Source organism: Rattus rattus, chromosome 5 (genome assembly GCF_011064425.1).
Source record: "Rattus rattus isolate New Zealand chromosome 5, Rrattus_CSIRO_v1, whole genome shotgun sequence".
NCBI lineage: Eukaryota > Metazoa > Chordata > Mammalia > Rodentia > Muridae > Rattus > Rattus rattus.
In genome coordinates, this window is record NC_046158.1 from 64,992,091 (window position 1) to 65,106,247 (window position 114,157).

Here is a 114,157-nt window from a genome sequence, read left to right on the forward strand (position 1 = left end):
GCCAGTCTGTTCTTCATCCCAAAGTCTAGGCCGGCCAGGGTTACAAAGTGAGACCTTGTACATAAGAAGGGGAGGGGATCTACTTCAAACCAGGTATGGTGGCTCATGTGTAACTCCATCGCTCCAGCCAGGAGACTTGCTGTGCTCCTGGACTGCATTACTGAGTGAGACTCAACAGACAGGGATCTCCTCTGTTCATGAAAGTCAACTCCTCTTTTTAATTTTCTTTTATTTTGTCACATTAGATTGAAAGTTTTCTAGCATGTTTTTCATTTGTGTGTATATGTGTGTATGTGTGTGTGGATACATGTTCGTGTATGAATGTGTATGTTCATGTGTGTGTGCATATCCATGCATGTTTGTACACGTTAATGTATGTGTTCACATGTGCATGTATGTTGTATGTGCATGTTCGAGTGTGCACACCTGTGTGTATACATGTTCATGTATGTGTGCAAGTGGAGAACCTAACTCCAGTACTTCTTAAACAGACTTCCCTTTGGGGCTGCATGGCTAGTGGGAGTATCATTACCATCTGGTGACATCATAGTCTTTTCTGTTTAATTTTTAAAATCTTTACTTCTATAGTGTGCGTGTATATGAGTACATGCATGTGCAGTGCACCTGTGGAAGTTAGAAGACAACTTGTGGGAGGTGGGTCTTTTTCTTCTACCATGTGGTTCCTAGAAATTAAACTCAGGTCACCAGGCTTGGCAGTTGGGGCCCCTTAAACTATTAGTAAGTCTTCTTACCAGCCCCCTCTTCCGGTTTTGGAGAGGAGAGGTGACCACAGCTCCTGCTTGCCATCTACATTCTTTCGAGACAAGGCATCAGGTACAGGCTGCACTCAAGCTGACTACATAGCTGAGGATGACCTTTGACTCCTGAGCCTCTGTCCTCTGCCTCCTAAGTATGGTGACAACAAGCATATACCACTATATCTGACCTGACCTGGCCATAGCTCTTGAAATGCTGTAAACAGATACAAACATGTAAGACATCGACTGAAAGCAGTATTACTCAAGTTTTGCTGTTGGAATCATAATTCTGTTGGTGGAATAGAAATTCTGTATAGGTACAGAAACTATTTAAGAACAAAATCGCCATGTGGATTTTGTTTTGTTTTGTTTTTTTCTCTATTTGGCACTTGTCTAATTTTCTTTTTCTTGCTGTAATAAGCACTATAACCAAATGCAACTTGGGGAGGAAAGGGTTTACTTGGCTTCTAAGTCCCAATCATAGTCCACCATGGAAGGAAGTCAGGGCAGGAGCAGAAGCAGAAACTTGGATACAGGAGCCGACACAGAGGTCATGGAAGATGTACTGTTACTGGCTGGCTCTCCATGGCTTCCTCAACTTGTTTTTTTATATACAACCCAAGACCATCTGCTAAGTGGCACCGCCCACAGTGGGCTGGGGCCCCTCACATCAATTATTAATCAAGAAAACGCCCTTATAGGCCTGCCTTCCTGGCAGTCTTATGGAGGCGTTTTCTCAGTTCCATATCTCAAATGACGGTAACCTGTGTCAACTTGACTGAAAAGTAACCAGCACAACATTCAGGGGACAGGACTGTGAGCTAAGCATGATGCATACCTGTGATCCCAGCACTCTAGAAGTTGAGACAGGAGGTCACAAGTTCAAGGCCAGCCTACACTACAGATAGATCAAACTCCATATTGGGGTATGTGTGCAAGAATACTGAAGAGCTACCAGATAGCTGACAACTCAGACTTCCATGATTACTAGCTGTAGTTATATTGCCACAAAATTTTGTCAAAGATTTCCTTGCTCATTTTCTGAAGCTGCACCTGAGTACAGGAGATAGAGTAGGTGAATAAAAGAATCTCATTTCGAGGGCATGAATCTTGAGAGAAGATCTGACACAATTTAGGCTGGCCTTGAGTTTACTTCTTTGTATTGAGGATAACATTGAATTTCTGGTCCTCATGCCTCCCTCCACCTTGGGACTTCTGAGTCTACAGATTTGAGCCACTGTGCTTAGAAGAAAATGAATTTTTTATGATTAAGGGGTAGAGCTAGCTCTTCACTGGGGACAACACTGAGTCCCAAGGCACGAAAAACCCTCACAGCACTGAACAGAACAGGTGTGCCAGGGAGATCTTGATTTCCTCACAAATCCCTCCCTCGATAATCAATTCATTTAATCCACCAACCCACCCACCCTCCTGACCCAATCACCCACCAAAGGCACACCCCCAAATAACACTAACTGCCACACTGGAACCGAGTTTACAACACATAAATAAGACTTGGTGGGGAAATGCCACACACAATGTTCCTGTCTACAGAAATAGAAATGCCAACTTCAGATTTTCCAAGATGTTCTCACACTAATTCTGGCCTCACTATCTAGAATAGCAGAGATGTTTCCAGGTCAGAGGCTTGGCACCTTCTCCCCCAGATGCCTTTTAAGCTGCAAAGTCTACTTGGTCCTTTAAAGTATGAAGGCAGAGCTGAGGATGGTGGAGAGGGCCTATAAGCCGTCCTAGCACTTGGGATGTGAAGGCAGGAGGATGAGGAGTTGAAGTCTAGCCTCAGCTACATAGTGAGTTCAAGGCTTCCTAGACTGCATGAGATCTTATTAAAAAAAATGTGTATAGACTCAGTCTCATTGTACTAACTAAATTTGACTGGTGATGCTTTTGTCCACTTCTTCCTTTCTTTTCTTTTCTTTTCCTTCTTTCTTTTCTTTTTTCTTTCTTTCTTTTTTTTTTGGTTTTTGGTTTGTTTTTCCAGACAGGGTCTCACTATATAGCTCTGGCTGTCGTGAAACTTGCTCTGTAGACCAAGCTGGCCTCAAATTCAGAGTTCTGCCTGCCTCTGCCTCCCGAGTGTGGGCATCAAAGGTATATGTCATCGCCACCCAGGCTTCTCTCCATTTCTTAGTGGAGTATTCCTGCGGAGGCAAGCTTACCTCTGTTGGTGCTTGCCGTGATCCAACATCTTTATACTCTCTTTGTCACCTGAAAAGCTGCCTCCACAAGTACAAAACAAACCCCTGGGATCTATTTTCTGTGGTGAGTGTGTTCCGCCTAAGTTCTGTGCAGTTGCCATGTTTTCTCTGCAGTGTGGAGTCAGTCAGAAAGATGTGTATGTTGACTGACATGTGAAGTCAGGAAGGCGTGTGTATGTTGACTGACAAAGCTACAGTGGCAAAGCCAGGGACACCTCCACATCCAGGTTAATGAGCATGTTATTAAGGTCATAAGGAAATTGACAACCCAAAGGTCATGCAACATGCCTGTAACACTGGATTAGGAGGTGGACATAAGAGAACCACGAACTGCAGGCTAACCTGAGCTACATATGGAATTCCAGGCCAGCCTTGATTACAAGACCTTGTCAGAGAGAGATAGGGTGGGGTTCGAAGGGGTAGTGAAATAAAAGATTGCCTAAGACTTCAGAAAAAGGGCTAAGAAACGGCCCAGACACTAGAGTACAAGTATGGTGGTCTGGGGATGACCGGCCACCAGAAGAAACATGTCTGTGCACGCAGGTGCCTGCAGCCGCCCAAAGATGCCCTGGAGCTGAGGTGCACATGGTTGGGAACTACCTGTGCCGGGAATCAAACCTGGGTCCTCTGAAAGAGCAGCCAGGGCTCTTAACCTCTGCTCCCCAGCTCCCCAAACCAATTTTTATGATGAAAATTATGTGTCAAATTCCCTTCTGGCTTTGTGGACAAAGTATACATGAGACACTAATGAATTTCATATTTAGACTTGGGTTCCATCCCGAAGATATTTCAGTGTGTGTGTGTGTGTGTGTGTGTGTGTGTGTGTGTGTGTGTGTAAATTCTAAGTCCGTAAAATGCACAAAATAGAAAATGCTTCGGATCATGAGATTAGATTCAGATCTGATATCAGATAAAAGATGTTGAACTCGTGACATTCCCTAAAAAAATCCAGTTCACTTTTGACATGTTGTTTCTGTCAGTGTCCCATTGCTATGAAGAGACTCCATGACCATGGCAAACCTTACAACTGAAAGCAGGTAACTGGGGCTGCCTTGCAGTTCAGAGGTTTAATCCTTTCCCATCATTGCAGGAAGCATGGTAGCGTGCAGGCAGCCATGGTGCTGGAGAGTAGCTGAGAGTTCTATATGTAAATCCACAGAGGGGCAAAAGCCCATAGGCCTGGCTTGGGTTTCTGAAACTGCAAAGCCCACCCCCAGTGATACTCTTCCTCCAGCAAGGTCACATCTACTCCAACAAGCCCATGTCTTCTCATGTCACTCCTGAAGCATTCAAACACATGAACCTATGAGGGCCGCTCATATTCTCACCGCCGTGCCTGTCTACCCAAGATGGGTTTTCCCCACTAATTCCATCAGCTGAAAGAGAGTGTGGAGCCATGACTGACTCACATCAGAACTGTGACAAATACAGCAGCGCCTAACCACGGTTTCTGGCCTCGTGCTACCTAGCAAACACAGACCAGCACACACAAGCCAGTCGGACATCTTGCAGTGTGGCTCAAGCATTCCCAGCTTGGACGTCAGAACACGTGGATCTGAAGTCTCCAGGCTAGAACGTGTGTGTGTGTGTGTGTGTGTGTGTGTGTGTGTGTGTGTGTGTGTGTGTGTGTGTATGTGTGTGTGTGTGCACATGCACGCACATGTGCAATGGCTTTTACTTGTGTGCATTTATTCTGTGTGTCTGTGTGTGAGAGTGTATTTGCACACATGATGGGGTGGGGGTGTGACTATGATCTCTGAAACATATGAAGAAGGAATTATTTTAAAAGCTTTTTTATTGATTCTTTGTGAATTTCACACCATGCACCCCAAACCCGCTCATCTCCCCATCCCTTTATATCTATCTGCCTTTGGCCCTTGCAACTTACCCCACAAAAGAAAATAAAAAACAAAACAAAAAAATAATAAAGTACAAAAAAAATCAAACCAAAACAATCTTGTGGGTGCTTTGGTGTGTCCCAGTGTCTCCCACACTATAGCCCTCTGTCCACACATCTTTGCTTTGCAGATGTTCGTTGCAATGAGCCATTGCGGTTTTGAGGTTTGAGGCCTCTGCTTCTGCTACACCATCAATCCTGGATCCTCACCAGGACTCCTGTCAGACATCCTGCTGTTGCCCTGTGTCATGGAGCTTCTGCAGCTTTCTGTCTGCAGGACCGGCCCCTTCACGTGATCCAGCAGTTTAGAAATGGGGTAGATGTTGGGGAGGATCAACTCAGAGCCCTGAACTGGCCTGGGTGGCAGCTGGCTTCCATTATGTCCTCCAGCACTGTCCAGCTAGGCCACCTGATGCCACAGATGGCAAGGGCAGGTCAGCTCTCTCCCTCTCTCTCTCTCTCTCTCTCTCTCTCTCTCTCTCTCTCTCTCTCTCTCTCTCTCTCTCTCTCTCTCTCTCTCCCTCCCTCCCGCCCATCATGGCAGATGAGTGGTAGCCGAGTCACCCATGATCCTATTGGGGTGCAGGGCCGGATCTCCTAAGTGCCTCAGCCAGAGATGGATGGGGCCAGCTCTGCCCAGCCCTTGGACATCGACATGGTCCCAGATGGCCTTTGTTATGAGCCAGAGACATCGACACAGACCCCTGCTGCTGCATGGCCACAGACCCAGACCTGGCCCTCAGCAGGATCGTGGGCTCGGACTTCACCGTGGCCTCGGGTGGCAGCGCAGACTCCGCGCAGCAGGCTGTCCCTCTCCACCCTCGCATCTCCAGTTCCTCCTCTCCATAACGCTCAAGCCGCCCTGCTCCTCTCCTCTCCGTCTCTTCACCACACACTTGCTCATTGTCGTGGCTCCCACTGGCAGGCAGGCCACTGGGTGTCTTCAGCCCACCCAAGCCGAGGGCGTGGTGAACCACTGGGTGTCTTCTACCACTCGCTACCTATTCTTTTTTTTAAAGACTTGTTTTATTTGTATAAATATTTTTTTCTGCCCATGTATGTGCATTCATGCATGCAGTACCTAGGGACATCCAGAAGAGGGCGTCAGATCCCCTGAAACTGGAGTTACAGATGGTTGTGAGCCACTATGTGGAGTGGTGATAACTGAACCCAGATCTCTGCAAAAGCAATAAGTTTAACAGCTGAGCTATCTCCCTAGGCCCTCCACCTTTTCCGGGTTTTGTTGTTGAGTTTGTTTGTTTGGTTGGTTTGGTTTGGTTTGGTTTGGTTGTTTGCTTGTTGGAGACAGGATCTCACTATATACACCAAGCTGGCCTTGAACTCAGAGAGAGCACCAGCATCTGGCTCCCAGGAGCTACGGCTAGAGGTACATTGCTGTGACCAGCTTCTAACCTCTTCTTTTGAGGAGGGGCTTCTCCTTGAGTGTGAGGCTCGAATTTTCTCGATAGCCCCATCAAATGTGATGTCTCCACCCTTCTCAGGTCTGGAATCACAGGTGTGGACAGAATACCTGTCTAGTTGCCGGCCCTGGGATCTGAACTCTAGTCCTTATAATTTCAAAGCAAGCACTCAACAGTTAAGCCGCCTCTCTATCCCATCCTTAACTTCAGACCCTCCTGCCTCTTCTGCTGGGATTAAAGGCATGGATTGCCAAACAGAACTTATCTGCTGCTAGAGATTGAACTTAGGCCTCATGCATGCTAGGCAAAGGATACTCAACTGTTTTAATTTCTGTTCTATTGCTATGAAGAGACTCCACAATCAAAGTAGCTTATAAAAGAAAGAATTTACCTGGGGCTCGCTTACAGTTCAGAGGGTCTATGACCATGGCTGCAGGAAGCACGGCAGCAGACCGCAGACATTACACTGGAGCAGTGCTTGAAAGCTTGCATCGTATCTACAGGCTTGAGGGGGCAAGAGGTGAGGACAGGGCCTGGTGTGGGATTTTGAAATCCCTAAGCCCACCTCCAGGGACACACATGCTCCAACAAAGGCATGCCTCCTAACCCTTCATAAACAGCTGCATCAAACATTCAAATACACGAACCAACATATGGGAACCAAACCAAATACATAAGCCTATGGAGGCCATTCTCATTCAAACCACCACAGCCACTCTGGTACATCTCCTGCCCCCTTCTGGGTTTCGCTTAAGGCTTTTGTTTTGTTTGTTTTCGTTATTGTTGTTATTGTTTGTTTGCTTGATACAAGGTCTTATGTAGCCTAGACTGACTCATCATGTGGCTGAGGATGACTTTGAACTCCTGATCCTCCTGCCTCCATCTTTTGATTTCTGGGATTGCAAGTCTGTGTCACTGGGCTGGGTTGACTTCCTGAGATTTAAAGCAAAGTTACTACAGGGGCTGGAGAGAGGTCTCAGTGGTTAAGAGCACCCACCCGCTGCTCTTCCAGAGGACTGGGGTCAATTCCCCGCACCTATATGGTAGCGCACAATTACCTGTAACTTCAGCTCTTTGGGATCTGTACACATGGGTACATACATACATACATACATACTTGCATGCATGCATGCAAACTACACATACATGAAATGAAAATAAAAAATAAATCTTTAAAGTGAAGAGACTGCAGGTGGAACATTCTTTGGTCTCCATGATATCTCACTCGTTTGAACGCTGCTCTCTGCTGCTGGTCATCTATTGCATGAGTGTGCTATAGAAAGTGTTCTTCTGCCCAGGCCGGCACGGGTTTCCCTGGGTCAGTCTTTTCAGTTCTTGGTGTGACAAGGTCTCTTTGGTTGCTCTGAGTGCAGATCGTCCCCACCAGCTTTGACTCTCTCAGGTCATGAACACCCCGACCTGGCTATTCCTAGAGCGTTGTATTCATCGGCCAGAGGTCACTTAAGGAAGCTCTCCCAAGCTCTATTCACTCCCCTTCCAGCTCTTGGCCTCACTTCTTCCCCATCCAGCCTGAACTCCATGGCCTTGACGTCAACCATTCTCTTGCCAGCACTCCAGTGTCCTCACCCTCTGTCTTCCTACCACCTCCATCTGGTACTTCCCCAACTTTGGCTCAGCCAGCCATCCCAGCCATCTGTCTTCTCTATGCCTGTCCTATCCTGCCAAGATGGCTGCAGGAAAACCTGCCTTCAGGGAGCCAGGGCCACCTCGGATGCACTGCTTGCCGCTCTGAAGCTTATCCTCTGCTTCAGGTGCTCCGGCACCCTCAGATGTCACATCCCCCCACTTTGCTTCAAGTCCCCTACTCCCTGTATGACACCCTCTTCCTCAGTACTGCTGGGCAGCCCGAGTAGGAGGGAGATGCAGACACATTCTAAACTTGCTTTGGTGAGCTTGTGTTCCATGATGGTGATGACTGAGAGACATTTTAGTCGGGCGTGGTGGCTCCCACCTTTAACCCCAGCACTTGGGAGGCAGAGGCGGTTGGATCCCTGAGTTTAAAGCCAGCCTGGTCTATAGAGGGTGTTCCAGGAAAGCCAGGACTACGCAGAGAAACCTAAAACAGAACAACAAAAAATATTTGACTAGATTATTATGTCACGGAACAAATAAAAAGAAGAATCGATGTTAAGACCAGGATTTTGACTCTGGAAGTAAAAAAAAAAAAAGGCGTGGAGGGGGAAAGCACACACACACTTTGAGAATGTGTTGGAATTGTTGAAATTGCAAGTTCCAGTGACTCGATTTCTCTGCATTTCTCTGTCTCTCAGTTCCTATGGGTGATTGATTTTAGAGACCCCTGTGAGTGGCAAGATCCAAATGTGCTCAAGTCCTTTATATAAAATGTTACGGGGAGATGGCTCCGTAAAGTGCTCATCATTAAAGCACGCGTGAGTGGAAACTGAAGGGCTCTTTGGAGAGTCAGTTGCGTTGGATGGCGAAGGGGTGTTTCCCTGACACGGGTGAAAGGCTAAGGCGGACTCGTGAAGGAATGTTTCGCTGACGCAGACACAGGAGAGAGGATGTTCTGCTAAAGCAAACACGTGAAAGGACACGTGATGAAGGATTCTTTGCTAACGACACGCATGTATCCGTCCAACTTACATTACATAGTTGAGCTGCATTTGTCGGGACTCCTTGGTGCGCATGCTGAGGCAAGGCTTGTGCTGAGGCAAGGCACATGGAGCATACGTGGTGTCTGGAGGACATAAATAGGATGAGGATGGAGACAGAGGTTGGCTTGCTGCTAGGGCTAGCTGTGCAGTGCTCACAGGTCTCTCATCTTTGCTGATCTTCGCTTCCCTGAGAGAGGCACAGCTGAGAACTTCTCCTGGGGTCCCTGTTTGTCTCTCCTGCTGACTCAAGCCAAGGCTGAGGCCTGGCTGTCTCTGCTAGGTTGTGTCACCGCTGTTGCTCTACGCTACTGAACTGGACTGCTGGTGCATCCGTGAAGTGTTTGAAGTGGACTGAGTTGCCGCTTCTAAACTGTGAACTGGACTGCCGATTTCTAGACAACACAGACGGGAGTTGTTCCAAAGAACCTTTATAAACAGGTCCACTTTCCACCACCACTCCCTTTTCCTTTCTTTCTCACTACCCCTGGTGAGTTGTGGGCTACAAGGAAGGTTAAAGCGGTTCAGAGTCATCATTAAAAATAGGACTTGAGGGCGAAGGTGGAGGCTGAGGCCGGGGGAAGTGAATGGTTTTAGCCAGAGTGCCATGCGCCGCCTTTCTCCGCTGGCCCCGGCGCGCCCAGCAGCTCCTCCCTGGCCATGGCGTTCACTTTCGCGGCCTTCTGCTTTGTGCTGGCGCTGCTGCTCACCGCCGCGCTCATCTTCTTCGCCATCTGGCACATCATAGCATTTGATGAGCTGAAGACCGATTACAAGAACCCTACAGACCAGTGTAATACCCTGAATCCTCTTGTGCTTCCAGAGTACCTCACCCATGCTTTCTTCTGTGTCATGTTTCTCTGTGCAGCAGAGTGGCTTACCCTGGGCCTCGATATGCCCCTTTTGGCATACCATATTTGGAGGTATATGAGTAGACCGGTGATGAGCGGCCCTGGCCTCTATGACCCGACGACCATCATGAATGCAGACATCTAGCCTACTGTCAGAAGGAAGGATGGTGCAAACTAGCTTTTTACCTTCTAGCGGTTTTTTTACTACCTATACGGCATGATCTATATTTTGGTGAGCTCTTAGAACCACACAGAAGAACCGGTCCAGTTAAGTGCATGCAAAACACCACCAATGAAGGGATTCTATCCAGCAAGGTCCTGTTTCCAAGAGTAGCCTATGGAATCTGATCAGTTACTCTAAAAAATGACTTCTTATTTTTTAAATGTTTCCACATTTTTTGCTTGTGGAAAGACTGTTTTCATATGTTCTACTTGGATAAAGAATTTAAATGGAATTACGTATAAATTGATATAAAATGATTACCTCTGGTGTTGACAGGTTGAACTTGCCCTCTTAAGGACCAGCCATAACCCTCCGAGTGATTGCATTAATTACCGGCCGCCCTCAGTCTGTCGGGAGCTTTGTTTAGAGGACTTGTTGGGCTCATTTTGGTTTTATTGAAATGCCATCTAAATATAAATTAGCCGTAGATAATGAGGTGCTTCTGGTGAACTGAAAGCGTGGGAAGCATCGTAGGTTTCCTGCTTATCACTGTAGATGATTATACATGGACACAGCCGTAGGAAGAGTGGGATCTCGTTCCCTGTCGACTTGAATATTATCCCTATGTATTACATGAGAGGGATCTCCCTCACTCCATCAGAGTAATACACTTGCTGTAATTCTTAAGCCTAAGTGCTAATACACATGCCGAGTTACCTGTAAAGAATGCACTTAAAGCTATTCTAAATGGGTTTTTATTTGTAAGACATTATTATCTAAGAAATCGGTTATATTAATGCTTACTGTTCCAATCCAGTGGTCAAGGTATTAAGAATTTGCAAGTACTTTAGATTTTCAAAAAACGAATGAGAGAACTGTGTAACCGCCCCGCTGTTCCTTCAGTGCAACACAATAAAACTCTGAAATGAAAAAAAAATAGGACTTGAGAAAATTAAAGTTACACTTGAGGACATGGGTCAGATGAAGAACCAGATGAAGGTGCTAGAGAGATGGCTCAGTGGTTAAGAGCACTGACTGCTCTTCCTGAGGTCCTGAGTTCATTCCCAGCAACCACATGGTGGCTCACAACCATCTGTAATGAGATCTGATGCCCTCTTCTGGCGTGTCTGAAGACAGTTAATACATATATATATTAAAAAAAAAAAAAAAAAAAGAACCAGATGAAGTGGTGCACATCTGTAACCTCTGTGCTGAGGGGTCCAGAGACAGGCAGATCCAGTCTAGTTGAATAAATGAGCTCCAGGTTCAGTGAGGGACCCTGTCTCAAAAAAGTAGAGAGTGACTGAGGAAGCTATCTAATGTTCACCTCTGCTTTCCACAAGCATTTGCCTGTGTACTTGTATAGATATGTGAATACACACACGTAATGTTGTATGCTGGGGTACGGCTCAGCTAGAGCATGTGTTTAGAATGTGGCTTGCCCTGCGTTCAACTCCCAATGCACAAAACAAAAACCCAACACGTGTGACCAAATAAGGTGCTAGAGAGATGACTCCATGGTGAAGAAGACTTGCTGCTCTTACAGAGGACTTGAATTTAGTTCCCAGCACCTGCATCAGGCAGTTCACAAATGCCTGTATCCGGTTCCAGAGGCTCTGATACTCAGGTCTCAGATAAACATACTTTTTAAACGTCCACATAAGGGGCCGGAGAGATGGCTCAGCAGTTAAAAGCATTGGCTACTCTTCCAGAGGTCCTGAGTTCAGTTCCTGGCTATAACATGGTGGCTCACAACCATCTGTAATGGGATCTGATGCCCTCTTCTGGTAGGCATAAAGACAGCATATTTATATCCATACAGTAATAAATCTTTAAAAATTGAGCAAAAAAAGAAGTCCAAGTAATACAGTATTGTTCTTGCTTATAAACTTCCTGTACACTTGAAGTCCCCTATAAATGACTGATAACATGCAATGTAAGGAGAGGGCCACAGGAGCAGTTATCATCCTGTGCGAGTGAAGGAATAGTGATTCTAAGAAGTCTGCGCATGTTCAGCACAGTGCAGCCTTTCCTGATTGTTTTCTAGGACAGGGAACTAGACTTAGGCTTTGCATTTAGCAGGCGCGCAGTCTACCACTGCGCAACTACTTTTATGGACATTTGTTATTAAAAGGATTGGTCGAGTGCCAGCAAAATGGCTCAGCGGATAGGGCATATCGAAGTCTGACAAACAAGTTCTATCCCCAGGACCCAAGTAGTATGAAAGAACAACTCCTGAAAGATGTCGTCTGGGCTGGAGGGATGGCTCAGAGGTTAAGAGCACTGACTGCTCTTCCAGAGGTCCTGAGTTCAATTCCCAGCAACCACATGGTGGCTCACAGCCATCTGTAATGGGATCCAATGTCACTTTCTGGTGTGTCCGAAGACAGCTACAGTGTGCACATATAATAAATAAATTTAAAAAAAGAAAGAAAGAAAGATGTCGTCTATGCCCTACCACATAGATAGATAGATAGGTGACAGATAGATAGATAGATAGATAGATAGATAGATAGATAGATGGATGACAGATAGATAGGTGACAGATAGATAGATATCTAGATATCTAGATATCTAGATGACAGGTAGATAAATAGATGACTGATAGATATCTAGATAGATAGATGACAGACAGGTAGGTTTCAGTCCCTATTGCAAAGCTTTCACAGACTTGCTTGCAGTTTGAATTAGACACATAGACCTTTATATAGTTGAAAGCCGTGACCTTATCCTGGGGCAGTTTCATAGTTAGCTCATCTAAACTCACCCTAACTTTTCCACTACCCCATCTCCCCACCTGGTTCTCACTACCTGCTTACAGCTCTATTCTCTGTCTGTTCTGCCCTCTTTCGTGTTTTCCTCCACCTCCCTGCCCAGAAGACCTGCTCCCATACTTCCTGCCCCACGTCCGGCCTTTATCTGATCTTTATTACACAACAACCATATTTCAGTCTGAAGCACTCAACAGCAAAACAACATTGGGTCCATCTCTTAAGATTGTCATTGGGAAAGGTTGCCTGACCTTCATCTTTTGGGCAGATGAGAAAGGACAAGCATTTGAATATAGAAAACCGGCTATGGGCCACAGAAATGACAATACCAAAATTCTGCCAGCACTTAGTTATCTGCCAGTACAGAATTAACAGTAGAAAATTCAAGGACAGGGTTGGGGATTTAGCTCAGTGGTAGAGCGCTTGCCTAGGAAGCGCAAGGCCCTGGGTTCGGTCCCCAGCTCCGAAAAAAAAGAAAAAAAAAAGAAAAAAAAGAAAAAAAGAAAATTCAAGGACACACCTTCAAACAATGTAAAGGAAAGTTACCCCAATATCTCTCCCTTTAATCCAAGAAATGACCTTATATTTAACAGCAATAAACTATATACAGTAAGAACAGATATGGGAACTATCAGATAAGAATTACAGTCACAGTGTCTAGTGCATTTGTATTTGGCAACCTTGGAGAAAGTACTCCCCTAGATATCCTATCTCGGTGAGTCCAAAGTTCTGAACCTAAATCACTTTCCTATCACCACTTAAGTTTTCTATACTCTAAATGACTTGCATTTACCAACCTTAAGACATCTTTTTAGACCCTCAAACAATTTCTTAGATGCTAAACAACTTAAGCTTTTATGTCTTTAATCTTTATAAACTTTTTACCTCTTTTCTGTTTTTAATTTGAGTACAAGGAAAATGCAAGGCTCTAACTATCTAGTCTTCAATCTCATCAGAGACCTGAGAGTACATCTTACCTGCATGAGGAGAAAGTACAGAGTAAGCAGCTCCTGAACCTATAAAGATGGCTTCTGCAACAGTCACCCAAGGTCCTCTATGTCGATGGGGCATCCATCTTTTTTTTTTTCTTTTCTATTTTCCGGAGCTGGGGACCGAACCCAGGGCCTTGCACTTGCTAGGCAAGCGCTCTACCACTGAGCTAAATCCCCAACCCTGGGCATCCATCTTTGGTTGCCAGGCTATTAAATTGGATGGAATTTTCTGTGAAGCAGAAATTTTGAAGGGTTCTCCTAAGTTGTCACAGCAAAATGGGGCAATCAACTTCCTGTGTCTTGCTTGCCCACAGTTTGGACAGTGTGCTGTCAGCAGTCGAGGTAAAGGACAGTTTATAGCCCAGCGCCCAGCTTTGCCACATTTGAAGCAAGCTCTAGGTGGAGGTTCTGTGCCCATCATCTTCGCTGGAGGAGATCAGGGCTGCTGCCAGGAGCTGATGTGTCGCTCTGTCGTGAAGAGCCTTTTGTTATTAAAACATCTTAAATGCCATATCCTGCAGATCTCTGAAGTGTTTGAGGACCACCTATCTATATAAAGTGGTCTAAATTTAAAATGTTGCTTGTTTCTAGCTATTTACTTTCTACATAAATTTGAAGATAAATCCAGAAGGCTAAATAACATTTATTTCTGCAATTAACTAAACTAGTACCTAACATGACTACAGATTTGAATATATCAAGTGACTGATTTCTAAACTGCATTTCTTAATTATCCTTAACAGTTTGCAATTGTAGCGCTCATAAAGCTATTGAGGACTGTAATACATTAAGTTTTTAAATGAGTTGCATATGCACAAAGACCTTTAACAAGAGTTCAATCATAGATACACTATGTTACAACAAATATAACAATAAGTTTCTTTTTTTAAAGATTTATTTATTCTATATAAGTACACTGTAGCTGTCTTCAGACACACCAGAAGAAGGCATCAGATCTCATTACAAATGGTTGTGAGCCACCATGTGATTGCTGGGATTTGAACTCAGGACCTCTGGAAGAGCAGTCAGTGCTCTTAATCACTGAGCCATCCCTCTAGCCCCCAACAATAAATTTCTATCATCATATGGAAATCCGTACCAATCTAAAGTATTTGAAACACATCTCATGATGATGATAGAGGAATTTAAGGAGGACATAAATAACTCACTTAAGGACATACAGGAGAACACAGGTAAACAAGTAGAAGCTCTTAAAGAGGAAACACAAAATCCCTTAAGGAATTGCAGGAAAACACGACCAAACAGGTGTAGGCATTGAACAAAACCAACCAGAATCTAAAAATGGAAAAAGAAAAAAATAAAGAAATCACAAAGAGAGACAACCCTGGAGATAGAAAACCTAGGGAAGAGATCAGGAGTCATAGATGAAAGCATCACCAACAGAATACTAGAGAAAGAAGAGAGAATCTCAGGGGCAGAAGATACCATAGAAAACATTGACGCAACTATCAAAGATAATGTAAAACACAAAAAACTCCTAACCCGGGGTTGGGAATTTAGCTCAGTGGTAGAGCGCTTGCCTAGCAAATAAGGCCCTGGGTTGGTCCCCAGCTCCAAAAAAAAAAAAAAAAAAAAAAAAAAAAAAAAAACTCCTAACCCAAAACATCCAGGAAACCCAGGGCACAATAAGAAGATCAAACCTAAGGATATAATAGGTATAGAAGACAGTGAAGACTCCCAACTTAAAGGACCAGTAAATATCTTCAACAAAATCATAAAAGAAAACTTCCCTAACCTAAAGAAAGAGATGCCCATAAACATACAAGAAGCCTACAGAACTCCAAGTAGATTGAACCAGAGAAGAAATTCCTCCCATCACATAATAGTCAAAACACCAAATGCACAAAACAAAGAAAGAATATTAACAACAGTAAAGGAAAAAGGTCAAGTAACATATGAAGGCAGACCTATCAGAATCACACCAGACTTCTCACCAGAGACTATGAAAGCTAGAAGAACCTGGACAGATGTCATACAGACACTAAGAGAACATAAATGCCAGCTCAGGCTACTATATCCAGCAAAACTCTCAACATAGATGGAGAAACCAAGATATTCCATGGCAAAACCAAATTTACAGAATATATTCACACAAATCCAGCCTTACAAAGGATAATAGATGGAAACTCCACAATTATACTTATACCTAAACCACACAAAACCCTACAAAAAAAGAGATAACTTCAGACTGATTTCCCTTATGAATATTGATGTAAAAATAATAAAATTCTCAAAAACCAAATCTAGGAACAAATCAAAACAACCATCCATCATGATCAAGTAGGCTTCATCCCAGGAATGCAGGGATGGTTCAATATACAGAAATTCATCAACATAATCCACTATATAAACTAACTCAAAGAAAAAAATTACATGATTATCTCATTAGATGCTGAGAAAGCATTTGACAAAATTCAATACCCCTTCATGATAAAAGTTTTGGAAAGATAGGAATTCAAGTCCCATACCTAAACATAGTAAAAGCAATATACAGCAAACCAGTAGCCAACATCAAACTAAATGGAGAGAAACTTGAAGCAATCCTATTAAAATCAGGGACTAGACAAGGCTGCCCACTCTCTCCCTACCTATTCAGTATAGTACCTGAAGTCCTAGCCAGAGCAATCAGACAACAAAAAGAGGTCAAAGAAATACAAATTGGAAAGGAAGAAGTCAAAATATCGCTACTTGCAGATGATATGATAGTATACTTAAGTGACCCCAGAAATTTCATCATAGAATTCCTAAACTTGATAAACAACTTCAGCAAAGTGGTGGGATATAAAATTAACTCAAACAAATCAGTAGTCTTCCTCTACTCAAATGATAAACAGGCTGAGAAAAAAATTAGGGAAATGACACCCTTCACAATAGCCACAAATAATATAATATATATTGATGTGACTCTAACCAAGCAAGTGAAAGATCTATATGACAAGAACTTCAAGTCTCTGAGGGAAGAAATCAAAGAAGATATTAGAAGACAGAAAGAACTCTCATGCTCATAGATCGGCAGGATTAATATAGTAAAAATGGCCATCTTGCCAAAAGCAATCTACAGATTCAATGCAATCCCCATCAAAATTCCAACTCGATTCTTCACAGAGTTAGAAAGAGCAATTTGTAAATTCATTTGTAATAACATAAAACCCAGGATAAGGAAAACTATCCTCAACAATAAAAGGACTTCTGGGGAATCACCATCCCTGACCTCAAGCTGTATTACAGAGCAATAGTGATAAAATACTATGTGGTACTGGGAAAGAGACAGGTAAGTAGATCAATGTAATAAAATTGAAGACTCAGAAATGAACCCACACACCTATGGTCACTTGATCTTTGACAAAGGAGCTCAAACCATCCAATGGAAAAAAATTGCATTTTCAACAAATGGTGCTGGTTCAACTGGAAGTCAGCATGTAGAAGAATGCAAATCGATCCAAAACAAAACTATACAGGTTCGAAATGCCCTCTGCCATAGTGTTTTCTTTTTTCTTTTTAGCACAAAAAATATTTCCCCTTTTCACTACTTCTCACCTTCCTTTTGGAGACTTCATTTTATTATTTAAACTTAAATTTTCTTTCTATGACTTATTTTTTTTTTAAGATTTATTTATTTTATGGCTGTGAGTACACTGTTGCTGTCCTCAGACACACCAGAAAAAGCATCAGATCCTATTACAGATGGTTGGGAGCCACCATGTGGTTGTTGGGATTTGAACTCAGGACCTTTGGAAGAGCAGTCAGTGCTCTTAACCACTGAGCCATCTCTCCAGCCCTCTATGACTTCTTATACTCAGTTTCTTTCCTATTCTTTTTCAGTGTCTATGCAAGCTTTAAAAACATTCCTACCTATGTTTCCTAAACATTCCTACCTATTCCTCCTCTTTTTACCAGTTCCAAACTTTAATATTTATTTCCATATTTAAGTTTCTTTGTCCTCTAGGTAGTGCCCGCTCAGAGCATACATTATCCATTCTGAGGTTTTTGGCTGTTTGTTGTCTTTGCTCACGGTAAGAATCTGAGGCATCAGGACAGGCTCTGGGCCTCTGCTTCCTTCTCCAGAGAGGAGCACTGTGGCTCTGGAAAGGTGAGCTGTCTGTCCATCTGAAGTGAGAGACCAGGTCCATCCACCACCCACCACTCACACACACAGCAGCTCGAGGCTGACTTCCACTTCTGTGCGTGAGTTCTCTCATTTGATCTGGGTCTCCTGTCCGGAGCTCACCGCCCTAACCTTGGGTCTTGTGTCCCACATCCATGTACTAGATTTTGCGGAGCTTACGAGGACCCGCTTGCAATTTAAATAAGACCTGGAGAGTTCTATACAGTTTAAAGCCGTTGGCCTTACGCTGGGCAGTCTCTTAGCTAGCTCCTTTAACTTTTTCTCCATCCCGTCTCCCCCATATGGTTCTCATTACCCGATACAACTCTGTTCTCTCTGTTCTGCTCTTTCCGGTCTCACTCCGTATCCCTGCATTTAAGTCCCGCTTCCTGCCCCAGATTCGGCCATCAGCTCTTCACCAGACAACAACCATATTCAGTCTGAACCGGTCAGCAGCAAGACACCCTCTCCGTGTCTTAGGGTTGCCTTAGGCAGCAAGGATTGCCTGCCCTTCCTTTGGGCAGGCGAAGAAAGACAGGCGTTTATTTATATAGAGTAAACTGGCGATGGGCCACGGACATGACAATACCAAAATCCTGCCAACACTGGGTTTCTCTGCCAGTACAGAATTAGCAATTGAAAATACAGGGACCTATCTTCGAACAATGTAAAAGAAGGTCACCCCAACAAGTTCTCATTAGCATGAAAGAAAGAAAAATGAAGGAGGAAAGGACAGGAATTGTTGAGTCTGGCGGGATGGCACACAACTGTAATTGAAGTCCTCTACCTCAAAAACTAACAAACAAATATAAAACAATAAAAATGTAAGCCAGGCTGTTAGAGGTTGTCCCATGTTGCTACATATTCAAATGCTAAATCTACCCCTCCACCCCCAAGTTCTAATTGTCCCCAGACAGTGAATTCCCAGGCATACCAGTCTTTGTTGTATAAACCTTGCTCCCAAATTTAAAGCCATTGGTTAAATAAAAATGGCTACGACCCGTTGCTGGGAAGAATAGAGGTTCTCAGTTACTGGGCTAGGGAGTCACAGGAGTACCAAGAAAGGGAAGGAGAGAACTTGATTGCTGCCTCTTTTGAGCTTGCTCCAGAGCTTGCCAGTGTGTCTCAGGATGAATCTGATGAAGCTGCTGAGGAGGTAAAGCGTCTCAAGACTCAGCCAACTGATGAAGAGATGCCATTCATCGACAGTCACTTCATCAAGCTACTGTGGGCGATGTAAATACAGATCAACCGGGACTGTTGGACCTCAAGGGCAAAGCCAAGTGGGACACATGGAAGGAGCTGAAAGGGACTTCCAAGGAAAGTGCCATGAAGACCTATGTGGAAAAGGTAGAAGAGCTAAAGAAGAAATACAGAATATAAATGACCAGATCTGGTGACCAGTCACATGCGTGACATAATGCCTGTGAAGGCATAATGCCTTGGTTTTTTTCCTAATGTAGATGATAAGGCTCTGATACATTAGGGCCAGAGTTGATCACTGCTCCTCCTCCAGTGGAGTTTTTACCTGAAGTCAATTAAAAGTGCATTTGTTACTCTTAAGAGAGAGAGAGAGAAAAGAAGAGAAGAGAAGAGAAGAGAAGAGAAGAGAAGAGAAGAGAAAAGGAGGAGGAGGAGGAGGAAAGAGGAAGAGGAAGAGGAAGAGGAAGAGGGAGAGGAGGATGTGAAGAGGAGGAGGGAGAACAGGAGGTCTCCATTAGACACACTGGACCAGGGGCACGAAGCTGAGTGAAATGCCTCCTGAGGACAGACTGATGGGGCAGGAATAACCCGAGCAACACTCAAACATCAGATATTTGGGGAGTGCAGCTGGGAAGTAGACAGTCTAGAGTACAGAAAAATAGACAGGGGTAACTGCCCCCCTCCCTGTATTTGTGCTAAGCTGGTTAGAGAAATCCATAGGACTCTGCCTCGATTATTGATGAGCTGGTAATTTCTTACTAATAACTAATAGAACTTATTTAAATCCTTTTACACCAGGCATAGCTGAACAAACTTTTAATTCCAGCACTTAGGAGGCAAAGGCAGGTCGGTCTTTGTGAGTTCAAGACAAGCCTGCTCTATATAGTAGGTTCTAGGTCAGTTAAGGCTACACAGTTTAATATTGTTTTTATCTTGTTTTTCAGGCAAGGTCTTTCTATGTAGCCCTGGCTATCCTAGAACTCTCTATATAGACCAGGTGGACCTCAAACTCACAGAGATCCACCTGCCTCTGGCTACTAAGTGCTGGTATCAAAGGTGTGCATCACTATGCCCAGTTTGTTCTAGTTATTAATTAATTAAAATAAAAGAAATATCAGAAACAAAGGAATCATTAGGTTGGGCTAGAGATATAGCTCAGTGGTAGATTGTTCTCCTTACAAGATGTAGGCCAGGAGATATGTCTCTAGCAACACACACACACACACACACACACACACACACACACACACACAATTAAGAAAGTTTGAAGACTGAGAACCTAACTGAGCTGGTAGAGAGCTTGCCAAACATGTACAAAGCTCTGGTCCTATCCCCAGTATCCAATTTTAAACAACTAAAACCAAATTGGCATAGCGGCACACACCTAGAATCTCAGCACTTAGGAAGTAGAAGTAAGGGATCAAAAATTCAAGGTCATCCTTGGCTCCACAGTAAGTCAGAGACCAGCCTGAACTACTTGAGACAGTATTAAAACCAAAGAGTCAATATGAATTTTATTAATTCAATTTTTAAGTATATTTATTTTATGTATCACTCTCTTCAGACACACCAGAAGAAGGCATCAGATCCCATTACAGATGGTTGTGAGCCACCTCATGATTGCTGAGAACTGAACTCAGGACCTCTGGAAAAGCAGTCAGTACCCTTAACCTCTGAGCCATCTCTCTAGTCCTATTAATCCATTTTTTAAAAAAATGATATTACTATCTATTTGTTGGAATTGATCAGGGAATAGTAAAAACCAAACAGTGCCCCTGAGACAGTGTTCACTGCTGGGCATCCATGGGCTAGGCACAAACTATGATGGTGTTGTGAACATGTTTGGCAAAACCAATTAAGAGACCCCAGCAGTGTGGGAGCTCCTTCTGTCTGTGCTAGAAACACAGATCATGCTGAGAGGCAGTTGTTACTGCTTTTCCTCCAGTTCTAAGTGCTAGAATCCAAAGATAGCCTCTGTGCCCCAGGCCTACAGGTAACAAGGCCTTTGCCTTTCTTCAGGCTCCTGAGAAGACAAGACTAGAAAAGACTATGAGTCAGACAGGAACCGGACATAGATCTCTCCTGAGAGACACAGCCAGAATATGGCAAATACATAGGCGAATGCCAGCAGCAAACCACTGAACTGAGAACGGGACCCCCGTTTAAGGAATCAGAGAAAGGACTGAAAGAGCTTGAAGGGGCTTGAGACCCCATATGAACAACAATGCCAACCAACCAGAGCTTCCAGGGACTAAGCCACTACCCAAAGACTATACATGGACTGACCCTGGGCTCCAACCTCATAGGTAGCACCAGTGGTAAGAGCACCAGTGGAAGCAGAAGCCCTTGGCCCTGCCAAGGCTGAACCCCCAGTGAACGTGATTGTTGGGGGGAGGGTGGTAATGAGGGGAGGATGGAGAGGGGAACACCCAGATAGAAGAGGAGAGGGAGGGGTTAGGGGGATGTTGGCCTGGAAACTGGGAAAGGGAATAACAATTGAAATGTAAATAAGAAATACCCAAGTTAATAAAGATGGAGGAAAAAAAAGAAAGTTGCGCATGACATCTTGATTTACCAAACTGGAATGAAGTGCTTTGAATAACAATGGCTCCTACAGGCTCATATATGAATACTTAGTCAGGAGTTAATGGAACTGTTTGAAAGGATTACAAGGATAAGGAGGTGTGGCTTTGATGGAGTGGGTGTGGCCTCATTGGAGGAAGTATGTCACTGGGGGTGGCTTTGAAGTTTCAAAAGCCCAGGTCTCTCTCTCTCTCTTTCTCTTTCTCTCTCTCTCTCTCTCTCTCTCTCTCTCTCTCTCTCTCTCTCTCTCTCTCTCTCTCTCTCTCCTCTCTCTCTCTCTCTCTCTCTCTCTCTCTCTCTCTCTCTCTCTCTCTCTCCCTCTCTCCCTCTCTCTCTCTCTCTCTCTCTCTCCCTCCCCTCCCCCTTCCTCTCTCTCTCTCTCTCCTCTCTCTCTCTCTCTCTCTCTCTCTCTCTCTCTCTCTCTCTCTCTCTCTCTCTCTCTCTCTCTCTCTCTCTCTCTCTCTCTCTCTCTCTCTGCTGCACATCAAGAAGTAGAGCTCTTGGCTGGTACCCAGTGCCTGTCTGCATGCCACCATGTTCCTTGCCATGATGATAATGAACTAAACCTTTGAAATTATAAGAAGAAGCCCCCAATTAAATATTTTCCTTTTATAGGTTGCCTCGGTCATGGTGTCTCATCACAGCAATAGAACAGTGACTAAGACAAGTAGTAACCTGCTATTTAGAGGAAAAAGGGAGAAAATACAGCCCATCTGAGAAATTTGAAAATAAATTTATTTTGCTTTTTGATCGTTTGAGACAGAATCTCACTATCTAATCCTGGCTGGTCTAGAACTCACTATTCAGCCCAGGTTGGCCCCAAACTTCCTGTGATCCTCCTGTTTATACTCCACACATGTTCAAGATTATAGACACGTGCCACTATGCCTGAATCTGGAAATAAACTTTCCTCAGCACATGAGTCTGCCGTGATACCTTCTGGCCACAACACCATGTAAAAGGTGTTCTCCACAAGCAGGCTGCAATGTTCCTTAGAGAACTAATAGAAAAGGAAGAATGAAAATAGACATGCTGACACATGCCTGTAATCTGAGCATGGGGAGGTAGAGGCAAGAGGACCAGAAGGTCAGGGTCATCCTTAGCTATATAGCAAGGGCAAGTTCAAGGTCAGCCTGGGACACTTGGCAGTCGGTGAAAACAAAAGTAGACAATGTAAGTGCAGCAAAGACAGTCTTCCTTTCGTCCCGAAGAATGGCCTCATTGCTGTTATTATCATCTTCTTCTTCTTCATCATTACCACCACCACCACCACCACCACCACCACCATCATCATCATCATCATCCAAACTGAATTTAATTTGATGGCAAAGAATTCAAGGACCCTGCCCAGCATGACTTGTTGTAGACATGGCAACAAGTTGAGCTCCCAGCAACCTCGCCTTTCCGCCAGACCCAGATTTCTCAACAGCCACACTGTTTATATTTCAGGAGTCGCTAAATGTCTCCTGGGAAACAAAATTGCCCCTTGTTAGAATGCACTGGTCTCAGTCAGCCATTGGCACAGGCAGTGGCAGGTGAACCACTTCTATCCAGTGACTCATGCGGAGTTGTCTCTGGGGAAACATTGGAAAAGGTTTTTCTTTTTTCCTTCAGAAAAAGAGTAATTCTTTTTTTCTTTAAAGACTCCTCTTGAGGTGAGAATGTGGCTTGGTTAGTGGGATGCCTGCCCAGCATGCACAAAACTCTGGTTCAGTCTGCATAAACCAGGTAGGATAGTAGAAGCCTGTAATCCCAGCCCTTAAAAGGTAGAATCAGGAAGATACTAAGTCCAAGGTCATCCTAGGCTATATGGGTACATATAGACTTAAGGCTAGCCTAGGCTGTATGAGTCTCTCTCTCAAAAATATTCTCTTCTCTCCCCTGCATGCCATTGCTACAGGTAATTTCTGCATTTTTCTTACTGCCAACCTAAGGATGAAGTGCAGAGAGATATAAGGAATAATATATATATATATATATTTCTATAATATACATGTACATTATAAAAGCCATGTTTCTCTAGTGCAGTGCAAAGGGTGCAGTGAGCATGGAAGTAACAGGAGACTTCTACTGAATCCAGGCCTCTGAGAGACTCATCTAACTCAGAAGGAAGCCAGCATACAGGTCCTCTTGTCTCATAAAACAAATCTGCTTTATTATGTAGCTCACTTGAATGAAGATTTACGTTATTCGAAACAGAAATTACAAGGCCACGGAGCGTTCTGAAACCCAAGGAATGGAGTCTAATGGGAGTGGTGTTAAACCTATTCCTGTGTGGCCAAGGAAGGGAAAGGCTGAAGAGCAGACCTGAAGATGTCCTGGGTGGCAGAAGAAGCAAGGACAGCTGTTCAGAGAATCCTCATCCCAGCCCAGGACCAGTCTTCTGAAGCCTCCTCATGGTCCCCTTGAGCCACTTGCCTCCCTAGCTTCTCAAGTGGAGGAACTGAGACTTAAAGAGAGCCATGGACCCAAGGCCACAGAGCAAACCAGAACAATTTGTCTAGGTTTCTGATGGCTAACCATATGACCTTTTCATTTTTACTGCCCTATCTCTTTTTCTCTCTTTCCTTCTTCCTTCCTTTCTTTACTATATAAGGGTGTTTTCCCTGCATGCATGTCTGTGCACCATGTGTATGCCTGATGCCCAAGGAGGCCACAAGAGGGCATCAGATCATCTGGAATTGGAATTATAGATAGTTGTGATCCAACATGTGAGTACTGGGAACCAAATCCAAGTCCTCTGCAGTAATATGTGCTGTTAATCACTGTCTTAGTTACTTTTTTATTCTTGAAAAAACACCATGACCAAGGAAACTCATAAAAAGAAAATTTTAATTTAGGGCTTATGGTTGCAGAGTGTTAAAGAATCCATGATCATCCTGGCAGCAGGCAGCAGGCAGACAGCAGGTAGGCAGGCAGGTAGCAGGCAGGCAGCAGGCAGGCAGGTAGGCAGGCAGGTAGCAGGCAGGCAGCAGGCAGGCAGCAGGCAGGCAGGTAGGCAGGCAGGTAGCAGGCAGGCATGCAGCAGGCAGGCAGGTAGGCAGGCAGGTAGCAGGCAGGCAGCAGGCAGGCAGCAGGCAGGCAGGTAGCAGGCAGGCAGCAGGCAGAAGGCAGCAGGAAGCAGGGCAGGAGGCAGCAGGCAGGCAGGCAGCAGGCAGCAGGCAGCAGGCAGCAGGCAGCAGGCAGCAGGCAGCAGGCAGCAGGCAGCAGGCAGGCAGGCAGGCAGCAGGCTGACAGTCAATAACTGAGATCCTACATCCTTATCTGCAATTAGGAGACAGGGAGACCTAAGCAGGAATCCATGGGCGTTTGAAACTTCAAAGCCAGCCCATAGGGAAACATCTCCTCTAACAAGACCTCGTATTCTCTAACAGTTCCACCAACATGGGACAGAACTTTCAAATATATGGAGGTGGGGGGCATTCTCATTCAAACCACAAAGACTGCTAAGCCATCTCTCCGGCCCCTACATATAATTTTAAAAAATAATCTTAGAGATAGGAATGGTGACACGTATGTTTAATCCCAGCACTTGGAAGACCAAGGCACGTAGATCTCTGTGAGTTTGATGACAGCCTGGTCTACAAAAGGAGTCTAGGTGAGCTAGGACAACATGGTGAGACCCTGTCTCAAACAAGCAAGCAAGCAAGCAAGCAAGCAAGCAAACAAACCCACAAATCTTAGAGAAAACGAATAATGGATTCTGAAGGCGCTGCTGTCTTGAAGTGACTCCTGCAGCTGCATGGTAGTCTTTGCCTGCCCTTGAGGAGTCCCTCCAGTGCATACTGTTATGGAGGTTACAATAGCCCCAGAGGTAGTGTTGGCCTCTGTATTAGTTACTTGTTTTTTACTGTGATAAACACCATAACCCAAGTGACTTAGGGAACAAAGAGTTTATTTTGACTTAGTTTCAGGTGAGTCCATATTGGAGGTGGAGGAATGTTGGCAAGAGCAGGAACCTGAGAGATCACATTTTCAACTTCAAACATGAAACAGGGAAGCAAATTGGAAGTGGGGTGAGGTTATAAACTCTCAAGCTACCCCAAATGATGTACTTCCTCCAGCAGGCTTCTCCCCAGTCTACCAACCAGGGATCAAGTGTTCAAATACATGAACCAATGGGCGACATTTTTGATCCACTAAAGCCCCCTGACCCAGAATTGGGGGCGTTGCTGAGAGTGGAAGCAGAAGAGACTCCGTCATCACTAGAAGCCTCCGGTGACTGGGTGTGATCCGTGGAAGAGGCCTCCGCAGATCTGATGGTTGGATTTGGCTGCCATTTCAGCCTTGGTACTGGGATGGGAGAATTATCTCTTTCTGCTTCTTGCTAGCACTTATCCACCCACACCTAGAGACTACAGTGCTATGGGTAAGAGGAGCAAAGCCTCCGGTGAGATCAGAACACTGTGAGATCAGAACGTCTGTGGTGTTTAGGCTCCCTTTCCTTGGCAGCACCTTTAAAGCCGGGGAATGCACACTCTCGTGCCTTTCTTTTTTAGATTTCTATTTAAGTGTATGAGTATTTTACCTGCATGCACGTGTACATCTGAGGTGGTCAGAAGAGCACGTTAGAGTTGGAATTACAGATGGTTTTGAGCCTCCTTTGAGCACTGGGAACCTAAACTGGGTCCTCTGCAAGAGCAACAAGTATCCTTACCTTCTGAACCATCTCTCCTGCCTGATTTCCTTTTTTTTTTTTTTTTTTTTTTTTTCCTTTTTTTCAGAACCAGGGCCTTGCACTTGCTAGGCAAGCACTCTACCACTGAGCTAAATCCCCAACCCCGCCTGATTTCTTAAAAACATTTCTCCAGGGGTATAATTTATAACAAAGTCAAAGAATTTTTCTGAGTGAACAGTTGTAAGATCAAGGACCACACACTCTTGCTGTGCTACACTGCCCAACAGCACTAGCTGCATGGGTTCGCTCCCTTTTCTCTGGTGTCATGTTTCCTGTACTCCATGCCAGCCTTTAGCTCCATATGTAGCCTCAGGTGACCTTGAACTGATCCTTCTGACTTCACCTCCAGAGGCCTGCACCACTGTTTGCCTGCATTTGTTTTCTCTTGTAACAAATTATTATTTAAAAAAAATTGAGTCCTCCACTCCCTGTTACCACATTACAATCTGCGTGTGTAAGACCACAAGTAGTAGTTGCATGGCCTTTCTAAAGTAGATTTATGCTATTTATTTGTTAGTTGGTGGGTTGGTTGATTGATTTTTCTGGAACTTGAGATTTTTAAAAGCAAAGGTCTGGTGAAATGGCTAAATATGTTAAGGCACTTGCTACCAAGCCTGATAGCCTAAATTCAATCTCCAAACCCACGTGGTGAAAGGAGAGAGACCGGTGCTGAAGCAGGAGGATCGCAAGTTCAAGAGTAGTCTGGGCTATGCAGTGAGACCCTGTCTCACAGAAAGGAGGAAGTAATGAGTTATGGTGTCTTAGTCACTGTTCTATTGCTGTGAAGAGACACCATGACCAAGGCAACCCTTAAAAGGAAAGCATTTAATTGGGGACTTGCTTAGAGGTGAGGAGGGTTAGTCCATTGTCATCATGGTGGGGACTATAATGCCCTGAAGCAGTAGCTTCAGCTATAACCTGACCTACAGACAGCAGACAGACAGAACCGAGCCTGGCACAGATTTTTTAAATCTCAAAACCCACCCATAGTGACACATTTCCTCCAATAAAGCCACACCTTCTAATTAATCCTTCTCAAATAGTGCCACTTCCTGATAACTAAGCATTCAAATATATGAGTCTATGGGGGTGACTCTTATTCAAACCACTACATAAAAGGAGGAAAGAGAGAGGGAAGAGAGGGGATAAGATCTTTTTAATTGTGTATGTGTGTTCTTGGGCATGCCATTGTACTAGTGTGGAAGTCAGAAGATAGTCTCCATTGTGAGTTCTGGAGGTTTAAATCAGGTCACCAGGCTTGCATGGTAAATGATTGTACCTGCTGAGTCATCTTGTTTGCCCAGAAAATATTATTTTTCCCTGCTTGATGATCATATGTCTTTAGATTTAAACAAAAAACAAAAAAAAAAAAAAAAACAAGGTTTCTCTGTGTAGCCCTGGCTGTCCTGGATGCAATCTGCCAAACAAGCTGGCCTCAAACTCACAGATACCCACCTGCCTCTGCCTCCCGAGTGCTGGGATTAAAGGCTTCTGCCACTGTTCGGGGACATATGCCTTTATTTTTATATTAGCACTCCAGTGTCACTTGGGGCAAATGTGCTATTCTGAATCAGACAGTTTGGATAGGCTTTGCAGTAGGACGTGCATTTCATTCCAACTTTGAGAAAGAACACAGGACCCATGCCCAAACTGACTTGCAGAGTCCACCTGGATCACAGGATCACTGGATCACAGTAGCTCTCAACAATGTGTACGATTCAGTTGAAACCCCAAAGACGTGTGTTAGAACTTCTAGGTTGAGAATGACTCTTTTGGTCCTAGAATTGTGATGCTGTAAGGTAGGAGGTAAAACAGAACCTTGCGGTGACACCCTATCTGAGAATGAAGCCCACAAGTATAGTAATCAACTAATCAACTTGTGAGACCCTGGATGTAGCCTGTGGCCAGACTATTATAGATCAATATATTTTCTTCCTCCCAACCAATTTAAATGGTTGCACTGAGAAAGTCCTAATTAAGTCAATATATAATAAAAGTCACAGGCTTGGTGGGGGCAAGTAACAGAGTGTTTTAGGGGAGAAAGACTAAGACAATTTAAAAAGAACACAAAGACAGAGCTCTGTGAGGTACTTTGGCCTTTTCTAGTTAACAGGAACACTCAGAGCAGAGCCAGCAGCATGGAAGTGAAGTGGATACTCATTCATTTCTCAGTAAATTCTCTGGGCTTCCACTGGAATCACTCTGCCAAAAAATATGTTTTTGAGTACCTGGCGCTGTTAGACAATGAGAATGCTTTCAAACCCCAGAAAATATCCGCACTGGTCACATGTGGTGGTGAGATGGGAAGATTTTTGTATTTTCTTTCTTTTTTTTTTTTTTTTTTTTTTTTTTTTTTCGGAGCTGGGGACCGAACCCAGGGCCTCTGGGCTAAATCCCCAACCCAGATTTTTTTTTTTTTTTTTTTTTTTATCATCACAGCTCCAGCACCAAGAAGCTAAATGACTTAACCCAGATCACCTAGGAAGTGGTAAAATCAGAACTGAAAAATGAAACTTTGACCTCTTCCAGGCGAGACTGTCCCAGCCCAGGCGTGTTTTAGCTGGTAAACACCTCACTTTTCTTGGGCTCTGTTTACTGCCTCTGGGGGGTTTTGACATTACTTACCATCCCCTCTTTGCCCAAACCTTGCCTGCGCAAGTGTGCTGTTCTCATTCTCTCCCTCTTCCCACACCCCTTTGACTTGTCTTCTCCTCTTAGCTTGAACATAAGTTACTAAATAACCCATCTTAGGGTCCCCACACGGAACTCTTATCAGGGATGGCTGCTCATATCTTATCTTGATGAATGGCCCATTGGAATTGTGCTATTCTCTAACTCATAATTCCGACATCAGCTCCCTTCCTGTCTGCAGTCTTCCCAAAACTTCATGAGTAGCTTTTGCCACGAACCATTAAACGTGTTGTGGAACATCCTCAGTTGTCCAAACCCTTCAGCCCTGTGATAGTCGGAGCCTCTCATTGCTCATAGGCAAATACGATAGATTTTTTTTTTTTTTTACTTTTACCACTAACATACAAATACCCTTCCTAATGGCCTTGCTGTTTCTAATTGATGTTGAGAACTATTTGTGTTAAATTAAGAGCAACTTGTAATTTATTAGAATAAAAAGCTACCATTTTACTATTACATTTTGATGTGTATGCCAGCTTAGGTCCTTATTACTTTCAGAGATGATGGTTTGAAGCTGATATTACTATATTCATTTGCTTAAAAGTTTTGAAGAGTTGGGGTGACCTGCATAAGGTCACACAGTAACTGGCAGAGGTAGACTTTGGATCAGGTCCATTGGACTTCAAAGCCCATGTGCCCGACCTACAAACTGCCTCCTGATATCAGCTAGTACTGGGCTGACTAGAAGGCCATATTAGGATTAACTTCTGTATTTCAACCAAATTTTCAAAAACTCCATATGTAGTTTCACTTAATGTTCATAATAACACCCTGATGGCATTAGCTTTGTTGTCCATATATTAAGGATACAAACACTAAAAAATTTAAAAAGGAAAGTGACACATGGATGCAAAAGAAAAGCCAGATTCCAAACTCAGTTCTTTTCTTAGTTCCTTGTTCTTTCTCTGCATTACATGCTGCCTGCACTCAATGTTTGTCTGGTACAGAACAAGAGGACCAGAGTTGGAGCAGTGCCTTTTCTCCATTTTGTCTCTAATGGCCTGTGTAGCCCGATTGGCACTGAAATATGTGTTCGTCTGTGTAATAAATCTTGAGCACTGGTACATGCCAGGCACTAGGGAAAATTGTGTACAAAGGCCATCTCGGTTCCTGAACCCAGAGTTGACACTCTCAACCGGCAAAGACAATTTCCCAGTGACAAGTGTCACAAGGTACGGGTAGGAAATACCGGATAAAATGAATTTCGAATAGTCAAGAGAAGACAAAAAATTTTTTTTGACAGCATCTCACCATGTGACCCGGTATCCAGTTTGGAAACAGATTAGCATCGAACTCACACATCCACCTGCCTTTGCCTCTCAAATGCTGGATTAAGGGTCTGTGCCACCACATTTGACCCGAGGGGACACATTTTGTTGCTGTTGCTTCTTACTCCTAGTATTGAGGATTGACATCAGGGATGTTGGGAAGTGCTGTACCACTGAGCTAGTTGTAAACGCAAAAGGAGGAATCTACAGAATTCATTCTTAAGTCAGACAGGATCTGTTGGTCATTAGACAGCACAACTCTAACGGAAACACCCACTGAACTTTATGTCGTCAAAGCCTGAGAGAATAGATATATAACTCAGTTGTTCCAGTTGTTAGTTCTCTGACCTTGCCTTTGCCGTCAGGGTCACCCCACCACCACCACATCATTACCATCCCCCTCCCTACTCCTTCCGGACACTTCCGGCTTGCGCAGGCGCAAGAGAAATCGCCTTTCCCAGTGGCGCGAGGAACCCATACCCATACGCATGCGCGTCCCGCCCATAAGCCCCGCCCAAGGCGCCTCCTCGCGAGCGCCTGCCGTTTCTTTAGGCGGGCCAGTGGGCGGGGCCTAAGCGGGCGGCGCGCCGCGGGCGGGCCAGTGAAGCCGGCGCCCCCGACACGTGATCTGGAACCGGCTGTGTCGCTTGGTGACTCCGTCTGTCCGTCCGTCCGCGGGTGCCATCATGGCGGACGCGGCCAGTCAGGTGCTCCTGGGCTCCGGTCTCACCATCCTGTCCCAGCCGCTCATGTACGTGAAAGTGCTCATCCAGGTATGAGTCGTCGCCCTTTCCTTCCCCGCCGGCGTCCTGTCAGGTCGCCACCGCCCTCTGCGCCTGTGGGTAGGCTCTGTGTCTCAGGCCTTCACCTTCTCGAGATGCTGCCCTTATCTTCCGTCAAGAACAACTTCCACGGCCTCGCGGCCCCTCTCGGAAACCTCCCAAGGCTCGCCCCAAGTAGACCCGCTCCCTTTCCGCAGCCAACTGCCAACCTGGCCTTCCCTGCCCGGTGACTCTTCTCAACTTTGTTTTTCCTTCCCTGATCCTGGCCGGTTGCCACCGAGGGCTTCCCAACCCCCTTCCTTGTCGCCCCTCTGATATTGGCATTCACCACACCTCGGCCACTCCTTTTCGGTGAAACTCGAGAGGTGAAATAACATCTAAGGACAAATTTGAAATTCTAGGAAAGCCTACATCTTACTGTTTTTATTCGGTTTTTCTATTTTGCTTTCTACTTCTATTCCCATTCAGAGATTTTAACACCAGATACCCGGATATACACAAGGAGCGCATTGAGAAGTGATAATGAAGTCAGATTTCCTAAGGATCCATTGAGCGCTCTCACAGTAGCCCATGTGGTTCATGACAATGAAAATCACGTTGGTCAGAGCTGGAAATCAGTTCTATTTAAACACTTTAGCGAGTTTAAATGTACCCCCGGATGTCTCTCTTACCTCTCTTTCAAATCTTTCTAATCTGCTATAAAATATTTCTAAGGTGGTCATTTATATTCATGGGTAAGGAGTCCTACTTTTAGCTGGTGGTAGTATTTTCAATTGCTTTTCTAACTTTCCCTGTTATGAACAGGCCATTTTAAAGCATGTATTGAGGGTTGACATACCTCATGTATTGTCATGTTCTGGAAGGGAGCAGCAGGCTTTAGAATCTTTGTCCTCAGTGTTTACCATTCTGAACAAAACAAAAGCAAGACTCTGGAATGTACCTTATTTTTGAATTGTTTACTCATACAAATTGTTGCCAAGTTGACAAATTTAAGTTCAGATTTTAGTGTAGATGTTGAAGTACAAAGAGCGAAATCTGTGTCTAAAACAGAATTGACAGTATTTTGCAGTACACGTATGAACCCACTACTCAATAGTTCTCAAAGGCCACTGTTTTTAGTGACATTCAGTGCTCTTGCCTCAACAATTCAAATATCCTAAATTTTCATTTCACAATATCTTCTGTGTTGCCAAGTCTCTCAGGAGGTTGATGAAATTCCCAAATACTGTTTTAAAAGTTGCATGGTAGCACTTTGAGTGAGTTCCGAGGGAGTTTGAACACAGAGGAATTGCAACAATAGAGAGCCCAAACTGCCCTGTATTTCTTTTATCTCAAGAATCCCTTTGGCACTATAATCCCTGAATATATTGTACAAATAAAATGGCAATCATTAATTTTTATGACTTTCTGTATATTGCTAATGAGTCTTACATTTAACGTGGACTTAACTTGTAATTATTTTTGTAAGTGAATTACCCAGCTGTATGCATTTGCCTTTGTTTAGTTAGCCATATAGGTAGACATTTGAAGCTAGCTCAGTGAATATTTTATTTTGCTCAAGTATGAAAAATGTTGTAATAAATATTTGTCAGCCTTATCTGTAAACTAGGCTTTCCTGACACAATGGTTTCCTTGTTCTATTTTCAGTTTGATACTCTATCTTAGTTGCATGGTTTACTCTATGGGCCCAACTCAAAGGGCAAATTGGAGTTGGTTGAACCCAGTCTTAATCTATCATCCAAAAGAACAAAAGACCGATAAAGATGATGCTTCCCATCATTGACTTAAAAAATATAAACTGCATTTTCATTTGTAAAAATTATGTGGCTAAAGAGGTAGCTTGCTGGCATTGAGCAAGACAGTCATGGGCTCCATTTCAGCATCAAACACAGACAAAGTCGAGCCTGATTGTCTTTTTTCAAGACCTTGCAGGCAAGGTATTTGGGGTGTTGCTTAGTGTTGATGCTTTCCTTTGTTTTTAAAGGTGGGATATGAGCCTCTTCCTCCAACAATAGGACGGAATATTTTTGGGCGACAAGTATATCAGCTTCCTGGCCTCTTTTGCTATGGTAGGTGCCTTTGATTTATCTGGAATGTTTGACATTGAGGGCTAGAGTTACAAAAAGAAAATACTTAGAAGGCATGCTGCCTTGAAATTTTTTGTAACCATGTTTTTGAACTAGAACCTAAATCTCTGACTTGTGTTCTTAGCTCAGCACATTGCAAGCATCGATGGGAAGCGTGGGCTGTTCACAGGCTTAACTCCAAGACTGTGTTCAGGAGTCCTTGGAACTGTGGTCCATGGTAAAGTTTTACAGGTAAGAGGCAATCAGTTAATGTTCTCATATATTTTGGATACCTTTTATACACAGTTTATTCCACTATAAAGAGCAATTTTAAAGATAAACGTATAACCCTGGTATTTCTTTCTCTCAAAAGACATTTTCTCTTTATTGATTAACTGATTAATCAGTTAACGATTGAAGACAGGATTTCTGTGTAAAGTATAGACTTGCTTAGTGCTTGGGCTGGTCTTGAATTTGATTTGCCTTTTGAATGCAGCAATTACAAGTGGGTACCCACATGCCAGAATGAAAACATTTTCTTGAAATACCTACTTTTAGCCAAGAAACAGGAAGTTTGTGCAGGTTGAAGTAATTGACCTTGATATATATGATTTTCTTCCTTTAAAACAAATTCTGAGGAGAAATTAGTTCCATTCACTTATATATACAGTTTGGGGTTTTTTTTGTTTTTTTTTTTTTACTTTTTTACTTATTGATTTAATGTAGAGAAAGAAAGCTGATTAAAACTTTTTTGTGGAGTTATTTTTTAAATTTCTAGTATTAGCTTAGTGATACATTTTCTATAAGTATTGAAAAGAAGCAAGAGCTGCTGCTAGGCATAGTAGTATATGCTTGGAATCCTAGCATTTAGAGGTAGGATGAAGAGGGGTCAGGAGTTCAAGGCCTGTTCAAGTTTAAAGTTAAAAAAAAACTGATCAATACAGGTGGTAAAATGTCTTTGGCAACATCAGTCATAGGACTCTGTGCTACAGTGGAGTATGGTCTGAGCCCATATCCTTCTCAGGGTTCCTCTGATTGCACACTCCTTGCCCTATGCTGGATCTCTGGTCCTGGTGCTAGCTGGTGGAGGTTGGTGGCATGGAGAGTAGTCATGGCAAGAAAAGTGGTCTCAGTTATATTGGGCAGGCTGGCCAGGGCCTCCTGTAGCTTCTGCCAGGTGCTGGTCCCATTTGACTTATTTTGCTTCCAAGCACTCAAAATGGTGACATGCTGCATCTACCCACCTGGGCTCAGACACTGGTTTGCAGAAGGGTGTTGGGCATCCTACTTCAAGTACCTGAAGCTGAAGAGGTTGTAGAAGCCCTTGCTTGTCTACATGGTGAAAGGTACTTAATGGCTTAGGAACACTTCCAGAAATTTTATAAACATTAATGACTCAGCTGAAAGGAACAATTCTAGACATCTGTTTGACCACTGTTCTAATTTTTATCAGACTCCAACATCTTAAAGGCCTTCCCGGGTAGGCCTGGCTTTACCAGAACCATAGTTAGCATTTCATTACTTTGTGCCCTGCTGCCTTTCAAGGGCTGGGTTTTATATTGTATATAGTTACTGATTTGATATTCTAGGTCCTCATGACAAGAACCTAGTTTGAAGGTGCTGAGCTGAGGTCCCCTGGACACACATATGTAGGTAGCCAGTTGACATCTGTAGACCCAGATGTGCAAAGAAACCTGCACAACTGTGGACAGAAGGGAAGCAGTGGGTTTTAGGATATCTTCAAAAGGACATGTATCCAGTCTGAAGGGGAAAAAACATACTCTTGGATTCTTGAACCTTTGCCCACTCTTACAGGCACGTCCCATTAGTCTTACGCCTTCTAATATCCTGCGTAACAACAGATAAAGCATTGTTGCCTACTGTAATCCCTAAGCCACAGTCTGCTGGGAGGGCTCTAGGATGGTCAGCATCATTGATTATCAGGTGTCTGTGTTGTACAAGCCTTGGGGCTGAGGAGACTTCTTGGGAGTGGGAGATGGGGTTAAGACAAAAGTCTCTCTCTGTGGTCTTGGCTGCCCTAGAGCTCCTTATGTAGTCGTGGCTAGCCTCTTCCTTTTGCCTCCTGAATGCTAGAATTAAAGGTGTACGCCACTGCATCCAGTAGTTATTCTTTTTACAAAAAAAAAAAGTGTTGCCTGTTTTTTAATCTGGTAAGACTAGAAAATGAAACACAGGCGTGGTTTAGCAAGCCTATAAGCCCAGTACTTGGCAGGTAGGCAGGTAGAGACAGGGGTAAAAAGTTCAAGGTCATTATTGGCTATAAGACCTGTCTCAAAAAAAGAAAGGGAAAGAGAAAAAGTAGCAAAGTAAATAATAAAGCTAATTGTCATCTACTAAGCTTGAAAATGTTGGGCCCTTTTATGTTCTAGCCCTTTTTCTATTTTCTTTTTGTCCAACTCCTCAACAGGAACTCACTGCGAAGCCCTAACTGGCCTGGAATTCACTATGTAGACCAAATTGACCTCAGACTCACGAGACCTTCCTGCCTCTGCCTTCTTGAGTGCATTTTCTATTTCTAAAATATACCAGAAGCCATATTTCTTCTTGCAATATAATCTGGGGTTTTGTAAGTCACATTCTCTTCTCCAGAAGAGAAAAATGTCTTGCTTATTTTAGAAGCAGTCACAATGAGAAAAGCAGAATGATACTTAAACTGGGTATCAATTCTGTGTTCTTCACCTTGGAAAAAAAGAATCTTGCCTTAATTTGGTATTTCTGCTTTTTTCCATGAAAACACTAGCACAATGGTTTGAACAGTTTCCTATTAAATAGATATATTTAGTAAATAAGGTCCTGGGAGGGTTTAGTTGTGATAGTTAATTCTACTCTGCCACCTTGTTTTTCTTACATTACTGGGGATCAAACCAAAAGCTTAGAGTAGGGGTTAAGTGTGTATGAGGTGACTCAGTGGGTAGAGTATGGTCTGTCATGTACAAAGCCCTGGTTCCATCCCAGCACCACATAAACTGGTGTGATAGTGTGTGACTAAAATCCCAGCACTTGGGACGTAGAAGCAGAAGCATCAGAAGTTCAAGGCCATTCTTAGCTTCTTGAGAGATTAATGTTGGCCTGGATTACATGAAGCCCTACCTCAAAAAACAAACTAGGCATGGTAGCGCCTACCTATGATGCCAAGGCGTGGATGGCTGAGGCAGAAGAATTGCCATGTGTTCAAGGTCACCCTGGGCTAAGTAACTAGATCTTCAACTTTGCAATAATACCACCACAGAGATATGTATTTCGTTGATTAATGTGTAGTAAAAATTGGGAGTTTTTCAGAAGAAAATCAGTGCTTCTCACTTTGTCAATGCTTTCTGTAACAACACACATTGATAGTTCTAATTATCCTTCATTTCTGTGTCCTCTATAGTATTACCAGGAGTGTGAGAAACCTGAGGTATGTTGAAGCTTTCTATGTGAATCCCTGTCTCTGGCAAATTCCTGCTGCTTGACCCTTCCTCCCTAGAAGCCAAGCCAAGCCTTTTCCTTTTCACCTCAATGGTGTGGTGTCTTATGGGGTGGCTTCTCTTTAAAACCATCAAGATTTCTGTCTTCGCTTTTGATTTCCAGGACTTAGGATCTGCAAATGTACAAAAAGAATTTCCATCCTCCTTTGACCGAGTTATCAAAGAGGTAAGAGATAAATTTACCCTGCGTGACTGAACCAGGATTATGCATCCTGGGCTTCCAGATCTGTTCCCAAGTGAAAAGAAAATCCTCAGTTTAAATTGAGTTTCCTGTTTAATTACCCAAAAGAAGAACATAGCCTGCTGTTGAGAATAGGTGCGACTCAGTCTGCGTTAAGGCTGAGGCAGTTGTTATCTTCTTTACGTGTGTGGGTGTTTTGCCTGTTTGTACACCTGCCTGGTACCTGCAGGCCAGAGAGTATTTCTTGGAACTGAAGTTAAAGAGAGTTGGGAACTGCTGTGTGGGTGCTAGGAGCCAAAATTGGGTCCTCTGGAAGAGCACTCAGGCAACTCTCCAGTCCCTAATTTTATCCTTTTTTGTTATTTATTACTTATTTTGACAGTCTGTCTTGTCGCCCAAGCTGGCCCAAACTCAACCATCCTTCTTCCCTCAGCTTTCCTCTCCTCCCAGTGTGGAGTTTCAGGAATGTACCAGCATGCCTAGCTTTGAAAGTCTTCTTAGACGGGCTGCAGAGACGGCTCAGCGGTTAAGAGCACTGACTGCTCTTCCAGAGGTCCTGAGTTCAATTCCCAGCAACCATATGGTGGCTCACAACCATCTGTAATGGGATCTGATGCCCTCTTCTGGTGTGTCTGAGGACAGCAACAGTGTACTCATATAAATAAAAATAAATTAAAAATTTTAAGAAAAAAATCTTCTAGAATGTTGAAGACATGCAGCAAGTTTATTTTTATATTTTTATCTTTTAGTTATTTTATTGAGACAGGGTCTCATTATGTGGCCCTGGCTGGCCTGGAACTCTATATATAAGGTTGGCCTCAAACTCAGAGATCCACCTGCCTCTGTTTTCCTGAGTGCTAGAATTAAATTTTGCATGTTAGCTCTTATTTGTCCAGAGATGCTTTTGTCGTATTATTCTGCAGCTGAAATGAACCTGTCACTTGTTTGTCTTCCCCATGCTTTGCTTCAGAACTACTCTAAGGCTGGAGATGTAACTTAGCTTAGATTTAATACAGATTCCTAGACTGAAAAGATAACTTTCAGTAGAAACTCTGAGGCTCCACGCTTGCAGAGTTGGTGTCCCTAAGATGTTTGGCATATATCTAAATCCTAACATCTCTCTCGTGTAGATACCAGCTTCTTTGAAACCTGTCATTGTGAGAGAAAGTAAATAATCCAAATTCACGCCTCATCTAGACATGATGCCTCAGGCTGTAATCCCAGTTACTTTGGGAGGTTGAAGCACTATGAGCAGAACTTTAAGGCCTGCTTGGGCTGCAGAGTAAGCTCAAGGCCAGCCTAAACTGAGATAGACTGCATGAAGAAAGTAGAAAGAAGGCCAGGAATAGAGCTTGTTAGTAGAGCATTTACCTAGCGTGGGTGAGGCCCTGGTTTCAATTCCTACTACTGCCAAATGAATGGATGAATGAGTGAATGAATGCATGCATGCATGAATGAATGAATGAATGAATGCATGAGTCCAGCTCTGGTAAGTAAGTTTATTCAAACTGGTAACCTCCTCTGTTTCTTTGTCGTGCGTGTGTGCATGCCTGTGTGTGTTTTGCTTTCTGTTGTTTTTGTCTTGTGTTTAGAGTTGGGGAAAATAACAGGTTGAAATTCATGAGGGGTATAATGAAATGGCAAAATATGACATTAATTCCATTGGAGCTAGCGTCTGACTGCAAAACAGGAAAGCCCCATTGCCTAGTCCTTTGCCCTGTACTGTGTTTATAGGAATAGGAGTGGCACTTACTTAGATCTCAGAAGTGTGCTTTGATTGTTTCTAGACAACTCGAGAGATGATTGCTCGTTCTGCTGCTACCCTCATTACACATCCCTTCCACGGTATGTTTGAAGTTGATAGTGTAAAACAACCTCACTTCTTTGTTCTATAGCTTTGCTCTTTCTTGGATGTTTAGATAGCTTAGGGTGGGCATCGACTGCAGGGCTCTGCCTTCGAGTTCTTTGTTCACCTGCATCACCATCTTCTTCCAGATAGTGTCTTTAGATTAAGAAAAAGAAAGAGAGCCTGTAGAGTTATCAAAATAAATCAACACAGTTGGTATGATTTTAGTTTAATTAAAAAGAATTTGTTTTGCATTTATTTTGGCAGAGAAGGGGCAGGCATTCCACAGGATATGTGTGAAAGTCAGAAGACAACTGGGAATCCATTTTATTTTTCTGCTATGTAGATTCTAAGGATCAAACTCCGGTTGTAGGGCTTGTCAGCAAAATCTTTACAGCTATGCCTTACTGACTCTAAAATAGTCTCGTCTCTGTTCTACAGTGATTACTCTGAGGTCCATGGTACAGTTTATCGGCAGAGAGACTAAGTACTGGTAAGTGTTTGGGGGTTTTCTTTTTCTTTCTTTGTTATGTGTGCACTTGCTTGTCTGTATGTGCACCACATACATTCAGTATCCATGAAGGCCAGAAGAGGTGTCAGATATCCTGGAACTGGAAACGAGTTAGAAACAGTTGTGAGCCCCCATTTAGGTTCTGGGAACTGACCCAGGGTCCTTTAAGACCAGCAAGTGGTCTTAAGCACCAAGCATCTTTCCAGCCTGTTCTGTTTTTCACTGTTCAAGGAAATTTGTTAAAGCAAAAAGAAAGCATTACTACTTTATACTTTTAAGGTTCTTCAGCATTTACAGAACAAATTCACACTGTTGTATCATTTAGTGCTTGTGTACCAAAAGCACTAAAATATGAGAAAATGGGCCTAGGCTAAGTTAGGAACCTAGCCAAGGACCACAGAGTACAGGGTAGGACCATTGAAACTAAATGCTCTCTGAACTGTATATTCCACACCCTGCATAGTCATGTCTCTGTCTGTCTGTTGTCTGTCTGTCTGTCTCTCTCTCTCATTTATTCGTTTATTTGTTTGTTTATTGATTTTTCAAGACAGGGTTTCTCTGTATAGCTCTGGCTCTCCTGGAATTCACCTGGTAGACCAGGCTAGCCTCAAATTTACAGGGATACGGCTGCCTCTTCCTCCCAAGTGCTAAGATTGAAGGCGTTTGCCACTACCTCCTGGCTATCCCTTCACCGTTAATTGTTTCACTTTAATGTATATGGATGTTTTGCTTGATTGTATGTCTGTACCTCATGCGTGTCTGATGCACATAGAGGTCAGAAGAGAACATCAGATCCCTTGAGACTTGAATTACAGAGGGTTGTGAGCTGCCATGTGGATCATGGGAAGAGAAGCCAATGCTCTTAACCACTGAGCCATCTCTCTAGCCTTAATAGATTCATTTTTCTACTGGAATTTTAACTACTCTACGAGACTCAACCAGCGCAAAAGGAGTTATAAAATTGACTTTGTCAAAAATGATTATTAACTAAGTGTTGCGAGGTATACCTGTGATCTCAGGCCTCTTTGGAAACTGCAGACAGGAGTTCAGGGTCAGCCTCTACTTAATGAATTTAGGCTGGCCTGGGTTGTATGAAACCTGTTGGTGGTGGGTGGGGAGGTGGTTACTGGAACTCCTTTCTCATAGCTCAAGTGATCTTAATGTCCTTTATCTTTTATTGTTGCCTAGCGGACTGTGTGACTCCATAGTAACCATCTACCGGGAAGAAGGTCTCGTAGGATTTTTTGCGTGAGTAAATGTTGAGTTTACCTGTGATTTTTGTATTAGTAGAAAAGCTTCCTTGAAAATTAGGCTATAGGTCTTTGTTTAATTTGTGGGGAAAATGTTCTCAGGGTTTACTTTATGTTAAGATGTTTACAGACATCTACTGACTTAAAAGAGATGTTTTATAAGTTGGAAATAAGGATTTTTTTTTTTAAAGCAAATTTTTTTTCTCTCATAGCTCATAGTATGACTGACCTCAAACTGGATGAGGATGACTTTGAATTCCCAATTCTTCTGCACCTCTACTTCTGGGTGCATGTGTGGAAGTCGGGACAGCTTGGGAGTCAGTTTTCTCTTTCCATGTGTGGGTTCCGGAAGTTGAATTAGGGTTGACAGGCGTGGTGACAAGAACCCTAACCTGCTGAGCCATTGCAGCAGGCCTTGCTTCTTTGTTTTGTTTTGTTTTTGAGATAGTGTCTCAGGCTCACAGAGACCGACCTGTCTCTGCCTCTCAAGTGCTGGGGTTAAAATTATTCAACACCATGTTTAATTTCTTTGCTTTTTTAGTAAATATTTGATGTTCATACCTTTATAATACGTTTTTACAGTACAGTTAGTAAACTAATGAGAAAACTAATTTTTAAAAAGTGGAAAAACTGGGGGCTGGAGAGATGGCTCAGTGGTTAAGAGCACCGACTGCTCTTCCAGAGGTCCTGAGTTCAATGCTCAGCAACCACATGGTGGCTCACAACCATCTGTAATGAGATCCAATACCCTCTTCTGGTGTGCATGAAGACAGTGTACACATAAAATAAATAAAGCTTTTTTTTTTAAAAGATTTATTTATTTTATGTATATGTATACACAGACACTGTCTTCAGACACACCAGAAGAGGGCATCAGATCCAATTACAGATGGTTGTGAGCCACCATGTGGGTGCTGGGAATTGAACTCAGGACCTCTGGAAGAGCAGTCGGTGCTCTTAACCACTGAGCCATCTCTCAGCCCCCATAAATCTTTAAAAAAAAAATGGAAAAGTATAAAATGCATTTTAATTACACTTGGAGAATAAGTATTTGCAAGGCTTGACTTTGGAAGAGCTTAAACTACTGTACTTGACTAACAAAAATTTATTGCCTGCAATAAAATGGTTCTCTTTTGATTGATTGATACTGGAAATCAAACATAGGTCTTTGCACATGCTCCACCACTGAGCTGTACTATTACCTCTAGATTTCTTTTTTCTTTTTTTAATTGTTATTTTATGTATATGGATGTTTTAGTTGCAATATGTGCAGAAACCACCATGTGTGGAAGCTAGAACATGGTGTCAGAGCCCCTGGAACTTGAGTCACACATGGTTATGAACCACTATGAGGCTAGGAATTAAACCTGGGTCCTCTGGATGAGCCATCTCTCCAGCCCCTAAGTTTATTTTTTTGAATTTCATAAATATTCTGACAGGAAAGGTAGCTTATCATTAGTTTAATTTTAAATATATTATTTTTTTAAGATTATTTATTTGTTTTATGTAAGTACAATGTACACTGCCATTGTCTTCAGCCACACCAGAAGAGGGCATCAGATCCCATTACAGATGGTTGTGAGCCACCATGTGGTTGCTGGGAATTGAACTCAGGACCTCTGGAAGGGCAGTCAGTGCTCTTAACCACTGAGCCATCTCTCCAGCCCAATTTTAAATATTTTTATTTGTGTGTGTGTGTTTCCAAGTATATGTGTCCGTGCCATGGGCATACAATGCTAGCAGAGCTCAGAAGAGAGAATCAGACCCTTTGGAACTAGAGTTACAGGCAGTTGTGAGCTACCATGGAGGTGCTGGAACTAAACTGGATCTTTAGCAAGAACAATAAATGTTCTGAACCACTGAGCCATCTCTCCAGCTCCTAGTCTGATTTTAAAGAAAATATTGATGAGCCTGGAATATAGTTGAGTTTGTACTGTGTTTGCTTAGTATACAAGGAGCTTTGGGTTCAGCCCCATAAAACTGAGCATTCTGGACAGTGCCTATAATCCTAACACTCAAGAGGCAGAGGTAAGAGAAAGGATCAGGAGTTCGAGGTTATTCTTGGATGCATAGCAAGTTTGAGGCCAGCCTTGGTTACATGAGACAAACTTATGTTTACAATATGGAACAGTGGGAACATTACCTTGCAGAATGAAGAGCGGAGATTAAATACCAGCTCTATCACTTATAAGCACTGACATGTAGTAAATGAATGTCAATTTTTTTTTTTTTTAAGACACAGACATATGTTCCAGGCCTTGAACTGGCTGCATAGCAAAGGATTGCCTTGAACTCCTTCCTGCACCTCCTGCCTCTATCTACTGAGGGCTAGAGTTAGAGGTGTGAACCACTACATCCAGTTTGTATAGTACTGGGGAGTCAAGTTTAATGCCTTGTGCTTCAAGCCCTCTTATCAACTGAGCTTTATCCCTAACCTCTGGAAACATCCTTTTGCTATATCTGTATTTGGATCATTCTCACTTGACTTTTTTTCCTCATCTTTTGCCCTGCCAAACTTGATTATCAAATAGTTTAGTAAGACCATATTAAATCTCTTCTGCAAAGCACCTTGTAAATCTTTGGCCTTCCATATTATGGTTGTTAATGGTAAAATGTGACATTGGCTGTAGGTCAGAGGATCATAACTGACCTATATTTTTAAAAGTGGGAATAAAAGTCATTACATGTTAGCATTTAGTACAGTTTTTAACTAGACTGAACTTGAAATGTGAGTTATCCTCTGGGGTTTGATGTCTCTTCAGTCCTCTAGAATGTTTTTAATCTCTTGTTTTTGGGAAGTATTCATACTGAATAGACTGTTTCTTGATCATAACTTTTTATTTACATGTCTTCATGTAGGGGCCTCATTCCTCGCCTCCTAGGTGACATCATTTCTTTGTGGCTGTGTAACTCACTGGCTTATCTCATCAATACCTATGCACTGGACAGTGGGGTAAGTTGTGACCTTGGTAAGATATGCTGGTGTGGACTTTCTTTGTATTCACTGGAAGCCATTTTAGCTATAAGAAAGATGGTAATTTATTATATGCCAGACAGAACATTATACAGAAAAAACTATTGAGATGCGTGACCATGCTATTTTCTATAGAGGGATACACTTAGAAGTTCCCTTAAGTCTGACTGAGTGTGCTCATGGATTAGCCCTGATATTGTCAGAACTTCACAATTTTTTTTCCCCCGATACCTAACTTTAGAGGACACAAGATGGAGAATAGCTGTTTGGTGTATTTGAAGGTTTTCCACATCTGGGGTATTGAAAGGGGCTCCTAGAAATCTCTACCTGAGAGGTTTTGAGGGTCTGAGTTATCTCTTGGTGTATAGCATAAACAAGACCTCCCATAGGCCTTTTTCTATGGAATGGAACCTGTTACCCATCACAATTTTCTTCTGTTTTTCAAATATTGAGGTGAGTACTTTTCTTTCTAGACCATCATAGTGTGATGGGAATTTGTCAGTATTGATTGATGAGGACAATCAATTTGGAAATCTTTTGATAGGGTTTCAGTATGTCAGTCATCTTGATTGACATTTTTTGGTTGGGGCATGGGAGGGAGGCGGGGGGGGGAGGGTCTGACCGTGCAGCCCTGGCTGACCTGAACTTGCATCCGTCTCTCAAGTGCTGGGTATAAGGCATGCAGCACCACACCCAGCCTTGACTGCCATCCTTTTATGTTCATCATAGGTATTTTGTTTTATTCTTAAACTTCATTTTCATGCTATCAGGATGATAATTAGAAATGCAATCTATTGGTGTGTTTGTGACTTTTAACTTACTATCTGATTTTGTATGATTCATTCTGATAGAGGCTTTTTTCCTGTTTTAGGTCTCTACCATGAATGAAATGAAAAGTTATTCCCAAGCTGTCACAGGAGTGAGTTTCTTAATTTTCTAGGAACAGTTATTTTTTTATATTTTGCTTTCCTTAAAAAATCTAACCTGTTCGATCACAGTTTTAAAGTTGCTAGATGTCTCCCTGGAAATGTCCATCAAATGCATTACTCTTTTTGTTAACGGTAATAATACAGTTGCTACCTCACAGCAGTATTTACCCCAAGTGGTTTTTGTGTTATTCAGCTTTCATGGGGGAGTAGGGACAGCAGCACACTGTATCTTTCACATCGCACTTAGAGAGCTGCACCCTTTGTACTCACACATTTATTTTGTGTTGTGGGAGCCAGTGCAGGCATGTAAGAGCCACGGTGAGAGGACTTTGGGGAGTCAGCTCTCTGTCCACTATGTGGGTTCTGAGGATTGAACTCAGGTCATCAGCTGGGCACCAAGTACTTTCCTTGTAACTCAGCCATCCCATCTGCCTTAGAAAACTGCATCAGCCTCCTATGTAGTGAGATGGACAGCACTAATCAGCACACCAGCTAGGGCTTCTAAGGCACTTCTTTGAGAGAATGCTCATATTTTCTTTATTTGTATTAGTTTAAGGCTTTTTCTCTTCAATAAGTAGATTACTTTTATTTAACTGAGACCCCAATTCTAGGATAAGAATAACCTTCTGGCGTTTTGACAAATGTTAGCTATAGAAGTATATTGGAGCAAAAGAAGCACCTTTAGCTGAGACTATATAAAAGCATTCCAAGGTTGCTGAGGATGCAGGACTGCCGTCGGAATGCTGGGGCATTATAGCACTAGGCCTTTGAGGAAAGGAGAGTGGCAAAGTTGACTGAGAATGATGTGGTAACTTAGCTGTCTTGTTGTTTTGCAGTTCTTTGCCAGTATGTTGACATATCCCTTTGTGCTTGTATCTAATCTTATGGCTGTTAACAACTGTGGGTAAGTACTTTGGTTTTTTTTTGTTTTTTTTGGCTGGTGCTTATACATGTTTGCATATGGAAGCTAGAAGTAAATGTGTGCTACAATTATTATGTTTATGCATACCTGTCTAAGGGGGGTTGTGCAAATGAGTGCAAGTGCACCAGAAAGCCAGAAGGATGTCAGATTCCCTACAGCTGGAGGTACAGGTGGTTGTAAGCCATCTGAAATGGGTGCTGGGAACTGACCTCAGGTCCTCTGGAAGAGCACACACCTAAGCCATCTCTCCAGTCATCAGATTCTGTTTTTAAGAAGCTACTTCCTATCTTTTTGGAGTATAGGAACTATTCATAAAATGTAAAGTGTGTGGATACATGCACATGTGCATACATAGTGTATGTGTGGATACACATTGTATTGTGCGTTTTGGGAGAGGTGTATGTGTGGAGGCCAGAGGTCAGTGTCTAATGTCATTCCTCAGGTGCCATTCACCTTGTTTTTTAAGACAAGTTCTTTCATTGGTTGGTCTAGAACTCTCAGATTCATCTAGGTTAGCTGGCCAGTGAGCCCCAGGGATTTGACTGTCTCCACCTGTACAGCCCTGGGATATGTTAGCGCATATCATTGATTTCCAATTTGCAGATGTCAAGTGGGTCTACCACATCAGCAGGATTGTTGCTTCTTGAATTAACTCCGAACTCTGTTCTATAGTCATCTGTGGTATCTTGTGCCTTAGTCCTAGTAATTGGGAGGTGGAGGCAGGAAGACAAAGATCAAAGCTAAACTTGGATGTATAGCAAGTTTAAGGCCAAAATATGCTGCATAAGATACTGTGTCAGAAAAAACAAAAATGGGCCTAGAGAGCTGGCTCAGTGGAAAAGAGCACATACTGCTCTTTCAGAGGACCATGTCATGTGGCTCACAATTGCCTGTAACTCCAGCTCCAAGGGATCCAACTCCCTGTCCTGGTTTCTATGGGCACCACCACATAACTAAAGATAAGGTCTTGAACAAGAAACCCTTTAAACCTGTTCTAATATCTGACTTAATATGTCTTTAGACATGATTCTGTTTTTACAAGAAATAGCTACATGGAATTATTAGTCCATGTTTGACCAACATTGTTATTTTCTGATTTTTAGAGCAGTCTCTATGTTTTAGCCTAGCACATACTTTAAAATTAGTTAAATAGCTGATCCTGATAATGAGCATCTTAAATCCTAATACTCAGGAGGCAGAGGCAAGTGGATCTGAGTTAGAGGCCAGCCAAGGTCAGTCAGACCGTGCAACTCAAGGTCCTTGGTCTCTGTGACCCTCTTTTGGCCTCCAGGAAGACACATTTGCGCAGACATTCATGCAGGCAAAACAACCGTACACATAATTTTTTTAAAAATGAGTTAAAGGATTGATTATGGGTTGTATTCAGGTAAAAGAGTGTAGTCACCAGTGTTTATATCTGTTATCATATCTAGATTCTTTATGAAGAAAATTCCCAGGTGGTTAGACATGTAGTTGTTTATTTATCCACTAGTGGGAAATCTAAATGTATCAAAAAATAAAACCAAGTTATGATTCTGGCAAAGAATCCAGTAGGGATGAGGGGTTGCAGATAGAGATGGGAAGGAAATGAGGTGTGAGGGAGAGAGTAGTAGAATACATCCTACACATGTGTGAATTGTCAGATAACAAAATTAATGAAGTTTCTGTTTGTTGACTTGAAACCTAACTATAGGATGGTTGATCTTTCTTCTGGTGTGATTTGTCTCATTAAAACTATCTCTCAGGGAACCTATGCTGGAATTTTGCCAAAAATCTGTTGACGATGTAAATGTTTTCAATTTCAGGCTTGCTGGTGGATCTCCTCCTTACTCCCCAATATATACTTCTTGGATAGATTGCTGGTGCATGCTACAAAAAGCGGTATTTATCTCTTGTTTTTGTTTTTGTTCTCTTAAATTACCAGCTGGAGTAAAGAAGTAAAATCCCTACATGTTAACCACAAGCTATTTGAATGACAGGATGAAAGTTACAAATAGAATCCAGAAAGATAATTTTCCTAGTTATTTAAGTAATAACCTGATTTCAAACTCGTTTCCAAACTCGCTCTTATTTTAGTGCCGAGGATTGAATCCAGGACCTCACACAGGCTGAGCACATGCTCTGCACTGAACTAAGCCCAGCAGACTTGTCTTTCTGTAACTCCTGAGAACCTCTTATGTACTTCTTTTCCCACAGTTAGATGTGAAGTCTGAAAATAAGACATTATCTACTTGACAAAAGTTTGTCAAAGTGATACCTACAGAACTAGCTGCTTGCTTCCTGTTTTGTTAGTGGATGAGTTTGTCAAAGCTTTAGTTTATGGTTACTGCTGCGAGTTACATCATTGACCAAATATTTTTTGATCAATCTAGACAAAGTTTTAGTAGGCACTAAGATAATGGATAGGCTGTCCACTAACTTTAGCATGGGATCACATAAAATGGCCATCAGTTTACATATAGTTTTGAGTGGCAAGCACTTTTTAAAGGATTGCAGAGAAAGGATATAAAGAAGGTCTTTGTTGCATTACTTCAGAGCCCAGGATACAGATGAGAAAGGCTTTGTTTACAGAACTCAGGCTCTCCCAGACTAGACTCTGATGAAAAGGTCCAGTTGTTACTATGGTTACTTTGCTCACTGTTCATGCTAGCTGAATCCAAGCTAGACTCTTTGAATGAGTTCAGTACCATTGATGTCATGGATTTCCCTTCTGAGTTTTACACCCCTTTCTTTTTCTTTCTTTTTTTTTTTGGGGGAGCTGGGGACCAACCCAGGGCCTTTGCTTGCTAGGCAAGCGCTCTACCACTGAGCTAAATCCCCAACCCCTTTACACCCCTTTCTTGTTTTAATTTGGTCTGGTGCTGTTATTATTTTGTTTTGGTTTTGTTTCCTGGAGTGCTAGGGATCAAACCCAGAGCCTTGCAAATAATAGGCAAGGGCTCTGCCACGGTGCTACCTCTCCATAACTGTTTTTCAGTTTCTTTTTGTGGTGCTGGTCATTGAACCCAGCTGGGGTCTTGCACATGTGTGGGAAACACTTCAGCCCTTCTCCAGACCAGATTTTAACTGTTTTATAAGACAGTCTCCTACTGCAGTTCCCATTTCTAAGTAATGCCCTGTTGTAGGAGGAAAGAACATAGAAAAATGGAATAAGGTGCCAGAGAAACCTTATCTGAGAAACCATTGATTCTATATGTGCTTAGAAAAGCAGCAAAGTTTTATTAGTCATCTGTGATATATCAGATACATGCTTAGCATTTTCCACGACATTCCTGCGAAGCCTGCGAAGATCTGGGTTACTCATATCTTACTCAAACAACAGTGTTTCATACATGAAGAAGCTGATATAAGAGGTACTTGGTGAAAATTCTGTAACACAGCCTTACTGGTGGGTCCAGTCTTATCGTAGTCATTTCAGTCACATCTCCTAGAAACCTGTCCAGCTCTAAGTGCTGGTTTAGATTGGCCGTGTTCATCTTCATGCTAGACTTTATATTTCTGTTTCTTTTCTTTTCCAGGGAAATATGAGCCGAGGAAACAGCTTGTTTTTCCGGAAGGTTCCTTGTGGGAAGAATTACTATTGTGACCTGAGAATGTTAATGTGAAGATGTGGAGCAGGGACAGTGACATTTCTATAGTCCCAATGCACAGAATTATGGGAGAGAATGTTGATTTCTATACAGTGGCACGCTTTTTTAATAATCATTTAATCTTGGGAAAATGGAGGTGATTGGTGTCTGCTTTTTTGTTCTTTTTCCTAGCACAACATCATTTACCACTAGTGTTCCCCAGTAGTTATTTGAAGTGGGGCATTTATTTCTCCAAATTCTTGTTTTAAACAGAAAACAGACGTATTTTCCTAAATATTAAGCAGGTTGTCATGTAGATTTGAGTCAGGTTTGTCAAATGAAGAATAGAATTCCAATTAGAAGGAACTAATTCCATAAGAGTTGATAAATTAAGAAAGGATACCATGTGGGAGTTTATGATTACCTGAGTACATAGATGCTAGAAAGTCAACAGCAACCAGCAGTCTACCTCCCACCATGTTTCCAAGCAGTTGACCCATCTTATCTCTTAATGCTGCTGAGTAACTGTAGCTGTATGCCTTCTGTTACTATAGAAGAGAAAGTTGTCACCACCAACAGAGAGAAAGGTCAGTTACAGAGGCTTAAGCAAGATTTGGGGAGAAAATATGATGGCCTTTCACTCCAAAGAAGCTCTTGACTTCTTGTAGCACAAGAAGCAAACACCGTAGCACAACAGTAGCCCCTAAGTGCTCAGTGCCCTCCAGCCTCTAAGGTCTGTCTTCACTGCGATTCCATTACTATAAGCTCCTGCTCCTAAGCATTTGTTTCCTTTTTGTTACTGCAGAAGGTGAGTAGTTTGTTTTCATTTGTGATGACGCCCTTGAAAAGTGTATCTGTACCTCCTTATCTGGTGACCAGGTTCCTAGGATATTGTCCAGCTCGCATGTCAGACCCTCAGTGAGGCATGTTAAAAACACTTACTGGAGGAAAATTCACTTTACAATGAAAATTCTCAACTCAAGCATTGAGATTCTATTCACTCAGGCCTTTTAACGTCAGGTTAAAATGCTCGTAAGATGAGAAAGCCCTAAGGTGTCGATTGTTTAAGTAAATTCACTGGTACTTTGCCAAATGAGTAAGCACTGACTTTGCTGCTTTTAGACTTCTGTCAATGCAGCAGAGGCCATGATGTTAGGTAGTGTGAGCCAGCAGGGTCTTCTGCTCAGGGTTAGGGAGGGATGCAACCAGAAGCTCATAAGTAGCTTAGTTTGAAATGTCTTTGATGTCAAAAGTACTTTGTCTCAAAAGTAATGTAAATTTTATATTCTATTCAATACTATCTGCATCTGTTTTAATATAAAACATGTTTTGCATTACCTACTCTTTTCTCCCAAAAAAAAGGTCAAGTAAAAATGATCTAGGAAAATGCACCATGTTTATCCTGCTGCTTCTGTGTACACACACACTCCCCTGTTCTGAGAACCAGGCCACCACCAGAGGGCAGCAGGACTTTGGTTTTGCCTATGCATTTTGGCCTGCTGTATTTGCCATGGTTTAGAATTACTCAGTGAAAATAGTCTCATTTGTAGAGCTAAGGTGTGACTTAGTGGTAGAGCACTTACCTAACAAGCGAGTAACAGGGTTCTATCTACGGATCAGAAAAATGGGGACAGTGATACAAACCAAAATCAGGGAGATACAGACAGGGAGTTCAGGAGTTCACAGATCATCATCCATTACATAGCAAGTTTGAAGCTAACCTAGACTATATAAAAATGCTATATCAAAAACAAATACAGGCTGGAGAGATGGCTCAGTGGTTAAGAGCACTGACTGTTCATCCAGAGGTCCTAAGTTCAAATCTCAGCAACCACATGGTGGCTCACAACCATCTGTAATAGGATCTGATGCCTTCTTCTGGTGTGTCTGAAGATAGCTACAGTGTGCTTTTATATTATAAATAAATGACTAAATCTTTAAAAACAAAACAAATACTAGCTGAGTGTGGCGGTACATGCCTTTAATCCCAGCCCTTGGAAGGCAGAGGCAGGCGGATCTACATAGTGAGCTGTAGGCCAACCAAGGTTCTATAGCTTAGGTTGCCTTTGACTTCCTGATATTCCCATGTTGGAATCACAGGCCTGGCCACAGCTGGTTTAAAAATGGCCTAGCTTAGTTTAGCTGAGACAGGGTCTTGCTGTGTAGGCAATGCTGACCTCAGCCTCCCATTTGCTGGGATTATAAATCTGACAGACACGGTGCTCAGCTCCCTATTGGGCTTTCTAGAAAAACTACCTGGAGTGGGCTGGAGAAACAGCAGCAGTTAAGACTCACAGTTTCAGGGGACCTGAGTTCACTTTGCCAGTATTCAGACTAGGTGGCCCAAAACTGTCCCTTAACTCCAGTTCCAGAGGCCCTGCCTTCAAATTTAAGACATCATCTCCCTCTGCTTTTAGAATGCTGGAATTGAAGGTCTTTTTCACAACACCTGGCCCACTTCTTTCTTTTTTTAAAGGCTATATTTTTCTAGAGGAGATGAGAATGTTACCTTCTACCAGTTATGCCTACATGACTTTTCTTCATCCACATGTTGGCAAAAGAGAAATCTTAAGGGCCTAGCAGTGTGTATGTGTTAAAAATCTCTTGTCTACAACCATTTAAGTACAATTTGTATTAAAACATACGTTCTGGAATAAACTTGCCACACTCTGAAGAACATCTTCAAATAGATTCTGATTACAGCAAATAGATTCTAGTTACAGCAAAATATAGGCAGAGAACAGAGACTTAGAGGACAGCAAGACAAAGGACAAGGCAGTTGTGCGTGAGCAGGGTTGCGAAGGTACAAACTGACACTAAGCCTCCAACTCTTCGATTGAAACTTTGTGGCATCAACCTCTGACTCAGAAAGGCAGCCAAAAGAATTCCCTAGAAAAGCCAGGTTTCCATGGAAAATGTGTCAGGCACTGCATCTGCTTCAGAATAACAGGAAGTGGCAAAGGTAGGTAAGGACAAGACCCAGAATTGCATGTTCTCTATCCAGTCTGGGACCCTTGCCTTCCTGGTGGCAGAACTGAGAATGTCTTAACTAAAAACAAAGGAGAGGGGCGAGAATGGGAACAGCCACACTTTGTTCTGCTCGATTTCCCCTGGAATTCAATATTGGCCTCTCCTTCCCCCGAGGAATCAACACTTGGGGGTTAGACGTGCCCCTGCTTCCTTGTCAGTGAATAGGTAGGAGAGTTGAGGGCTCTGGGAAGCAGAAGACAGAAGGCCTGTTTGCTGTCCCCTGAGAGACACAAATGATAAGATCATGAAAAACCTAGACAGCTCATCAGGTAAAGATGTCTGATGGCAAGCATGCGTGCTCCATACACTTACAGAATAAAGGAGTGTTGGATTAGCTGAAACCATCCGTAAACCAGCAAGGCTTAGTGCACTCACTGAGCTGTGCTGCAACACTGCTGACTGCTGGCAGAGTGGTATGAGCACTGTGGAGTCACCAAGAGGGGTCGTTCATATCTAGCTGGACAGTCATTAAAGATTGACATTGGCCTCTTCAATCTTTAAGTTGTGTGCTCATGCAGCTGGAGATGGGGAGTTCTGCTAAGGCCATGGATGCAGATAAAAGCCAAAGGACAACCTGTAGGAGTCTGTTCTCTACTTCAGAGATTAAACTCCAGTCACCAGGCTTGGCAGCAAGTGCCTATACCAAGTCTCTGAGTTGTTCTTAAGAATAGTGAGGCACTGGGAGGCAGGATGGTGAAATGGGAGCAGTTTCTAGCTCTCGCCAGCTGTGAAATTTTAGTTAAGTTACTTGTGTTTCTTGCTGGGTTGGTTTGGCTTTGATTTTATGGGGCTGTTAATTGAATCCAGGGCTTGTGCACACAAGGCAAACACTCTACAATTGAACCATAAGGTAAAGCTTTAAGCCACTTGAATTCAACTTTCTCATCTCTAAGAAATATTGCTTATTGGAGTATTAAATCAAGTATATGGGTCCAGTTAGTATTTCATGTGTTGCAACTATTACTGCTAGAAGGAGAGAAGGTATTTTACAGATAACAGAGCAAAGTCAATAAAATTCATAGAGGAATTGAAAAGCAGCAGGACTGCTTTTCTGGCTGTCCTAGCCTTTCTTCAAGGCCACTGAACAAGCACCCAAAACAGAGTCACACATTCTAGATACTCAGCAGACACTTGGATAAGTGTCCAGCTGTCCCTGCATATATCTGCCTGGACGTTTCACAGAATCCCCACACTTAATTTACATAGCTTCTATTCGCAAGCCTGTAGCAGTACTACTCTCAAAGTTTCTTAAACATGTTATTAAGACCCTATGTCCTAAGGCAGAAACCTTGGAGTCCTCTCTACCCTGCCCTTCAGAAAAGTCACCACTAGGTTTTCAGGAGTGCTGCCTTAGAGGTGTGTCCCTGCCCAGCTGTCTTCAGAAGTCTATCTTGTCTGTCCACCAAAGGAGGGCAGAAGGTGATAGATAAGCCTCCAGCTAGCTCTGTCATGACCAGGGCACAGGAGTCTCTTGCAATTTTACCTACCCCAAGGGCAATGGGCAATATCTTTTTCTGACCCCTGGCTCCCAAGACTTCTCCCTACCTCCTTTTGATTCCTACATCCTGGCCCCACGGGCCCAGTTCTGCAGCCTCTGTTCTGTGTTTGTCCCCTAGCAGCTGCTATCTGTTTCTTCCACTGCAGCCTTTGTGCAGGAGGAGCCAAGCTGAGAGACAGGCTATTTATAAATGGAAAGTGGGTGTAGAGTTCTGCAGTCACAGATGTTTTAAACAGCCTAATTCCTCCTTGCCTGTTTGAAATTCCTGTCCACCCCCTCATCGCCTATCTTTCCCCCAAATTATCTACATTCCTGTCCTCCCCTTGGTCAGAGTCACAAAGAAAAAAATCAAAATTCATCTACAGAATAAAACTAAGAGCTGGGACAGTTCTCCAAGAATGTGGGATACGTGAGCTAAGCAGAGTGCAGGTACACACAGATGTTTACAGTGACCCCACAATCCAGATAATATCCCCAGTTTCCAAATGAGAAAACAAAACGATGTAATTTGCTAGTAAACACCAGAGAGGTAGAATTCACATCTGGGTGTAACACAGCACGCAGATGATAGTGTGGGAGGAACCAGACACAGACGTGGAAGCCAAATCCCTTTGGAAGGCTATTTTGAACTGCCCAGTCACCCTCCAAAGGCTGTAGAGCAGTGGACTGGGACACTGCCACCACTGCGGCCACTACAGTCTCCCCCAGCTAAGCCAGTGGTTCTCAACCTCCCTAATGATGTGACCCTTTAATACATTTCCTCATGTGCAGTGACCCCAATCATAAAATTATTTTCATTGCCGCTACATAACTGTAATTACTCTGTTTTGAATAGTATCGTAAATATTTGATATGCAGGATATTTGATATTTGATTCCCATGACCCAGAGGCAAGATTAGGGGAGCCAATGTCAGTTTCTACAGCCCCCTCCTGCCTCCCTGAAACTTCTCTCCTAAAATTCCTTCTGATCATGAAAGGGGACGCTTGGTGCTGTCAGTAAGCCAGGAACCACAGCCAGGCTTGGTACCTCTCATCTCAGCACTTGGCAGGCAGAGGCAGAACTATTGCCACAAGGTTGAGGCCAGCCTAGGCTATGGTGTGAGACCTCTCAAAAAATCAGGGGGGGTTTTGGGATTTAGCTCAGTGGTAGAGCGCTTGCCTAGCAAGTGCAAGGCCCTGGTTCGGTCCCAGCTCGAAAAAAAGAAAAAAAAAAAAAATCAGAGGGGTAGCTAACTAAAGAGGGAAGGGCATGTTGGGTAAAGACTGAGTCTATGCTTTAGATGAGTTAAGTAAGTCAGAGAAAAGTTATCTCGGATTTAGAAACTAGATGGCAATGTGGTACAAATAGTGTAGGAAGGTCTAAAGAAGAAATGAGGACATGCCATTTGCAGAAAATGGCTCAGTGGGAGAAAGGAGGACGGAACCAAAGACACCCGCCAAGCATCACAGAGGTAACTAACACCACTTAAAAGGCATAAGAGCTGGGGGAAAGGTGAGTCCTCAGAAATCAGGGCTCTCAAAAGGGACAAATGTATCACTGACTTATTTTCAGTGTCAGTGGAATGAGTCGAGGACTGGGCTCCTCTTGGGAATGAACTGGCAGTTGTCAGGGAAAGCTGGGTACTCAGCCTGGCTTTTCCTCGTTGTCCCTGGGGGACATTGCAAAGCCAGGCAGAGGAGAGGCAAACATGGTTTAGAGAAGGCAATGAACCTCTGCAAGGGAAGAAACGATGAGAGAAGGCTAAGGCACCTAGCCATTCCAAATGAGCTGCAAAACCAGGGTGCTGAGGAGACCTTGAGTTAAGTTCCAGGAAAGGGCCATGGTGGTACAGCAGAGAAAGCCCAGCATCAGAGAAATATGTAAAGCTGATTCAGGAAACACCTGATGGGTGTGTCTTCAATGTGTTCCCCCACCCCCAAATGTATTGGAGTATGATATTCTAGAATATAACACTAGTCTCTGAGCTAGAGTAAGGATGGTAAAAATGCTAATACCAATGGTAAGTGCCGCCCTTAAATAGTTCCCTGCTTTCAACCAGACACCCGGGCTCCTGCCTGGGGGAGCAGGGAGCTCAGAGATGACCCAATTCATGGCTTTGCCCACTTAACTCCTGCTGCCCTTCACCCCAGTAGGTTAGCCCAGTAGTGCTTATGTGGGGAGAAACCTGTTTGGTGAGATTGGTAGCCACAAGCGGGCCTACCTTCATCATACTTGCACACAATACCACTCTGGGAGAGAAATCTCATATTTGGTCGTCAGAATCAAGCTTTTAAGTTAACTTGAGATAGCTTAGTCCAGCAGAATTTTAAGAAAAGAGATTGTTGTGGTTTGAATAAGAATGACCCTCATAGGCTCCTATATCTCAATGATTAGTCCCCAGCGGGTAGCACTATTTGAAAGAACTAGAAGGATTAAGAGATGTGGCTTTGTTGTATGTAGGAAGTGTGTCTGTCAATAGGGGTTCTCTTTGCTGGTTTGGTTTTTGTTTTCTGTTTTTCAAGGCAAGGTTTCCCTTTGTAGTCTTGGCTGTCCTGGAACTCACTCTAAAACAGGCTGGCCTCACACTCACCTGCTTCTGCCTCCTGAATGTTGAAATTAAAGGTATATGCCACCACCACGAAGCTAAGGTCCGTTGTGGTTTTTTTCTTTTGTTTTGTTTTGGGAAGGACATCTCGGGGAGTGGGCTTTGACATTTCAAAATCCTATACCAAACCTCGAGTAGTCTCTCTATCTCTCTGTCTCTGTCTCTGTCTCTGTCTCTCTCTCTCTCTCTCCCCACCCACCCTTTGGGTCAGGACATAGCTCCGGGCTACTGTTCCAGTGCTGTGCATGAGTGCCACCATGCCCTCACCGTGATGATGATGGACTACTCTTCGGAACCTGTAAGCAAGTCCTCAGTTAAATGTTTTATTTCATAAGAGTTGCCTTGGTCATGGTTTTTTCACAGCAACAGAACAGTGACTAAGACAGGGGTGGAAAGACCTGTATTTCTATTTTTAAAATTACATTCATCTATTTACTCCTTGGGTATCTGTATTCCTGCCACAGCCCAAGTGAGGAGATCAAGAAAAACCTGCAGGAATCAGTTCTCTCCTTCCATCAGAGGGGCTCTGGGGGTCAAACTCAGATTGTCAGGCTTGGCAGCAAGGACCTTTACTTACCACACCTTTTTTATTTTTATTTTTAATGTTATAGGTATTTTGCTTATATGTGTGTCCACTCACAACCTGAGTGTCTGGTATCCCTAGAGGCCAGAAGAGAACATCAGGTCTCTTGGAACTGGAGCTACAGCAGGCTGTGAGTGACAGTGTGTGTGTTGAGAACTAAACCAGGGGCCTCTGGAAGAGCAACCAGAGCTCTTAACCCCTTGTCAGCCCGTGTGTGTATGTGTGTGTGTGTGTGTGTGTGTGTGTGTGTGTGTGTGTGTGTGTGTTCAGGAGCTGTGCTTGCTTATTTTGGAGATACAGTCTTATTTCCTATCTTAGACCTAGAGCTTCCTATGTACTCCAGACTGGCCCTGAACTTACGATCTTTCTACATCTGCCTGCCAAGTACTAGAACTACAGGCATGGGCCACTGCACCCAATCCTCCTCTTTTAAGCAACAGTAAAATATACCCATCAACTTTTGAAATAATTTTTGGATTTTTATCATATTTAAAGGTCTTTCCTCACTCTGAAAAAAATTTAGAAACAACAAGTTAAATTTCATTTGTTTTTTTCTGTGTATAGGTGTTTTGCCTGCATGTGTGCCTGTGTACGACTTGCATGCAACCAACCAAGAGGCCCGATGAGGGAGTTTGATCCCCTGAAACTGGAGTTACAGAGGGTATGAGCTGCCATATTGGATTGGAAACCAAACCCAAGTCCTTTGCAAAAGCAACCAGTATTTCTAATCTCTGAGCCATCTCTCTGGTTCTACTCTGAAAAAAATTTTTTGGAAAAAATAACTTGATGTAAACCAGGCAGTGGTGGCACACACCTTAAATCACAGCACTTGGGAAGCAGAGGTTGTCAAATCACTGAGTTCGAGGCCAGCCTGGTCTACAGAGCAAGTTCCAGGGCAGCCAGGGCTACACAGAGAAACTGTCTTGAAAAAACAAACAAACAAAAAGCTAACTTTTTTATTTCATTTTGTTTGTCGACAGGGCCTCATTATGCAGCCCATAATGGCCTTGAACTCAAGACCCTTCTGTCTCAGCCTCTTAAATGCTGGAATTTCAAGTGTGAATTGTTCCATGTCTAGTTCCATTTATTTATGTATAATTTTGTCTTTTTTTTCCCAGAGCTGAGGACTGAACCCAGGGCCTTGTGCTTGCTAGGCAAGTGCTCTACCACTGAGCTAAATCCCCAACCCCCTATTTATTTATTTATTTATTTTAATTTTTATTTCACCTGTCAGTGTTTTACCTGTGCAAACTGTGCGTGCAGTGCCTGTGAAAGTCAGAAGAGGGCATCAATGGATCTCCTGGAACTGGAGTCAGACAAGTGTGAGCTGCCTTATGGATAATGGGGAATTGAACCTAGGTCTTCTGCAAGAGCAGTAAGTGCCACCCACCTCTTAATTTTGAAGTGAAAGCAATAAATACCCATTCACTGTAGAGAGTTTGGGTAAATATAAAAACTTAGAGAAAGTAGCTTCCTGACAGAGGTTTTAAAGTACTTGGAGAGAAAGTGGTTATGAGTGAGCTTGAGTCTGGAATTGCTTTTAGGCTTCCCGTTTGTGGCATGACCTCTTGCTTCCCACATATGCTGGACCATCCACAGATCATCCAACACAGTGCAGTGTTCATGAGGGCTAACTAGTGTTGGCATTGTACCCTTGGATCAGAGCTGAGCCAAGGATCCTAACCTTTATATTCCTTATATTACGTGTATTTATTTATTTATTTATTTATAAATAATGAGGTTGCACACATGCCACAGTGTGCATGTGGAGGCAAACGTCACCTTGTGGATTCTATTCTCTCCTTCCACTCCTTCTGAGGAAGGAGCCAGCAAGAGCTTTTCCCTGGGAGCCATCTCATCAGCCCTATGTTGATTTTTTAAACTGATTCTGTTCTCTATAGATTTCACTGTGTGTTGGATACGAGGCACTATAATATTTGCCATGAAGGAAGTTATTCTGACAGGACTGCAGCCTTCTGACTCCAGAATGAAGTCTAGATGGCACTTAAGCACATTATGATCAGGTTTACCCCATTTTTGTCAACATCTCTGAAATTTTGGGTTTTTTTTTTATTTGTTTGTTTTTGGAGTTTGAGGATAGGATATGTCTTAGTTGGTAAGGACAATGTTATAGAGTTTAAGAGAAAAACAACACAGCAGGCAAGCCAGAGATGTTGGAGTTGTTGGCAGGAAAGAGATGGTGGAGAGAAGATAGAAAGCCAGGTTTTTCTGAGTTCAAGTCAGACATAAAGGTTCAGCAACGGAGGTGGGCAAGCAGCTGAGTGGTGGAAGTGGCCAGATGGCTTCAGAACCAAAGAGACAGTCCTGAGTGTTTCAAACCACGCAAAAATGCAGCAGCTGGACTTTGACTTCTATGGGTTCTTCTTTCTTCTACCCTTCCAGTCCCCCTAACATTAGACAGGAGAGAAAAAAGTATAGAGGGAAAGGGGGTGACATATCATTAGACTATATTCTGCTGATTCGGGGTGTCAACTTCCTTGGGGCAGGTTTGAGTTCCATCGTCAGGATATCTAATTTCTTCTTTCTTTTTTAAAAAATATATAATTTATTTTTATTTTATGTTCATAAGTCTTTTGCCCACAAGTATGAGTGAAGGTGTTGGAAGTCCTGGAACTGGAGTTGCAGACAGTTGTGAACTGCCATATGGCTGCTGGGAATTGAACCTGTGTCCTCTAGAAGAACGGCCAGTGCTCTCAACCGCTCACCTCCCTAGCCTGCCTCCGCCCCCTCCCCCCTCAGAGCATCAGATCTCATTAAAGATGATTGTGAGCCACCAGGTTGAACTCTGAAGTTCTAGAAAAGCAGTCAGTGCTCTTAACCACTGAGCCATCTCTCCAGCCCCTTCTTTCTTTTTTAATCACAATTACTTAACCAACCTTGACCAACAGCAACCAACCAACAACCCACCCCACCTCTCAGGGCTAGCATTTATATACCCTCTAGAGAGTCTCCAGAATTCCAGATGTTGCACAGTCACACAAGGCAAATCATAAGGTCAGCTGCTGTGAACACTCTGAAGCGGCCCCATATCCCACACCTGGGATTAAAATGAAAACATATTCTTATACTATTTGCGTTTTTAAAAGAAACCAAAATGCCAAAATTGTCACTCCACAGAGGCCAGCATCCAAAAGAAAAATGGAAATTAGAACACAGAGACACAGGCAGGCTTAGCAGAGGGAAGAACTATAAATTACTGTAGAGGCCTTAAATGTCATACTCGCCCACACGCTTGCACATGCACACACACAGGTGCATGCACGTGCACACATGTGCACACACATGTGCACAGAGATACATACATGCACTCATACACACAGGCGCACACAGAGACACACTAGCACACACAGATACAGAGTCTAATATAGCTCTGGTTGGCTAGAAAACCTTGAACTTTGGTCTGCCTGCCTCTACTTCCAAGTGCCAGGATTAAAAGCATAGCATATCTGGTATATGCGGTGCTGGAGCTCGAACCTGGTGCTTTGTGCAGGCTAGAGACACATTCTACCTATGAGCTACACCTCCAGCCCGATACACCAGTCCTAATGTGTTCTCCTTTTTCTACGGTGGTAGAGATCGAATCCACAGCCTCACGCATACGAAACAAACACTCCTTCACTGAACTACATCCCCAGCCCTATTCATTTTTCAAGCAGACCTTACACTACTGACAGCATACATTGAGAACATATAACATGCCAGGCTCTGGACTAAGTGTTTTAGAACCAAGTGTCAAGTGTATCTGTGAATGCTTGTCACAAGTCAGCGAGGCATATATGTATTTTGAGGAGAGGAGTTTAAGTCAGAGTTTCATGTAGCCCAGGATGGCTTCAAACGTACTGTGCACCAAAAGCTGGCCTTCAGTTCCTGATCCTCCTACTTCTTCTGCCCAAGTACTGATATTACAGGCTTGAGCCGCTAAGCCCAGCTCCATTTTAGAGGTGGGGAAACCAAGTACACAATGAGAGTATACAATTAGTGCTGGAGCTGATTCAAATCAGAGCATTCGGATGCTAGCTACAGCTTGCCACCATGTTTCCTTTTCCAGCTAAGGCTGCAGGTGGTACTCTATTTTCTGCCCAGCCTGCTGTACTCTATAAGCAGTGAGCACTCAACCACTGAGCCATCTTTCTAGCCCCCTTCACCATGATTCTTTATTGTTTCCCTGAGAGAGTTACCTGGTGGTCCCTGGTCCTGCCATTGTTATGTGACAAAATCCACCATGGCCTTCACTGTATTTAGGTGTCTTCTTCACTGAGCTTCCTTGAGTTCCTCCCCTTAGAAACTCCTTTGCCTACTGGTCACATTGCATGTCATCTGTGTCACCTATTTGTCTTTTAAAGGTGGATTGAGTGGTGTATGACCCTGGGCTCCCCAGTCCCCTGCCATTTCGTGCCTCTCTTTGCTCCTCTCCTCCTTATCTAGAGTCTGCTAGGCTGGGCTGAGGATTGCATTCATGTCTCAAGCTTTTCTTGGTAGGCACTCACCTCAGCAAACACAAAAAAGGATTCAATCCTGCACTGTCCCCTCATCTGTCAAAATCAAACTGCAAAGGATGCTCCGGCTGGACCTGGGTTCATCCCGGAGGCTTCTTCACTCATACTATGGCTAGGTCAATCTGGACAGGCAAAACAGAAACAGTTGTACAAGGTACTTTTTTAAAAAATTAATTAATTAACTTATTTATTTATTAATTTATTATATACAAATACATTGAATACACTGTAGCTGTCTTCAGACACACCAGAAGAGGGCATCGGATCCCATTACAGATGGTTGTGAGCCACCATGTGGTTGCTAGGAATTGAACTCAGGACCTCTGGAAGAGCAGTCAGTGCTCTTAACCACTGAGCTATCTCTCCAGCGTCTCCCCCTCACCCCTTTTTTTAATGTACTTTGCCTAGCATTCATGAGATCCTGGGTTTTATCTTGAGTAAAATAAATAAATATAGCCAAGTGTAGTGGCACATGGGAAGCAAAGGCAGGTGGATCTCTGTGATATCAAGGCCAGCCTGGTCTACAGAGAGGATTCCAGGACAATCAGGACTACAAAAAAACCCCATGTGTGTGTGTGTGTGTGTGTGTGTGTGTGTGTGTGTGTGTGTGTGTGAGTGGAGAGAGAGAGAGAGAGAGAGAGAGAGAGAGAGAGAGAGAGAGAGAAGATATAGGCATTTTAGTGTTGTGATGACACCAGATTTCATCTCGTGGATCCCCAGAGGTCTGCAGACCTCACATGGAAACAGCTGGAGTACTGAGAGTCCCAACACTGAACAGAAGGGCTAAAACCTCACCTGGACTACTGCCCCATTCTCTAAACTACCAACTACTAACTACACATCTCTAAACTACTAACTACTAACCACTCATTCTGTAAACCACTGCCCCATTCTCTAAACTAGCAATCAACCAGGCTGCATAGCAACATGGCCATGGTTCCTCGTGGAAGCTCTGTATAGGGAGGGATGACACGCAGAATGAAGGAAGCCCAAGGGATGGTCTGGTGTGCTCACCAGGTTGGTCAGCTGATCGAGCACCTCATTGATTTGTTGACTGTACACCAGCCCAACGTGGGACTTTCCCATTAGGCGCCGTACTTTCTTCCTGATGTCGTTCTTGTTCACCTGTAAAGCCAAGCCAGGAGTCTTCATAAAGGATCTGCTCTCTTCCCAATGGAGGCAGAGACGAGAAATTCCTCTTCCTCCTCCTCCTCCTCCTCCTCTCCCTCCTCCTCCTCTACCTCCTCCTCCCCCTCCTCCTCTTCCTCCTCCTCCTCCTCCTCCTATCCTCCTCCTCCTCCTCTTCCTCCTCCTCCTCCTCCTCCTCCTCTTCCTCCTCCTCCTCCCCCTCCTCCTCTTCCTCCTCCTCTACCTCCTCCTCTACCTCCTCCTCCTTCCTCTACCTCCTTCTCCTCTTCCTCCTCCTCTTCCTCCTCCTTACCTCCTCCTCTTCCTCCTCTTCCCCCTTCTTCTTCTTCTTCTTCTTCTTCTTCTTCCTCCTCCTCCTCCTCCTCCTCCTCCTCCTTCTCCTTTTCTCCTCCTCCTCCTCCCCCTCCTCTCTTCTCCACCTCCCCTCCTCCTCTGCCCTTCCTCTCCTCCTCCTCCTTCTCCTCCTCCTCCTCTCTCCTCCTCTCTTCCTCCTCCTCCCCCTCCTCCTCTTCCTCCTCCTCTACCTCCTCCTCTACCTCTTCCTCCCTACCTCCTCCTCCTCCCTACCTCCTTCTCCTCCCCTCCTCCTCTACCTCCTCCTCCTCCTCTTCCCTACCTCCTTCTCCCTCTTCCTCCTCCTCTTCTTCTCCTCCTCCTCCTCCTCCTCCTCCTCTCTCTCTCTCTCTCTCTCTCTCTCTCTCTCTCTCTCTCTCTGATAGTCAGAGGACAATTAATTTTCAGAGTAAATTCCTTTCTTCCTCCATGTGGATCTGAGGGATCAAACTCAAGTCCTGGAGCTTGGTGACAAGTGCCTTTACCTGCTGAGCCATCTTGCTGGCCCACCATACTTGCTGAATATCAAACCGCATGCACTCTGCTACAAAACTACACCTTATCCCTGAACTCATGGGGTGCAGTAAAGAAACCAAAACAGCCATTCCATGGATAAAAAGAGGGAAAGTTTATTCCTAACTGCCAAGGCTCCTGGAAAGCAGAGAAGTGATGAGGGAAGTGGGTGGACGACAACAATGACATATCTTCAGGGTTATAAGGGGATGGGCACCTGGGAGGAAGGGAGCCAGTGATCTGGGATGGAGGTGGGGGTTGAAGTGCATAGTAAGTACTTGTGAGTAGGCACTGAGGGAATATATGTATGTATATATATATATATATATGTGTGTGTGTGTGTGTGTGTGTGTGTGTGTGTGTGTGTGTGTGTGTGTGTGTGTGTTTTAATGGTAGAACCATGAGTCCCTTTCGGTAGAAACAAGGAGAATGACTCCTTTTGGAAAGTGGAAAGTAGCTTCCCACATTTCTAAGGGATGCTGCCTTTGTCTACCTTCCAGAATTTGGGCACAGGAGTTTCTTTGGACCTGACACTCCCCTCTGTACAGGTTTCCTGCTGTGTGGCTTCCTCTAAACTTAATCTTTAAATAGGAATGCCATATTTTAATTTTGCACTGGACCCTGCGCAAGTAAGTAGCTGGTTCTAACTAGGTCTGTAGGCCACAACATCTACACAGGGACTGTTGGGGAATTATAATGCGGCAGTGACGAGAGTAAGAGGGTACCGAGAGGCCCATGCCAAGGTGTCCCCCTGAGAAATCACACCATGCAACAGACCTGAGATACAGAAAGTTTACTGGGGAAAGGGAGGGGAGCAGAGACCTGGAAAGAGGGAAGAGGTAAAGAAGTGGGGGACAGAGAAGACAGAGAGAGCAAGGGAGGTTGGCCAGGAACATGTGGAAACAGGAGCGAGGAGAGAGGTGGGGGGAGGAGAGGACAGAGACAGACAGACAGAGACAGAGAGAAGGGGAGGGAGGAGAGAAGAGAAGGGGTTGATGGAGGTCCTGGGTAGCAAGCAGTCCTCTTCTGCGTCGTCAGGCCATACTGAGTGGCAGCGCAGGTCGTAATGGCTGTAGGTGATGATGCGAGCTATATGGAATTGTCTGTAAGCCAACAGGGGCCTTGTGTGAGTCTTTGGCTTTCTTAGGATGCGGTGGTTGGACTCCAAGTGGAGCAGTTTCAAAAGAGAAAGATCCAGGCAGGCGCAGCCCTTTTACTACTGACTTCAACACCCTTTTATTGGCATGGCAATGTCATAGGAGCAAGCAGAGAGTAGGAGAGACCCAATAGTCCTTGGAAAATAAAGTTTGCCACATCCAGTTAAGAGCAGCTCACCTTCCTGTTCACATGAAGACGAGGGCTTTAGTTCTGCCATCTATCAGGTGTTAGAGCCTTGGGCCCTCCTAGGAAAAGGGCCAGGTAAACATGGGGACTTGAGCTCCATAGCCACTCCCAGGTTTTCCTGCTTCAAGTGACTTACCAGGTACTCAAAGGATGGACACCTATGTGGGCCGTAGGACAGGAGCCTGACTTGGGAGCCCTACCTGTTTGCTCCCTTGGAGGTCTGCAATCTTCTAGAGAGGCAGAGGCTCAGCGTCCTGACATCTGTTCTCCTGCTGCCTCCTCTGCTTGACTGACAAGTCCTCCTCTTTCATTTCTCCCTGGGGCGTGTTGTCCTCTTTCTCATTAACTTCCCCTCAACTCCCAGCAAGGTCCCTAGACTCCCAAGCTTTGCTAATGCTCCTGTAATCCTTTGGCAAGCCACGAAGCTAATTAAATTGTGAGCTTGTGTCCTCGTGTTCTCTGGTACCCATGGAGTCTCCCTTCTAATCTCCCCCATTACTTCGCCTTCTCCTGCATAGGCCAAGCTTACCTAGATGCAGCCACATTCTTTCCTCCACAGGCTTCCTTCTTCCCTCTGTCCCTTCTCTCTTTTTTCCTTTTGTCTTTTTACATTTGGCACGTGCAGCTCCCTCTCCCAACTGCTCTCTGTGCCTCCCCCACACTGTCACTCATATCAGACTCTTTACCTTTAATTGGGTCCTTCACCCCGACTCCCCCATCTACACCCCACTCACTAAGTCAGAGCCCTTATCATCCTTGTCATTGTGTAGACATTTGCCATTCCTGCATGTCACCTTCTCTGATCCCCCAACTCAGCCGAAATGCTTCCTCTTTGAGGTCCCTACTGTCCCACTAAAGGGTTAAAGAGTTATCTCCTTTTTTCTCTTTTTCTTTTTCTTTTCTTTTCTTTTCTTTTTTTTAAGACAGGGTTTCTTTATGAAACAATCCTGACTGTCTTAGAACTCCTTCTGCAGAAAAGGCTGGGCTCAAACTCACAGAGATCAGACTGCCTCTGCCTTGCAAGTGCTGGGATTGAAGGTGTGCCCACCACTGACTGACAAGTGTTGTCTCCTTGAGGCAATGTCTAAGGCACATTCATCCAAGCATCCTGCTGGGTAGAAGCTGTACCTCACCTCCCAGCACTTCACTGTCAAAGTGGCGGCTGTCCTTCAAGTGCACATTCCAAGATGGAAAGAAAAGTAGGTGAGCAGAGTTGGCCGCCAGCAGAGCTAGGCCCTTTCAGACTGACTCACACAAAGAGAGAAAGGACTGACTGGCCTTGCAGTTGCCACCTGGGTTTCACACCTAGAACTCACAAAGGGAAGGAGAGAACCAACTCCCACAAGGTGTACTCTGACCTCCACATTTGCACCATGACACACACATATGCATGTGCTCATACACACAAATACATGTGAGCACACACATGAAATGTAAAAAGACTAAACAAACAAGCACTTTCTAGGTGCTGGCATGGATTCACATGCCTGCAATCTCAGCATTTGGGGACTAATGGCAGGACAATCAGGAGTCCAAGGTTATCCTCAACTACATGGAGAGTTTAAGGCTAACCCAGGCTATAAAGAGAGTCCATATAAAAAAGGTAAATAAGAAAGTAAGTATCTTACTGAGGGTTATATTGCTATGACAAAACACCATGACCAAAAGCAAGTTGGGGAGAAGAGGGTTCATTTTGCCTGCACTTCCATATTACTGGTCATTGCTGAAGGGAAGTCAGGACAGGAACTCAAGGAAGGAAGGAACCTGGAGGCAGGAGCTGATGCAGAGGCCATGGAGGGGTGCTGCGTACTGGCTTGCTCCTCATGGCTTGCTCAGCCTGCTTTCTTACAGCACCCAGGACCACCATCCTATGGGTCTCCCCACTCAAAATAGGCTGTTTTCTCCCACATCAATCACTAATTAGGAAAGTGTCCAACAGGCTTCCCTGCAGCCAGACCCCGTGGAAGCATTTTCTCAACTGAGGTTCCCTCCTCTCCAATGGCCCTAGCTTTCGTCAAGTTGACATGAAGCTAAGACACAAAGAAAGTTATTTTCTCCCACAGTGACATCTGCTTGCATCTCTTTAACTGTTTTAGTTGCAAGAGAAGTTGGATTCGCTGCATCCCCAGGCAGGACAGTGTCCTCCCCCCACCCATCCACCCCACCCACCCCACCCCATCTCATCTCAGATAACAAAGTCTAGAGAAGACCAGAGTAAAGAAGGCTGCAGCCCTGTGTGAAGCAATGGGTTCTGGAGCCAGACCCCATGCACTAAACTCTTTATCCCTCATCTGTAAAGGGTGATCAGAAAGTAAATGGGATAATGGCTGTGAAAAGCACCTATGCAATCCCACACAGACACTAATTACCCAGTCTGACTCTGACTCTGAATTTGGGCTCAGAGGCTGGAGAGGTGACCTTAAGGTTAAAAGCACGTGCAGAATTCTGTTCCCAGCACCCATAGGAGGCGTAATTTCAGCTCCAGAGAACCAGATACCCTCTTCTGACCTCTATGGGTACCTCCTCTTCCTCCTCCTCCCTTTTTTTAATGGTACCTTCATGCATGAACATACACACACACACACACACACACACACACACACACACACACACAGAGAGAGAGAGAGAGAGAGAGAGAGAGAGAGAGAGAGAGAGAGAGAGAGAGAATGAATTTCAGTATTTAGGAGGTAATCACAGGAAACTGGTGGGGCCTGAAAGGAAAGAAGGAAATTAAAGTATGCAGATGTTACTATGTTGTTGCTAAAGGTGTTTCTTTCTTAACTCTTGTTTTAGTTTATGTACATTGGTGTTCTGCCTGCTTGTAGTACGTGTGAGGGTGTCAAACCCACTGAAACAAGAGTTATAGACAGATGTGACCTGCCATGTGGATGCTGGGAATTGAATTCGGGACCTTTGGAAGAGCAGCCAGTGCTCTTGACTGCTGAGCCATCTCTCCAGCTCCTAAAAGGGTTTAATTCTGCTAGAACACATCTTGGAACTGGGTATATGAAGTTCTCCCCGAGGAAGCAGGAAGCCAAAGTATTCACTTCAAGCCCATGCCCCTCATTAGTGGAGGGTTGCTAGGGGGTACTAGCTCTTCATCACTCTAGCCTTACTAACTGCACAGCCGAGAATGCTCCAGGAGAGAGATGCAAATGTGAGTTAGGGTCAAACGCCGTGTGCAGGCAACATCCAGGCTAGGGTACTGCCAGCACCTGCTGTTTGAACCAGAGTGATTTACAAAGTAGGAACAAGCAAAGACTACAGCCTAGCCTGGGTCTTTTGCTCTGAGCCCCTATCAATTCCTAATGTCTATCTGGTATCTCTGTGGCGCCCTCACTCCTGACTGCCCCCACACCCAGCAGCTCCTCACCATGTCTTTCCCGACCTCTGCCTTCCCAGGATCCTGAAGCAATGCCTACTGCCATGTTATTCACCCATCCCCACCTCACCCTGTGTTACTCATCCATCTCCACCTCACCCCGGTTTCTCTGTTCAGAGCTCTGCCATATTAAGCATCAAGTGTCTTCCAGCCCCAACTGGTATTCAAATGTCCTGCCTCCCTCCCTCCCTCCCTCCCTCCCTCCCTCCCCTTTCCTCCCCTGATTGGGGGGTCCAGTGCCTAAGGAAGGCCACAGTTGTCACAGGTTGGCTCCTGGCCTTTCCCAACTCTGCATGTCTTACCAACTGCATGTCTGTGCGACTCAACCCATCCCCGGTGCCCTCTCCATTGGAATGTCCCCCTCCCCAACTTTCAAGAAGGAGACATTTTGTGATCTGACAAGGGCTAGGCAGGCACTTTGCCTTGTGCCCTCTTATACCCAACACCCTGGAGGAGCTTCCCACGCTCATCACTTCTCCACTGGCAATGACTTATACTGTAGTAACTGGGACCAGATATGTGGAGAATTCCAGAAGGAAAGCTCCTGAGGGCCAGGGCTCCTGTAGACCTCTGTGTGGGGGTGGGGTAGGAGGGCAGATGCTGATCCCAGCCCTGAGGTGTTGCTGGACTCCTGCTACCCTGGGCATAGCTCCCCAGAAAGTCCATGTGCCACATAGGGACCTTCCATTGTCCTTCTCAACCCTTTCCAGAAAAAAAAAATCAGTATATTCCAAGGATCTTGCTCCTCCTTTGTTCTTCTCAGAGGGTCTCATGCTGAAGTGCTGATGCCTGCAGCTTTGTCCTTCCTCCAGCCTTGCTAGCACACAAGGTGCAGGGGGAGGGATATTTGCAGACTTAGAAGTGAGAAATGAAAAGTGGGGCATTTTCACCTCTTACTTTACTAAGGACACTGACCCATTTATCCTTCTCTTCCCTCAGACCTTCCCCAAGGCCACTCAGCCTGGACATCTGTCCCATACAAAACCTCACCTCCTACTGTCCTTGCTTGCAGCCCTGTCCGTGCCTTGCCCGAGTCCTCTCTCCCTACACAAGATAAAAAGCTGTTCTGTAGGATGACTTGGGCCACCCTAGGGTGGCCTCTCTAGCGGCCTCGGTTTCCCCACCTGCTAACTTGGATCAATGACGCCTGTGCTCCGCACCCAGAGGATAAAGCTCAGGATCCAGGAATGAGGAAGGGTCCCACGCTCAGCGCAGGCTCGGTGCGGTGCCCCAGGCCCGGCTGCTCGGAGCCCCTCCCTCGTCCTCCGCTCTCCCCTCCGCCTCCCCTGCTCCCCGCCCTTGCGCTTCTCCGCTTCAGCTTCTGCTGTCCTTCCCACTCGCTCACGCCTCCCTTGCCGGGGTCCCCACTCGTCGCCGGCTGAGCCCCCCGCCACCCCCGGAGGCCTGGTCAAGCCGCAGCGTGGGCGACCAGTGTGCAGCCCGGCGTCCTCACCGAGCAGGATCGCCGGCTGGGACCGAAGCCGACCCGCCCGCCGCCAGCCAGGTGAGGGCAGCCCGGAGGAGGCGGGGGCGCAGGCTTCTCTTCTATGCAAGCGGGGGCGGCGGGAGGCACGAGGGACCCGGTCCCTTTTCCTGGAAAGGAGGACCTGGGCGCTTTTTTCATGAAAGAGGCTCAGGGGCTTTTATTCCAAAGGGAGGAGTGGAGGGCAGGTCTCATGGAAAAAGGGCTTGCGGGGACCCCTTTCTGGGGGCATTTTTCCCTGTGACAAGGGATTTATTGGATGCTTCTGTAAAAGTGGGGCTCACATTCTTCGAAGGATGCAGACTTTCAAGGAAGATACAAGGGGGGTTCTGGCACGACTTGAAAGCAGTGTTAACTGGGATATGGGAACAAGGCGCTGGGGGCTTGGAAATGCCCTTAGTCTGACATCGCTGCCCCTTCTCCATTGGTTCCGTGGCTCTGGGTCTACTCAGCTCTCTGTCCCAGTTTTTCTCTTTGAAGATGACTATTTTGAGCTTCACCTGGACAGAGCTTTATGCAGCCATTTCTTTTCCTGGAGCTCTGAGACCCACCTGACACTTTACCATCCTCCTCTGACCTGCTGGGGAAAGGTTGTTAGAGGGAAGGATCCAGGGTTCAGGGACATGTGCAGTGGAGTATAAAGGTAGGAAGGGTATTGGGCACACAAGAACCTTTGGCACTGATGGGTGCATTTGGCTTGGCAGGGAGGTGGCAAAGAATACGGTGGGCAGGAGCTTCGAGAGCAGACCTGCTAGAGAGGCTGCAGGGTAGGAGAGGTCCCACCTCTCCGGAGACAAACGACAGAGGGTTTGCTTGCCTTTGTTTGCTGCCTTCCTCCTTCACTGTAGATTCCAACACTCATTCCCCATGCCTCTTCCGTTTTTTGCAAAAGGGGTCACGGAGGCGGGAAACACATTGGCCTTTGTGTAAGAGGGAAAGCTGGTAGAGAAGCACACTGAGTTTGAAATGAGAAAAAAAATAAACCCTCTGTTTAAGGCTTAGAGTTCAGTGGATGACCTTGAGCTAAAAACGTGTACCCCGTGTTTAGGCAACGGATTTCTTATTCATAAAATGGGAGAGGGCTTGTCTACATGTCCAAAAGAGCTTTGTAGAAGGAAACAGAATAGACTGGACACTTCTCAGGTATAGTCTTCACCACCTCGGATGGATCCCTTCCCTCCTCCCTACCCTCGCCAAGTAACCCATAGGACAGCTGTGTGAGAATCAGGAAAGTATCCTCTGGAAGGAGTCGGTATTCAGCAGGACTCGAGGTCTTTCTTGTTAGAACTATAGGGCAGAGCAGTTTACTCTAACAGCTGGGCAGTGGACTGCAGGTGAACACCCAGGAGTGGGTCACAGCTACACAGCTGGACCTGGCAGCTCTCAGCAGGCCCCCTGGAGTCTGTAAGAGGCACAGGGCTACACACGCCCAGGGTACTTTCCAGAAAGGCTCATGTCCTGAGTTGTCTCTGCCCTCCTCCAAAGCAGGCTAGAATCTCACCATTAGTGACTCCAGGGACTGGATAATGCTTCGCCAAGCTCGCCACTTACTGAGGCTCGAACGCACCTCTTTATGTCAAGAATTCGATTACATCACATTCAGAAGCCTCTAGGTGTGTCCCAGCACAGAGCATCTTGACAGTTGCTGTCTGGGTATGCTTACCACCCATTTGTGTGGCTGGCCCTCCATCGTGATATTTACACGGATGAAGCCTTACTCAGAGAGTTAAAACAATTGCCAAAGGTGACTGGAGCACGACTCAGTGTCAGAGTGCTTACGGTTCATTCCGAGACCGGTATCCAGATCTAAGTGTCTGCCACCACATTCTACCACCGCCACCAAACGAAGCTGATGACCTCACCATCCTGCCAAAGCACCACCAGAGTTTTATTTTGTCCTCCCTTGCCGCCTCAGCGGCCCTGGCTCTCTCCTTCCCACAGGAGCCAGCCTCCGAGCACAAAGGGAGTTATCCATCTCTCCCTGGATAATTAAAAGAAACTTATGACTATGGGTGTTCTGCTTGCATATATGTCTGTGTGCCACATGTGTGCCTGCTGTCAGTGGAGGCCAGAATTGGGCATCAGAGCTAGAGTTACAGATGGTTGTGGACCTCCATGTGGTGCTGGGAAATCAAACTTGGGTCCTCTGGAATGGTAGCAAAACTCTTAACTGCTGGGCCATTTCTCCAGCCCCTCCTTACTTCATTCTATTTTCATAGGGAAAGCACTCACTTAAAGCTTGGCTGAACCTCTGTAGTTCAGGAAGGAACCCAGGGGAGTCCAGAAATCCTGTGGACCCTTGAGTGGAGCAGAGGCCAGGAAAGGGTTAGAGAGCAGCTCTTTTCTCCACTCATCCCCAGATAAGACTTAAAACACTGTCATGGTGGAAACTGACACAAGAGCCAGTGTCTGTCGTGAGGGGCAGGCCAAGGAGCAAAGTCCCAGGAAAGTGCAGAGGATGAGCTGGCTATTGGAAACTTAGACCTCTTTAACGCTCAGAGAGGGATGAGGGAGGAGGAGAGAGGACAGGGATGTAGGCCTCATTAACCAGAACATTTCAACATGTCTGTGGCATATGCACCAGGTCTTATTTGCAAAAGGATTCTCCCATACTTAAAAACACAAGTTTGGGGGTTGGGGATTTAGCTCAGTGGTAGAGCGCTTGCCTAGCAAGCGCAAGGCCCTGGGTTCGGTCCCCAGCTCCGAAAAAAAGAAAAAGAAAAAAAACAAAAAACAAAAAACACAAGTTTGGAGAATTACTGGTCTAATCCAGTGGTTCTAAAAACCTCTGGTAGATTTAATCAGACCACTAAGAATCCAAAGTCTCAGGTCCCATTCCAGACTCAGAACAAATATGGGTGCTGTAATAGGCCCTCCTGGTGACACTGAGGCACTCTTAAGTGAGAAGTACTGACCTAGTAGTCTAAGTGTGAAGGAAAATGGAGAGCAAGTCATGGGTCAAGAGCAAGGCTAGGAAGAGAAAGTACAGGTGGAGGCAGCCACTGTCCAACCCTCCTCCCCTGCCCGGGTCTTCTCTCCACTCCTAGGTGCCATGCTGCTCCTCCTGCTCGGCTTCCTAGGCCCGGTGGCCTGCTGGGCACTGGGCCCGGCTGGGCCTGGCTCCTCGGAGCTGCGGTCAGCCTTCTCGGCGGCTCGCACCACCCCACTGGAGGGCACGTCGGAGATGGCGGTGACCTTCGACAAGGTGTACGTGAACATCGGAGGTGACTTCGACGCAGCCACCGGGAGGTTCCGCTGTCGCGTGCCCGGCGCCTATTTCTTCTCCTTCACAGCCGGCAAGGCCCCGCATAAGAGCCTGTCGGTGATGCTGGTGCGCAACCGCGACGAGGTGCAGGCGCTGGCCTTCGACGAGCAGCGGCGGCCGGGCGCACGGCGCGCCGCCAGCCAGAGTGCCATGCTGCAGCTCGACTACGGCGACACGGTGTGGCTGCGGCTGCACGGCGCCCCGCAGTACGCGCTCGGCGCGCCCGGCGCCACCTTTAGCGGCTACCTGGTGTACGCGGACGCCGATGCTGACGCGCCTGCGCGCGGCCCCGCAGCCCTGGAGCCGCGCTCGGCCTTCTCCGCGGCGCGCACGCGCAGCCTGGTGGGCTCGGACGCGGGACCCGGACCGCGCCACCGGCCGCTGGCCTTCGACACCGAGCTGGTAAACATAGGCGGCGACTTCGACGCGGCGGCCGGCGTGTTCCGCTGCCGCCTACCGGGAGCCTATTTCTTCTCCTTCACGCTGGGCAAGCTGCCGCGCAAGACGCTGTCGGTGAAGCTGATGAAGAACCGCGACGAAGTGCAGGCCATGATTTACGACGACGGCGCTTCGAGGCGCCGTGAGATGCAGAGTCAGAGCGTGATGCTGCCACTGCAGCGTGGCGATGCCGTCTGGCTGCTTAGCCACGATCATGATGGCTATGGCGCCTACAGCAACCACGGCAAGTACATCACTTTCTCTGGCTTCCTGGTGTACCCTGACCTCACTGCTGCCTCCCCGCCGGCCCTCAAGCCCCCAGAGCTCTGAGCCTCTGCTTGGAGGAGCCTGGGAGAGCCGTGGGGCATGCATGCCGAGCCGGGACCGCGGCCCGAACGCCCCACCGGCCCGAGCATGACTACCTGCCCAGCACGCCTGGACTCTACCAATAAAGTGGGGCTGCCTGTCAGCCTTATGGTCCTGCCCTGTGTAATGACTGTGATGCCTTTTCCTCCTCCTCTCCTCGGAACTGGACAGGACCGCACTGACTAGGACAACCCATAGGACCTAGATGGGGGTCAGGCCTTGAGTGTGAGAAGGTAGGAATTTGAAGCATAGTCTTCTAAATTCAAGTAGGCCTCTCGTTCATGTCTGTGTCCAGTGCATCCTTGGCTGACTTCTCTTCAGTGACCAATGACTTTCTTCTTTGGGCCCAAATTATGCCTTTCTGTGAGAGGGAACATCATTCTACAAATCTAACCCACTAGGAACACAACAGCATTTTCCCTTCTTTCAGTAGGGCGTAGGACTGAGAGGAAGGGCTGGTTGTCCTGGCTCCTGCTCTCCCAGATGAGGAGATTTGCTCAGAGCACGAGTTAGAGTAAGTGGTCTTCGACACAAAAATGAGATGGTCTCTGGGAGGCCAAAACAGAGCTAAACAGTCAGAACAACACATATCCTAGTGTCTGAGCCAGCCTCTGTCTTCTTCCATCTTCATTCCTAACGCTGAGATGTACATGTGATGCTTGTTTGAGGGGAAACAAGACTCTTTCCCTCTCCACAAACAGGCAGTTTCCCCACCTTTCCCTTTATCCTCCTGTAAATAGAGTCATTGACGTCCAATCTGTATTCCCAGTCTACAAGGGGACTTAGCAGTCTCAGAGACCACGACGTCTCAGTTAGCTTTGAAATGAGAATATTAAGACTGGGTGACAAGCATACAGGGTTCCTGTCTTTCACAGAGCCACCAAGACAGGAGTTAAGGACCTGACACTATTTAAGGGCAGCTTTTCATTCCACGCGTGTTAAGCAGACTTTTCAATCCTGACCACCAGACATATATGCACTGTGCTTATTGCCTAGACCTAAGCCTTAGCTAGGTATGTAGGGAAAAGGATCAGCTAGGAATAAGCATGGGAGGTCAGGAGCCAGGGGCTAAGGTAGGCCCAGCGATCTGAGAAGAAGAACCAGGAGCTAGATAGAGCACTTGCCCAGGATGGGAAAGGGAGAAGAGAAAATGTCAAGTGAAAGGGAAGGGTCAGGAGATCAGTCAACGATGGAGGCCCGGGACCCCAAAGAAGGGTGCTGGCCCTGGGGACAGAAATCCTTGCACAGGTCCCAGAGTGTTTCCTGTACCAGGAGAGCAAAGACCTAGGCCCACCAACCCCATTCCTCAGCCTTACTAGCCCTGTGCAATCAATAGACACAGGACAAGGCCTGTAAGGAACAAATGCTTGAAAACCCAAGGGCTAAGGAGAGGCCCTTTCTGAAGATCATGGAGTTGCCACAGCCATTACTGAGCACACTCCAAATCCCTGGGCATGCGGTGCTGCAGGAGGAGCCTGAGTCAGCGGCCTACATGTGTGGTCCAGTTCCAGCCCAGCCTAGAGCAGCTGCAGGGGGAGCTATTTTAGGGGTGGGTTGTCCTTAGGGATCAGGAAGAGTGGGCATAGAGTGGGGGAGGCTTTAAGCTGGTAGTAAGACACGTATTGGCTATTCCCCACCCTGAACAGGTCTACCCTTCGTAGACAGCCCCCTTCAGAACCCTAAACTTGGGATGCCTGGACCCTCCAACCCCATGGTTCGGGCTAGGAGAAATGACAAGAAACATCACTTCCAGGTCCTCGGCTTCTGCAGGCCACCTTCTTCAATGGTGCTGTCCATGGACTGCCCTAGGGCAGTAGAGTGGAATGAGATCCTTGCTGAACTCCCCTCTTGACACCTAGCCTCCCAGATGTGCCCTTCTGCTGTCCAGCGGACACCTTTAGCAGAAAAGTGCATGGATACCACCTCCTCTCCTATTTCAAATGCACATACATACATACTGATGTCACCCTTCAGTGCATACCAAGCCTGAGTCCCCTCGGCAAGTGCCTAACGCGACTCCTGTACCTTGCACACTGCCCTAGTGGAGTTCCAGGACAGCAGTAAGCACTGGGACTAACCGCCATAGGCTTCCCACACCATCGTGTATCAGTTTGACACTCACCAGGCCCACAGTTCCTCCTCTGCCATGTGAGGCTCAAAGAGCCAACTGTACCTGCCCTCAGCCTTCAGCTTTTCCTTGACTTCTATCCACCACGAAGCCCCTGTACCTTCATCATCCTGGCCAGAAATCCCCCAAGGGAAGAGACCAATGGCTACTAGACAAAGCAGAAACTGCAATGTCCCAGCCATGCCCTCTCTGATCCTTCATCTGCCTCAGCTCCAACATTCCTACTGCAGGCAACTCCTGTATTACTTTGTGTCAGTCTGCAGTGCTGAGGAGGGGCTGGCTATGGGCTCATTCACCTCTTAGGGGCTGTTTTCACCCCTAAGAGATGGGGACTCTTCAGTTTTGGCAGTAGCAGCATGTTTGTTCTCGCTTAATGTTTAATAAGAAAACAGCTCCAGCTTGGCCCTCCCAAGGGATACATCTCAGGCAGCAATGTCATCTTACTGTCTGTGCTCAGACAGAGGCCAGTCAGCCCAGATTCCAGGGCTCCTGTGCATTAGCTGCACATCCAGTTCTCCAGCTGCATAGAGGTAGACCAGGAGTTCCCATGGGATGCACACCAGAGTAAACAGACAGAACCACTGCGGAAGGAAGCATTGTCTTGAAGGCAGACATGGACCTGTAGCTCCTGAGTGTTTTCTCTCTCACAGCTCTGATGAATCTACTTGCTAATACCCTTCTAGATTTAGACCAAAAACTGGGAAGATCCCTTTAGCCGAAGAGAAAGTAACTTTAAAAAAAAAAAATTGGATTTTTTCTTATGTATTTACATTTCAAATGTTATCCCCTTTCCCCCTCCCCGAGTAAGTGACTCTTACACTTGACTTATAGAACTCTATGGATGTTCAGGTGGGAGGACAATAAATTGGGGTTTTCCTGGCTCCACTCAGGCCCCTGGATCTATCAGCTGCCTCCACACAGTCTACTGATAAGAACTTTCTTCAGCAGTTTCAAGGCCCTCCAGTTGTCACTAGAAACCAAGCCATACCTATTCTTTTTTTTTTTTTTTTTTGGTTTTTTTTTTTTTCCGGAGCTGGGGCCCGAACCCCGGGCCTTGCGCTTCCTAGGCAAGCGCTCCACCACTGAGCTAAATCCCCAACCCCCATACCTATTCTTAAGGACTATGAAAACTGAATTACAGATCCAAAACCTTCTATAAACATATCCAAGCCCACATCACAATGTCTGTAGCTGTAGCATACCGTCCCATTAAACAGTCTGCTTTGGCAGGGACCACCGCCACCAGCACCATCCTGCACCTGCCTGTCCTGAGTCAGTATCTTTACCGGCACACGAGTGACTGGGGGAGGGAGTGGCCCAGCAGATAGAGCTCTAGCTGCCAAGCCTGATGGCCTGAGGTGGATTCCTAGAACTCAAATGGGAGGAGAGCGAGCTCTCCTGAACACCATCCTCTTACTTCCACATGTGCTGCCACCCTCACTACATAAGTAACTATCTTAAAAATACAAAGGCAGCCCAGCGGTGGAGACCCATGACTAAGCCCAGCACTCGGGAGGCAGAGAAAGGCATGTCTTTGAGTTTGAGGCCAGCCTGGTCCACAGATTTGAGTTCCAGGGCAGCCAGTGCTCCAAAGAAGTCCTGTCTTGAAAAAACCTAAAAAGAAAAACAAACAATCCACCACAGAGGAAGGAGTGAATGTCCACTGGAGTTTATTTACAGACAACCTTAGGTAAGGCATTTTCCTCTAGGATCTACATGCTTGTGAAGTTACTTGGCTTCAGGCTTCTTGTCTCCAGCTTCAAGTTTGAGATGCTCAGGGGGCTGACGATAGGCAGGGAAAGCCTCCCAGGGGCTGTTCAGGTCAAACTTGCGGAACTCTTGTGCCAACTCCACTGGCTCAGCCACTACCCGCTTCACCTCATCGTCATAACGTAGCTGCAGAAGCAAGTCAGGGCTGATGACTAAGGAGCCCACTTCCCATTACCCTTTCCCTTTCCCTTCTTCTGTCTGTTCAGTGCTCTTCACAGGCTGTCACTCTACATCCAGACATACTACCCATTTGGTCACACAATACACTAATGTATAGGAGTCCACGATGGCCTTTACCTTTTACATGCTATGACTCCCCTGCCACACCACACCTTGAGCTCTTAACTTTTTGTTAGCAGACTTACTGCTCACTCAATCACACACCTTAAAAGGTAACAGCAAAGACTGATCTCAGATTACAGTCAGTGGCTGTAGAGAGTAAATTTAGGTCAAGTACAAGAGTGCTCAGCTTTAGTCCCAGCAATTAAAAGTGAGGCCAGCCTGGCCTACAGAGTTCCAGAACAGCCATGGCTACATACAGAGGCCCTATTCCAAAAACCAAAACAAAACAAAAGACTGATCGGCCAGATAGTGGTGGCATACATATTTGTCACCGCTGTGCTTGGTTTACATCCAGCTTTTTACATGGATGTTCCAGATCCAAACTCAGTCCTCAGCCTTGTGCTAGTCCTCCACCTTCTAATAGGCTCTTGCTATGCCCAGGCTGGCCCTAATAAAATCCTCCTGCCTCAGCTTTCCTAGTGTTTAGAGTATCAAAAAGTACTATGGAGAGATGGCTCAGCGGGTTCAAAGGTTGCTCTTCCAGAGGACCCAGCAACACATGGCAGCTCACAACTGTCTGTAACTCCAGTTCCAGAGGATATGACACCCACACACTGACATGCATACAGGCAAAACACCAATGCACACAAACCAATAAAAGTAAATAAATCATTTTAAAAAGAGAGGGGTTGGGGATTTAGCTCAGTGGTAGAGCACTTGCCTAGCAAGCACAAGGCCCTGGGTTCGGTCCCCAGCTCCGAAAAAAAGAAAAAAAAAAAAAGAGAAAGTAACAGTGAACCTGGCCTGCAGTACCTTTGCCTCCTAAGCCCCAGGATCACGGTGTTCTTTATGCTATTATTGTTTTGTTGTTTTCAAGATAAGGTGTCTCTGTGTAGTCTTCGCTGTCCTAGAATTTGCTCTGTAGACCAGCTAGCCTGAATTCAAAGAGATTCGCCTGCCTCTGTCTCTGAGTGCTCGAATTAAAGGCTTTTCAATAGCTATTGTTGAGGGCTGCTTCTCTGCCAAATCCCTTCAGTGATAATTCTTCACTCTTTTTTTTTTTTTTTCCTCTTTCTTTTTTTCGGAGCTGGGGACCGAACCCAGGGCCTTGCGTTTGCTAGGCAAGCGCTCTACCACTGAGCTAAATCCCCAACCCCAATTCTTCACTCTTAGAGACTGGGGCAGACTATAGCTTTAAGGTTGCCTTGATCATAAAATTATCTTTACAGGGCAACCATTTTGAAGAACTCCTCTCTGCTTAAGACATTTTTCTTTTTTTTTTTTTTTCTTTTTTTCGGAGCTGGGGACGGAACCCAGGGCCTTGCGCTTTCTAGGCAAGCGCTCTACCACTGAGCTTAATCCCCAACCCCAAGACATTTTTCTAATCAATCAATAAAACCTTGTGTAAACCAGTGGTGGTGCAGACCTTTAATTCCACCACTTAGAAGGCAGGTCAACCTGGTCTACAGAGCAAGATCCAGGCCAGCCAGGCTGCACAGAGAAACCTTGTCTCCATGTGAAAAACATAAATGAATAAATGATGGAATGAATGAATAAATAAGTAATTTTTTTACAGCCAGGCCAAAGAACAAAACTAAACTAAAAATTAACCAAAAAAAGCAAAATAAAAATAACCTAACCTTGTTTGCTTTTCCTTGAAAAAATACAACAAGGGGCTAGAGAGATGCTCCAGTCATTAAGAGTACTGGCTATTCTTCCAGAAGATCCAGGTTCAATCCCAGCACTAACACGGTGGATTATAACTACCTATAGCTCCAGTTTCAGGGGATCTGGCATACCATCTATGGTTTCCACAGGTACAGACATACACATAACATATATACAGGAAAAACACTCATACACATAAAAATAAATCTTAATAAGATACAACAATCACTACAATATGGCTAATTTTAACTAATGTTTACAATATGCCAGACTTTACATATCACAATACCACCATATGCTTAAGCGCTTACTGTTTCCATTATACAGATAAGAAAAGTGTCCCCCAGCTAAGTCAAACAACTTGCCCATTACCAAAATGAAACTAGGACTACAGCTCAGGTTCTTAAACCACCATAATCTACAGATCAGATTCCCATCATGCTCATGGTCTCCCAGGCTCCAGGACTGCTACCCCAGTTTTAAGGTTTCTACCTCAACATAGCCAGTGAGGGGAAAGTCTTTCCGGAAAGGATGTCCCTCGAAGCCATAATCTGTCAGGATCCTTCTCAAGTCAGGGTGGTTGAAGAAGAAAACTCCAAACATGTCCCAGACCTAGAAGAGAGTGGTTCTCAGAAAACCCATCCATTGGGCCAACAGCAGGAGTTGTACTGTGACACACCCCACAGTTACAATGCTGTACTTCTGGCCCAGAAAGGGAGGGCCCACTACATCCTGTAACTCACCTCCCTCTCATACCAATTGGCCGCGATGTGCACAGACACTATGGAGTCAATGGCTGTCAGCTCATCTGCATAGGTCTTCACACGAATCCTAGAGTTGAACCGCAGGGACAGCAGGTTGTAGACAATCTAGAGAGAGAGAGAGCAGGAAGAACAAGATGGCTATAGGATAAGAGGTCTGAACGAGGGCATCAGTTATTGATGATGGCAGCGAGTCACATTCCACCAGTGACCCGGCATTCTCTACTACTTACAAAGGCCACAACCATGACTCTGCAAGTTAGCCATCCTGTCTTTGGCCGAGTCGCCCCTGTTAAAGATCTTCCTGTCCACCTGCCCTAATGTTTTTAGATGTGGTGTGGCTCCACCTTAGCACACGCCTTAATTCAAGAGCTTTCTGCTTGAATATTTTAAACAGGATTAAAATCAACCATAGGTCAAGAGGCAGAACAAGCAACCAGTTGACAGAAATGAACATAGGATTACTAAGAAAAAACCGTACAGAGTAAAGGGAGTCAGGAGGTGGATAGAGAGATGCACAGGAAATAGGAAGGAGGTCCCTGAGGTGTGGGAGAAGGCATTCCTCCTGAGACACTGGCCAAGGAGGAAGGTCAGCTAGGTGCTTTCTCTGCCTGTCTAAGGTAGCAGGCTTCCACCCCAGCATCTGGCTCCTGAGTTTCTATTGATAAAATGAAATGATTGAGATTTTGTTAAAAACAAAACAACAGTGTCTTTTTCTGTTGTTGTTGGTGGTGCTGGGATTTAACCCAAGCCTTTGTACATGTTAGGCTTGTGTTTTACCACTGAGCAATACTGCCAGCCTCCCAAACCTATTTTCAATTGCTTCTCTAACAGTTCTTTCCTGGGTTCTTTGCTTTGAGCAATTATGCCTGCAATGATATAGCATTCTAAAGTCACCAAGATAAATTCTATATTTTAATATTTTATGATCTTCTAATTATCCTAGTTAACAGAAAGAAAGAAAAAAATCCAAGGCCAGCCACAAAATATCCTCTTGAACCATATAATATCAAATCCCCAACTGTGGCTATATTGCTCAGTGGTAGAGTGCTTGACTAGCAAGTGTAAGGCCCAGGTTCAAGGCCCAGCATACACACACACACACCCATATGTACAACATTATTCATTTACTTTTTGAGTCTGGGTCTGACTGTCCTAACACTTGCTATGTACACTAGGCTGGCCTTTAGCTCACAGGGATCTGCCTGCCTCCCCCTCCCAAGTACTATGTGCATGTGTCACTGCAGCCAGCATCCATTTACTGTCAGAGAAGCTAAGCAGAGCAAAACACTGTGGCACAGACCTCTAATTCCAACTATTCAGTCAGCTAAATAGTTCCAGGTCAGCACAGGGAGAGCCTGTCTCAAAACAAGAGAAAAAGAAGAAGGAAAAAGAAAAGAAAGGCAACAAATAAAACTGGGCAAAAGTCCTGCTATGTTCTGTGTGACCTGGACTGAAGCTGCAACAAAGAACGTTCTGCTTTCCATAGTAGCTGTCACTCAATAGGAAATCTCCTATGCCCTTTCTTTCCTTTAGTCCTCAAATGTCACCCAATTTTTTTTTTTTTCGGAGCTGGGAACCGAACCCAGGGCCTAGCGAGCTCTACCACTAAGCTAAATCCCAACCCCCCCAATCCTTTTCAAAGTTAGTATCTCAGCTCATATTGCCCTAGTTTTCCTTGAACTCTCTGTGTAGCTGTAGATGACCTTGAATCCATGACACACACACATACACCCTCACTTCCAAAGCATTAGACTTGGGTGTACCAAGGACTAGAGGTGCACCAGTACACTTAGTTTTAGGCAGTGCTGGGGATCAACCTAGGGCATTGCGTATGGTAGGCAAGCACTCTACCAAATCTCACATTTAACTGACCTCAAAACGGTTCTGCCGAGTTGGAACATCCACTGCTGTCAAGTCAGCCAAGGATTTGAACTGTGCATTGGTATGATCCTTGAGAAAGGTTATCGTTGGGATGACTCCATCAGGATGGATGCAGATTTCTAACTCATCAAAGCAGGTCACCTGCAGATACAGAAAGAATATGGAGGGAAGAAGTAGCCACTGAGGGAGTAGCTCACTTCAGACGGAGTCACTTGTTTAAGGTTGCAACCTTCCTGTGATCCTGTAATACACAGTTCTTCATGTGGTGACCCCCACATTATTTTCATTGCTACTTCATCACTGTAGTTTTGATAGTTGTGAACCATAACATAAATATCTATGTTCTCTGAAGGTCATAGGCAGCCCCAGAGGGGTTGGGACTGCAGGTTGAAAGCTGCTGACTTAAGGTAAAGAAATATGTGACATGGGGGAGTCCCAACCCAGACCCAAGGACAATGAATATTACCTGAACTTGTTGGACATACTTAGGTAAGATTTCAGCCACATACTCTCCAAATGCTGAGAGCCGCTTGTGGGTTACATCACTCGAGGGTCTGACAGTGGCTGGAAAGAAAAAAGGTAGCATGAAGGGAGAAGGTAGCAACCAGCCCTGCCTCTAGTCTGTTGGGGGAAAAAAAAAAAAAAGACTCAGTAGGACTTCCTGAAGAATTTTTATTTTAAAAAAATTATTTTTATTATTTATTTTGGTGTTTTGCCTGCATGTATGTCTATATACACATGAGCCCCTGATGCTCACAGAAGCAAAAAGAATGTCAGATTCCCTAAGACTGGAGTTACAGATGGCTGTGAACCAACATGTGGATGCTGAGAATAGAATCTGGGTCCTCTAGATGAGCAGCCAGTGTTCTTAAACACTGGGCCACCTCTCCAAAACCTCTCTAAAGAATCTTAAGAGGTATAGGCATAAAGTACCTCCAAGGAATTAGGATGTGATTAAAAGTCAGGGAGTGGAGCTGGAGGGATGGCTCAGAGGTTAAGAGCACTGGCTGCTCTTCCAGAGGTCCTGAGTTCAAATCCCAGCAACCACATGGTGGCTCACAACCATCTGTAATGGCAATCTGATGCCCTTTTTTGATGTGTCTGAAGACAACCACAGTGTACTCACATATATAAAAATAAATATATCTTAAAAGAAAAAACTCAGGGGGAAACACCACTTCTTTTTCACAGTACATACACTTTTGTTACTGTAGTGGGTAATCTTTGCTTCTTTTCTACACTGTTCCTCAGCTGTTCCTCACTTCTTGTACTCATGACAACAATGCAACAGTGTCAGCTCTCCTATCAGACTCGGAGCTCTTTAAGGATGGGAACCAGACTTCTGTTTCTTGGTATTTGTTTAGACCAAGTTCTTTGTCAAAGAACTTCAGCGCTGAAGAACCCTGATTCACTCACTGCCCACACTCCATTCCCAGTCACTTTGTGTAATAGATGTCCAGAAATGAAAAAAAAGCCAGGTTTTCCATTTACCCGTGTGATTCTGTTGACTGAACATAAAATCACCACATGGTCATTCAAGTACTTGAGCACCCACACATCACAGAATCAAGAATTAAGTATTTTCTGCACTTGGAAACAGGCAGACCTGCTTTGTCGTTCACTGGCACTATAACTGAATAATTTAATTATCTGGACCGCTTCATGATTTATACATCTATATGGACAGTAAAATATGATGCATCTCATGGTTCTCATGAAGTCCAAAGGAAACCATTCACTATACGGCTTAAATCTTTAAGGTGTCTAGTAAATACTAAATTGATGTGAGCTACTATTATTCTGCTCTCTGAGTATCAAAAGTTTTGTTACTTGCTGTCAAAGACAATTTAACCAGAGGGAAAAAATAGAAGATTGTGAAAACGAGCAAAGGGCGATCAAGATCAGAAGGGAACAAATATCTAGGGCACAGGAAGTACTCGTTTCTAACAGCAAGGTGGAGACCATAGCAATCTCCAAGGGCAAGCAGAGATTTGCCAGGAGGAAAGGACATTCCAGGGCAAGGACAAACATCTGGCAGAAACAATGGGAGACCCCTGCTAACGTTGAAGAGAAGAGCGCTATCCGCACATACTCACGGCGCTTGTCAGCCGCCGCGCTCTCCCTTCTCACACGCTGCTGCAACAGCACTGAGGGTCGCCCAGCCCCTGCACAGGAAGATAAAAGGCACAAAGGCGCGGGTGAGACCCGAGGAGGTCTATGTGCTAGGTGTGCCTCTGCCGCTGCCCGTGGTCTCGGCCTGCTGTTCTTTGCTCACCCCTGGCTACGGAAGCAGCCCCCAAGAGCCCACGGCACCAGACCCTGGCTGCAGCAGACGCCATGTTCCTTAGGGTGCCGACTAAGTAGCCGGAAAACACACACAGGCCACGGAGCCTCAAGGGCACGGACCGGAAGTGGAAATGTGCAATGAATCTTCTTCCGGGCGGACACGGGGCGGGAAGCAGAGGTTCCGGATCTGAACATTGGCATGAAAGGAGGTAACGCAGGTAAGAAAGACCCGCAGGTGGGGAAACCGTGAGGTTCTACGTAGCCCTATTTTGGTACGGCGGAGGCCGAAGAGAAGAAGACGCAAAGAATCGGACGGGTGAGAGAAAGGGAAAGGGTGGGCGTTCTGGGTTCTAAGTTCTACACCGCTCTCTGGCTCCTGAGCTAAGCTTTTAATGGGGGGCGGGGGTGGGGGAGTCGATGGACGGTTTCCTTGGAGACCGTTTCCTAGGCGACTCTAGGTGGCGCGGTCAGATTGCACAGGGTTATGGACTTCCTTGTGCCCCCGGCCGGGGACGGCTGGGCTCTCTCAGGCTTCTTTAAGAACTCATTGGAGCGAGTAGGTAAGTAAGAAACAGCAGCTTTGGAAAGAGTAAAAGTGGAAGTAATGTATGTCCAAGCCCAGGCCTCAATATCGGAGGGTCTGCATGCTTATGTCCAAGCAAAGAGGGAATCTAACCACAATACCTGGATTTCTTATTTCATTTACTTCCTCTTTTTTTTTTTTTTTTTTTTTTTTTTTTTTTGGTCTAATTATGCTTCTCCTGAGTCTCATTAGTTGTATATCCAAATTATTTGGTTTTAAGATCATAGGCTTCCTCCTTCGTCTTTTTCATGGGTTGACCTAAGTCCCAAGTCTTTTGTTACATCATCATCAGGAATATCCGATTTTACCTTAAGGAAAAACAACAGAGTTGGAACTTTAATTGAATTCACTGGAGGAGAGGCCCCACTGCAGGAAAACTGCAGGAATGTCATAGGCCATCTTGGCAGGGCCAGGAATAAGGGCCAGTCTGTACACACTTTGCTCCAATGCCTCCCTTCTCCTTATCCTGAGTTGGACATCTGGATTCATGGACTGTGTCTGTGAATTGCCCAAATACTTAGGGTGGTATTGCTTTGCAGATAGTTGGCAGAAAGAGAAGTTGGCTACCATGGAGTCACCAGAGGAGCCTGGAGCATCCATGGATGAAAACTACTTTGTGAACTATACTTTCAAAGACCGGTCTCACTCAGGCCGAGTGGCTCAGGGCATTATGAAACTGTGTTTAGAGGAGGAGCTCTTTGCTGATGTCACCATTTCAGTGGAAGGCCGAGAGTTTCAGCTCCACCGGCTGGTCCTGTCAGCTCAGAGCTGCTTCTTCCGATCCATGTTCACATCTAACCTGAAGGAAGCTCACAACCGGGTAATTGTGCTGCAAGATGTCAGTGAGTCTGTGTTCCAGCTCCTGGTTGATTATATATACCATGGGACTGTGAAACTTCGGGCTGATGAGCTGCAGGAGATTTATGAGGTGTCAGACATGTATCAGCTGACATCTCTCTTTGAGGAATGTTCCCGGTTTTTGGCACGCACAGTCCAAGTGGGAAACTGCCTTCAGGTGATGTGGCTTGCAGATAGGCACAGTGACCCTGAGCTCTACACTGCTGCCAAGCACTGTGCCAAGACCCACCTGGCCCAGCTGCAGAGCACAGAGGAGTTTCTCCACTTGCCCCACCATCTACTCACTGATATCATCTCAGGTAAGTTCAAGGAGGGGCTTAGCACACCCAGCTATGCCAGAGTGATGTTCAGTGGATGTTCCGGTTCGGAAGAACCCCAACTTTATGTAACTAACTGTTGTTTACATTATATTTCCCTTCCTGGTAGGGATTTTTTTTTTTCTTTTCTTTTTTTTGGAGCTGGGGACCGAACCCAGGGTCTTGCGCTTGCTAGGCAAGCGCTCTACCACTGAGCTAAATCCCCAACCCCGTTAGTAGGGATTTTAGAGTGAGGTTGAGTGTTGAGAATCAGTGTAGCTACTGTCAGAGACAGGGTGCTTTACAGTAACTAAAGACTAAAATCTGCATCACTTTTCCACAAAAGGAATCAGTGCCTGATGTTCTCATCTGCCCTGTACCTTGAAAGCCTACAGGACTAATTACTTAAATAAACTGATGAAGATGGTGATGAATCAATATATCTAAAATAGCCACATGTGGTGGCCATGCCTTTAATCCCCAGCACTCAGGACCCAGAGTCAGAGGCAAGCAGATACCGGTGAGTTCCAGTACAGCCTGGTCTACAAAGTGAGTTATAGGACAGCCAGGGCTACACAACAAAACCCTGACTCAAAAAACAAAACAAAACAAAAAATGTAAAATAGGAAACATTTGGGTAATAACCTTAGGTAACAAGTGAGGTGGCACCGTATTTTAGATGTGAACTCCATAGCCCGATGGGTGACTACTGTGACATACTGTGTCATCGCTCCTCTTAAAAAGCAAGGCAGGGCTAGTGGTATGACTCAGTGGTAGAGTTGGGGTACATGGAACTCTGGGTCTAGTCTGAGCACTGCAGCATGGTAGTCCTGGGGCAATTTCAGGTTAACGTCATATTTACATGTGCATAAGCAGATACATATAATGGTGGTCTAATAAAATGGTTCAGGCCTCTTTTCTGAGACAGTGTCTCTTTATATAGTCCTGCCTGTGTGCATGTAACTCACTATGTAGACCAGGCTGGCCTTAAACTCACAGAAATAAGCCTGCCTCTGCCTCTGCCCTCAAGTGCTAGGATTAGAGGCATGCTCTACTACAGCCAGCTGTGGTTCAAGCCTTGGATCCCCTTTGAGATTGCCATTGATGAGACTGGAGAGATGGCTTGTTGCTCTTGCAATTGTTATTCTTACAGAGGACCATGGTTCAGTTCCCATCAGGAACGCCATCTTCTGACCATCATGGATACCAGACATACATGTGGTACACAGCTATGTGCAGACAAAGCATACACACATAAAATAGTTTTTAAAAAAAATCAATAAAACAGTAATATTGCCATTGACTGTGTTCTTCCTTTGGCTCTCACAGATGGGGTTCCATGTTCCCAGAACCCGACAGAGGCAATAGACGCTTGGATCAATTTCAATAAAGAAGAAAGAGAGGCTTTTGCAGAGTCACTCAGGACTAGCTTAAAGGTAAGGCACATTTTATTCTCAAGGATGGGGTGCCATAGTCTCTCTGCATTCCAGCCCTCAGGCCTTCTCTCTTTTGAGCAGGGGGAAATGTGTATCTTTTGGTGTACGTGCTGGGGTCAGAAGACAACATGCAGGTGTCAGTTCTCTCCTTCCACTATGTGGGTCACAAGGATCAAACTCAGGTCCTCAGGCTTGGGGCAAGCAGCTTTACTGGTGAACCATCTCACTAGCCCAGCCGGGCCTGGCGTGAGTGTGTGTGTGTGTGTGTGTGTGTGTGTGTGTGTGTGTGTGTGTGCGCGCGCGTGCGTGCGTGTGTGTGTGTGTGCATGCATGCAGAGGTGTGGTTATGTAGACAGTAAGCTATCAGATATTCCTCTGCCACTCTCTTCCCTATTGCCCTGAGTCAGTGTCTCTAACTGAAGTTTACTGATGGCTAGGCTGCCTAGCCAGTCAGCACATTCCCAGGACCCATTTGTCTCTGCTCCCTCAAAGCTGGGGTTACAAGCATGTCCAACCATGCCCAACTTTTTATGTAGATGCTAGAGATTTTGTGGGAATGCTCAGGTCTTCATGCTTGTACAGAAAGTGCCCTTAGTCCCTTGGGCCATCTTCCAAGCCTCTGGCCTGCTTCTTTTCATGGCCACTGATGAATTACTAGCTTGAAGTTCCTAAGAACTGGGGAGTCAGATGTGTTTTCTGGTCCCACAAGCCGTCTGTCTGAGACCTTCAAAGTTCCTAGAGCTTTTGCCATCTTCTCTGAAAGAACTGCTTTCACTGTTGAGTTCATCAGCTCTAATAAGCTGTAGTGGCTTAAACATGAGTGCAAGTTGAGGACCAGCCTCAGCTACATAGTTAGTTCAAGGCCAGCATAGGTTACATAAGATCCTGTCTCAAAAATAAAAACAAGGGGCTGGAGAGATGGTTCAGTGGTTAAGAGCATTGACTGCTCTTCCAGAGGTCCTGAGTTCAATTCCCAGCAACCACAGGGTGGCTCACAACCATCTGTAATGGGATCTGATGCCCTCTTCTGGTGTGTCTGAACAGAGTGACAGCGTACTCACATACGTTAAATAAATAAATCTTCTTTAAAAAATAAATAAATAAATAAATACAAACAAACAAAAGCAGAGATGACTTCAGATGCAGTTCAGTTGCTAAGATGCTTGCCTTGTGTCATGAAGTTCTGGGTTTAATTCCTAACACTGAAAACCAAAAGCAGTAAGAGCAGATGTGGTGCATCCTGTAATCCCCCTTGGAGGCTGATGCAGGAGAATCTAAGCATGAACAGTTTGTTCTACATAGCAAGATCTTATTTGAATAAATATATAAATAAATTAAATTGCAAAGATGAACAAAACAGATTCTCTGCCCCTGAAAATCAAGGGATAGTCAGGATGTGAGGCCCGGACCTCTAAGGATACCTGTGTTAGTAGAGTCTTCACATGAGCTGACATCAGAATTTCAATTTTGCCAACAGGAAATTGGGGAGAATGTGCACATTTACCTTATTGGGAAAGAGTCATCTCGAACCCACTCATTGGCTGTGTCCTTGCACTGTGCAGAAGATGACTCCATCAGTGTAAGTGGCCAAAACAGCTTGTGCCACCAGATCACTGCAGCCTGCAAGCATGGTGGTGACTTGTATGTAGTGGGAGGGTCCATCCCACGACGCATGTGGAAATGTAACAATGCCACTGTTGATTGGGAGTGGTGTGCTCCTTTGCCCCGGGACCGCCTCCAGCATACCCTGGTATCTGTGCCTGGGAAGGATGCCATATATTCCCTGGGTGGCAAGACACTGCAGGATACCCTTTCGAATGCAGTCATCTACTATCGGGTAGGTGATAACGTGTGGACAGAGACAACTCAGTTAGAGGTGGCTGTATCTGGGGCTGCTGGTGCCAACCTCAATGGAATCATCTACTTACTAGGGGGTGAGGAGAATGATCTAGACTTCTTTACCAAACCTTCCCGACTTATCCAGTGCTTTGACACAGAAACTGACAAGTGCCATGTGAAGCCCTATGTACTACCCTTTGCAGGCCGGATGCACGCAGCGGTGCATAAGGATCTGGTGTTCATTGTGGCTGAGGGGGACTCTCTAGTGTGCTATAATCCCCTTCTAGACAGCTTTACCCGGCTCTGTCTTCCTGAGGCCTGGAGCTCTGCCCCATCCCTCTGGAAGATTGCCAGCTGTAATGGAAGCATCTACGTCTTCAGGGACCGATATAAGAAGGGAGATGCCAACACCTATAAGCTCGACCCTGCCACTTCAGCTGTAACTGTCACAAGAGGCATTAAGGTGCTGCTTACCAACTTGCAGTTTGTGTTGGCCTAAAACACTGATGAGAAGAACAGCTGACTCCTTTGCCCTCCCCTCGTCATGTATCCCCAGTCAAATCTGAAATCCCCCAGTTCAGAGTAATGTGTTAGTTTGGGCATACAGGAGGAAGGCAGCGAGCGCCTCAGCCCACCCCAAGGTTCATGGGGTGCTATGTGTAGGGCTTTTCATTCTACTGCTGCTTGAACTCTGCCATTATCCCCTGTGATCCTGTGCCTCACTTCAGACTGCTTAGAGCCAGCCTCTTCTCAGACTTAGGCACAGCCCTCCTTACCAGATCAGTGTTAAAAAGAAGCACCTTGGTTCCCATGCAGGAAGACAGGCCCATTCCTTTTATCTATAGCCAGCAGAGTGGCGAGTTGTCACTGCTCCACAGAGAATTAAGTATGAGAGTTTCCCTTCAGGATTTGGATGGGACAGTGGACTAAGCTAAAACTGTACTTCACCAGCAAGAATCAACTGTACAATTCAGGATGTCCTTCAAATGTTTCCTCATCTGTCAGGAAAAGAAACTTTGGTTGGATTTTTGGCTTATACAGACAGATAAGCCAGAAAGTAGAAACAATTGTTTCTGATTAATAGCAGAAACTGTATTCTAAACTCAAATATAAACAGTCTCTGGTCTTTTAAAGGCTCTAAGCTAAATAAAGAGTTAGGAACTGTTCATACAAATAAAAGCTTTTGAAATGATATATGTGTCTGTGTTGATTCCTGAATGGGCGGCTTCTGAAGGGAAACTAATTGTAGACTTCTTCCTTCCTGACTCAGTAATCCTGCCAGCACCCCATATATCCTTTAACATTCTGATCACTGCCCCAGAAGTGTGAGGGGAGTCCCACAGGACCAGGGAAGTAAGATTATTTTTATTTTTATTTTTGGAACTGCTAGGGACCAAATTCGAGACCTTATACATGCTGGGCAAGCATTTTGCCAAGTCATACAATTAAAATTTGGATCTGACAGTAACAAAGAACAGATCTATGCTCTTCTTCCCTTTTCTAGCATTAAATGCTTTGCTTTACATCACATATACCAGAAACACAATAGATTTCTGTTAAAGTTAGTATTCCTTATCTCTGTCAAAGAAAATAAGATTTCGCCAGACAATCTTGTTCTCTGTGGCCATCCAAGTGTTATTTCAGGAAGGAAGGCAAAGGAGGGACATTATACTCAGCACATTTGCAGTGGTGGTGGCTTAAGCGCTTTGTCCTTTAACATGTTACTGTATCTCGGAGAGCCAAGTTCTTTGTCATCCACAGACTTCATACTCATGTCAGCACAAGAGACCAGTAGTTAGTTCTTTGCTGCCCTTGCAGCAATCTCCTTGTGGAACTCTTTGAGAATTTCCAACTGGCTGGGCCTGATGGAGATGTGTGACCGGATTTTGGCGATAGCTTCTATAGCCTCCTCTGGGCTCCAGTTGTGTACCTGAAGTACAAGGTTAGAAGATCAGCCAAGAGAAGGAGGAGCAGGTATACAATGCCCTTGGCCTATGAGCAGGTGCTAAAGGACTCTCAGAATTAATTTTTAAAAAGATTCGGGCTGGCAAGGTAGCTCAGTGGGTACAGGAACTTTCTGCCAAGCTTGACAACTATGACCAAGAGTCCCAGGAATTCACATGAAAAAGAGAGAACTCCTGCAAGTTGTCCTCTGATCTCCAGTGAGTGCCACGGCACAGACATGACCACATATAAATTAAGTAATGTGTAATCAATTTTCTTCAAGTAAATGAAGACTCCATAGTAGAGGGATTTGAAAATCATGTTCCAGCTGGGCTAAAAGGTACAGGCCTGTCAGCCCAGTTACTCAGGAAGTTGAGGCAGGAGGACCACAACTTCAAAGCTTGTCTGAGTTATAGTTCAAAGCCAGCCTAGCTGACTTACTGAAACCATGTTTTAGTAAAAAGAATGCCCAGGATATAGCTCAATGGTAGAGCATTTGGTTAACATGCTTAAATCATGTGGGTCAATGCCCAGAACTAAAAAAAGGGAAAAACAAAAAACAAACAAAACCATTCCTTTGCTAGTGTAGTATGCTGGAGGATCACATGAGCACAGGAGTTCTAGAGTTTGAGGCCAGCCAGACCAATGTCAGATACCTTGTCAAAAACAAAAGGACAGGTTTCATGAGAGCACTTTTAACTACCTCAGTCAGCAAATCCTACATCCCACATGAAGCCGAAACCCCAGATTTTATAGGTTTACTCTGTCCTTTTTGAACTAGGATTTTAACAATTGCTATATTTATATATTTATATTATATATAATATTAATATGTGTGTGTGTGTGTGTGTGTGTGTGTAGCTCAGTGGTTAAATGCTTGCCAGGCCTGAATGAAGCATATGGGTTCAAGTCTTGGCACCAAGCACACTAGGTGCCTTGATACACGACTGTAGGGAAGGCAGGAGAATCAGAAGTTTAAGGTCATGCTCATGGACATAAATGACTTTGAGACCAGCCTATAATACAAAAGACTTTGACACAAAATGCCCACAAACTCATACCAACCTATGGCAGTTGTTTTCCTGTAATTCATCACCATAGCTAGGAAAATAAGTACTTTTTAAATTTAGGAGTGTTAACTTTGTGCTTTAAGGATGCACACTGATTTAGAACTCTGTTGTATTAAAACAAACAGCTCTAGCCTGCTGGGTCAAATCTCATTTAGATCAAAATACCCTCCTGAGATTACTTCCAGCAGATTCTTTTTCTTCATGGTCTTTTTTTTTTTTTTAAAGACAGAAACAGTTTATTATGGGTCACAGCTCCATGTTACTATCTGTACTGGCTGGTTTTGTGTGTCAACTTGACACAAGCTGGAATTATCACAGAGAAAGGAGCCTCAGTTGAGGAAATACCTCCATGAGATCTAGCTGAAAGGAATTTTCTCAACTAGTAATCAAGGGGGTAGGACCCAGCCCATTGTGGGCGGTGCCATCTCTGGGCTGGTGGTCCTGGGTTCTATAAAAAAGCAAGCTGAGCAAGCCAGAGGAAGCAAGCCAGTCAGTAACATCCCTCCATGGCCTCTGCATCAGCTCCTGCTTCCTGACCTGCTTGAATTCCAGTCCTGACTTCGTTTGGTGATGAACAGCAATGTGGAAGTTGTAACTCCCCAACTTGCTTCTTAGTCATGATGTTTGTGCAGAAATACAAACCCTGACTAAGACACCATCCATGACATGGGGAAAACTAAAGGAATGGATAATATCACATCTTTCTTTCTTTCTTTTTTTAACACTGTCTCAAAAAAAATGAATTATATTATTTTTTGTGGTATACATACATTCATGCCGCACATGCATGTGATATCACATGACAACTACTAGGAGGCAGTTGCCTTCTACCATCTGTGTCTTTTTTTTTTTTTTTTTTTTTTTTTTTTGGATTTTTCTTTTATTTACAATTTAAATGTTATCCCTTTCTCGATTTTCCCTCCAGAAATCCCATATCCCATCCCCCTTCCCCTGCTTCTCTGAGGGTGCTCCCTCACCCACTACCCACCCACTCCCTCCTACCTCCCTGCCTTGACATCCCCTATGCTGGAGCATCAGGCCTTCACAGGACCAAGGGCCTCTTCATGGTCTTTTTTGAGACAGTCTCACTATATCTACCTGGTTGACCTAGAACTTATGCTATGCAGAACAGTTGGCTTTAAACTCCAAGAGATCCTTTGTCTCCACTTCCAAAATGCCAGGGGCTGCAGATTCACAACACCACACCCAGCTTCCAGCATAAACTTTATAATAGCATTGGTATAGCTCAGTCACACATAGTCCGTATTAACAGGGCTAAGCTGCTTCTTGTATTTCCTTAAATTATCTACTTGACTGAAAATGCTATGCAAGAGCCAGACTAATGGACAAAAATGAGTCCCCTGGAAAGGAGAAGGTAGCAGGTAATGATAACAGACGACAAAGCTTTTGCTTCTAAATAGTTTTAAAGCATCCCACTTGCCAATCAACCATTCTTTTTTCCCCTGTATCAGGGAATAAAGTTGGGGCTTCATACATGCTAGGCAGGCACTCTACCCCTGAGCAAAGTCCCCAGCTGTGTACACATAAAATAAGAAAATATGGTAAAACAAAACAAAACAAAAAAACCAACGCCAGAGCTTTATCCTGAAGTGCCATGGAGCCAGAAGTGGTCAGCGCTATATCTGACACTGAGTTTTCTGGCCTGCTGTTCCGGGCCTTGAGCTCACTCTATAACCTGGAATCTGAGGATACCCTGGAACTTCAGCCTCCCACCCCCATCTCCCAGGGCAGGTCCTTACACTCGGTTAGTGCCTCATGCACTCTAGGCAAGCAGTCTACTACTGAACTAGCCCCTGCCATGCTATTTAAAGCAGGCCAGCTGTGGCGGTGCACTCCTGGGATCCCAGCACTCAGGAGGCAGAAGCAGGAGGATTGCTGCAAGCCTCAGTTATATAGCCTAGTCTCCATAGTGAACTCCAGACCAGTCAGGGCAGGCTATATAACAATGCACTATCTCAAACAAACAAAAAATAAGGCTCTTTCAGTCTTCTGCTGGGTCGAACTCCTATTTTTTTGGCCTATGTAGGCAAACACTTTGATATACCTTCTCGTTTAAGCTTTCTGTCACATTTAAGCAAAGGAAACAACATCAGAGAGGAGAACCCACATTTATCTATCTATCCCAACTAGTGAGGGTAGGGCCAGAGAAGCTGGCCTGTGCACAAAGCACGGCTGTTTGGCATGATGCTATGCTACCCTCTGACAGCCTAGAAGCGGGCAATGGCTCTCCAGCAAGGCCTGCCAGCAAACAATGCTACTGAACTTCTGGGAGCTATACTAAGGCCTCTGCAGTGCCACTTTTCCTACCTGAATCAGATAGGCTGCCACCATTGTGGCACTTCTGGATCGACCAGCCTTACAATGCACGTAGACACACTGGCCCAGGGACTGGTATTTGAGAGCAAACTGGACTCCTCTGTGGAGGTTGGCCAAGGTGGGGACTCCAGTCATGTCGACTGTGCTGAGCCGTAGCTGCTCAACTCCCATATTCTTCCATTCCTAGAACCGGAATAAAAAGGAAAGGAAAATCAAAGAAGCTTGAGGTGGATGGTTTGAAGAGGAGGTCCCCAAGCAGCAAAATGGCAAGCAGGTTCCAGGGTTTACTGCAAGGTGACTCTTTCCGAAAACAGAAATGCTGTTAAAACAGCTCACCTTCCACTAAGCAGACATGCTGCTATTAGAACTATGTTCAAGGGCTGGAGAGATGGCTTAGCCGGTAAGAGCACTGACTGCTTTTCCAGAGGTCCTGAGTTCAATTCCCAGCAACCACATGGTGGCTCACACCCATGTGTAATTAGATCAGATGCCCTCTTCTGATCTGTCTGAAAAACAGCTACAGTGTACTCATAAATAAAATAAATCTTTTTAAAAAAACTATGTTCAAATATTCTTTAGATGCTTGGATCTTTATTAGCTTCATAAAAGCAGCTGTGAGTCTGGAGAGACAGTTCAGAGCACTTCCTGCTCTTGGAGGGGAGTTAAGTTTCTAGCACCCCACTGGGAGGCTCACAACCATCCCTCTGCACCTACCTACAGGCAGGTGTGATGGCAACACTAACCCCAGCACTTAGGAGGCAAAGGTGCAGAATCTCTATGAACTCGAGTCTACATAGTAAGTTCCAGACCAGCCAGAGCTACACAGTGAGACCCTGTCTAACAAGCCAAAGTACCACAACAACAAAAATAAGTTTTAACAAAATTCAGGGGCTAGAGAGATGGCTCAGTGGTTAATAGCACTGACTGCTCTTCCAGAGGTCCTGAGTTCAATTCCCAGCAACCACATGGTGGCTCACAACCATCTGCCAATGGGATCCGCTGCCCTCTTCTGGTGTGTCTGAAGAGAGTGACAGTGTACTCACATACATGAAATAAACAAATCTTTAAAAACAATCAGCTGCATGAGTTATGGGCTGAGGATGTAGGTCGGTGGTGTAGTGCCTGCCGAGGGAACTCCTGAGATTCCCACCCCTTAAAATAATGTTAGGAAGCTGTGTCTCTGCCTGTACAGGGCTTGTACAGAGGGTAAACAGAGGGTATCCCTGTAGACAAGGATAATATATTTTACCATCAGTGCGGACATATTTTTACCACTTTTTTTGAGGGGTACACAGTAAGAGAAATGGGGTTATTTTTAAGTTAAAACAACATATTTGGGGTTGGGGATTTAGCTCAGTGGTAGAGCGCTTGCTTAGCAAGCGCAAGGCCCTGGGTTCTGTCCTCAGCTCCGAAAAACAAACAAACAAACAAACAAACAAAAAACCAACATTCTTTAGACAAGAGTGGGGGCTCATGCCTAAAATCCCAAGGCTAGCATGCTCTGAGTGGAGTTCAAGGATAGTGTCTAAACTATGGAATAAGACTTCCTTCACCCTTTAAAAAAACAAAACAAAATAAAGACCTACCTGGTTTTGTGTAACGTTATTTAAGGGACTAGAGAAATGAAATCTTAGGAGTAATGTTATATTAGACAGCAGTCTATTTTTTTTTTTTTTTTTTCCGGAGCTGAGGACCGAACCCAGGGCCTTGCGCAAGCACTTTACCACTGAGCTAAATCCCCAACCCCGACAGCAGTCTAATATATTTCTGCTTTAAGACTTCAAATACGGGGGCTGGAGAGATGGCTCAGCGGTTAAGAGCACTGACAGCTCTTCCCGAGGTCCTGAGTTCAAATCCCAGCAACCACATGGAGGCTCACAACCATCTGTAATGAGATCTGATGCCCTCTTCTGGTGTGTCTGAAGACAGCTACAGTGTACTTACACATAGAATAAATAAATAAATATTAAAAAAAAAACTAAGATGCAAACAATTACTTTAAAAAAGAAAAGACTTCAAATACACTGCAGCTGCTTTCACTGGCTTCTTTGCTGTTGTTGTTTTTTAAATATGGTTTCATATTATCCAAGATGACCTCACTCACTATGTAGCCAAGGATGCCTATGAGCTGATGTTCCTGTCTCCACTTCCCAAGGGTTGAAGTTACAGGTGTGAGCCTCCATGTTCCTTGCTACCTGTAGCAAGTCCCTGCAACTTAATGACTGCATGAAGGCCAGCTTAATCCCACCAGTTAAATTAACAGAACCTAAAGGCACATTTCTGCTTGTTTATCAATTGAACCAGAACCACTTTCAGAGTTGTTAACTATGCAGATAAACCCTGGGTCAGAATATCAAGGTGAGGGGGTCGGGTGGCCTGAGGTGGGGGTGGCCTGAGGTGGGAACTTGTGCGTTATTAGCAAGGCTGCCAGAAGATCCTTAGGCATTTCCAGTGTGGCTGCTGCCTTGGAGATTTCTTTTCTCTAGCTAGTGGGATGAAAACCCTCCACCTTACAAAGGACAGTGCCTCACATGGAGAGACCAAGCATTGTCTGTGTGGCTTTAGTGACCTTTCACATTGATCACATGAGTGAGTATTAGCTCTGATAGCTAATGACCCCTTGAGACCTGTGACAATATTTTAGGGCATCCAGGAACGGTCATTTTCTTTTTTTCTTTTTCTATAAATGGCCTTCTATACCATGCCCCAGGTTAGCCTCGAACTCCTATGTGGCTCAGGATGAGCTTGAATATCTGATCGTCTTGCTTCTTGGGTGTTGGGATACTGGGCCACTGCCACACCTTGTTTTTATTCTTCACTGACTTCATGTACACTAGGCAAGCAGTTTATCAACTGAAATCCACCCCCAGCCCGCTCTGCAGTTCTTCAATGATAACTATTAACATAGTATATATAATAAGGAGTGTTCTTCTTTTTACTTTTCTTTGGGTGGTTTCAAGATAAGATTTCATTATATAGCTCTGGCTGTTCTAGACTCACTTTATAGATCAGACGGGCCTCAAACTCACAGAGATCTGCCTGCCTCTGTCTCCAGAGTTCTGGGGTTAAAGATATGCACCAATATGCCTGGCAGAGAGGGGGGTACGCTTTTCTTATCTGTGATTTTGTTTTTAGACACAGGCTCGTGTAGCCCAGGCTGGCCTCCACCTCACTAAACACTGTGGCTGGTCTTTATCTTCCCACCTTCACTCATGAAGAGCTAACATTACAGATAAGAGCCACACTCTCTCTTAAAGAAATGCTTTCCTTACAGTTGGCCTTCATCTCCAAAGCTAACAAACATATTGCCTAATTCAAACTTGATGCTAAAATGTGTTAAAATGAATGAAATCAGCAAGGCACATGGTATTAGTCAGGGTTCTCTAGTTCCACTCCCAGAGCCAAGCATAGTCAAACCACCACACACATAAATCACAAATTTTAGTTACTGAGGTTAGTGACCAAAATCACAAATATAAGATGGGTGTATTAGCACATGCCTGTAGTCTCAGTACTGGGAAAGTGGAGGCAGTAGAATCACATCAGGACTTAAGACCCCTGTCTCAAAATAAACAAAGGAAAAGTAGCATATACATGTACAATTTTGTGCATGAAGAACTGTAAACCCGTCCCGATTTTAAAGCAGGACTTCCTTGTGTCCTGACTGGCACAGAGCTCACTACATACACCAAGCTGGCCTGGAACTTCCACCGACCCTTCTTCTTGCCTAAGGGTGCTGAAATCCCAGGAGTGAGCCACCCACAGCGGGGTAGCTCGCTCTTTTTAGACAGAGGCCAGGGCACATTTGAACTCCTGGGCTCAAAAGATCCTGCCTCAGCCACCTGAGTCGCCCGGGCTCCAGGCTCGCAGGACTTCTTTCTGGTTTATCAGTTTCAGCGTCTTTCCACCTGCAGCCATTTGAACTTGACGCGCAGACACAGTGCTCGAGAAGGCAACTACGTCTCCGACACTAGTCTCGGAGACAAGGTCACCCACAGCGTCCCTCCTTCCCCTAGCTTCTCCAGCTTTTACAGGCCCGAGTACTGGGCCAGGCCAGAGGGCCCGGGTCCTTACCTTCGAGGTGTTGCACAGGAATCTGGTCTCGTACTCCTCGTTCATAGTGATCACTCCGCGCACGTTCTCGTCCAGTACCAGCTGCCGAGGCAAAGAAGGGGCTCAGCGAGGGCCGCGGGGCGCCCGCCGAGGCCCGGGGCCCGCTCCCGGCCCGGCCCGCCGGTCTCTCTCACCCGGCGCGTCATGCTCCTCAGCGGCAGCGCGCCCAGCAGCACTGTGTGGTCGATGCGGTGGTACCAATCGCGGTGCGCCGGGCCGCCCACCCTCCCCCGGAACACTGTGTAGAGCAGCGTCGGGTAGAAGAGCACCCGGGCCAGGCCGGCCTCCAGCCACGCGGACGCCGCCATCCCGCCCCACCCCGCCAAGCGCAGCGGCCAGCCACCGGCTTCGGAGCTCGCGGTCAGCCACCGCGAGAAGGACGCAGAGGACGAGAGCTGCGGGCCACTTGATTCCTCCCGACTCTCCGAAGCTGAGTCCCGGCCGTCAGAGGCAGGCCCGGGGGATCCCGGGACAGGAACCATGGCTCCAAAGGAGAGGCGCCGCGAGGGGTGGGGTAGGGAGAGTAGAACGGCAACGATAGGGTGAAACTGTGACCCTGCCTAAGGAGCAGGGCCTGCTCTCCAACCCCTGACCTCAGGGAGGGGCCGTGGCCCCCAGTGCACCCATTACCATGGAGGATGCTCCTCTAAACAAGGGAGGAACCGGAGGACCCTCACCTGGGCGTAAGAGGAGCGTAGTTGACCCGAGCTGCTGCTCTTGGGGGTGCAGGGAACCTGAACATAAGTGGTGGTCTACTGTCTGTCTGTCTGTCTCTCTCTTAACTTTTTTTGAGACCAGATCACACTATGTAGCCCAAACTACCTTCTACTGGCTATGTAGCTAGTTCCAGAACAGCCAAGGCACACAAAGAAACCCTGTCTCAAAACAAACAAACAAACAACAAACAAACAAACAAAACCCAATACCTCTGAGTGTGTGTGTGTGTATATATATGTGTGTGTGTGAGAGAGATATTACCTGGGTGCAAAGTCCAAGGAGGACAAAGAGGATGTTGGAACCCATGGGACTAGAGTGTGACTAGAGGGACGAGAGTCCCTCTCAGTGAATGCTGGAAATCAAACCAGGGTCCCCCGAAAGAATAGCCAATGCTCTTAACTGCTAAACCATTTCTCCAGCCACAAGAGAATATTCTTTACCTGCCTCTGCTGCTTTTTCCCTCCTTCTTGGTTTTGGTTTCTTTGTTTGCTTGTTTGTTTTTCTTTAAAAAAAAAAAAGATTTACTTATTTATTTTATGTATATGAGTACACTGTAACCGTCTTCAGACACATCAGAAAAGAGCATCAGATCCCATTACAAATGGTTGTGAGCCACCATGTGGTTGCTGGGAACTGAACTCAGGACCTCTGGAAGAGCAGTTAGTGCTCTTAACCACCGCTGAGCCATCTCTCCAGCCCCCTGTTTGTTTTTCAAGACAGGGTTTCTTTGTGTAACCCTGGTTGTCATGGAACTCTCTCTGTAGGCCAGGTTGGCCTTGCACTCAGAGATCCACTTGCCTCTGCCTCCTGAGTTCTGGGATTAAAGGCATGTGCTACTGCTGTCTGACTTCTTTTTCTTCCTTTTAAAAAAAGAGGTATATTTTATCAAAGAAATACTCATAATAATGGGCAGGAAGGAATTAGGAGGAAGCAGAGAGAGTTGGGGGATGAATTTTTATCAAAGCACATTAATACATGTATAAGATTGGTTGGGGATTTAGCTCAGTGGTAGAGCGCTTGCCTAGCAAGCTCAGGGCCCTGGGTTCGGTCCCCAGCTCCGAAAAAAAGGGAAAAAAAAAAAAAAAAAAAAAAAAAAAGAGTCAAGGCCCTAGGATCTTAAAAAAAAAAAAAAAAAAAAAAAAAAAAAGAAAAGTATAGTAAGAATTAAGTCAGGCATCATGGTGGCACACCCCTTAATCCCAGCAATCAGGAGGCAGAGGCAGGTTGATCTCTGAATTATTAAAAGTCAGCTTGGGGCTGGAGAGATGGCTCAGAGGTTAGGAGCACTGATTGCTCTTCCTAGAGGTCCTGAGTTCAATTCCCAGCAACCACATGGTGGCTCACAAACCATCTGTAATGGGATCCGACACCTTCTTCTGGTGTGTCTGAAGAGAGTGACAACAATATAAGTAATAAAATAAATGTATTGAATATCAGCCTGGTCTACATAGAGAATTCCAGGCCAGATGTCTGTCTCAAAAAATAAATGATTCAATAGTATTATATCTTTTTTGAGAGGGGGGAGGGGGTCTCATGTCACCCAAGGAGACCAAAAAAGGGTATTGGATGGAAGGTATTGTAGCCTTCCTGTGGGTGCTGGGAACTGAACCCCACTTTTCTCCAAGAGCAGCAAGCGCTCTTACAGGCTAACCCACCCCTTTAGTCCATGTAGTAACTGCACTGTCAGCCCTCTTAGAGCTGGGATCGCCTGCACACCACCACGTCTCACTCCTCTTCAGTGCTAACACCTTTTTAGTGCCATCTTGAGAGTTCATAAGCCACGCGATCTACCTGCATCTGCTTTTACACTTCTTTTTGTGTTGGATCAGGGGGAGTGCTTAGCAGAACATAACTTGTAGGAGTCTGTTCTCTTCTACCATGTGGGTTCCAAGGATGGAACGAAGGTTGTCAGTGTTGGTAGCAAACACCTACCCCCCTCCCAAGACATTCTGCCAGCCCCAATTTACCCTTTAATATGTACAATTCCATAAGTATGAATATACTCTTGGGGTTGTAACATCAGCACTGTGCAATTCTAGGACATTTTCACCTTCAAAGGAACTATTATACACATTAACAATCATACCTAATTCCTCCATCGGCTGACAACCACTGATCTACTTTCTGTGGTTTTGTCTATTCTGGGCATATACATTATGCAGGAAGGTACTGGATAGGCCTGTCATTGGATGAGAAGGAAGGATGGGCAGGAACAAAGTTTTAGAAAGAGGAGAAGGAGCTGGGAGAACATGGGGGCAGATGTTAAGACTCTTCTCTGCGCATAGATACAGGTTGTTATGAATATTTTTAAGAGATGGATGTGTACAGGGTTTTGTGCTGTCTAGATGGGCAAATTATCTTTTCAATTGGATCAGAGGTTATTGTGTGGCGTGGTTCTTTCATGTGGTGACTTAATTGAGTTCAAGTGGTGGGATGCACCAAGCCCGCCATGGAATTGGGATGTGTGAGCCTGGTGTGGTAACAACCGGCCAAGGGACTGTGAGTGAAAGCACAGCAGCGTGGCAAGGTGCTGGGCTGGAACAGCCGGTGGACTGCCCAGGTCAGAGAGTACTTGGGGACAGCGTGGAGCCACTGTGATAGAGGTGCCCCACAGTGCCATGTGGCCCCATGGGTGCTGGCACTAGCCCGGGATAAAAGGTTACCGTTTTTTACACGGATCCAAGTAACATGTAGTCTCTGTATATTCAAACGTAAATAAAGGTTATCGTAATACTCTTTGTTCTTGTTTTCTCTTTTTTATTATTATTTTACTTATTAATTCTACATCCTGCTCACTGCCCCCCCAGTCACCCCTCCCACACTTCTTCCCCCATCCCTCCCTCCCCATTTTTTTTTTTGAGGGAGGGTTTCTCTGTGTAACCTTGGTTGTCCTTGAACTCAAGTCTGTAGACCAGGCTAACCTTGAATTTGCAGATTCACTTGCCTCTGCCTCCTGAGTGCTGGGGTTAAAGGTTTAAATCTACTATGCCCACCTGAGATTCTCACAGTTTTTCCTGACTTTACAGTACTGTCTGATGTAGCTGGTCTCTACTGCTTTGTGAGCTCTTCTTTTTCCCACCCTTTACTCCCCCTACCCATTTCACCCCTAGGCACCAAATAGGAGAGAAAGAAGGATAGAAGGGAGGGAGGATTCATGAATATTTCCTTTTGTTTCTTCTCTGACCATGACTATGAACAAACTACAAACAACCTCCTTAAATGACCATCAACTACCCACCCTGTCTCTAGGAGGCTCTTGAATTTATGTACCCTCTGAAAAGTTCCCAGAACGCCAAATGTCATATAATCCAGAAATTATCTGTAGCTGGCAAAACCACACTTGCTAGAGCGTGAAGCAAATCGTAGTCAGCTGCTGCAAACGACAGCCCCATATCCCCACCCCAGGGATTAAAATAAAAACTTTCTTAAAATATTTATATATTCTTTAAAGAAACCCAAATTCCAAACTCTCTCTACAGTCTGAAATCTTTCCTCCTCGAATCAAGCCTACTCTGAGATTTTTGTACCACCGAACTTTCCAACATTTTCTTACAATCATTTTTTTTTTAAGATTTATTTATTTTATGTACAGCATTCTGCCTGCATATGTGACTGCAGGCCAGAAGAGGGCACCAGATCTCATTACAGATGGTTGTGAGCCAACATGTGGTTGCTGGGAATTGAACTCAGGACCTTGGGAAGACCCATCATTGCTCTTAACCACTGAGCCACCTCTCCAGCCCACAATCATTTTCATAATATGCTGAAACATGGGATAAACTTAAGAGTGAAACTCAAATTGCACCTGGCCGTGCTGACACACGCCTTTAATCTCAGCACTTGGGAGGCAGAAGTGGAGCTCCATGATCAAGGCCAGCGTAGTGTACAGAGTGAGTTCCCGGACAGCCATGCTATACCAGCAAAGCCTCTTTTGAAAAACCAAAACCAACCAACCCAACAAAAACAAGCAAACAAACCCTCAGATAACAGCCATTTAACTTGTACAAATGACATTTTAGTGTGTGTACTTTGGGGGGAGGGAAGTGACGGGGGTCTCACTATGTAGCCCTTGCTGTCCTAGAACTCCCTGTATAGACCAGGCTGACCTCAAACTCATAGAGATCTGCCTGCTTCTGCCTCCCCAGGGCTGTGACTAAAGATGTGTGCCACCATGCCCAGCTAGCAGCATATTATTCTTTTAAATTTTATTTATTTATTTTATGTCTATGGGTATTTTATCTGCATGTTTCTATGTACCACATACATGCCTGGTTTCCAAAGAGACCAGAAGAAGGAATTGGACGCCTGGAACTGAAGTTACAGATGGTTGTAAATTGCCATGTGGGTGCTGGGAACCAAACCTGAGTCTTCTCCAAGAGCAACAAGTGCTCTTAAGTGCTGAGCCCTCTCCAGTTCTTCCATTCTATTTTAATGCACTTAAAATATAAGTTTTATAAAAATTGATATTCTATTTACTGTTTAGTAACCTCTTTTTTTTTTTTTTTAAATCGAGGATACTCATGAATAGTGTTCCACTTCAGTGCAGATATATGGTTCTCAAAAACTGATCTGGGCATGGCTCATGTCTGTAATAAAGCACTGGGAGGTAGAGGCAGGAGAAAAAGACAGAAATCAAAGATCATGCTCAGCAGTCTAATGAGTCTGAGGAAAAGTTGGACTGCATAAAACCCCAAGGAAGAAAGAGGGAAAGAGTGGTGGGGAAGGAGGGACAAAAAATGTGTTGTCAGTGGAGCTGGCCCTGATGGCAAAGGCATGGAAGGACAGAAGGACTGATGAGCCAGCCCCGAGGGTGTGAAAGCAGATACTGTCCTTGACTGGGCAGCACAGTGGAATGGGCTCTGACTTTGAAGGCATGAGTGTGTGAGTACTGGTGAGCTGCCCTGAGGGCATGAGCATGATTGTGTGTGTGTGTGTGTGTGTGTGTGTGTGTGTGTGTGTGTGTGTGTGTGTGTGTGTGTGTGTGTGTGCTGAACATGCCCTGCCAGTGGATGCATTGGGTGATCTAGCCCGGGGCAGGGCTGGAAAACTAGCCCTGGTGGTATGGATGCAGGAGAGAAGGCAGAGTGACCAGCTCATCCAGGACTTTGAGTTGGTCCACTGCAAAATCCACCTCATCTATGAACTGTTGGAGCACGTGAAAAGGCCAGTCCTGCTGATCTAAAGCTGCAGGATCTCCATGATACAGGGCAAAAACAGGAGAGGAGTCCTGGTGAGGATCCATATTGATGGTGTAGCAGAAACCAGAGGCCTCAAACCAGACCACTGACATTTCAGTGAACACTTGCCCATAAAGATGTGGGACACATTGTGACACACCACGGCTTCCATAGTGAGATGTTTTCTATGCTTTGTTTTGTTTTATTTGTTGTTGTTTTGTTCTTGTTCTTATTCTTGAGTTTTCTTTAAAGAGGAATGTTGCAAGGGGAGAGGGTGAATATGAAGGAACAGGGAGATAAGTGGGACTGGGATGCATGATTTGAAACTCACAAAGAATCAATAAATAGTTTTTAAAAAGTGTTACATAGTCTGAACGTTTCAGACACTCTTTCTTTGGATTTATCAGTGAACAAAATGGACAAAGATTCTCGAATTCTTTTTTGTGACAGAAAGTTTTCTCTTGTGAAGATAAGGAATTAGAAGTTGTTTTTGATTTTTGGGGCTTTTGTTTGTTCATTTGCTTGTTTGTTTCAAGACAGGGTTTCTCTGTGTAGCTTTGGCTGTCCTTGACTTACTCTGTAGACCTGGCTGGCCTTGACTTTAGAGATCTGTGTGTTCCTGCCTTCCAAGTGTGTTGGAGATTGGTTCTAATGCTTTGATTCAATTGGGAATCTGCATGTTCCCAAGTGTTTTTTTTTTAATAGTTTATTTATATTATGTATATGAGTATACTGTAGCTGTCCTCAGACACACCAGAAGAGGGCATCAGATCCCATTACAGACGGTTGTGAGCCACCATGTGGTTGCTGGGAATTGAACTCAGGACCTCTGGAGGAGCAGCCAGCGCTCTTAACCACTCCAGCCCCCAACTGGTTTTTAATTGATCAATAAGGATGCCAGTGGCCAATGACTGGACAAAGGGAGATTGGGTGGGACTCTTAGAGTTTTGAGGGTTACGACAACAGGGGAAGGAGAAAGAATCACCATGATCAGATTTAGAGCTGCAGGAGAGAGAACCAACTAGCCATGTAAGAATTCAGGTAAGTGGTCATTGGTCCTAGCATAGCAGACAGAGGATTAAAACTGCCCAGCCACTAAGCTTAACAACATATTAAAAATAAACTAATGTATTTTTGTCTTTCATTCGAGGAGCCAAAGACTCCTTGGACAAGTGGCTGGAAGTGGGGCCCACTGGAACATAAAACAGAGAAGCCCAAACTCACTGCTACACAAGTGCTGGGATTAAAGGCATGCACCACCACTGCCTGGCATCCGTATAGTAGATGTCCTGTTAATAAAGAAGGGATGAGGCAGTTAACGAACTCAGCATTTGGGGCTGGAGAGATGGCTCAGTGGTGAAGAGGACTGGCTGCTTATTCAGAGGACACAGGTTTGACTCTCAACACTCCCACTCCGATGGTATCTCATGGCAATCACAATTCCAGTTCCAGGGATCACATTGCTCACACATATACATACATGCAGGAAAACACCCATCCATACAAAATAAAACAAATCTTAAAATTCAGTATTCGAAGCTGGAGTGTTGTTAAAGGAGCATTTGTTGCTTGTGTAGAGGTCCTGGGTTCAGGTCCCAGAACCTAAATGGCATATCACAACCATCTGTAACTTCAGTTCAGGGTGTGGGGGTGTGGGGATCCAACATCCTTCTGATCTGTGTGGGCGCTGTATACATGTGAGCAAAACATTCATTCATATAAAAATAAAAATAAATATATTTTTTTATTGGTTATTTTATTTACTTACATTTCAAATGTTATCTCCCTTCCCGGTTTCCCCTCCCCAAGTCTCCTCTCCCTTTTCCCCTCCCCCTGCTTCTTTGAGGGAGCTCTCCCACCTACCATCCCACTCACTCCTGCCTCACCACCCTAGCATTCCCCTACACTGGGGCATCAAGCCTCCACAGGACCAAGGGCCTCCCCTCCCATTGATGCCTGACAAGGCCATCCTCCCCTACATATGCAGCTGGAGCCATGGGTCCCTCCACGGGTCCTCTTTGGTTAATGGTTTAGTCCCTGGGAGCTCTGGGGGGATCTGGTTGGTTGATATTGTTGATCTTCCTATGGGGTTGCAAACCCCTTTAGCTCCTTCAGTTCTCCCCCAAATAACCCTATTAAAAATGGGGTACAGAGCTAGACAAAGAATTCTCAACTGAAGAATCTCGAGTGGCAGAAACACCTAAAGAAATGTTCAACATTCTTAGTGATCAGGGAAATGCAAATCAAAACAACCCTGAGATCCCACCTCACACCAGTCAGAATGGCTAAGATCAAAAACTCAGGTGATGAGGATGTGGAGAAAGAGCAACACTCCTCCATTGTTGGTGGAATTTCAAGCTGGTACAACCACTGTGGAAATCAGTCTGGAGGTTCCTCAGAAAATTGGACATAATACTAGCCTGAGGACCCAGCTATGCCACTCCTGGGCATATACCCAAAGATGCTCCAACGTATAACAAGGACACATGCTCCACTATGTTCATAGCAGTTTTATTTATAATAGCCAGAAGCTGGAAAAAAACCCAGATGTACCTCAGAGTAACGGATACAGAAAATGTGGTACATTTACACAGTGGAATATTAAAAGCAATGACGTCATGAAATTCGCAGGCAATTGGAGGGAAGTAGAAAATATCATCCTGAGTGAGGTAACCCAGTCACAAAAGAACACGCACGGTATATACTCAGTGTTAAGTAGATATTAGGGAAAAACTCAGAATACCCACGATACAACTTATAGACCATAGGAAGACCTCAAGAAGAAGGAAGACCAAAGTGTGGGTGCTTCAGTCCTACTTAGAAGGAGGAACAAAATAAATGCATCTTTTAAAACTCAGTATTTTTCAGCCTTTTGTAAAATAATTGATGTAGTCAGAATTTCTTCAATGGATAAGAATAGAAGAAACACTGACCATGAAAGGGTGGGGCTGGGAGGCCACCTCACACATGGATTAACTACTGCAACACACACACACACACACACACACACACACACACACACACAGGCGCGCGCGCACGCGCTGACTTCATAATGTGACACTGTGCACGAGTTGCTCATGACACCATTCTCATAAACTTGACTAGGAATATAATCAGACTTCAAGCCCAACTTTTTTTTTTCTTTCTTTTTTCTTTTTTTCAGAGCTGGGGACCAAACAACCCAGGGCCTTGCGCTTGCTAGGCAAGCGCTCTACCACTGAGCTAAATCCCCAACCCCAAGTCCAACTTTTTTAAACTATTTACTTACTTTTATTTGGTTTTGCCTGCATACATGTGTGTGTGTGTGTGTGTGTGTGTGTGTGTGTGTGTGTGTGTACAAGGGTGTTGGATTCCCCTGGAACAGGAGTTACAGACAGGTGTGAGCTGCCATGCGGGTTCTGGGAATTGAACCCCGGTCCTCTGGAAGAGTAGCTAATGCTCTTAACCTCTGAGCCATCTCTGCAGCCTCAAGTTCAACTTTCATGTGCAGAAACACGGAAGGTAAAGGGATAAATGCCCTTGTGGGAGAGCAACAAACAAATACAGAATTTAGGACATCCTATGAGTAAGGCTGACTCAGTTTCTTCAAGAAAAGGAAGTATGGGGATAGCGATGGTGGTAGGGACATGGCTCATTGGTAAGTCCTTGCCTCGCATGTATTAAGCTCTGTGTTTGATCTTCAGCACTGCATAGAGTTGGCACAGCTGCACACACCTGTAAAAATGAAATATTTACTCTAGCTAGCTGGTATAGAAGACACACAGTCCTTGTATGTCATTTACAAACTGTAAGCCTAGACTGGGCGGGTTTGGGGCTATTCTAACTTACATCCCAGCCATATGCCCCTGTTACTTGCCGTTTCACCTGGCCACGTGTCTATGATCTATCTCCTCTCACGGTGGCAGCCTCCTCTTTAAAGTCTCCTTCCTCCTTCCCTCCTTCTGGTCCTCCTAAGACCCCCCTCACTCAACCCTCGAGTCCCGCCTTACTATCTCTACTGCCCAATCACTAGCTCTTTTATTAACCAATTAACTTTAAATTGGGGAGCAGGATTTACACAGCATCTCTTGGTATATGTGAGGATCTCCTCATTGGGGACAACCAGATCTTGGGGGCCAGTAATTAGCACTTGAATACATAGTAGTAACAGAGCAACCCCAACACATACCTGTGAACCCAGCACTGGGGAGTAGAGGCAGGAGGATCAGGAGTTTAAGGTCACCCTCAGCTCTTACATGTCAGGTCGGAAGCCAGTATGGGCTCTATGAGGTTCTATCTCTTAAGTAAATAGATAAATACCTGCACATATTTAAAACATACGCTTATGGCCAGAAAGGGTGGTACATAACTTTAATTCTAGCACTCAGGAGACAGAGACAGGCAAATCTCTGTAAGAGCCAACCTGGTCTACAGAGTGACTTCCAGAACAGCCAGGGCTACACAGTGAGACTCTTGCCTCAGAAGTAAAATAAAATAAAATATACATATATACACACCCATATATATAGGTATATGCACTTTAATTAATTCTAATTTGTGTACATACCTTACCTGTGATACCTCCAGCCTAATAAAATAATCTTCCCTCCCCAAAGTTTCCTTTTTCCCCATCACAGTAATCTCTTCTTGAATCTCTTTAACCACAAATGCACTACTGATTAATGGGTATTGTGTAGACTTTCATATAACTAGACATGAATTTTTATGTGTTATATGTGTGTGGTATATACAGGTGTGTATGAGCAGTGCACAACCCATGTAAATGCGTAGCCTGAAGTGACATCAGGTTGGAGGCAAAGGCTTTCACCTTCTGAGCGATTTTACTGGCTCAAGATGATTTTTGTTTGGTTGGTTGATTTTTTTTTCTTTTTCTTTTTTTCGGAGCTGGGGGCCGAACCCAAGGCCTTGCGTTTGCTAGGCAAGCGCTCTACCACTGAGCTAAATCCCCAACCCCTGGTTGGTTGATTTTTGATACAGGGTTTCCCTGTGTTGCTCTGGATGTCCTGGAACTCACTCTATAGACCAGGCTGGCCTCGAACTCAGGGATATTTCTGCCTCTGCCTCCCAAGTGCTGGGATTAAGGCATGAACAACCACTGCCCAGGCCAAGGTTAATATTTTTAATATTAATGGGTATTCCCTCCAATATGGCTATATTTGTATGCATCGTGAATGTCTGCTTCTCACAACTTGATCAGCCTTTTAAGTTTAATTATTTAAGAGCTTCCAGAGGCCTGAATATGTGGAGGTCCCTGGAGTATTGCCTGCTAGAAAAAGCATGGAAGTTACACAGCTCTTCTGACAAATCTTATTCTAGCCATCTTTTTTCATTTGTGTGTGCATCTGTATCCTTTGTAATACCCTTTATAATAAGCTAGTAAAAGTTAAAAATAAGTTTATATTTATTTTCCAATGTGATAAGGATCACATTGGCTTAATTTGAATATTTTCCTGTATGTATAGGCATGTATATGTGTGTGCATGTAACATGCATGTGTGTATGCCTGTTTGTGTGTGTATGTGTACCCTTACGTGTGTGTTTGTGCATGCATCGTGTCATTCTTCCATATCTGAGTATCATTCCTCAAGAGTCTTTTGCTTTATTTGAAGCGAGGTCTTGCATTGGCCTGGGACTTAGCAAAGAAAAGCTCCTGACCAGGGAGATTCCAGGGTCTGTTTGCCTCAGCCACCCATTTTTATGTAGATGGTCTGACTGTGCCAGTATTTTTTCACATGGGTTCTGGGGGTCTAAACTTAGGTCTTCACCCAAACAAGGCACGTCTTGTACCACACTGGGCCACTAACAACCCCCAACTTTTGTCCTGAGACAGGCCCTCATGTAGCTCCAGCTGTCTTACATCCCTCCACAGTTTAGACGGTCCTTGAACTAGCTTCCTCTATTCCCCTACCCCCCAAGTTCAGTCATGTCCACATGGTTTTGTTTTTTGTTTCATCTTGTTTTGGGTTTTTTTTTGAGACAGGGTCTTTGAACATAGTCCTGGAAATTTGCTCTGTAGATCAAGGCTACCCTCAAACTCAGAGATCTGCCTGCCTCTGCTCCCTGAATGCTGGGACTAAAGGTGTGCGCCATTACACCTGGCCAGCTGTTTATCTTTATTACATTTACCTGTCTGAATATGCCTGCCTGAATATGTGGTGTGTGCAGGTGTACGTCTAATGTGGTTACTGTGGAAGTCAGAGAACGATTTACAGGAGTCAGTTCTCTCCTTCAACCACAGGTTCTGGAGATCAAACTTGAGTCATCGGGATTGACCACGATTACCCACTGAGCCATCTGCTAGCCCTAACTTTTTTTTTTTAAAGATTTGTTTATTTATTGTATATAAGTACACTGTAGCTGTCTTCAGACACACCAGAAGAGGGCATCGGATCTCAGTACAGATGGTTGTGAGCCACCATGTGGTTGCTGGGAATCGAACTCAGGACCTCTGGAAGAGCAGTCAGTGCTCTTAACCGCTGAGCCATCTCTCCAGCCCTAGCCCTAACTTTTTAAAAATAGAATCTCTACAGGTAGCTCTAGATGACTGGCTGTGTGGACTCTGCAGTCTTTGAACTCAAACAATCTTCCTGCCTCTATCTCCCTAGGTTATACTCCTTGGGATTATAGGTAAGCGCCAGCAGACCTGATCAACGATGTGGTCCAAACCCAGAGGTTTGTGCATGCTAGCTAAGCACTCCAACAACTGAGTTATGTCCACAGCACCCTCCACATCTGACAATCCTAATCGTGATGGAGTTAAGATTGAACATCTTATTTTGTCTTTAGGACTGTGTCCCAGAATAGCTTGAACTTCTGATCCTCCTACCTCCACCTCTCAAATGCTCTATCTCCCAAATGCACCTGTGTGCATATAGAGAGAACTCTGGCCGGCCTCAGGTGTCAGTCTTTGGGATGGGATCTCTTAGTGGAACCTAGAGGTCCCTGATTAGCTACACTGGGTGGCCAGTAAACTGCAGGGATCCACCTGTTTTTGCCTTCCTAGTCTTGAGATCACTGGGCCTTTGAAGTGGATTCTGGGGATTGCATTCTGGTGGATAGGGCCTTGCAACTGGCACTTTATCCACTGAACTACTACTCCAGCCCCTAATTCTTCTTTCTTTTGAGACAGTTTCACTATGTAGCCTAGGTTAGCTTGAAACTTACTATGTAGCCCAGGCTGGCCTAGAACTCACAGAGATTCATCTGCCTTTACCTCCCAAGGGCTGGGACTAAAATTTTATGCTACCTTGCCTGACTCAGCCCCTTACTCTTTGTATTGATGCTGTTGGCATTGTTGCGTCCTTAGCTACAGAGATTCCATTTTAGTCTCCATTTTGTACTAAGCTAAATTCCCAGGAACAGTTTCCGGCTCAAATGTTCTGGATGAGTCCAAGCCACAGTATCCTGCTCTAGACTTCACTGGTTGGCTTCCAGCCAGGGCCAAGACCACAGCTGACCTGAGTTCTGATAGGCTGGCCTCAATTCAGGTGAAGCTATCAAGTAAACCACCTGAGACACTTGATATGCAGAAGACTACTTAAAATACCAGGTGTGAAATACCAATGTATGCGTGAACCTGATTGGATACCCCCTACCCCACCTAGTCTGTGTTGTCTTAAAAAGTTGTTCTGTTCTGCCCCTGGCTGACACAGTTTAGATCCTGAGCTCAGCAGTCTCCCTGATATATCAGCCTTTGAATAAAGAAACCTTTTGCTGGCTCAAACACGGCTTTCATAGTGGAGTATTCCCAATATTCTCAGATCCTAACATTTGGGATCCACTATTTTGAGCTCCAGGATCAGCCATTTGAACATTTGAACTTGGTCATCAGAGTAGCCTCCGGAGGTGAGTGTTGGGAATTTCTGAATTGTTGGCACCAGTTCTGTAACCCAAGAAAGGAAAATCCAGACCCGGTATTGCTCCTAAGGTCTAAGGTCGGAGGAGTGAGACAAGAGTGGCTGAGACTGCTAGTGGGTCCGGCTGAGTCTCTGACCCTGCAGGCTCTGCTTGGAGGAGTCTGAGAGCTCTGGTTTGCAGAGGGAGTGACTGAGACAGCAGTAGCCTGTCGACTCCCTCAGAGGGTATAGCTGAGGCTGAGGCCACAGGCTTCTCTCAGGAGAGCAACTGAGATTCTGCTCAGGGACAGACTTGTCTTATTAACAGCTACTCTGTACCCGTTTCATCCACATCTCCTGTGTCTTGGTTTATGGCAGGGCCGTATTCATTGTTGTCAAGTCTGTTTGTTTATACTTTGTTGTTTGTTCTTTGGTCTTGTATTGTAGCTCTTCAGCATTTCAAGGATTTCCAAAAGAAAGCCCAGAAATCCCGAGATTGTCTTCCCCGGGAAAGCTCCGTACCCTCTGCCAACTTGAGTGGCCAACCCTTGAGGTGGATTGGCTCAGAAGGGCACCTTTAACTTGTTCCCATTGCACTCCGAGCCGAGAGATCGTCGGATACCCAGGCCACCGAGACTCTGTTGTGGCCTGGGCCCTCCTCCCTGTGGGATCCCAAAATGGCTCTTCCTTCACCTCCAGGGCCAAGAGGAGATGCCCCCACCCTCAGCCCTGTCAAGCCTCAGGCACTAGTCCCCCCCACCCCACCCCAGCTTTGAGAAAGAAACCCAGCTGCTTCTTTATGCTCTTACCCTTGGCGGAGGCAAGGGACTCCATCCCCTCTCCCACTGGCCCTCTTTATCCCAAAATTCCTGTGGCCCAGGACGATGCTATAACAATTCTCTGGCTGAGGGCACGACTAGAGCTTTCACCAAAACTTTCCTCCTGTAATCTGTTCCTCTCTTCTCCTCACACCCGTTCTGGTTCAACTAATCAGCCGCACGCAGACCCCGCAGAGCTTGTTCTTTCCTCAGCACGGCTCCCCAGGTGCAGGGAGGAGGACAGGATGGGGAGTTGGGGGGTGGTGGAACAGAGACCCTATTGGGTTTATATCCCTTTTAGGACTAATGGCAAATATAAATTGAAAAATCAGACTCGCCCTTCTCTAAGAAGCCCTAAAGCATGATTTCTCTTTGGGAAACGAGTTTTTCACACCCACCAACCCCCCTAGGATGATTGTTACAGACTCTTTACACATGAAGAGTGAGAGGGTCCTGAAAGAGGCCAGGAAACTGGTGCTGGGACAGAGATGGATGTCCATCACCCTGCCTGTGGTCATCGAGGCTGTCTTCCCTTTCTTCTGACCAACTCTGGAACCCCAACTCTGATGAAGGTATGGAGTCCCTGAGGGTCTATCACCAGACTATTGGGTGGTCTCCAGACTGCTGCAAAGTGCCCTACAAATTTATCTAAGACTAGCTAGGAAGTGCAGGAAGTCCCTGACAGCCTTTCTGGAGCAAATGATGGAGGCCCCTGGCACTTACTTGCCTACTGATCCAGAGGCAGAAGAAAAGAGGAGAGCTTTCACTGCTTTTCTATAACTCAGTCAGCTATTGGAAAGAAACTCCAGCGAATGGAGGATTGTGAAGACTAGTTGAGATCCCTACCAAAGTATCTAACGACAGGGAGGATCAGATAGGCTAGAAAGACTGCCAAAGTCATGACGGCAGCCATGAATGAGGATGCCAGCCAGAGACCTTGGCTGAGGAAGGCCCAAGGGCAAAGAAGGGAAGGACGGACCACTTCTCCAGCAAGACCAATGTGCCTATTGCAAAGAATTTGGACATTGGCATAAAGACTGCCCCAAATGAGGAGTGGAGAAATCCAAATCTAAGGTTCTCTACCTTGAGAGGGACT

General features: G+C 45.1%; 6 protein-coding genes and 2 pseudogenes across 8 annotated transcripts; 5 read left to right on the top strand and 3 right to left on the bottom strand.

Annotated features, from left to right (window-relative positions):
- The first annotated feature begins 9,559 nt into the window (after positions 1–9,559).
- LOC116900334 lies at positions 9,560–10,280 on the top strand (annotated as a pseudogene).
- Positions 10,281–18,397: 8,117 nt separating this feature from the next.
- LOC116900865 lies at positions 18,398–19,214 on the top strand (annotated as a pseudogene).
- Positions 19,215–30,856: 11,642 nt separating this feature from the next.
- Mtch2 (mitochondrial carrier 2) lies at positions 30,857–50,163 on the top strand. Its single transcript, XM_032903626.1, has 13 exons — positions 30,857–31,027; positions 33,021–33,105; positions 33,248–33,354; positions 36,494–36,520; positions 36,694–36,756; positions 38,559–38,616; positions 39,059–39,110; positions 40,317–40,376; positions 43,238–43,331; positions 44,224–44,271; positions 45,118–45,185; positions 47,009–47,084; positions 48,722–50,163. Exons 1-13 carry the CDS (start codon positions 30,941–30,943, stop codon positions 48,806–48,808), a joined length of 912 nt encoding a protein of 303 aa, XP_032759517.1. The 5' UTR covers positions 30,857–30,940; the 3' UTR covers positions 48,809–50,163.
- An 18,502-nt stretch (positions 50,164–68,665) lies between these two features.
- Positions 68,666–73,386, top strand: C1qtnf4 (C1q and TNF related 4). Its single transcript, XM_032903627.1, has 2 exons — positions 68,666–69,211; positions 72,238–73,386. Exon 2 carries the CDS (start codon positions 72,243–72,245, stop codon positions 73,221–73,223), a length of 981 nt encoding a protein of 326 aa, XP_032759518.1. The 5' UTR covers positions 68,666–69,211; positions 72,238–72,242; the 3' UTR covers positions 73,224–73,386.
- A 718-nt stretch (positions 73,387–74,104) lies between these two features.
- Positions 74,105–76,639, bottom strand: Fam180b (family with sequence similarity 180 member B). Its single transcript, XM_032902550.1, is given in 3 exon segments — positions 74,105–74,606; positions 74,608–74,785; positions 76,590–76,639. Coding segments are annotated over 3 exon segments (396 nt in total). The 3' UTR covers positions 74,105–74,438.
- A 394-nt stretch (positions 76,640–77,033) lies between these two features.
- Ndufs3 (NADH:ubiquinone oxidoreductase core subunit S3) lies at positions 77,034–84,266 on the bottom strand. The gene is made up of 7 exons (XM_032903631.1): positions 84,028–84,266; positions 83,849–83,917; positions 82,219–82,316; positions 81,744–81,893; positions 79,851–79,976; positions 79,600–79,719; positions 77,034–77,283 (listed from the first exon to the last, which is right to left on the bottom strand). The coding sequence occupies exons 1-7, from the start codon at positions 84,089–84,091 to the stop codon at positions 77,116–77,118; spliced, it is 795 nt and encodes a 264-aa protein (XP_032759522.1). The 5' UTR covers positions 84,092–84,266; the 3' UTR covers positions 77,034–77,115.
- Kbtbd4 (kelch repeat and BTB domain containing 4) lies at positions 84,167–90,242 on the top strand. 3 transcript variants are annotated; one of them, XM_032903629.1, is made up of 4 exons: positions 84,167–84,256; positions 85,161–85,778; positions 87,105–87,211; positions 88,689–90,242. In XM_032903629.1, the coding sequence occupies exons 1-4, from the start codon at positions 84,238–84,240 to the stop codon at positions 89,547–89,549; spliced, it is 1,605 nt and encodes a 534-aa protein (XP_032759520.1). In that variant the 5' UTR covers positions 84,167–84,237; the 3' UTR covers positions 89,550–90,242. The 3 variants fall into 3 exon arrangements, with proteins under 3 accessions (XP_032759520.1, XP_032759521.1, XP_032759519.1); XM_032903630.1 differs by having other exon boundaries at positions 84,220–84,354; XM_032903628.1 differs by lacking the exon at positions 84,167–84,256 and adding an exon at positions 84,394–84,598.
- A 152-nt stretch (positions 90,243–90,394) lies between these two features.
- On the bottom strand, positions 90,395–99,400 carry Ptpmt1 (protein tyrosine phosphatase mitochondrial 1). Its single transcript, XM_032903632.1, has 4 exons — positions 98,649–99,400; positions 98,476–98,556; positions 94,393–94,584; positions 90,395–90,980 (listed from the first exon to the last, which is right to left on the bottom strand). Exons 1-4 carry the CDS (start codon positions 98,994–98,996, stop codon positions 90,846–90,848), a joined length of 756 nt encoding a protein of 251 aa, XP_032759523.1. The 5' UTR covers positions 98,997–99,400; the 3' UTR covers positions 90,395–90,845.
- Positions 99,401–114,157: the final 14,757 nt, after the last annotated feature.

Excerpts from the sequence above, each read along its gene's own strand:
- Mtch2 (XM_032903626.1), top strand. The coding sequence starts at position 30,941 with ATGGCGGACGCGGCCAGTCAGGTGCTCCTGGGCTCCGGTCTCACCATC. Across the intron at positions 33,106-33,247 it reads TCCTGGCCTCTTTTGCTATG|CTCAGCACATTGCAAGCATC; the intron begins GTAGGTGCCTTT and ends TTGTGTTCTTAG. Across the intron at positions 40,377-43,237 it reads GGTCTCGTAGGATTTTTTGC|GGGCCTCATTCCTCGCCTCC; the intron begins GTGAGTAAATGT and ends GTCTTCATGTAG.
- C1qtnf4 (XM_032903627.1), top strand. The coding sequence starts at position 72,243 with ATGCTGCTCCTCCTGCTCGGCTTCCTAGGCCCGGTGGCCTGCTGGGCA.
- Ndufs3 (XM_032903631.1), bottom strand. The coding sequence starts at position 84,091 with ATGGCGTCTGCTGCAGCCAGGGTCTGGTGCCGTGGGCTCTTGGGGGCT. Across the intron at positions 82,317-83,848 it reads CGCGGCGGCTGACAAGCGCC|CCACTGTCAGACCCTCGAGT; the intron begins GTGAGTATGTGC and ends TTTTCTTTCCAG. Across the intron at positions 79,977-81,743 it reads CTCGGCAGAACCGTTTTGAG|ATTGTCTACAACCTGCTGTC; the intron begins GTCAGTTAAATG and ends CTCTCTCTCTAG.
- Kbtbd4 (XM_032903628.1), top strand. The coding sequence starts at position 84,523 with ATGGACTTCCTTGTGCCCCCGGCCGGGGACGGCTGGGCTCTCTCAGGC. Across the intron at positions 84,599-85,160 it reads GAACTCATTGGAGCGAGTAG|ATAGTTGGCAGAAAGAGAAG; the intron begins GTAAGTAAGAAA and ends ATTGCTTTGCAG. Across the intron at positions 85,779-87,104 it reads ACTCACTGATATCATCTCAG|ATGGGGTTCCATGTTCCCAG; the intron begins GTAAGTTCAAGG and ends TGGCTCTCACAG.
- Ptpmt1 (XM_032903632.1), bottom strand. The coding sequence starts at position 98,996 with ATGGTTCCTGTCCCGGGATCCCCCGGGCCTGCCTCTGACGGCCGGGAC. Across the intron at positions 94,585-98,475 it reads TCCTGTGCAACACCTCGAAG|GAATGGAAGAATATGGGAGT; the intron begins GTAAGGACCCGG and ends TTCCGGTTCTAG. Across the intron at positions 90,981-94,392 it reads TGGCAGCCTATCTGATTCAG|GTACACAACTGGAGCCCAGA; the intron begins GTAGGAAAAGTG and ends CTTGTACTTCAG.